Genomic DNA, 108,995 nt, shown 5'->3' with positions numbered 1-108,995 from the left:
GTTCCTGGAGACCAAGGATCATGTCTATTATTATTACTAGTACTTCTAATAATAATGATATTTGTTAAGTGCTTACTATATATCAAGCACTGTACTTAGCACTGTGGAAAATAAAATATAAACAAATTGGATATATCCCCAAGGATCTCAGAGCTGAAGTCAAAGAGAGAACAAGTATCTTATCTCTATATTTACAGATGAAGAAACTAAGGCACAGAAATGTTAAATAACTTGTCCAAGGTCACACTGCAGGTAAGTGATGGAATGGGGATTAGGATCCAGGTCTCATGAGTCTCAGATCGATGCTCTTTCCACTAGGCCATGCTATTTTATTCTCCCAAGCATTTAGTGTGTGCTCTCAGTAAAGTTAGTCCTCAGTAAATTCTACTGTTTGCTTCTGAGGCAATATAGTGGAGAAGCAGTTTGGCCAAATGGATAGACCCCAGACGTAAAAGTCAGAAGAACATGGTTCTAATCCCAGCTCCACCACTTACTGCCATGTGACCTTAGGCAAGTCACTTTCTCTGTGCCTCAGTGACCTCATCCGTAAAATGGGGGTGAAGACTGTGAGCCCCATTTGGGAATAGGACTGTGTCCAAACTGATTAGCCTGTATTTATCCCAGTGCTTAGTATAGTGCCTGGCACATAGTAAGCACTTAACAAATACCATAAAGATGTAAAGCTGGAGGCTAGGCCAGACCAGGATGGGATGGGAGGAGGGAAGTCACTACTCAGATTGGGTTGGAGGGAGCTGGGAGAAAAGATCTAAGCCTCTCCCCACCACCTCCTCCACCACAGTCTCCTCTCTCCCTGTCCAGTTCCAGTCCCCTGACCTTGTAGCCGTGGAAGGCAAGGACCACCAGAATAATGGCCAGTTGAGGGGGTTGGCAGCAGAAAGAAAAGTGAGATCCTGTAGCCTAGGAGAAGAGCACTGGACTGGTCATCAGGAGACCTGAATTCTAATCCCATCTCCACCACTTACCTGTTTGTGTGACCTTGGGCAAGTTGCTTTACTTTTCCTGGGCCTCACTTTCTTCATCTGTAAAATGGGGATTAAATGCCAATTCTCCATCTTCATTAGAGTATTAGTTTCATGTGAGTCAGGGACTGTGACTGATCAGACTGTATTGTTTCTACCCCAGTGCTTAGCACACAGTAAACACTTAAACACTATTATTATTATTACTACCCCTGGTAGGATCCAGCAGTATTATGACTGTTGAAAAAATAGACCAGGATTGCCAGGGTGGAAGAGGGGTGGAGAGGAGGGGAAGGTGGCAGGGCTGACTTGACAGTTTACCCACCTCTAGGGTGACCAGCAGAGCAACAAGAAAGTGGCCTTGTGAGGTCACTTTTGAGGTTCCTAGAGCTACAAAATTTGCTGTGCTGATGAATAATTGGCCAGAAAGAGAGAGGAGAGAAAGAGAGAGGGGGGGAAAAGAAAGGGAGAGTATGGGAAAGGAGAGGAGGAGGAGAGGTAAAGAGGAGAAACGTGGAAGAGGGAGAAGGCTGAGGTACCCTCTCTGACCACTTCCATCTGATGTCCCTGGGAGAGACAAAACCAGACCAAGGCAGTGAACCTGGGGGCCAGTGTCACTGATTCTGCTGGCCTGGCCCTGGGTAGACTGGTTAGTCATGCGATTGTATTTACTGAGCACTTACTGTATGCAGAGCACTGTACTAAGTACTTGGGAGAGTACAATGCAACAATAAACAGACAACAGACAACATTCCCTCCCAACAGCAAGCTTCTATTTTGGGCCATGGCTTCTTGGAGGCCACTGGGCTGGTTTGGGTGGCTGAGGTCACCCAGCAAGCTCTGGATCAGTAGGTCTGGAGACTGTACATCCCTGGGGCTGAGCACTCAATTTGGAGGCAGCCTCAGCCGCCCTCCCTGTCTCTTCCTTTCCCTGCACCAGGCCTTGTCCCTTTCGTCCCTCCATAAAGAGAGGAGGAAGGGAGGTGCTGGCCAACATTCCTTTCCTTCTCCTTGGCAATTTTCTTTTCTTCATGTTCCTCAGAGCATTTGTATCGCTGTCAAGTTGACGTGCAGAAGGAGGTTGTGGTTACTAGGCACTGTAGTGGGTGGTTCATCCAAATGTTTATGTAGTTGACTAATGCTATAAAAGATCTGATCAGGTCTGACTGTTGGAATAATTAACTAATGTTACCAAGCATCTCTGAAGCACTAGTTTCAAGGTATCAAAGTAACCGGATATATCTAGCCCTTTGGGGAACGTCATAGAATTGGTTGCATTTAGCAAACTAAGCCTCTTTGTTCTTGTATTTCAGGGCATCCTCTTACGCAGGTAACTTTCAGCTACGTGCATTTCTAATGAAATGACTCTCTTTCAAATGAAAGTCTTGTGGTCAGAATCCTAAACAAGATTGGCAATAGGCTGAAAAGTAACACATGTAAATTAGTCTCCTTAACAGGTCTGGCTGACTGAACATATATTTACACACACCATATACTTCATCCAGTCAGGTCTCCCAGATCCTCTCTATATCATCAGAATTAATCTCATTTCTCAGAAGAGTCATTTCTGTGTCTGAACCTCTACATCCCCTCCCAACTCACAGAATCTCTTTCTGGAATCCTGCCCGTAGTTCAAACACTTCACCAGAAGTCACACCTTTTGTGATCCAGGATCCTCTCTAAGGACATCTTTTTCTCCTCTTTCATTCCTCTATTTCCAGAAAAGTCACCATTTGTAGAATTTAGGAAGCTCCCCACACTCTGCCTTGGGGCTATCCTTCAGACTACTCTCCTATGCCTACAGCCTATGGCCTTTTTTTTTAAATCGTATTTAAGTGCTTACTATGTGTTAGGCTCTGTATTGAGCACCAGGGTAGAAACAAGCTAATCAGGTTGAACATAGTCCATGACCCACATAGGGCTCATAGTCTTAATCCCCATTTTACAGGTGAGGTAATGGAAGCACAGAGAAGTTAAGTGACTTGCCCAAGCTCACATAGGAGATAAGTGGTGGAGTGAGGATTAGAATCCAGGTCCTTTTGACTCCCAGTTCCATGCTCTCTTCACTAGGCCATGTTGCTTCCTGTTCCCACCTACAGCTTCCCATGCAGGTACTACTGTTCATATAGGCCCAACGCAGGCATTCTTCTCTGAAACCTGAGGCAGTCACACCCAGATTGCTGCTACTGGAATCTCATCTTGGGGAGACTCTTCACTCTTTATCATTTCCATGAGAAGACTCCTTCAAATGTGAACTTTTCCTTTTTGCAGCATCCTTGTGCCTCTGACTGTAATATTTTATAAACTGCCATTTTAACCATCCCCCAATTCCCCTTCCCACTCTTTCATGACCTTAGGTCCCTTTATTTCCAGTCCGGATGTTCACTCTTTCCCCTTCTCCCCAGTTTATAGATCTACCAAAACAGGTCCCCTTCCTTTCAGGTTTCCCCTTTGGCCCCAGGTCCTAATTGTTATTTTCTACTCCAGGTCCTCTTCCAAAAAAGAATCATAAAATCCTCCAGTGTTCCCCAGATATCAACTTTGAGAGCCACCATCCTATTTATTACCTGAGACCGTCTTTAGCACTCACCTGATCCTTCCCGGCCACAAGAGTTGGCAACTGTGCAGTCTGGAGTGTACTTTCTGCTTCAGAGGAAATTGTGGATGTGACAATTTCTCCAGCTCAAGCAGAGGAGCAATTGGACCCGGGGTTGGGGCCGGGAAAGCGGTTGAAGGGGTGAGTCCCAGGCCTGTGCCACAAGTTACGGAGCAAGGGGCTGGACAGGGCAGGAAGTCTAGAGTGGGGACCACTAAGATGAGTTCCCCCAACTTCCTGTCCCCCCTCCTTCATCCCCATCCTTGGCCCCTTAAAGCTATCCTTACCCCTTCATTACCAAACTTTCCAGTCAGATATCACTGATGACTTGTAAAGAATTCTCCCAAAAGATTTGAAATTGGGATCTTCTCTCTCTGGATCCCTTGATTTCATCCTGCTGGCTCTTTGACTGTTGAATTAGGACGATTCTACTATAGTCCATTAAATTCTTCACCATAAAACCTGACAAACCTCCAAGAGTCACAGTATAGCTGGGTGAGATGAGTCCAGTCCCTGCCTCGAGCCATTTTTAATAATGATAATAATAATGATGATATTATTCTTCATAATAATACTACCTCAGATTTATGGAACATGTTTATTTTCCCAAATCCCCTATTTATCAGTGATCTCATTTTTTGTCCTCAAAGGATCCCTCTGAACTAGGGAGTGACCTTCCATTATACAGATGAAGAAACTGAAACACAGAATGGTCAAGTGATTTTCCAGAGGTCATAGAGCTGGAGAGTAGCAGAACTGAAACTCAAAACAAACTCAGGCCTGCTGCCTCTTAGACCATTAGACAACACTGCCTCCCTGTAAATAAAATAAGGCCCGATGGACATCTTTTAAAGGTGACTCATACATGATTTAAACTTTTCAAAATGGAAAAGTTTCTTTCCACGGAAAACCTGAACTGACATGGAAAAGTTGCTCAATGAACCAAGCAATTGAGGACAGGATAGAATTTTTCATCAGAGTCCCTAAAACACCAGTGTACTACAGAGCACTTTTTCTGGAAAGCAGCACTGCCTAGTGGAGAGAACATAGGCCCTTGGTCCTAAATCCCACCTCTGGCACTTGTCAGCTGTGTGACCTTCGGCAAATCACTTAACTTCTCTGTGCCAACATTTTCTCATCTGTAAAATAGGGATTAAATCCTACTCTGTCTACCTAGACTGTGAGGCCCATGTGAGACAGGGATCATTTCCAAACTGAATATCTTGTATCTACCCCAGAAATATGCAGTAGATTTTTGGGAGGGTGCTTATGGAACAAAATTATCAATCAATCATTGGCATTTATTGAGCATTAATTGTGTGCTTTACAATACACTAAGCACTTGAGTTAATATAACAAAAGTAACAGACACATCTGCCCTCCAATAGAATGGGAGAGACCGGCAGATATTAATTATTTACACATAAATGCAAGCGGGAGAAAGAACAAGGAAGTAGCAATATTTTAATAGATTAAACTATTTAGACTGTGAGCACCTTGTAGGACAGGGACAGGGTCCAACCTAGTTGACTTATATATCTATCCCAGCGCTTAGAACTGCGCTTGACACATAGAAAGCGCTTAACAAATACTTTTTTAAAGAACTGAATTTTGTGTATCTGTTAAAACTAGAGCAATCTGTATATTTGTAAAAGCATAATTGCAGAGGATGTGTGTAAAATGCATAAGTACTAAGAGGGCTGTTGAAATGATGCAATTTACTAAGAGGACTGTTGAAATGATGCAACCTGGAGTGATGGGAAGTAATCAGGGAAGTCTTCCAGGAGGAGATGGGCTGTCGGGAAGATTTTGAAGATGGAGAGATCTATGGACTGGCAGATTTAAAGGGGGAAGGAGTTCCAGGCAGCAGGGCTATCATGATCCGGGGAGTGTGAAAAATTGTAAAGAGATCTGGAATATAAGATCAGAAATCTGGTGAAGAACCAGGAGGATGATAGATAATTATTGGAGGTGTCTCAGGAGTGGAGGGCTGTGGCCTGATCGACCTGGTAGGAAGATAATTCTGGAGTCAGCATGGCCTGGTCGATAGAGCATGGGCCTGGGAGTCAGAGGACCTGAGTTCTAATACCGGCTATGCCACTTGTCTGCAGTGTGATCTTGGGCAAGTCACTTCACTTCTCTGGGCCTCAATTTCCTCATATGTAAAATGGAGATTATGATTTTGAACCGTAAGTGGGATAGGGACTGCATTCTACCTGGTTCACTATCCCAGCACTTAGTACAGTGCCTTGCACTTAACAAATACCATAAAATAAGTGGAGAGAAGCGGGAGACTGGGAGACAAGATAGAGTTTGAAATAGGGTGGTGGTTCCTATGGAAAGGAAGGGACACATTTGGGAAATACTGTGGAGGAAGATCCAATAGTGTTTAGCAGTAGACAAAATTATTGTTATTATTATTATATTTACTGTGTGTCAAGCACTGGGGTATATAAAAGTCAATCAAGTTAGACACAGTCTAAGAAGTAGGGAATGGGATTTAATCCCAATTTTATAGTTGAGAAAACTGAGGCACAGAGAAGTTAAGTGAGTCGACCAAGATAACAGAGCAAGCAATTGACAGAGCCGGGATTAGAACCTAGGTCCTTTTGACTCCTAAGTCTGTGCTGTTTCTCCTAAACTTGCTGCTTCTCATGATGGTGAGACCTGAAAAACAGTGATAAAAGCAAGTAAAGGGAGTGAATTAATAACAGATTATAGCTCAATTTTAGAAATGTTAAGTTTGAGGTAGCAGCAGGATATGCATGTAGAAATGTTCTGGATGCTACAGGAAATGCAAAACTGGATTTCAGCAGAGAGGTGGGGCTAAATGAAATATATTTCGGTGTTGCCTGCCCAGAGATGGTAGCTGAAGCTATGTGATTGGATTAGTTCCCCGAGCGTGAGTGAGGAACATGAAAAGTAAGGGGTCCAGAGCAGTCTGGAGCGTTACTCATAGGAGATAGAAGTTGGAAGAAATGGTCAGAGAGGTAGGAAGGGAATGAGAAGTGGAATGACCTAGTGGAAAGAGCACAAACCTGGGAATAAGAGGACCTGGGTTCCAATTATACCTCTGCCAATTGCTTGCTGTGTGAACTGGGGCCAGCCGCTTCACTTCTCTGTGCCTCAATTACCTTATCTGTAAAATGGGCATTAAATCTTTCTCCCTTCAACACAGTTTGTGATTCCCATGCAGGACAGGCACTGTATCCAACTTGATAAACCTGATAAACTCCCCCAGTGCTTAGAACAGCACTTGATACATAGTAAAGACTTAACAGATGCCATTTAAAAAATGAGGTAAGGATTGTCCCTCTAAAACCAAAGTTAGATAACATCCCCTGGAGTAAGGAGTGGTCAAGACGTATTACTACAGAGTAGATCTCAATAGAATTAGCTATGTGACCCTGCAGATTGCAGCCCCAGTGGAGTAAAGGGGGCAAAAACCTGATTTTAGTGGATCTCAAAGGAAATTGGAGAAGAGAAAATGAGGAAAGTGGTTAGTCCATTCGAGTGTGGCCAAGAATGAGAGTTGGGCTCAGTATGGGTCATGAAGGAAATTGGAGGAGAGAAAATGAAGAAAGTGATGAGGCAGCCCATGCGAGTGTGACCAAGAATGAGAGTTGAGCTTAGTACAGTGCTCTGCACACAGTAAGCACTCAGTAAATAAAATTGACTGAGATGAGGTGATAGCTGAAAGGGCCAATGGGATCCAGAGAAGGCTTTGCTAATACTACAGGGAGACTTAAGCCTGTGGGAAGGTAGATGACATGAGAGTGGTTGAAGTAATGGAGGGGTGGAGGATGGAAGCAAGGGTTGTTATGAGGTGAATGAAGTTGGATTCTGAAGCACAGGTAGAGAGGATAAATTGGACAATGGATGGAGATCATCTCTTAATGTTGGTATTTGTTGAGCGCTTACTATGTGCAGAGCACTGTTCTAAGCACTGGGGTAAACATAGGGGAATCAGGTTGTCCCACGTGGGGCTCACAGTCTTAATCGCCATTTTACAGATGAGGGAACTGAGGCACAGAGAAGTTAAGTGACGGCGAGCTGTGACAGAAGAAGAGGAGGAGGAGATCGGAGGCAGCTGAGAAGGAAGAAGAAGAGTTAGAAGAAGAATTAGTGGGATTTGGGGAAATCAGTGGTATTTATTGAACACTTACAGTGTGCAGAACACTGTACTAAGCACTTGGGAGAGTACAGTAAGATAGATTCACAGCTAATCGTTTGTATTTAACCAACAAATTAGTTGGTGAGGTCAACAAGGATTAGAAAGGGAGGTGGTGAGAACACAGAGGGCTTTGGGAGAAAGTTAAAGGTTTGGCATCGTAGGAGTGAACTGAGGGCATGAGAGTCAATAAGGAGTGGGGGAAAATATGTGGCTGAGCAGGAGAGAACAGAGGTGTAGCAGGCAAAGGTGAACTTGAAGCAGAATTTTGGTCTGAACATGGATTTCTGCTAGCAGTGCAGCTACATAAATACAGAAGTGAAGGAAGTGGTCTAATGGGATGGGGGTTATGTCAGGCTGGAGATTAGTAGCGGGGACCATTACAGAGAGTCACAGGAGGCAGATGAGTTGAAGGTGTGAAGTTTACCATCAAGAGAGGGGTCGCCAATCGCTGTCTCCAACAGAATGATAGACTCTCTCAAGCTCCAAGCATTCACCGTTCATGCAAACCTGGAAATGATGTTACCAAATGTGAATAAGATTCACTCGTACCTTTTCCTAAACTAGTATCACCAAATTAGGGCTCAGCCGAGGAAGCGACTTCTCACTTTTCTGGTCAAATTTTGTGTCACCTTTCCACGCTGACAAGTGCTATCGAAGCAAGCGATGGTTTCAATTTTGCAAAATTTTCATTAAAAATGTAGAGGTGTTTGTTTCTTCAAACTGTTAAATATAAGGAATGTGAAAGTTTTTAAGGAGGCATGTGTATCCTGCTGATCCTATGTCCTGATTTAAGCAGGGTGACCTTTTTAAGCCTAGCAAGAGAATGGGTAGGGGTCTGATCTTAGAATGGAGAGGGAGTGTCAGCAACCCTTCTCATCCATAGTCGCAACGACGGCGGACGCCTCGCTGGTGCTGCTACGGCAGCCACTAGAGAAGACAAAAAGAAAGAGGACTTTCTGTCCTCTCTTCTGGGGACCATTACAATTGGGCCTGGGGCACCAACTGCCTCGATCACTGCTGTGGCCTGGCTTCATCTTCCGAGATCACGGCTGGGAGTTTTCGATAAACTTGGGAACCCCTCACACCTGGCTGGGTCGGAAACATCTATTCGTGGGCCGTTTGGGGCTGGGAATCTGCTGTAAGCTCGTCCTCTAGACTGTAAGTTTGTTGTGGGCAGAGAATGTGTCTGTTCGCTATATAGAACTCTCCCAAACACTTAGTACAGTGCTCTGCAGACAGTTGAGTGCTCAATAAATATGATCGAATGAGGGAATGAATGAATGGTTGCCACCCAGCCCCGGCTACTCGCCGTTGCTGTCCACCATCATTCCTCTTACGTGACAGCAGTGCTGGTGGTCAGTGGTGGCCTTGTGCTTTGACCCAGGCAGACCAGCTGGTGTGAGGTTACAGCAGTAGAAGCCTAGACCCAGCAGAACTGCTGGGAACAGCAGCTGAAGAGAAGACAGTAGGTGTCCTTCTTCTTGCCTCCATTTCTCTCGCCTCCATTTGCCTACACTCTCCTTTCTTGTCTCCATTCCTTCCCTCTGATCATCTTTTCCTTCTCTCCCTCTCACTGGTTCTTCTCCTTTTTAGGCCCATTATGTTTAAGGGGACTAGAAAGCTCATTGCCTTAATGTATACTCACTTAAGAATAGGGTTGTGGGTCATGTTCAGCCAGGCTTTGGGGGTCCCCCAAGAAGTAGCCCCCTCTAATCCACCTTCCCTTTCTGAGGGTGGGTGAACTTTGACAAGATCATGAGCAAAAACACGGGGAAATATCTTTCTCAGTTTCCCTCCTTTAGTTCTTTCCTTCCCTGAGTACCGATTGCTCATCTTGGCTGAGGACTGCATTTTGAGCCTGCAGCCAAAATTGTAAAAAGCTGCTGAAAGATCAGAGAAAATCCAGCTCTCAAATGTGCCTAAATTGCAGAACGTTGGAGTTGAGTTAGGTCTGAAAAAGTGTGGTTTCAGGAACTCTAGAGCCACTGGAAGGATTGCTAATTACCTGTCAGGTAGGTCATTGAAAAATTTTGCTGCAGAATGTTTGATTGATTGGCGTGAGGGCAGCTTCTCCTGACCTCGGCCCTAAAGATATTTTCCCTGAAGACCATTGAGGAAGGGACCACCACTGTCATGTGGAGAGGAAGAAATTGTCTGTGCCTGGAATCGTGGCATAGTTTCAGTGTCCATATGAGCTTAAGGTGAGGTGTCGGGGTGTCAGATTAGTGGCCAGTTACGGAGTATCATGGAAATTCAACTCACCCTGTCATCGTCACATTTTGTTCCTGTAGTTGGGAGTTGTGCAACTTGAGCTTTCAGAGTTGGACTGAAAGTTTTGCATGTTAGATAATCCTCCACTTCAACGTGGAGGGGGGTAACGCCTGACCCACCCTTGCAGAATATCTTCCCACACTTTATGTCCCTGAGGAAACACAAGAAAATGTGAATGATGAAAACCAAATGAAGAATTCAGCCTTAATATTATAAATAGCTCCTCAAAGAGTACTGCTCTAGCAACACTTACAATCTAACATAGAAGATAAAATAAGTAAAGATATGAACAAAATCATGATCTCCCACTTTTATCTTATGTCCCCAGGTGTCTAAATGGTACTCATAGAAGGCAGTGCTGTGTAGTGGAAAGTGCACAGGACTGGAAGTCAGGAGATCAGGGTTCTAGACCCAAGTCAACCAATGCCTGCGACCTTGAGCCAGTCACTTAACTTCTCTGTGCTTCAGTTTCCTCACGTGTAAAACAGGGATAAGATACCTGCCCTCCCTCCTTCTTCACTGATGAGCCCTGGGTGGGAGAGCTACTAGGTCTGATCTAATTATCTTGTATCTACCTCAGTGGTTGGCACAGTGCTGGACACATAATAAGCAGCATGGCGAAGTGGATAGAGCACGGGCTTGGGAGTCAGAAGGTCATGGGATCTAATCACAGCTTTGCCACTTGTCTGCTGTGTGACCTTGGGCAAGTCACTTCATTTCTCTGTGCCTCAGTTACCTCATCTGTAAAATGGGGATTGAGACTGTGAGCCCCATGTGGGACAGGGACTGTGTCTAACTTGATTTGTTTGAATCTGCGGCTGCGCTTAGTACAGTGCCTGGCACATAGTAAGTGCTTAACGAATGCCATTATTATCATTATCAATTATTACTAAAAGTATGTAATAACTATCATCATTATTACTGTTAAATGCAGGAAGTGCTCAATATAAACATGATGGTGCTGCATTCAGTACAAATGGCAGAAACATACTCTCTTAAGAGACAAAAGGAAATAAATTAAACTGTATGTATGCTGGGGGATAATTGGCGTGCTTATGAGGCCTATAGGTGGGTTATATGCATGGTTTACTGGACAGAGCACGGGTCTGGGAGTCAGAAGATTTCTAATCCGGGCTCTGCCCCTTGTCTGCTGTGTAACCTTGGGCAAGTCCCTTCACTTCTCGGCCTCAGTTACCTCATCAGTAAAATGAGGATTAAAACTGCGAGCCCCACGTGAGACAGGGACTGAGTCCAACCTGATTTGCTTGTATCCATGCCAGCGCTTAGAACAGTGCCTGGCACATAGCAAGGGCTTAACAAATACCATTATTATTGTCATTATTATTATTATTAAATAAGGGCCTTTAAGCCTACAGTCAGGAGGTTAATTGGATTGATATGCCATTTGGTGGTCTCAAGAAAATTCTGGATAAAAAAGTGAAATGAGCAGAATGACCCTAAGGGAAGATCATTTTAGAAGCCATGAAAAGAATGGATTTATTCATAATATACCAGTCATATCCACCCAATACTTCCCGTTACTTAGCATTTAGGTTTCATTTCTAGTCTCGGCACTGATTTACCTATGTCTATTTTAATTGGTCTATCCAATAACTTCACCCAAATACTACTTCATGATATTTCTTCCACCTGCTCTATTTGTAAATAATAATTGTCTCTTTGTCACCCTCTTAGACTGTAAGCTCCTGGAGGACAGTGATCTTTTTTTTTTTCTTCATCTGAATTCTCCAAAATGCTTGATGATGATGGGGAGTCCAGAGGGGATACTAAGGAGGTTGGGGTGCAGCAATTTGCTGTGGCAGGGGAATACAACAGGAAATATGATGAATCAGAATAAGCTGGAAAATAGAGTCTAACACTTACTTTTTAGCGCATGGAACAAATGTGTTTTTCACCATTTTGCAGTATCCACCTTCTTTTCCATCCTGATTCCTGGCATAGCAGTCATCATCACCTACCTCTGAGCCTGGCACCCAGGAAGGAAAGTGCAAGGAGGCAGAGAAGAAAATTATTATGAAAAGTTAATTAGCTACCTGGATTTTATTCTAGACTTCACTGCTGTGAATTCTGCTAACATAAAAGCAGAAAGATCAACATTTTTGCAGCCAGGAGTGAGGGGCGGTGAGGGAGAAATCCCCTGAAGATTTCACTGTCAGTGAGCTAAACTATTGATGAAGGATGAATGGATTGCTTTCTTCCACCCTTATCTCAAGGAGAATGGTGCCTGGTTAGGAGTGGAAGGCAAGAGTATCTCAACCCTAATATAAATATGAATGTGTCCAAGCAGGACCAAGATCATACTGTATAGCCCAGAAATACTCATTTCTGAGTTACGTCCTTGACAAACCTCACATTAAGAAAAACCCAGATAGCAGTAGAGATTCTCAAGGGCAGTGATCATGCCTACTGATTCTACTGTCATCTCCTAAGTGTACGGTACTGTGCTGTACACACAGAAGGCACTCAATAAATGCCACTTATTGATTGATGAGCCTTGACTGATGCTGAAAATGCACCCACACAAACATTCCTTCTGATGATGCCTCACGCGCTATCCAGGCAGATATGCATACTGTCAAAAGAACATTTATTTCACTCCTTAACTCATTCATTCAATCATATTTTTTGAGGGCTTACTGTGTGCAGAGCACCGTACTCAGCTTTTGGGAGAGTACAATACAACAATAAACAGTGACATTCCCTGCTCACAACGAGCTTACAGTCTAGAGTGTTCTGGCCCAAATGGGTAATGAAAACACTTGTTATAAGAGAGCTGAGTGCACCTATGTCAGCAAGGGAGAGTGGAAGCTATGCAATTTGATGTTCTTAATAATAATAATAATAATACTTGTTAAGCACTTACTATGTGCCAAACACTGGTCTAAGCAGTGGGGTAGATAAAAGTCAATCAGGACGGACACAGCCCCTGTCCCACAAGGGGCTCACATTCTTATCCCCAGATGAAGTAAATGAGGTCCAGAGAAGTTGGGTGACTTGCCCAACATCACACAGGAGACATGTGGCAAAGCTGGGGTTAGAACCCAGGTTCTTCTAACTCCCAGTCTCTTGTTCTATCCACTAAACCACACTGCTTCTTGGTATAAAATTCCAAAGGGAACCACTTTCCTAGGATTGACCCTACAAAGGGGGGACAGAATATGTTGAGCATGGAACAGGAGGAAGACTGCACAAAGATATCGACGACAGCAGCCAAGAAAGGCTCTGAATTCTGGGCAGGACTCAGTCCTCAACAGCCACCTGAGGCCCTGACGCCATTTCTCTCAAGCAGTTGGCCAAGGTGACCCACAAAAGCCCAGTTACTCCACTCATTGCCTCCCTTTTCCCCAGCCCCATGTATGAGAGAAAAAAAGACTACGGCCGGTCTCTACCTTCCCCCCAGAGTGCGGTGCATTGATCCTGCAGGGTGGGACATTCTCCCCCGAAGCAGTAGCCTTCTCCATTGTGGCACGGGGTTCCATTGGCCCGGAACTGATCCTTGGGACAGTGAGTCGAGCGGCCATCACACACCTCGGGCACATCGCACTCGTGCTTGGCAGGCCGGCACAGGGTGCCCTTCTTTTTAATCTAAGGAAGGAGAGTGAGAGCCAGAAACTCAAACAAGCATTTCTCCAACTCTGGGAGCTTGGAGAAAAGCGCTTTGATCTTCCATTTACAGGGAATTGTCCCAAGTTGGCAATAGACAAAGGTAGCCAACCATTTGTTAGCCCTCACTTGGCCACTGGATGCTACAATCCCTCACAAACCCATAGTTTGGGTGGGAATATAGGTTACCTAATCGCCACATAGCTTTCTTGAACACCTATTTCTTGAAATTCAGGTGGTTCCCAGAAAGGTCCTGAAGTTGTCCATGGAAGTAGACTTTACCTTAGAACTCTGGAGAGTGCTTTGGATCTGTTCCACCCACATGGCCTACAGATTCTCTAAGTTGAAGGTGACCCTCAAAGCAGGTTTGGGTCTCCTAGGATCACTCCAATCCATTCCTCCAAATTCCATGGGTTAGGCTAGAATCCCTGTGAGCCAACCTGGACTCGGGAGTCTCTGAAGCTCTCTGAGGTTTCAGCTGCTTTGTCTCACAGAACAGTAGACATCTGACCTGAGGACTTGGTAATTCTTGAGGAGATTCTCTTCTGATTGGATCTATCCTAGCCTGGGACCACTTTCTGTTTGGAGGATCCCTTTACAGGACAGTTCTCCACAAGGTAAAAAGACTTGAAATGAGGCAAATCTTAACTATCCAAAGCTGATCTTACCTGGCAGCGATAACAGCAGTCTCCATTGCATTTCACCCACATATTAATTCGGCAGGACTTAGCATTACAGCAAAGATCGGTGCATTCCTGGAGTAGAACACAGAACTCTGAGTCACAAAGGTCGAGGCACTCCTGGGATAGACCTCAGAATCTTTGACAAAGGAAAAATTTCATTGTTTCCATTCATCTAGGATTCCAAGTTCTGCACTTTTGGGGCTTTCAAACAGCTATTCAGTTGCTTTGCAGTGAGAGAAATGACTAGCATAGTCTTCACAGAATGAATGTTAAATAAAACCACTATTTGAAATAACATTTTTCTTCCTATCTACAGATTCCCAGATTCAATTATCTGCTGTCGTGATAGGCACAGGTAATTGAAAAGCACAGACAATCCAAAAATTTAGTTTTAAACCTAGCCCAACCCTCCCACCACTCAAATCTTTAACTGGAGCTGCAAGAAGCCTGAAGGGCTTGTGTTCTCTCTTCTTGCATTTCCCTTCCCATCCTCTGTGGAAGATAATCATCACCAGAAGTGAAGTGCTTTAAAGGCAGGGAAAGTAGAGGATGAAAATGGAAAAACTAACGAGGCCATGGTGCCACAAGCTGAATAATCAATTTTCAATATTTGAATAATCAATTTTCAATAATTGGGAGTTGGCTGTAAGTCATTTTAGTCTGGATCCTCTTCCTCCAGAGTGCTGCATTCAAGCCAGGGGAAAACATTGATGTTTGTCCATTTTCCCCTGACCTCTGTTACTGACAAGACTGGATATTTGTAATCTATAAAGGGAATCCACTGGGCAAGGCAAATGATGTCACCTCCCATCCGACTGGAAAGCAATCATCTAGTAGAAAGAGGATAGGACTGAGAGTCCTGGGTTTAATAGTATTGTCATATTTGTAAAGTGCTTACTATATGCCAGCACTGTACTAAGCGCTGAGGTGGATGCAAGCAAATCGGGTTGGAGAGAGTCCCTGTCTCACATGGGACTCACAGTCCCAATTCCCATTTTACAGAAGAGGGAACTGAGGTCCAGAAAGTCAAGTTACTTGCCCAAGTTCATACAGCAGACAAGTGACCTTCTGAATCCTGGGCCTGTGCTCTATCTCAGCTACTTGCCTGCTGTGTGACCCTGGGCAAGTCTCTTAACTTCTCTGTGTGTCAGTTTCTTCATCTGTAAAATGGCGATTCAGTACCTGTTCTCCCTCCTACTTAGACTGAGAGCCCCATGTGAAGCAGGGACCGTGTCCAACATGATTAACTTCTATCAACTCCAGAACTCAGAACAGGGTTTGACACTATAGTAAGCACTTTGCAAATACCACAATTATAATTAAGTTAGCCAGAAGCTAGTCTACACTCACCCACATCTGTATACTCAATAATGGTAATTATAATAATTCTGGTATTTGTTAAGCACTTACTGTTTGCCAGGCACTGTACTAAGTGCTGGGTGGACACAAGCAAATTGGGTTGGACACAATCCCTGTCCCAAATGGGGTTCACAGTCTCAATCCCCATTTTACAGATGATGTAACTGAGGCACAGAGATGTGAGGTGATTTGCCCAAGGTCACACAGCAGTCAAGTGACAGAGCTGGGATTAGAGCCCATAATCATCTGACTCCCAGGCCCACACTCCATCCACAAAGCCATGCTGCTTCTCCAATCAATCAGTGGTGCTTATTGGACACTTACTGTGTGCAGAGATTTGTACTAAATGCTTGGGAGAGTACAATACAGCAGAGGTGATAAACGTTCTCTGCCTACAGTGAGCATACAATCTAATGGGGGAGACAAACACTAATATAAATTCCATAAACACTACCTTGCAGCTTCCTACCTCCCCTCCCTTCTCTCTTTCCACTGCCCACCCCGCACGCTCCGTTCCTCTGCCGCCCACCTCCTCACCGTCCCTCTGTCTCGCCCATCCCGTCGACCCCTGGGCCACGTCCTCCCACGGTCCTGGAATGCCCTCCCTCCTCACCTCCGCCAAACTAATTCTCTTCCCCTCTTCAAATCCCTACTTAAAGCTCATCTCCTTCAAGAGGCCTTCCCAGACTGAGCTCCCCCCTTTACCCTCTGGTCCCTCTACCCCCCTTCACCTCTCCGTAGCTAAACCCTCTTCTCCCCCCTCTCCATCTGCTCCTCCCCCTCTCCCGTCCCATCCCCTCGGCACTGTACTCGTCCGCTCAACTGTATATATCTTCATCACCCTATTTATTTTGTTTAATGAGATGTACATCACCCTGATTCTCTTTATTTGCTATTGTTTTAATGAGATGTTCTTCCCCTTGACTCTATTTATTGCCATTGTTCTTGTCTGTCTGTCTCCCCCGATTAGACTGTAAGCCCATCAAAAGGCAGGAACTGTATCTGTTGCCGATTTGTACATTCCAAGCGCTTAGTACAGTGCTCTGCACATAGTAAGCGCTCAATAAATACTATTGAATGAATGAATGTATATATAAATTTATAGTATGGATTTGTACATTAATGCTGTGAACCGGGGGGTGGGTGAATATCAAGTCCTTAAAGGGTATAGATCTGAGTGCATAGGTGATACAGAAAGAAAAGGGAGTTGGGGAAAAGAGGGCTTAACTGGGGAAGCACATCTTTTGGAGATGTGACCTTAATAAGGCTTTGGAGATGGGGAGAATGGTGATCTGGCATATAGAGACGGGGAGGAAGCTCCAGGCCAGAGGTCAGATGTGGGAAAGGCATCAGTGGTAAGATACACAAGGTTGGGGCACAGTGAGCAAACTAGTACTAGAGGAATAAAGTGTGTGGGCTGGGCTGTAGTGGGAGATCAGTGAGGTAAGGTAGGAGAGGACGAGTTGATTGAGTGCTTTAGAACCAGTGTTAAAGAGTTTCTACTTAGTGTGGAGGTGGATGGGCAACCACTGTTAGGTTATTGAGTGGGAAGATGTGATCTGAATGGTTTTTTTTTTTAGAAAAACGATGCAAACAGCAGAGTGAAGTATGGATCGCAGTGGGGAGAGACAGGAGGCAAAGAGGTCAGTGAGGAGGCAGATGCAGTAGTCAAGAAGGGAGAGGATAAGTGCTCTAATCAGTGTGATAGCTATATGAATGGAGAGGATAGGGCATATTCAGTGTTGTGAAGTTAGAACCGACGTGATTTGGTGACCAATTGAATATGTGGGTTGAATGAGAGTGGTGAGTGTAGGATAATGCCAAGGTTGTGAAACAGGGAGTTTGGTAGTGCTGTCTAGCGTGATGGGAAAATCAGGGTGTGGTTTTGGGTGGGAAGGTGATGAGTTCTATTTTGGACACGTTTAGCTCAAGCACTTAGTACAGCCCTCATTAAATATGATTGATTGATTTATTGTCTTCCTTTTTAAATGTTTTTCACTGTAACTAGAAAGTGAATAATTTGAAGTGAGTTCTGCATATAGCTAGTCTAGCTACAAGTGAATTAATACCCCTCTGATTTAGGTGGAGTGCTGCTTGGGCAAGAAAATCTCCCATTTCAAGAGATTCTGATATCGTGAGACCCCCAAAGCACCCCGCTCATGTTTCATTTCAAGTCCCGCTCCAGTCTCCAGAGTGAGTACCTCAGGGGTTCCACAGTCACACTGTTCTCCCACTTCCAGTATGTGGTTCCCACACAGTGGTTTGGTTACAATGGTTTTGAAGAGTGGAACACTCAGGAGACAATGTGGCCTTCTCCAAAGTAGGAATTCTCGCAATTTGTCTTGGCTACATGAGCTGAAATCCTTTGGGAAGATGGGTCTGGGAAGATAAGAAATAAGAATAAGAGCAAAGGTTTGAAAGATTTTAAAAGGTTTTATAATGTGGTTCGGGTTTGGGGAGGATAATTGTGAAGCTGTAATATCAAGTCCCAAAAGCACTGTTTGGTAGAGTTTCAAAGGTTATATTTCATGCTTTGGGCTGCAGACTACAGGGTAGTGATCGGGTGTACCACCTCTATTGTATTGTACTTTCCCAAGTGCTTAGGAAAGTGTTCTGCACACAGTAGGCATAAAATAAATACCCTTGATTCATTGATTTATTTGGGGCTTCTCTCCTTCAAATTCTTCCCAACATTTGATTTCTTATTCAATTTGACAATTGAATTGTGTGGGAGCTATCAATTACAAAACACTCACTAGATTCAGCCAGTGTTCATTTACCCTGCAAATTAGTTTAGGTCCTAAAAAACCACAGCTGGCAAATGCAAATTTCACTTAGAATAGACAATACAGTTACAGCACTCATATTTGTATTTATTTGGGTTGCTGGTGACCTCTGCAGTCCACATGCAGAATCTCTGAGGTTAGCAAAGAGGCACCGTGCTTACTTAACATGGTATATTTCTGGGTGTGGGAAATGCTACTTATGCTTGAAGGATAAGATATTAAAAAGATATTTTCTCATAGATGTTCTGCTTCCAGAGGAAACATGGCATTTCCATATTACAAATATAATTATTACTTTGGTCTGTTAGTCAATAGAATTAGCATCGGCTTGCCTTACCATTGGCTTTTAAGCACTCAATCACCTTGCCCCCTCTTACGTCACCTCACTACTCTCCCACAACAACCAGACCGCACACTTCACTCCTCTAATTCTAACCTTCTCACCGTAGCTTGATCTGGTCCATGTCACTATCAACCTCTCGCCCGTGTCCTTTCTCTAGCCTGGAACACCCTCCCTCTTCATATCTGACAGACAATTATTTTCCCCTGCTTCAAAGTTTTACTGAAGGTACATCTCCTCCAAGAGACCTTCCCTGACTAAGGTCTCTTTTGCTTTTCTTCCACCCTCGCTGTGTCACCCTGACTTGCTCCCTTTATTCATCCCCCTTCCCAGCCCCACAGCACTATGTACACATTTTAAATTTTACTTATTGATATTAAGGTCTGTCTATACTGTATACTCACCTTCTATACTGTAAGCTCACTGTGGGCAGGGAATGTGCCTGTTATATTGTTATATTGTACTCTCCCAAGTGCTTAGGACAGTGCTCTGAACACAGTAAGCATTCGATAAATACAGCTAACTGACTGCTCTGTGGCCAGTCAAAAAGGAGGGCCAGGACCAGGTGGAAGAAGAGAAACTCTTCTAGAAACTGTAAGGAGTTATCACTTGCCTTCCCTCAAACCGAGCAATAGCAAGTAAAGATTCTAAATACAGTGGTCAGAAACATAAATATGTGGGTTGCCAGTGCTTAGTAAATAATTAGGTGTGGATTTTTTGAGGGAGTCGGGGAGAGAAGATGGGAAGAGGAGATGATGAACTTTGTAAGTGGCAGGGAATATAGGACTGGAGAGAAGGTGAATGGTCAGGTTAATCGTAAAACCTCTATATGTTTGGACAGGTAAAAGGAATAATCCCCAGATGAAATCAACCAATCATATTTATAGAGCACTTACTGTGTGCAGAGGCCTGTACTAAGTGTTTGGGTTAGTATATTATAACAAAGTTGGTGAAATGCTATAAAAGCATTGACCAACCATAAACCAGAGCTGAACCGAAGAGGCAACAAAGAGTCCATCACAAAGTTAAACTGGTAAGGACTTACGACAGGTGTCTGACCATCACGCAATTTCCAGTGCTGCAGTTGCAGGATTGTGGAGTATGACCCATCCCAAGGGTATGGCCTATTTCATGAACCATTATTGCAACGGTGTAAGGGCGATACTTCTTCCTGGCCTGGGACAAGAGAATGAATGGATTTTTTTTAACATGTTTCAAGTTGCATTCGCTGACTATGAAAGTTAGCAAAGAGGGGTCCTTAAAGTTCCTTGCTACACCTGCAATTATTTGTGTTTGTATCTGTAAAAGGATTTCTGCCCGGAGGTATGCAAGCCTCCTCATACAGAAGTGCTGGTGCATCTGCACCCAGCGGAGCAAAGAAAACTGAATCTGCCCTTGGGATGGGCACAAAAGACCAACGTGGAACTCCCCCTATCTGCTCACGTTCAACAAACTACTCCTTTCCCTATCTTCAAAGCCCAACTAAGACATCTCCACTAGACTGTAAACTCCTGGACAGGGATTGGGATTGTACTGTATTGTACTCACCCCGGTACTTAGTACAATGCTCTGCACTCGGAAACTGTTAAATAACTACTATTCATTGGTCGAGCCAGAAAATCTTCCCTGCCCAATTGCTCATCTCCCCATCATATTTTCCCTCTCAAATTGCACCACCCATGAACTTAGGTACTCACCCCCCTCCCCAGGCACTTACGTACATGTCCTTAAAGTTGGTGGCTTCCTCTATTGCTAATTTGGTTTTACTGTCCATCTCCCCCATTATATTGTTATCTCCTTGAGAGCAGAGATCAGGCCTCCTTACTCTGTTGTCTCTCCCCCAAGGGCTTAGTACAGTGCTCTGATGCCACTGATCAACTGCAAAAGAATTGGAATTCTAATAGAAAAATGTTGTCTGCATCTAGTCCTGTGGAAGCCAAGTTTCACGTACTGAAGGGCTGAAGACCAAAGACATATTTGGGCCAAGAACCCGACTCTCTCTCTAGACTGTAAACTTGTTGTGGGCAGGGAACTTGCCTACCGATGTTGTATTGTTCCCTCCCAAGCTCTTAGAACAGTGCTCTGTGCACAGTAAGTGCTAAATAAATACCATTGATTGATTAATTGATCGAGAGTCACAGTTGGAAAGAGTTCCTTTCATTGGAACGGTGATGAAGCGTTCCCAGAAGGGTAGGAGATAGGGGAGGAGAGGACAACAGGCATTCCTAGGGAAGATGGGGGAAGGGGTGGGGGTTTGTGTTGGTCTTGGACTGCTCCCAAATCTACAACCAGGGTCTTTACTGCTGCCACTGCCCCACAGTAAAATAATACAGAATAAAGCATAGGTGAGGCCTAGTGGATAGAGCACAGGCCTGGGAGTCCGAAGGAACTGGGTTCTAATCCTGGCTCCACCACTTGTCCGCTGTGTGACCTTGGGGAAGTCAAATGGCATAGTGGATAGATCCCGGGCTTGGGAGTCAGAAGGTCATGGGTCCTAATCCCGGTTCCACTATTTGTCTGGCGTGTGACCTTGGACAAGCCATTTCACTTCTCTAGGTCTCAGTTACTTATCTGTAAAATGGGGTTTGAGGCTGTGAGCTCCATGCAGGAAAGAGACTGTGTCCAACCCAAATTGCCTGTATCCACCCCAGAGCTAGTACTGTGCCTGGCAGATAGTATGTACTTAATAAATATCACAATTATTGTTATTACTTCATTTCTATCTCCTCTGCAAAATGGGGTTTAAGATTGTGAGCCCCATGAGGGTCAGGGATCATGTCCAACCTGATTATGTTGCATCTACCCCAGCACTTACTAAGTGCTAGGCACTGTTCTAAGTGCTTAACATATACCATTAAAAACAAGAGTTTTAGCTTGCTCCCTCTGATCTAGAGTCTAGGATAGGTTGTCTTCATTACTAAACTGGAGCAGAAGACAGCCAGGTCTGCTTGAGTTTGTCGTTATGGACTAAAAGGGTGAAAGGCCAAAAATATGATTAAAGTAGGTCCAACTTCCCTGACACCCAAAAGGCTGAGTTTTATTGGCAATGAAATTCATGGCTATAGAAATGTGCTTTTTAATACCAGACCTAGCAGAATTCTCCTTCTGCTAGCTCCATAATTGAGACAGACTGGTTTAATGGAAGGAATTTGATTCATTGCCTGGTCTGTACTGCAGTACTCTTTGTAAAAATTTGAAAAGTCACTTATTGGCCAAAATGCCTGAAATAAGTCAAGGCTTATTTTCTCTCTTTCACTGTTTCACCGATAGGGAAACAGTCACTAGCAAAATAGCAAAAGTGGAAAGAGCACAGAGCTGGGAGTCAGAAGCCCTGGGTTCTAATCCTCCCTTGGTCTCTCGCTTGCTATGTGCCCTTGGGCAATTCAGTTCTCTTTGTCTCAGTTTCCTCTTCTGTAAAATGGAGATTCATTATCTGTCCTCTCTCCTACTTAGACTGTGAGCCCCCATGTGACAGGGATTGTGTCTGACCCGATAATCTTGAATCTGCCCCAGTGCTTAGCAAATCGCTTAGCACATAGTAAGTGCTTAGTAAATACTACAGTCATTCTTAGCATTACTAGATACCAAGCAAACCTCAATGATAGCGACGGAATTCTTGTTGCACATTGAATTCATGTAGGACAGTCCCACCGTTGGATATCTGAGGCCTACTCCCCTGTTGGAAAGGGTTAAACACATTATTCACAAACTGAGTTTTTTTGGAATATTTGGTTAACATTAAACTTGCTGCCACTCTCCTACTGCAACCCAGCTCCCACACTTGGCTGCTCTAATGCTAACCTTCTCAATGTACCTTTATTTCCTCTGTCTTACCAGCAACCTCTTGCCCAGGTCCATCTCTTTTCATATCTGACAATTACTCTCCCTCACTTCAAATCCTTGTTGAAGGCACATCTCCAAGAGGCCTTCCCTGACTAAGCCCTCCTCTCCTCTGTTCCCTCACCCTTCTGCGTTACCTTGTGCCATTCTCTTTATTCATCTCCACTCTCAGCCCCACTGCACTTAGGCTCATATCTGTAATTTATTTATATTAACGTCTGCCTCACCCTCTAGATTATAAACTCACTGTGGGCAGGGAATGTGCCTGTTATATTGTACTCTCCCAAGTGCTTAGTACAGTGCACAGTAAGTGCTCAGTAAATATGATTGACTGACTGACTGCCACAAAAACCCTCCTCGCTACAACTCTTGGGTATAACAGCTTATCTTCCTTTAATTATTTTCTCTGGAAATGTTTTCTTCAGTGCCAAAGCATTTCCCTTCTTCAGGCCAGGGTTTCAGTCATGCTCTGTTTGCAAAGCTCAGCTGTAAGTTCCAAACTTCCTGAGCAAGAGCATGGAAGGAACATGACTGGACAAATATTCAAAAAACCCAAGGCAGGGAACATGTCTACCAACTCTGTTGTATTGTACTCTCTCAAATACTTAGAACAGTGCTCTCCACACAGAAAACACTCAGTAAGAATTTATTGATCTATTCTGCACTGATTCATATGTATAGGTAGGTTGACTCAGGCTTTCCCCAGATGTCCCTTTCCCTCCCTCTTGAAAATCTCATAAATAATAAAATACACTTTGGTGGTTAAACACCACTCAATCAACTCTTCCCCTCCTATCTCACCTCCCTATTCTCTTCACGCTTTGCTCCTCTACTGCCAACCTACTCTCTGTGCCCCAAACTCATATATAGCTCGTCGACATCTTACCCACATCCTCCTTCTGACCTGGAACCTCCTTACCTTTCATATCCTACAGACTACCACTCTCCCCACCTTTACAACCTTCCGAAAATCACATCTCCTCCAAGAAGTCTTCCCTAACTAAGCATTCATTTTATGGTAATAGTTAAGCACTTACTATGTGCTAGGCACTGTACTAAGCACTGGGGTAGAATCAAGCCAATCAGGTTGGACACAGTCCACATCCCTCATGAGCCTCACGGTATTAATCCCCATTTTACAGATGAGGTAACTGAGGCATAGAGAAGTTAAGTGACTTGCCCAACCACATATAGCAGACAAATTGGTGGAGCCGGGATTAGATCCCAGGTCTTTCTAACTCCTAGGCCTATGCTCCATCCACTAGTCTATGCTGCTGCACTTCCCCGGTCCATCGTCTCCTCTGTGTCACCGAGAAGCCTGGCTGTGTACCCCTTAAGCACACTGATATTCACCCAAGTCCCACAACACTTCTGTAACTATCTTTTTAGTCCATTATTTCCCCTATCTGTTATTTATTTTATTGTCTTTCTCCCCCTGTAAACTGTATGTTCCTTGTTTGCAAGAATCATGTTTATCAATTCTACTATACTGTTCTTCCTGAAGCATTGAGTACAGTACTCTGCACACAGTAAGTGCTCAATAGCACTGATTCGTTGATTGGATTCAGCAGGACAAGGGTCTCTCTGTCAGCCCTTTGACTTGTTTCTGAGAAGTATTTTGTCTTAGTCCCTTAGGCCAAACACCCCTGAGATGAGGAAGCAGCAGGACATACGTGAGTAAGTGAGCTTGATCATGGTTCTTCCTTTTCAGCAGGACGTCATACCTCCAGAATGCAAATCTAGCCAAGGTGATACTGGCATTGGGCACCACCTCTATCTTGTCGCCATCGGTCCAGATTTCAAGACCAACAAGAGACACGTAAATTTCGATGGTTTTGTAAATCTGTGGGAAGGAAAAATGGTGATCATTAAACTTTTTTAAGGAAGAGATTTTCTTTTAACACTCTTCATTTTTTATTATTATCACCATTTTTACTACCGATAATGATGATAATAATAATGATAAAAAGAAGATTTGTTAAGCACTTGCTATGTGTCAAACACTGCACTAAGTGCTGGGGTAGATACAGCATATGCAAATTAGATAGAGTCCTTTTCCTACATGGGACTCACAGTCTAAGTAGGAAGTAAGAGACATTAAATCCCCATTTTATAGATGAGGAAACTGAAGCACAGAGAAGTTAAGTGACTTGTCCAAGGTCAAACTGGAAGCAAGTGGGAGAGCCGGGATTAGAATCCAGGTCTCCTGACTCTCAAACTCATGTGGGATTGGGAATATGTCCAACCCAATTATCTAGTATCTACCCCACCACTTAGTACAGTGTCTGGCACACAGAAAATATGTAACAAATACCCTGAAAAAAAAATCTAATTCAAAATAGAATATTATCGGTATCTAATTACACTATTTTTTTATGTACAAACATAGATATGTACCTATATATGTGTATATCAATCTGTATATAGTGGGTTTTATCACATTACTATTTATTCAAGGTATATTTATCTTGTTGTGGCCAATATTTTGTTTTTAAGAACTTACGAATGCACTTTATGGGGTGTTATGCTTCGTTAAATGCTCTTTTACTTAACCCCCTATTTTTGAGCAACACCAAGGCCAAGGGAAAGTGGATATCTGAGGCCTACTTGGGATTCAGAGGAACGTGGGTTCTAATCCCAGCTCTACCACAAACCAGCTGTGTGACCTTGATCAAGTCACCTATCTTCTCTATTTCTTAATTCCCTCATCTGCAAAGTGGGGATTCGATCCTACTCCCTTCTACTCAGACTTTGAGCCTCACATGTATCTACCCCAGCACTTTGTACAGTGCTTGGCACGTAATAAACACTTAACAAAGACCACAGTGATTATCATGGAATCAATTAAGAACACTAAAAGGGGAGTCCCTGCATTTCTGTAACATCATTTGTTTGTGAAGAACTTTAAAATCTAAGCTAGAACCCTTTTCAGTTTTCATGTACGATTTGGCTAGCCTATGACAATGCAGCACAGTGCCATTCAGAGTCAATGGAAAGGCTGGTACTGAAATGGAAACTGCTATTATGTTCATCCTCTATCTCTTCAACACCTTGGCCTCTGGGAGTTTCAGTTAATCAATCAATTGTATTTATTGAGCACTTATAGTACTAAGCACTAGGGAGAATACAATATTATAGACACAATCCCTGCTCCCAGAGAGGGAGAGACAGAGATTAATATAAATAAATTACAGATATGTACATAAGTGCTGTGGGGAGGGAAGAGAGGTTTCATTTTACTCTGAGGGCCGCAGTGGGAAGCCACTGGCTGAGGTGGCCTCCTTCCTCCTGCTGAGGGGTGCAGAATAAGAGAAATAAGTATGGTATCTATTAAGCGCTTACTATGTGCCAAGCGCTGTATTAAACACTGGGGTGGATGCAAGCAAATCGGGTTGGACACAGTCTCCAACTCACATGGGGCTCACAGTCTCAATCCTCATCTTACCAATGAGGGAGCCAAGTAAACAGAAGCAGCCTTTAGAACTTGGAGAGAGTGATAGTAGTCGTCAACAAAGGCTTAGTAAGAGGCCCAAAGGCTGCCTTCTCCAAGTACTTTTTAACTTATTTTAATTCTGATTTAGGGGTTGTTGAAGTTTAACTTGCTCAATGATTGTTTGTATTGTAATCTTAGTATTCTAGGGGTCAGTGAGTTAGCAACCCCCTTGTTGAACAGGAAAGCAGTGTGGCTTAATGGATAGAACAAGAGCATGTGAGTCAGAAGGACACAGGTTAAGTTGGTATTTGTTAAGCGCTTACTATGTGCAGAGCACTGTTCTAAGCGCTGGGGTAGACACAAAGGAATCAGGTTGTCCCATGTGGGGCTCACAGTCTTAATCCTCATTTTACCAGATGAGGGAACTGAGGCACAGAGAAGTTAAGTGACTTGCCCACAGTCACACAGCTGACAAGTGGCAGAGCTGGGATTTGAACCTATGACCTCTGATCCCAAAGCCCGTTCCCTTTCCACTGAGCCACGCTGCTTCTCTCTCATCCCCACTCTGGCACTTGTCTGTTGTGTGACCTTGGGCAGGTCACTTCACTTCTCTGTGCCTCAGTTCCCTCATCTGTAAAATGGATTTAAGACAGAGAGCTCCATGTGGGACATGGACTGTATCCAACCTAATATGTATCTACCCCAGTGCTTATTACAATGCCTGGCACATAGGAAGCACTTAAATGCTATAAAAATGTCCCACAAAAGCATGCTAATTATTGACCACTGTGGTATCCACATGGTATCAGTCGTTCAATGGTATTTATTGAGTACTTTCTTACTGAAAGCAAAGGACTGTATTAAGTGCTTGGGAGAGTATATTAGAGTAAGTAGACACAGTCCCTGGCCTCAGTGGGCTTAGAATCTAGCACACACCAAAGAACCCTGGAGAGGCACAGTGCCACTATATAGCAGGGGAAGAAAGCAGATCAATTTTGAGTGTGGGAGTGAATTAAGGACAGCGTTCCAAGGGGGCAAGGCTTCCGAAAGGATAGGGTTGAGGGAAAGAGAGAGGGCCTAACACAACACATGGAGCTAGGGAGATAAACACTGACATACACACCCGAGACCATGGTGTTCGACACAGACATATGGGAACACAGAAGTGGACAAACATGCACCTTGCCAGCCTGTGAGCTCCTTGAGGACAATGATTATGTCTACTAGGTCTATTAAACAGGAAGCTTTCAATAAATACTACTGATTGATGCGGAAGGTAGATAAGCAGATGGGCACCTGAGCTTAGGAAATTTCCTCTAATGTCATCAGCTCTCAAAAATAGCAGGAGTTATTGAAGAAATGCATTCTAAAATGCACACCTTGGTATACACTGTGCACAAGCTCACCATCAACCATTGCTTCCAACATTCTCTTCTAGCCAGATGGCATTCCATTATGGGAAGAACATTCCTTAATTCCCCCACAACTCTCTCCCTAAAGCATGGAGTTTAAATTCATGTTATAGAGGAACAAACTGTTCTTGTTATTGCTTGTAGGGTGAAATGACAGTTGACAAAAAGTTTAATAGTTTATATATGATGATTTAGTTTCCTTCTGAAAGAGTGGTGTCTAGGTTGCATATTCCTTGATATCAGGTATTGTATAGCCTAACTCCATTGTACCTATCCAATCATTTTTTACTGGGCTCTGCCTACATTAGACACACAATAAATGCTATTGACCGATCGTTGCTGCCTTTTTTCCAACTCCTGTGACCCTTATATTTCATCATCTTTATCCTTTCCACCTAAGTTTTTTCTGGTTTTAGAATCCCAGAAACTTTCTTGAATTCTGCATGGAAAGCTTATTTTCATTCTAACCCGATTTTACTCAACAAATTAACCATACCATATTGATCATGTTGGCCGTTTCAAAAACTGTTCTTCTTATCTCCTCGAGGTTTCCATCATACTCCTTGAACTGAAAAATCAATCTTTTAAAGGACCATTTCAAAGACAATAATAATTAGAAAACCTAGCAGGAAAAATAATTACTGCATTTCAAAAGTATTTTATCATTTTAGAAAATAAAAATATGCAATGATATAAGATAAAAAATATTTACTCAAAACAAATGAACTTTCTGAAAAAGTTAGGGAGTTAACATTGATCAATTTTAAGTTCTTTAGAAATGGAATTTTGATTTCTAGGGTGATGAAAAGAGATTTTAGAGCACTGAATCAGGTGGAGTCTCTCACTTGGTCCCAGTGTTGAGCCTTCTGAGGCAACTTAGAAGCCAGACATTATTTTATGGTATTTGTTAAGCACTTACTAAGTGCTGGGGGAGGAACAAGCGAATCAGGTTGAACACAGTTCCTGTCCCATATGGGACTCACAGTCCTAATCCCCATTTTACAGATAAGGTAACTGAAGCACAGAGAAGTGAAGTGACTTGCCCACGGTCATACAGTGGGACAAGTGGCAGATCTAGGATTAGAACTTAGATCCCCTGACTCCCAGCCCGACAGCTATCCATTAGGCCACACCACCTGCTTCCCTTCCCTTGTTCTCCTCTGCAGGACATGTGGAACTGAGCTTCTCCCCACCTGCAGCTGAAGCCATATTCATGAGAAGCAGCGTGGCTCAGTGGAAAAACGCCGGGCTTGGTAGTCAGAGGTCATGGGTTCAAATCCCAGCTCTGCCACTTGTCAGCTGTGTGACTGTGGGCAAGTCACTTAACTTCTCTGTACCTAGTTACCTCATCTGTAAAATGGGGATAAACTGTGAGCCTCACATGGGACAACCTGATTACCCTGTATCTACCCCAGTGCTTAGAACAGTGCTCTGCACATAGTAAGCGCTTACAAATACCAACATTATTATTATCATCCCCTAGTTAGACTGTAAGCCCGTCAATGGGCAGGACTTGTCTCTATCTGTTGCCGAATTGTACATTCCAAGCGCTTAGGACAGTGCTCTGCACATGGTAAGCGCTCAATAAATACGAATGAATGAATGAATGAATGAATGAATGAATGAATGATTGGAGAGCCTGGAGAAGCAGTGTCCTGGTAGGGAAGAAGAGCCTGGAACTCCCTTCAGCCTGTCCTGGGAAAGGGAGTAGAAATTGCTGCTCCTCCCTTCTGATTACCTCCCAGCTTGGGCCCAACAATTTCCCAGTTGCAGAGGAGCTGATGCTCACTTAGGATGCTCAGGGGTACAAAGAGAATAAAGGTAGGAGAAGTGGCAGGAGACAGGGCTGGGCGACTCTAGGCTCCTCCATTAGGCTGGTAGCTCCTTGAGGGGAGGGATTATGTCTACCAACTGTATTGTACTCTCTCAGATGCTTAGTTCAGTGCTCTGCTTACAGTTACTGCTCAATTAATTCCACTGGTTGATTGCTATTGTGCAGGATTATGAATAGTAGTAGTCACCAAGTCTTAATGCCCTCGATAAACTAGAAAAACCACAAGCATCCACAATTCACAGACAGTCCCATTTGGAGGCAGAAGTACAGAGAGAATGTACTCTACTTAAGGCAAGTTTCACAACACGTGACCCAGATACCTGGATTTCTCCTTTACAGTATTTCCTCTATTACATACATTACAAACAGATCAAATTCAGAAACTTCATTAGGAAACAAAACATTCTGTCAAGATCACAGGCTATTTAGAGCACAAATGATGGCCCATATAATCCAAAATCTACACACTGTCTCCAGAGATTAATGGACTGTGCGTCTGACTGTTGAACAGTAAAGCAAGGCACTGGGGAGAATCAAACTCAAAGGTCATTTTAATTACTAGTGATTGTCATCGCATTACTGACATCACTTTACATTCTTGTCATGGTAGTTTCTAGTTTTAACAGCTCCAAACAGCACATCTTCTACCCTCCATTCAAATCTCAAATGCCCACATCTGTATAAATACTTACAAAAGCATGATCCAGGACCATAAAGAGTTCAAGGTATTTCTCCTCCTGAAGAAAGTTCTTTTGTTTCAAAAAAGATGAAAAGACAATGGTTACACACCTGTTCAATACCTGTTCTAATAATAACAAATGTGATATTTGTTAAGCGCTTACTATGTGCCAAGCAGTCTACTAAGTGCTGGAGTGGAAACAAGATAATTAGGTTCTACATGGAGATCACAGTCTAAGTTGGAGAGGGAACAGGCATTGAATCCCCATTTTGTAGATGAGGGAACTGAGGCACAGAGAAGTTAAGGGACTTGCCCAAGGTCATACAGCAGATGTCAGGGTCATGCCAGGGATGGCCACAGGTTAGCCAACTGGAGCAGTGAGTATGACCAGGCATCTGGATTGGTAAAGGGACATTTTCTAAGTTCATTGGGAGTTTTGCGTGCAGAGAAACCTGAGAGAAAAATTGAACTCACTGCTTGTCGGTTGGATAATCTCGAGGTGAAGGGATTTTCAGGCCAGTCTGAATTCTTCACTCCACAGGTGAAATTGGCAGGACCTCCTTCTAAATCACCATATCTGAAAACAGCGTGTTCTTCCTGGTCCGTAAATTTCAAGGGCTCGATTTGGTATCTTTGATTGTGATGCATGAAGAACCCCCTGGAGGAGAACAAAGTCCAGCTTCCAGAGTCACTGCCATTCATTACAGGTCTTGTTCTGACTAGTTTTATTTAAACTGGCCTGAGGCTCTAGCTGGCGCTTCCCTGGGTTGTTTGGCCATGTCCAGAGTGGGCATATAGCTATTTCATTGGCATATGGATTAGCGCTTGGATATCTCCCATATTACCTTGAAGGCAGAGTGCTTTCAATCAATCATTTGCATTTATTGAGCCCCTACTGTGTGCAGAGCACAGTACTAAGTTCTTGGGAGAGTACAGTATAACAGAGTTGGTAGGCAGGTTTCCTGATGACAGCAAATTTGCAGTCTAGATGGAGAGACAGACACTAGTACAAATAAATAAATAATGGTATGTGCATAAATGCTTTGGGGCTGAGGGAGGAGTGAACAAAGGGGGTAAATCTAATTGCGAGGGAGATGCCAGATTCCTAGACATTTTTAAATACTAATCTTTGCAAAATTATCTGTATGTTCTCAAATCTAAATGATCCCACTTATGAATGAAAATAGGCAGCATGGAAGGTCTCACCTCAAACCAGCACAGATGCTTAGACTCACAGTTGAATCCCTTTCATTTAGGATATAACCTTGGTAATAACAGTTTTCCTGTAAGGGAGAAGAAGGTCTTTATTATCCTTCCTCAGGTCTCTTTTATCCCAGGATAGAAAGCCTTGAGTCCAAGAGATTTGCACAGTACTTTCTTTCTGTAAGGGTTTTTTCAATCTTTCCAAAGTGCCTTAAAATCAGTTATCTCATTTTATCCTCATGCAGCCCTGGGAGGTAGGAAGAGTCAGGTATTATTATCCCCATTTTACAGAACAGGAAACTGAGGTCCAGAGAGTTGAGTGATTTGTCATGGCCACACAGAGGAAGGAGGCCAGGGGTGGAGCTTGCGTTTGAACCCAGATCTCTCGACTCCCAGCCCCATGATCCTTCCACTAAACCATACTGACTACTGTATTAGGTGACACCACTGTACCGGTGAACTCTGCTTTGCATTCTGCGCTCAACTGGTTCTTAGGGAAGAGCTCAGTACTTGGGTCGGTTTTTCAGAGCCCAACCAGATCCAGGCTCAACATGGTCTGTGGCTGACAGGCATCAAAAAATATGACGTCTGGCCCCGAATATTTAGGATAGTTGGCCTGCATTCAGGTCTGAGTTTTAAATCAATCAATCATTGGTATTTACTGAGTGCTTACTGTGGACAGATCACTATGCTAAGCACTTGGAAGAGTTGGCGGGTGAGCCCAGAGTTGGCAGTTAGCTTACAGTCTACAGGGATAATAATACCTTAGTTTTATTTAGTACTTTTATTGCCAATGCACCTTACATTATTGTCTCAAATTAGCCCTCACAACACACCTGCAAGGTAGGGTTGGGTGGGGTCAGGTTTTATTATCTTCATTTTATAGATGGAGAAACTGAGATGCAAGGTGGTTAAGTGACTTGCCCAAGGTCACACAGTGGACAAGTGGCAGAGCCAGAACTAGAAACTGGGTCCTCCTACTTCCAGCACTATGCTTTTACCACTATGCCACGCTGACTCCCCAGTGTTTCAGGGTTTGATAAGGGGTTCTGGGTGTGTGTATAGTCCAGCCAGGTACTGGAATAGAGCCGCAGAACAGGGCCATTGAATTATCAGCTCTGCCACACCAAGGAGCAGACATCTCCTGGGGAGGGTTGGAGAATGACACGACAGGAATTTCGGGAGTCAGTCAGGGTTGTACACAAAGAGGCCCAGCCCAAAGCTTCGGGTTGCTTGGCCCATATGGGGGTCCCATGGCAAATTACTCTAGGAAAAACACGCATTATGAAACTGCTTTTTGCCTATCAATAGTGCTACCTATTTCTAGTGTCAAGATCTTGGGCTTGGGAGTCAGAGGACCGAGGTTCTAATCCCAGTTTTGCCATTTGTCTGTTGTATGACTTTGGGAAAGTCACTTCATTTTTCTGTGCCTCAATTTCCTCATCTACGAAATGGGAATTTAATACCTGTCCTCCCTCTTCCCTAAACCGGGAGCCCCCATGTGGGAAAGGGACTGTGTCTTACCTGATTATCACATATCTACCCCAGCTCTTAGTACAGTGCTTCACATATCGTACACACTTTAATATCAAAATTACTATTATTATCATTAGGTGCCCCCAAAACACCCCATATCCCATATCTGCTATTGAAACTTTTTAATTTTTATAATTCTAATTCAAGAGCTCTATCTGCTGCTGCTACTTCCGCCATCCTTGTCACCTCCTTGGCTGGCAGTCTCCAGTTTCCAGAGATGCAAAGCTGGATCCTGACCAGAATGAGGGGTGATGGGAGAGCAGGCATCAGTGGCAGAGGAGAAGGAGGAGTCTAGGGTATAAAGTCAGAGGTTTCCCCTGTACTTCCTTCCTTCTCCTCCTCCTCTCCCCTCACCCTGATGTTGCTCTAGGTTCCCTGATGTTGTAGGCCCAGAAGAGTTGTGGTGGTGAAGTTGTAGAAAATAAAATAGTTACAAATCTACATATAGGATAGAGTGGGTGTAAGGAGTCACGGGAAACAGAGGGACATTTGTGAAGTGTTGGTCTCTGATTTGACATTGGAAAGTCCAGTTTTCAGCTAGTCTATCTCCTATGCTGAACGGACTCTCACTGGTCTGTCTTAAAACCCAGTATTTTTAAATGCCTAGTATGCGTCCATCTTGGTACTATCAGTGAGTTCCATGGCACGGAAGTAGCTCCCTGGTTCACAAGGCTCTGGAAGGAGAACTCAAAGGCCCTGGAGTATAAAGCAGGAACAGGATCCCCTCAGAGAAAGACTAGGCTGAGCTGGACTCAGATGGACTTCACGCCATGGTTCATGTGACACTGGTGCATTACACTAGGTGCCCAACATAATATACCTGATGTCATGGATCCGTTTGTCTGGTATTTAAAAAAGCGGCCAATGGCTACCCTATGTATGGAGAGGTGAGTTTGGGATATGGGAAGACATCTGTGGAGCCCCAGGTTAGAGGGAAGGGGAAAAGCTGGAGCTGTGTGCCTGGGGAGGGGGCAAACCTAGTTTTACATAGCTCAATAGGTAAGACATCATGTTCCAAGAGCAATAAAATTCTCTCCTCTGATGGGTAGTGGGGTCTGCCTCAATTCAGATTTTTTCTCATGACTTTCCTCTGCCCTTGTCTGGTATTGTTACCTTGCTCTAAACCAAGGGCTGGAGGCATGATCAGTCAATCAGTCAATCATATTTATTAAGCACTTACTGTGTGCAGAGTACTGTACTAAGCACTTGGGAAAGTACATTTTAACAGATCTGGAAGACAAATTCTCTGCTCGATTCTGGGCTGTCTGTGAAACAGTGGCATGTATGCTGAATTTATAGTTAGACCATTAGGCTGTAACCTCCTTGAGAGCGGGGATCATGTCTCCAAACTATTTTACTCTCCCAGGTGCTTAGTGCAGAGCTCTGCACAAAGAACGTGTTGAAAAAATATAATTGATGGATTGACTGATTGATTAGAATAGATGACAGTCTTGACTAAATGACTTATGGGAACAGGCATCTAAAAATCTTAAAATGCTTAAGGAGGTTTGAATGTGGAGGGGTAATCCAAGGAAATAGAGGGGTATCACACTCTTCTAAAGTGATGGGATCTCAACAGACTACTCTGTTTTATTGTACTCTCCCAAGCATTTAGTGTGGTGCTCTGCACACAGTTAGTGCTCAATAAATACGGTCGATTGATTGCCTGATAGATGACTTCTCCCAGGAAGTCCAGGAGTACAAGAAGTGTTGTCCAGGGATCTAAATAGATGTATCACTGTGTTTTTGTGGGCGTTGTGTGAAAGCATACAAGGAATTCTCAGTGTGAAACTCACACCCTGTATTTACAATCTCTCCATTGACAGAGTTAACTTTGAACCGAAAGACAACTCTATTATTACTGAGGATTATTTTCTCTTTATCTGTTCTCCCTTCTATTTTAGTCTGTGAGCCTCAAAAAGCAGGACAAGGACTATGTCCAACCTAATTGACTGTATTTATCCCACCACTTAGAGCAGTATTTGACACAGATCAAGGGCTTAACAAATCCTATTGTGAAAAAAATCAGCTAAGCAAGCCTGCTCACTGTCTATACCTGTGGGAGAGTTTAACTGTTAATGTGTCTGAATGGTGGGTACATGGAGGCATGTCTGGTTTGGGCATGTATTTGTGCATTTTCCCTAGAACTTAAAAGCCAGTTCTGGTTTTCAGGCCCTGGGAGGCTGAACAATGGGAAACTACACCCTACCGTGACCTGATGGCTAGTGGTAACCTCCTCTCCCCTGGCGGAGTAATGCGTCTCTGTGTAGTCTGGGGACAGGAGACCCCTGGAAGAATGACAGTGGGAAGGTTATTAATAATAATAATGATGACAATCATAATAGCAATAATGATTTTAGTATTTGATAAGCACTTATTATGTGATAGGCACTATACTAAGCAATAGGGTGGATACTAGCAAATCGGGTTGGTCGCAGTCCCAGCCCCACACTGGGCTCAGTGTCTTAATCCCCATTTGGTAACTGAGGCACAGAGAAGTGACGTGACTTGCCCAAGAGCACACAGCAGACAAGTGGTGGAGCCGGTATTAGAACCCAGGTCATTCTGAAGCCCAGACCTGTGCTCTATCCAGTAGGCCATGCTGCTTCTCATGGTTACTCAATCAACCACTCAGTCAGTGGCATTTATTGAGAGCTTACTATCAATCAATCAGTGGTATTTATTGAGTGCTTACTGTGTGCAGTGCATGACATTGTACTAAGCACTTGGAAGAGTAGCAGCGTGGCTCAGTGGAAAGAGCACGGGCTTTGGAGTCAGAGGTCATGGGTTCAAATCCCTGCTCTGCCACTTGTCAGCTGTGTGACTGTGGGCAAGTCACTTAACTTCTCTGTGCCTCAGTTCCTTCATCTGTAAAATGGGGATTAAAACTGTGAGCCCCACGTGGGACAACCTGATCACCCTGTATCTCCCCCAGCGCTTAGAACAGTGCTCTGCACATAGTAAGCACTTAACAAATACCAATATTATTATTATTATTATTATTAAGAGTATACTATAGCAGAATATATGTTCCCTTCCCATCACATGCTTAGAGTCAAGAGGGGGAGACAGACATTAATATAAAATATGACATATAATTTAAACATACATTCATAAGAGCTGCCGGGGAAGGGTGGGGCAAATATCAAATGTTCAAAGGTCACAGATCCAAGTGCATAGATGACATAGAAGGGAGAACAACAGGAGAAAAGAGGGTTTAATCATGCTGATTACTCAGCTGAAGTCCAAATCTATCCTGCCTGTGGGAACAAGGATTTCAAAAAAGACTAGCATGAGTTAAACAGTCCTTAGACTTAGTCCTTAAAGTCCTCTAAACTAGCTCATTGTGGCCAGGGACTATGTCTACCAATTCTGTTATATTTTACTCTCCCAAGCACTTTAGTACAGTGCTCTGCACAGTAAGCACTCAGTAAATATGACTGATTGATTGATTAAACAGTTGAGTGGCCTCGTATATTTTTTGCTGGCATAAGTGCCTGACTTCTTGACTTCCAGCTCTCCCCGCTCCATTCCAACCTTTTCCCTGCTGCCCAGATCATTTTTCTTAAAAAGAGTGCTCTGTGCATATACGCTCCACTACTCTAAAACCTCCAATGGTTGCCCACCCATTTCTGCATCAAAAAGAAACTCCATACCTTAAGGGTTAAGACATTCAGTAAGCATTCCCCCCACATCTATATTCACCGCTCTCCCTCTGCAACTCAGCCTTCACGCTTTCCTCTTCTAACACACTGTGAAGCCGCATGATCTAGTGGAAAGACCTAGGGCCTGGGAATTAGAGGTTCTGGGTTCTCATCCCGTCTCTGCCACTTTACTGCTATTTGACCTTGGCCAAATCGCTTAACTTTTCTGTGCCTCAGTTCCCTCATCTGTAAAAAGGGGATTAAATTCCTTACCCTCCAATTTAGACTGTTAGCTCCATGTGGGACAGGGCCTGTGTCCAACCTGATTTCCTTGAATCTAACCCAACAGTTAGAACAGTGCTTAATACATAGTAAGCATTCGAGAAATACTAAAATTAACACCAACTGACTCACGGTACCTTGATCTCATCTCTCTTGCCATCGATCCCTTGCTCACACCTTCACTCCTACTTGGGACTCCCTCAGTTACTGAGTGCTTACTGTATGCAGAGCACTGTACATGGGAGAGTAAAATAATATAACAGGTGGTAGACATGTTCTCTGTCCACAATGAGTTTACAATCTAGAGGGGGAGAAAGAAATTAATATAAATAAGTAAATTATGGGTATGTACGCAAGTGCGGTGGGCCTGAGAGAGGGGTGAATAAAGGCTGAAAATCCATGTGCTAGGGCAGTGCAGAAGGGAGTGGGAGAAGAGGAAATGAAAGCCCTTCTAAAATCATATCTGCTTCAGGAAGCCTTCCCTGAATAATCTTTAACCTCCCCACCCTATTCTCCCCCACCCCATTTCACAGAATGAGCAATTTTGTTACTCACCGCACCAGGTCCCTCACAGCACTTCTGTATATGTCCTTATACTCTGGTGCCACATGTAATTTATTTTAATGTTTGTCTCCCTTTCTAGATTATAAACTCCTTCAGGGCATGGATCGTATCTGCCAAATCTATTGTATTTTCCCAAGCCCTTGGTACAATTCTCAGCAAACGGTAAGCACTCGATAAATACCAGTGATTGAACTGCTGATAACCCTGCCATATAAATCTAACAGGGCTATGATTTTAAGTAGGTTAGAGGTTCTTAATATCAGACTGTATATACCAGTTTTATATATAAATGTAACATCATTATAAGCCCATTTCAGATATATAATATGTACCTCACAACTAATAAGTCCATTTATAGCACTGTTTCCTAGTGGATAGAGCACAGGCCTGGGAGTCAGAAGAACCAGAGATCTAATCCTAACTCTGCCTCGTGTCTGCTGTGTGACCTTGGGTAAATCACTTTAATTCTCTGTTATATGGGGATTAAAACTGTGAGCTCAGTGTGGCCCAGGGACTGTGTCCAACCCAATTACCTAGTATCTTCCCCAGTGCTTAATACAGTGCCTGTCACATAATAAGCGCATAACAGATACCACAGTTATAATTATGATTATTATATTTTGCTCTGTTCCATCTCAAATTAAGCCTGGCTCCGGCAACCGCGCAAATGGTTTTTTACAAGGTCACTGTCCACAATGATAAGGTTGAAAAACTTGCCTCGTTTTTTGTAGGTGAAATATCACTTCATCTCCTTTTATTGCAATTTGATACTGGACCACTTGTTGATACTTTTCCTGAAAACATTGATAAACAGCAATAAATGACAAGAAAAGTACTCAGGCACTTCTCCCAGTCACGCTATGATATTTTAAAATATTTCCTCATCTGTTGAGACCAAAGGAATCACAGAAATGATGCCCTTTTGTCAGATGTGCATAATATCACCACTAAAGGTGAAGCCTCGAAGTCAGGAGACCCAGGTTCTAATTCTGACTCCTCCACTTGGCTGCTGTGTGACTTTGAGCAAGTCACTTAACTTCTCTGTGCCTCAGTTTCTTCATCTATAAAATGAGGATATTTTCTCTCCTTCTTAGACTGTGAAGCCCATGTGGGGTTCAATCGAATTATCTTGTACTTTGCCCAGTGCTTAGCACACAGTAAGTGCTTAATAAATTTCATCAACTACTACAGTGGAAAATGAGAAGATAGGAAATCCAAGGAAGAGAGCATCAGGATGAAAAGTAGTTTATATTTGGGAAAGACCCCAAATTTATAAATGATCATAAACACCTTAAAAAACAGATAATCCCATCCACCCAATTGTTTTATCCTATTTTTTATTCCTGATCATTTTCAATAGCTATAATGGGTGGCATGTAGTTGGAGCAGAATTAAAAAACTGCAAAACATATTTGATTGATTTGATTTATATGACAATTTTTTTTAGATATTTGATGAGAAAGGATGAAACATTCTTAAAAATGGATAATCCCATCCACCCAATTGTTTTATCCAATTTTTTATTCCTGATCATTTTCAATAGCTATGATGGGTGGCATTTAGTTGGAGCAGAATTAAAAAAGTGCAAAACATATTTGATTGATTTGATTTACATGACAATTTTTTAAAAATATTTGATGAGAAAAGATGAAACATTTTATGTTCTGCTCTTTAATGTAAGCTTTCTTGTCTTTATCAATTCTGCACCCTCTGTAGAAATGATGGGTGAATTGAAACCTGAATTCATGATGGAGGTGATAGAACAAGATGGTCATTTGCCTTGATGCCAATATCAACCTGGGGAAGCAGCATGGACTACTGGATAGAGAGCAGGCCAGGGAGTCAGAAGGACCTAGGTTCTAATCCTGGCATTGCCACTTTTCTGCTGTAAGACCTTGGGCAATCACTTCACTTTTTTGTGCCTCAGTTACTTCATCTGTAAAATAATAATAATGTTGGTATTTGTTAAGCGCTTACTATGTGCCGAGCACTGTTCTAAGCGCTGGGGTAGCCACAGGGGAATCAGGTTGTCCCACGTGGGGCTCACAGTCTTAATCCCCATTTTACAGATGAGGGAACTGAGGCACCGAGAAGTTAAGTGACTTGCCCAAAGTCACACAGCTGACAAGTGGCCGAGCCGGGATTCGAACCCATGACCTCTGACTCCAAAGCCCGTGCTCTTTCTACTGAGCCACACTGTAAAATGCGGATTAAGACTGTGAGCCCCATGTGGGACAGGGACTATGTGCAAATTGATTACTTTGCATCTACCCTGGCCCTTAGAACAGTGCCTAGTACTGGTTTTAACAAACACCATTAAAAGAAGAAAAAAACCCTATCAGCCCAGAGCCCAAAATAGTCACTCAAATTAAACCCCACTTAGTATATTTTGTAATTCCTTGTTGTTCCCTCCTCTCCCACCTCCAATCCCTAAATCCTATTAATACTTCAAACCCAGTACCTGTTTGCCAGGAAAATGGCTTTTCTTTGCAGTCCTTGTGTGAGCCAAGGGAAAATTTTGAGGAAAAACCACTTCATAATCTATTTTCTCAGGTATTTCCTTTAATGGCCGTGCTAGGGGGGAAAAAGGAAGAACTGCATCCAGAGAATTTTAGGATAACCTGAATGTTAATATGAATTTTAATATTCATTCATTCAATAGTATTTATTGAGCGCTTACTATGCGCAGAGCACTGTACCAAGTGCTTGGAAAGTACAATTCGGCAACAGAGACAATCCCTGCCCAGTGATGGGCTCATAGTCTAAACGGTGTAAATATCGATTAGACTGTAAGTCCGTCATTGGGCAGGGATTGTCTCTATCTGTTGCTGAATTGTATATTCCAAGCACTTAGTACAGTGCTCTGCACATAGTAAGAGCTCAATAAATACTATTGAATGAATGAATGAATGTCCATCCAATTCCACCTGCTTAAGAGTACTCCATCTACACTACATCTGCAAGGCTTTGAAAAAAAAGACTCTAACATGTTGTTAAAAATGGTGCTCTGACTTCAGTAGAATCACTTGCTGGGGGTACTATAAGCTTTGTGTATCTTCATGCAGCATAAATGCAATCTGTTTCCAAATTGTACAATCCGAGCGCTTGGAACAGTGCTCTGCACATAGTAAGCGCTCAATAAATACTATTGAATGAATGAAGAGATGATCAGGCAGAGATATACCTATAGAGAACGAAACAGGGACACTACCCTCATGCCAACTGGGGCTCTGAAATTCATTCATTCATTCAGTCATATTTATTGAGTGCTTACTATGTGCAGAGCACTATACTATGCACTTGGAAGAGTGCAATATAATAATAAACAAGCACATCTGTAAGAGGGATGCCCAGTAGCCTGGGTTGCCTCTGTCCCCCTACCAAATGTTGCCAAAAACAAGTCTTGTGTCCACACTGAGAAAACTTAGAAGTTTGCAGCACACAAGGGAAGCAGCGTGGTCTGTGGGAAGCAGCATGGCCTGGTGGATAGAGCATGGGCCTGGGAGTCAGAAGGACCTGGGTTCTAATCTGGACTCTGCCACTTGTCTGCTCTGTAACCTTGACCGAGCCACTTCTCTGGGCCTCAGTTAGCTCATCTGTAAAATGGGGATTAACACTGTGAGCCCTATGTGAGACAGGGACTGTGTCCAACCTGATTACTTTGTATCTACCCCAGTGCTGAGAACAGTGCTTGACACATAGTAAGCACTTAATAATAATAATAATGTTGGTATTTGTTAAGCGCTTACTATGTGCAGAGCACTGTTCTAAGCGCTGGGGGAGATGTGGGTAATCAGGTGTCCCACGTGAAGCTCACAGTCTTAATCCCCATTTTACAGATGAGCTAACTGAGGCACAGAGAAGTGAAGTGACTTGTCCACAGTCACACAGCTGACAAGTGGCAGAGCCGGGATTCAAACCCATGACCTCTGACTCCCAAGCCCGGGCTCTATCCACTGAGCCACGCTGCTTCTCTAACAAATACTATCATTATTATTACTGTTATTATTGACACACACTGCTCCGACAGACTCCTCCCTCCAGGTATTGTTTGATGAATTTATTTCTGTGTTGACTCTTGGATTATTGGATTTATGATTACTTGTGTTATATTCTTATTGTTCTATGAGTTTTTTCTGCAGTTTCTGGAGTGAGACCCTTTTGTGGATCAGGGACTCGGTGGTCATTGATTTACTTGCATTTACCCTAGTGCCAAGTTAAATTCTTTGCCCATTTTCAGGTTTTAGTAAACGTTTTTGTAATAATAATCATAATAATGAAAGTTGGAAGAGGAAGAAACTTAAAACTGAATCAGAATAAATTGAAACTGCTGAGTGCCTTTGAAGAGCTAATCAACCAAGTAATCGATATATGTTATTTACTTTTAAAATAGTATTTAACTGCTTACTATGTGCCAGGCATTGAACCAAATGTTGGGGCAGATACAAATTAATCAGGTTGGACACTGTCCAAAGATCATAGTATGGAGAATCAGGAGAGTTGGTCTCTAGACAGTGGCTGTGTGACTTTGGTCAAGAGATTTGTTTCTCAGGGACTCCGTTTCCTTATCTGTAAAATGGACCTAATTAATCACTCACATTTTGGGGGAACTTACTGTGTTCAGATCACTCTACTAAGTACTTGGGGAACTACAATGTAGCAATATAACAGACAGAGAGAGCAACAATCATTCAGTAGCATTTATTGTGTGTCTACTGTGGGCAGCGTACCATACAAAATGACTGGGAGAGTACAATGGAGTTAGAATACACAATGCCTTCTCTCAAGGGATATGCAACTTAGATACAATTATTTCAGAGGGAAACTAAATCAATCTATATAAATTATTAAACATTTTGTCTCCTATCATTTTTCCCTACAAGGACTCTCAAAAACAGTTAATTCCTCTATATCATGAAATTTAACTCCACGCTTTGGGTAGAATGCTGCTGTGGAATTAAGGAATGTCCTTTCCATAATGGAATGCCATCTGGATAGAACAGAATGTTGAAAGTAATGGTTGGTGGTGAGCTTGTGCACAGTGTAAACCAAGGTGTGCATTTTAGAATGTGGTTCTCCAATAACTCCCGCTGTTTTTGAGAGCTGATGGCAGCTCAGATGCATACCTGCATATTTACCTTCAACATCAATTAATAGTATGTATTGAGTGCTTACTGTGAAATAGACCTAGTAAGCATGATCGCTTTTCTCGAGGAGCATACAGTCTGGTGTTTGTCCACTTCTGTATTCCCATATGTGTATCTGTTTCTACCACCATGGTCTCGTGTGTATGTTAGTGTTTATCGTCATAGCTCCATGTGGGTGTGTTTGAATCTCACTCTTTCCCTCAGCCCATCCCCATTCCTCTGGAAGACTTTCCCCCTGGGAACTATGTAAGCTTGTTGTACATAGGGAACATAATAATAATAATAATGTTGGTATTTGTTAAGCGCTTACTATGTGCCGAGCACTGTTCTAAGTGCTGGGGTAGACACAGGGGAATCAGGTTATCCCACGTGGGGCTCACAGTCTTAATCCCCATTTTACAGATGAGGGAACTGAGGCACCGAGAAGTTAAGTAACTTGCCCACAGTCACACAGCCAACAAGTGGCAGAGCCGGGATTCGAACCCATGAACTCTGACTCTGAAGCCCGTGCTCTTTCCACTGAGCCACACTGCTTCTCTTTATCATTTTATTATACTCTCCCAAGTGCTTAGTACAGTGCTCTGAGCACAGCAAGCACTCAAGAAATATGATTGAACGAATCAGTGAATATTCCCTGCACTAGAGGGGGAGTCAGGCATTGATATGAATAAATAAATTACATATAGGTATTTAAGTGAGGTAATATCACCTGAATCTATGTATTGGGGTTTTTCATTCATTCAGTCATATTCACTGAGCTCTTTACTGTGTGCAGAGCACTGTACTAAATGCTTGGGAGAGTACAATATTGGCTTTTCTGAAGCCAAAAACCATTCTGGAAAACAGAAAGTTCTGTGTAAATTCAAGGTATTGTTATTATTATTATTCCCAAGCTGAGTACAGCCTCAGCCTTGCTAGCGTAAGGGTTCAGTCGTGAGACACTGTAGATTATAAGCTCGTTAGGGGAAAGAAATGTGTCTTTTTATTGTTGCATTGTACTCTCCCAAGTGCTTAAGTGCAGTGCAGCACAGGGTTAGCATCAGTAAATTCGACTGAATGAACGAATGAATGAATGAGAATTGCTTGGAGTGGCAACAGAGCAGCTTTGCTAAAAAGTCTTGAATCACATAACCAAAATTTCATTGTGATATTAGTAGCCATGTCAATTAGGGGCCATTGGAGACTTTACATGAGCCTTGTGTTTCAGGGATAATCCCTGTCTTGGTCTCTTCAGGCTCCTTAGAACTGTTCTCAGGTCTAGGAAACTGCTCAGAGTTGTTGGTCTCTTACAACTTGGGGTGTTATTAGTCCTCTTTCATTCCAGGATCCCCTTCCATTTGGCTCCAGCATTGCCCTGGTGACTCCCTTCAACAGAATTTAGGTTTAAGGGGGATTAAATAGGAAACTCTCTCCTATAAATTGATGCCTTATTGCGGTAGGAGAGTTTGTTTACACGGATAAAGCTTAGATCTATCCCCTAAAGGACTACCCATAATGGAGAGGTCTAAGCCAAAGCGCCAGACAAAGTCACTTCAGCTGTGCTGGGCAGAAGCAGCATGGGAAAGAGTCAAAGGCAAGTCATCAAAACATTGGTCAAAGACAACAGCAGAGACTCAGGTTTTTAGTCCATGGAAGAAGGCAATGCTAAGCCACTTCCATATCTTTACCAAGAAAACTCCGCAGATACACACTGCAGAATGACCTTATCACAGAAGATGGGATGTTCTGAAGAAGGTGTGTCTGTGGAGTCGCTATGGGTCGGAATGACTCGATGGCATTTGAAGAAGAAAACAGGAGACTAGTATGCCAAAGCACAAGAATTAATTTTCAAATACCGGCATTAGAGTATCATCACCCTAGAGTTAATGGGGAGGAAAAAACATCTTGTACTACCCCAGCACTTAGCATATAGTGAGGGCCTAATGCAACGATGACACCACCGATGATGAGGATGATGATAAGCACTTTCAACTGATGGATTCAGAAAACCATAATAGCATTTATTTTGACTGTTCTCCTCTCTCCTATCCATCAATACCCAGCTTGAATCCTACCTATGCCAGGCAGGCTGGGGAGATAAGACTTCATTTTAGTTCCCGGGAAAAAATAGGGGCCAAAGGAACAGCGGGCAGATTCATTATACTGAAGCTTGAAGAGTAGGTGGAAAAGGAGTTTCGGGTGAAGGATGAAACAGGGGTGGGTAGCATAGCTTGTTGTTACAGTCCAGGGGCCCAGGAATTGCTCCGGGGTGAGTTGGCATGCAGCTAAAGGTTGAGGTAATGTCCTGCTAGGCTGAGCAGGGCAATCCAAGCCTACAGAGAATTGAAGCGCTGGCACATATGATCCAGAATCAAGCAAGACAGCCCACCTTCTGCCATTTCGCTTTCAGGAATGTGATCTCCTCAGTGGAGCAATACTAGGGCTTACTTTTCCTTCTGTCGTCCAGTTCCTCCCTGGCATCCTCGACTGGAGATCAGGTAACCTCCGTCACTCCCCGACCCAATCTGACTTTAAAGTTATTCCTATTTCCTGAATCCACCCCCGCTTCCCTCTGATTCACCTACTTCATCCTCTACCATCTGGCACTGCATTTTGAAATATTTTGTAAGCTTGTATCACTGTGGTGGCTGTGGAAAGCCTTAGATCATGAGCCCCATGTGGGTCAGGGACTGTGTCTGGCCTGATTGTTTTGTATCTACCCTAGTGCTTAATACAGTTCTTGGCACATATTAAGCACCTAACTAATACTATTATTATTATCATTATTAATATTAATCTTTCCTGGTTGTTGGCCCCAAGACCACTCCAGCCAAAGAGATGAGGCAAGACAGAGCAGATTGGCAGGGTCCCCAAAATCCCCTTCCAGACCTCATCCCCACCCTACTGGTCGTGTCTTTGACTACGGTGGTCCTGGGGGGATGTATGTGGGGAGGGGCCAACCCTGGCCCAGTCTCTGTAGCTATGGTGGTCCTGGGGGCTGTAAGCGTGGAGGAGCTAGCCAAGGCCACCACTGCAAAACAAGTTAAAAAAGTGCAAAATGCGGCACCAGGCCAAACAGTAGGAAGGGGAAGAAATGCAGAGATGGGAAGATAGATTAAGGAATGCGGGGATATGGGACAATAATTGTAAAAGTGACAGAAGGATTGGGAAGAACCAGGGATACTTGATCACCAGGTAGAGAACCAGGGATGGGGACAATGTGATTTTTATGCTCCAGTCAAACTAAAGGCTAGCTGTACTATCATGGAACTGTTCCCTTCACCCTCATGGCTAAGGCAGGGTTGAGGTGTTTAGTCTGGAGGTGAAAAGAAAATTTCAGCTAAAGGTTACATTGTTCAGATTCTCCACCAAGGGAAGTTGGCACTGTAGGGACAAACTATTACCCTTCCCTGGAGCTTTGAAGTTTGAAGTTATTAGCACAGTGAAGTGTTGAAACCATTATAGAGAAACACAGAAGGCTGCAAACTTCCCTTCTGGGACCACAGTTGTAGATCAGGGAAAGCTACACGGAACTAGGATGAATACAAGACCCTTCCCTTTTCTCCATGACAATCAAAAGAGGAAGTCATAGTGGAGAAGCAAATAATCTCAATTGTACAATCTCCACTGCCAGAATGTGACCCTATGATAAAAAACAATTAAAAAGGAAAATTGAGTCAGGAGGCAGAGATATGTGGCCAGATTGTAAACTCCTTGTAGCCAGGGATTGTTTCTTCCAGTTCTGTTGTACTCTACCAAGCTCTGCGCACAGTAAGCAGTCAAAATATACCATTGATTGACTGACTGATATAAGGTTGTGAAAAGATGATTTAAAAGATTGGTCTGTTATAAGGATTGCTTTGTTTTTCTTAAAATAATAGCTCCTCCAAATGGTCTTCCCCAACTAAGACTTCATTTCTCCTACTCTTTCTCCCTTCTATGTCACCCTTGCACTGAATTTGTACCCTTTATTCATCCCACCTTCAGCCCCACAGCACTTATGCACAGATCCATAATTTATTTTAATGTCTGTCTCCCCCTCTAGACTGTAAACTATTAACTCTAATCTCCTAAGCACTTAGTACAGTACTCTGCACAGAGTAAATAATAAATACAGTTGATTGATTGACTGATTCTGTGACACTAGCAACTCCAGCTAAGTTTTAATTAATTCATCTCAGAAGAAATTAGGGAGATAGCTATGTGGCAAATTATATTTTTCTGAAGCTTAAACTTCAATGTAAAGCTAAAGATTTTCAAAAACCTAAAAGCTTAGATTTTAGAGGGAGATGCAAAGAGTTATGCAAGGTTCCGAATAGCACGTCTTTTCACCCTTTTAGATTTCCGGCAGAGTCAAAGCAATCAAATAGCCAGCTTTTCCTGAATGCAAGATTCATTTCCCATTCAAAGTCTTAATTGTTAATTAATTGTTAATTCCTAATTATCAAGTGATTATCAAAAGGGGCCATCTAAGACAAAACTATCTGGTTTCACTTCATTGACATTATTATAAAACAAATAGTAAGATATCCGTTTAGAAACTGCCTTTTGAATGCAACATGATACCTATACTTTCTGTTGAAAACATAACATCTGATTAGTTCAGGTGATATTTTACTTTGAATTCCTCATCTGATGCTAACTTTCTATCAAATATTTTAAATTCAACAGGGTAACAACAATTTGAAAGTTTCTTCACACCAGTAAGATCACTGAAGGCACCTGGAATTATTAGTCTCTGAAAAACCTACTATCAATCTCATTGGTAACTTTCAAATCACTATTTAAAACATTTATAGGGGGGAAAAAAGCATTCCTTTAGCCATTATTTAGTAGCATTCCAGGTTACCTTCAATCCAGGCTAGCATCAGCACGGTAGAAAGGAGAAGTTCCTGGAGCATGTTGGAGAAACCCTGCTGAAGTGACAGTCCTGAACTTTAAGAAATCTCTGGTGCTCTTGTCTGCCCAGACCTGTGCCTAGGGTTTCCTTAGCCGGTGGCGGGATTGGATTTCTTAACCCTTCACTGTTCCCTCCACCTCTAATTTTATCACTTCCTTTGACATTTCATGTAAGCTGATGGCCAATCCTTTCACCCTTTTGACTGCATTACTTCCACAGTCTGCCCTCTCTTCCATCGTGACATGGATAGAATAGTTCAGGAGTTTGATTGGTCAATCAGGAAATGTGGCTATTGTTTATGGTTGTATTGTACTCTCCCAAGTGCTTAGTACAGTGCTGTGCACCCAGTAAGCACTTAATAAATATGACTGAATAAATGAATATTTATTGAGCACTTACTGGGTGCAGAGCACTGTTCTAAGTGTTTGGGAGAGTTCAATATAACAAAGTTGGAAGAATGTTCCCTGCCCACAACGAGCTCATAGTCGAGAGGGGGAGTTTGATCATCATCCTCAGAAGGTCATCTTTCCTATCAGTGAAGCACATTTCTCCTGGGCTAGCACTGCATACTAGTGGCTTTTAAATGATAATAATAATGATGATGACATTTGTTAAGCACTTACTATGTGCAAAGCACAGTTCTAAGTGCTGGAGGCAGGGGGATACAAGGTGATCAGGTTGTCCCACGTGGGGCTCACAGTCTTAATTCCCATTTTCCAGATAAGGTAACTGAGGCACAGAGAAGTTAAGTGACTTGCCCACAGTCACACAGCTGACAAGTGGTGGAGCCAGGATTAGAACCCATGACCTCTGACTCTCAAGCCCGGGCTCTTTCCGCTGAGCCGCGCTGCTACTCTGCCTTGTACACTGGTTTAGGGAATTTATTTTTGATATATTTTTCAATGAATATAAAACAACTGCAGCTCTTTTGTAGCTAGTTTAGTTTGCCATGTTCATAATTCTTAAGTCTCAAGTGTTGTGATAATTACCTTTTGTTTCTCTCTAGCAATTAGGTCAGAATAGCACAAAATACTGTAAACTCAGCTCTAGACTGTAAACTCATTTTAGGTGGGGAAGGTGTCTGCTAATTCTGTTATGTTGTACTCTCCCAAGAGTTTAGTATAGTGCTCAGCACATAGCAAGTGCTCAATAAATACTACTAATTGATATATCTAATTAACTCAACACCATTCTTTTGGTGTAGAAGAAGGGAGGGAAGCAGCGTAGCTTAGTGGAAAGAGCACAGCCATGGGAGTCAGAGGACCTGGGTTTTAACCCTGGCTCTGCCACTTGCATGCTGCTGTATTACCTTGGGCAAGACAATTCCCTTCTCTGTGCCTCAGTTCCCTCATCTGTAAAATGGGATCCGATACATGTTCCCCCTTCTAAATAGACTGTGAGCCCCATGTGGGACCTGATGATCGTGTATGTACCCTAGCACTTAGTACAGTGCTTGGCACAAAGTAAGTCCTTGACAAACACCACTATTACTGTTGCATTTATCTTCATGTTGTAGACAGTGAAATGGAGATTCTTTGGAGGGAAAGTTACTTGCCCAAGTGTTGCCCATGGGTAGACTAGAAGTTGGTAGTGGAACTGGAATCAAAATCCACTTGCACTGAAATATTGGTAAGGACAGGATATTATATTGCTGTCTATCTTTGAAGATGACCCTACTGAAGATAACATCTGTCCGTGAGTGTTGCTGAAAAGACCTATAGGTAACTGATACTTCTTTCCACCCTGTTTGCACTGTAAGGCTGCTGTAATGGGTTTGTACCACACAAGACCTGTCTGTTCTTCAGCCTGCTATTTGGTATTCCACTCCCGATCTTCACACAACATCCTCAACACTGAAATATTCTTTCATTGTTTTTCCATTCTCGGAATCATACCAACCATTTGTTCAGGTGATGGAAAAAGTTTCCAGCCTGAGGTTTCAATTGTTCAGCATCATCAATAGTATTTATTGAGTGTTTACTATATACAGAACTAAGCTCTTGGGAAAGTACAATACAACAGAGGTACCCAAGTTTGTGGATTACTTACTGCATAAGGTGCATGTTATTCGGATTAATAAGAACTGCAAATCATTCGAAGTTTGTCTATTTCATCATGATCTATTTATGGAAAGAACACTATGTAACACTTGGCTCCTACATTTAAAATTAATGTTCCTTCTGCCACTTCATTCTCAATGTTTACAACAAAGGTGAAGAAAAGGACAGAAAAGGACCTCCCGATTTAGCCCTTTCCAATGAAGACAAGGTTAGGATGACATTGAAAGCTGTCAGACACAAATTCTCTCACTGACGGTGTGACTTTTTGCAAGTCTCCCTGGGCTTCCTGGGCCCATTTTGTTAAATCAGGACAATACTTATTATCCTTTTTCAATAAAAAGCCCCCAAAATTCTCAATTAGAGACCAATGCTTGTCTGTTTAGAACCTCATTCAGCTTTTAATCTGCACATTGTTCCATTCATGTAATTTGGATTTTGAATAGCAGTCTTGGTTACCCTTGGTTTTGTATTAAGCTGATGCAAAATTGGAGTAAACCATGGAGTTTATGGATTTGAAATTTTGCTTTTTGTACTCAGAAATTTTGCACTCCGAGTCTCTGACTTGCATTTGTGTCTTTTTCCATGCTTTATAGTCCCCATAAACCGTACACCTCTTCTGGAGCAGGAAACATATTTTATTGTGCCTTTGTGACTCTCACAGGACCTAGTGAAATGGACTGTAGTCAGTCACAACTTGATAAAGATGCTTGAATCCATAGGCTATGAAGAGATTTGTAGAGATTAGAGAATCAGCATGACCTAATGGATAGAGCACGGGCATGGGAGTCAGAGGACATGGATCCTAATCCCAGCTCCACTACTTATCTGCTGTGTGACTTCAGTTAAGTCACTTGACTTTTCAGGGACTCAATTATCTCATCTTTAAAATAGAGATTGAAACATGGACTATGTCCAACCCAATTATCTTTTATTTACTGTAGCACTTAGAACAGTGCCTGGCACATAGTAAGCACTTAACAAATACCATAATTATTGTTAATTATTATTATACAAGAAGGGAGAAATTAAGAGCCATTAAATACAGAACACACCTCACTTTAAGGCTGATTCTTTAATATGCCTGTTTCTATAAATGGACATGACCAATGAAAGGAAAATGCACTTCCCAACAGATGTGATCCTACAATCCACAGTAATTAAGATGTTTCCTTAATTTCAAAATTGATTTATGTAACAAGAAAAAACTAACTCATTATTCCATGAGGTCAATTCCACTGATATATATAGTTGGTTCACAGTTCAGAAAATCTTCAGCAGGGTAATAGCTCCTTCTGTCCATTTGCTACCTGTTTTTATGTAGGCTTTCTACTGCATTCAGTGGATTTTTCTTGCTGAAAACAAATATTCCTATATCCTTAAAAAATGTCATTGATTAAAATACTTAAACAGTTCATGTGTAATTTCTAATAAAAGAAATGTGTGGCTGAAACAGAGGTTAACTGTGGGGAAAAAACCCATCAGTTTCAAGCATGCTTATCACTGATAAATGGACCAATGAGAGAAGGATATGAGTGTGTGTGTTTATATACACACCCATCTGGATAACAGTCTAAAAACGCTTGTGCAAAGAATGCTTAAAGTATATGGAATCAAATTAGAAAGCACTTAGTGAAGGCTTATTTTGTGTAAAATCTGAGCAAAAATTGAATTTTCCTGTAAAAAATGATCTCCATAAACCACACGTCTCTGTAAATACATGTTCTGGGTCTCAAAGGAATGTGTCTACAAAAGCATTATGAAATAATATCAATTGCTGCAGTTGTGTATGTCTGGGTTTGAGTTAAATAAGATAGTCATTGATCCTATTTCCATAATAAACTTCAGATTGAAGTGTCAATCTTTAATTATGATCTTGTGGAGTGTTTGATGAAAACTAATGAAAATTCAATTTTGCTCTTTTTTTCCCTGGTGGGTCAAATGAGGGACTTAAAGTTCCCGAAAGTTTATCATTGAGGAATGTATAATTATGAATGTGTATAGGTGTTTCTATAGTCATTGGCTTCATTCTTACAGGCATTAGTGGCAGAACTGAGAAATCTATACTATGATTTTTAAAGGATGTGGTTCTCTTGAGACTGACTTAAAGAGTGAGTGAAAACTACTACAAATGCAATAAAACACAGTGACGGAAAAAGAAATGAAGCTCTTCTTAGGTCCAAAACTTTTGATTCTTATCCCAACTCTGGTTACTTGATGCTTGTTTTAATTCCTAAACAGAAATAAAATGAATGAAATAAGCCATCGTGATGATTGCTGTAACAACAAGAGATATTTCTGGAACCTGAGTGATTGAGCATCAGGTTGTTTTCAAGAGCGCCGGTGTGTAATCAGAAGTATGAGACACACAACGGCTGAGGTTGAAACAACCACTCTTGGGTTGTTTCACCCAGATATATAACAATCTTTGCCACAGAACTAGAAGGAATCTTGTTCTATAATTCTCCTTTGTCAGTCAATCATATTTATTGAGTGCTTACTGTGTGCAGAGCACTGTACTAAGCACTTGGGAGAGTACAATGTAACAATATAACAGACACATTCCCTGCCCACAACGAGCTTACATTTTACAATAAGCTTACAAGTTTACGAACTTACAGTGCCTTTGAAGTTAATCATGTTTATTGTAGTCCTAGGATCATATCATTTTCTTAAATTATTCTTAGTTACAATCAAGTTCTAAAATTGAATTAAATCTGAGTCTTTTTGCTTATCACTATTTCAGTTTCAGTGAACCATCCTTGCTGCTGCCAAAATCCCTGCCCCCCATAACAGTGGAATGAGTAACCATCAGCTATACAACTGTTCCTCAGAGCAATTCTGAATCTGTATCCTCTTCACCAATGTTGGTTTTTGACCCAGAAGGGTTTCACAGTCAGGGATGTCAAGGAACAAAGGATTTAAATCTATGTAACAGTTGCCTTCAGGTTTACTTGAAAATTAATAACAGAAGCAGTTGGCCAAAAATGAGGCCTCTCCAACATTTGAGCAAATTCTGTAGCCAACTCTCCAGTTTGGTTTAAGACAACTCTTTATTAGATGTAGCTGTACCCTTCAATGAAGTTATGAGAACTGTCTGCAAACCTGCCCTCTATCTCCACAGAGAACACACGGTGAAACATGTTCGGCCACCTAACTCCTGCCCCTTGAAATTAGGGGAAGTCTATCATGAAATGAGGACAAACTTACTCCTTCCTTTTCACCTGAGAAAATACTACTAACAAGTTCCTGGAATCAATCAATGTCATTTATTGAGTGCTCACAGTGTGCAGAGCACTATACTGAGCACTATAAAAGGGAAGCAGTGTGTGGCTTAGTAGCAAGGAGCATGGGGCTGGAAGTCAGAGAAACTGGTTTATAATCCCTGCTCTGAGACTTGCCTGCTGTGTGACCTCGAGCAAGTCACCTAACTTCTCTAGACCTCCGCATCCTCAACTGTAAAATGGGGATTCAATGTGTGTTCTCCATCTTATTTAGACTGTGAGCCCCATGTGCGACAGGGACTGTGTTTGATCTGATTTGATTTTATATACCCTAGTGCTTTAAACAGTGCTTGACTTATACTAACCACATAACAAATACTATTAAAAAATAAATAAATAATAGAATTGGTAGATATAATCCCTGTCAGCAAGGAGCTTATAGAAGAAAAGATTATCCTTTTCCATTTTCTCCCTTTGACCCAAGAGAAGCTCAGTATTATTATTAAGAAGGAAACATTCTTTGGTCCCTGATAAAATCGCAGCAGATACAGGATATGGTCTCTGACTCTGTATTATACATATCAGTGCTGTAAACCAGTAGCACTTCAACTCTTCTTTTCAGGCTAAAGATTTTAATGACCTGCACTGAGAAGCAGGGTGTGCTAGTGGATAGAGCATAGGCTTTGGAGTCAGAAAGACCTGGGTTCCAATTCCGGCTCTGCCAGTTCTCTGCTGTGTGACCTTGGGAAATCGCTTCTCTGTGCCTCAGTTACCTCCTCTGTAAAATGGGGATTAATACTGTGTGCCCCATGTGGTACATGGGCTGTGTCTACCTGATTAGTTTGTATCTACCCCAGCACTTAATAAGTGCCTATGACATAGTCAGCACTTAAGAAATACCTTTAAAAAATTGTTTGGATCCTCTTTGCTTTATCCACTAGAAACAGTTAAAATAGGGAAAGATTTAAAAACAAAATAGAAGTCTTACTTGGCACGAATCCTATTATGCCTTACATGAAGCCTGAGATTTCAGTTTGCACGTCTTCGCCTCACAGCAAGGGTTAGAACATCCCTTAAGAAAACACACACAATCAGAAGATGTCCACTGGAAATAGATTGTTTTTCTCACAGCAGCAGAATGCGCTTTGAGAACTCCTTAGTCCAGGCCTGGCAAGGTCAACTCAGAAGGTCTGGGACACACCATCCACCCACTCAATAGAGGCTCCATACTCTGAAGCCAGGGCTGACCCACAGCTTCAGGCTGCAGCAGGAAGCTAGTGTCCTTTCCAAGAAGGGACGGTGGAGGAGATCCCCCAACCCCCCGATCCGTTCCCTGCTTCCAGGGCAGCTGGACAATTCACTCACCCTGCCTAGTCCTGCTAGAGATAATTTTCTTTGGAATTTGAAATTGCTTCCTTCATTGGAAAATGAATGTGTGTAGTTCTAATTTTCAAAGCAAAGTAAGGACCAAAGAGGTCGCTTAAGATGTATCTGTGATCCATTCATAATCCTTTCTCTTTTGTAGGGTTTTTTAAAATTTCTCTCTTCCCTGCTGTTCATGCTAGTCACTAAATACATATGTAGTCCCCACCGGATGTTCAGTACAGGATTGAATACTCTGTGTTCTCCTGACTAAAATTATGGGAAAAGTAAGTAAGCATCCACAGAGACTTTCAGATCTCTGTCACCTGTTCCATCTTGTTTTTGTTTAAAGATTTGAAACCTCTGCAGGCCTGGAGAAACTCACTGTAAAATTTCTTTCAGGCCAATGCATTGGATACCCAGCAGTGGATGCTGGGAAATGGGCAATCCCTTCTTCTTCGGCTTCCAGCCAGATTTATTAGTTAAGACTTTTTCTATCTAGACATCGCTGGTAGGAGACTCACAGTGAGGGTAACCTTGCCAGACTCTCATTCTCTGGGCTCAGTTCACTGAATCACTCTCTTATTCACAGCCGACTTGTTCTATTCACAGCCGGGACTTGTCACTGATCTCATCAGTGGACTTAAATATGAGGTTTCTAGTGTAATCTTACTTGAAGGAATAGCTGGACAGAATCAAATTACAAAACCAGAAGGTTGTTCTTTATCAATAGGAAATTCTCCTCTAGCCTTGTGGTTCAGTAAATAAACTGTCCTTGTGTGTTCACCTCTGCATGAGAACTGAACTTATAAAACCAAATACAAATGAGTAGGAATTACCTCAGGGGCTCCACAATCACAGTCTTCTCCCCTCTCCAAAATGCCATTCCCACAGATTGGGTTTGTAACTATACTTTCAGGTGCCGGAACATTGAGGAGGCATCTCGGTTTTTTGCTCAAAAGGAATTTCTCAAAATGGCTGCGGCAGGATGGGCTGAAATCCTTGGGAAACTTGGAGCTGTGAAGAGACAGAATTAAGGGAAGTAGAACATTAATGTTCATCTCATAGAGTTCCTGGGAAAAATATGTGATCCATTTCTAAGAACCTTTCAGAAAGCCCCATCTAGGCTGTAAGTTCATTGTAGGCAAGGAATGTGTCCACCAACTCTGTTGCATTCTCCCAAGCGCTTTGTTCAGTGTTCTGCAAACACCAAGTGCTTAATAAATATGAATGATTGATTGGTTGAAAGTCAGAGCTTTGTATTGCCTTTGGAGTCTGCTTGAGAGCACAAGTCCTTGAGCATGCAGAGAAGAAATAAGCAGGGCACCACACAAGCAGAGATGAAAGTGATTTAATCCAATAAGGTTTAAAAGAGAATTGGAATCTATCCTACATGAATATGTGGAGGAGCTCTATGTCATATTGACTCACCATCTCTTGTTCTACTATTCATTTCCTTCTCTTTAGATATCAACTTGGCATTGTGGTCATTTATTTCTAAATACTTTATGAGATGCAGTGACAATAAGTCTGTTAAAGCTTCCCTGTGCTCTTGGGCCCTGTCACCAAATGCCCCCGTTCACGGTTAGCACCTTTTTCCCTGTTCACTGCTGGCCCCCTCTCAAGGCATTTGCTCCTTCAGTGCACTTAAGGAGGCCACGTGAGCCAGGTTCCAGTATAATTCTCTCTCCCGCTCCTAAAAAGTGGTCCAGGAGGATTTTTGTATAGCTGAAAAGGTTCCAGATCCAAATTTAAAATGATGAATAACTTTAAAACTGCTTCACCCACCTTTTTCCATACCACTTAGTCTTCTGAGTGTCCCACACCAATAGTAGTGTGTCCTTCAAATGCAAAGGACCATTATGTATATGTTTTTACGTGTATATATAGGGACTACTATATTGTGTATTTACATATACATATAGTTGTGATGGCAGCATGCCTTGCAGATCTACCCTCAGCAACTGATTCCAAATTTTCAGCCCATATGCTCTTTCCCAACCATTCACTCTTCAATGCAAGCATACGCCTACACCTTCCTCAAACCCTACACAGCCAGCAGTTAGCACATAGACCTTACACTCACCCTTCACACCGCCAGCGTATATATTCCATATAGCCAGCACTTGGATCCCCCCAGCAAGGAAGCCCAGGTCTAATAAGGATCAGGTCAAGGGGATGCAGTCTGGAGGCTGGAGTCCAGGATTGCGTCAGGTCTGTCCCCTGGACACTATTTCAATCCTGGAGAATTACACTGGGGACCCAGTGACATTTGAAAACTCCCAACCCTTTATCGTGCCTCTATCAGATGTGTGCTTCCTGGAACAGGTACGTCTGTGGCTATTTCTGTGTCCTGTGTGCGTGGGTGAATGTGCGCATGCGTGCATGCACTCCTAATGCATGGATGACTTAGTCTTCTGCCCAAATCTCTGCCCAAAGTCTCTTCCCACATGCGCAGGGCTCATTTGACTATGCCCACCTCACACTTGTGCCAAACCTGTTTGGCTTCAGCCTCAAAAGGTCTCACTCACACTCCCCTCTCCTGCTTGAATCAGCAGCTCCGGCTTTGGCCCACTAAATCCTAAACCAGCCCTGCCAACCCCATTTGAGTGACACCTTTTGTCTCTCTCCTCTGACTTTAGTACTCCCTCTCTATCTGCTGCCAATTTCCCTGCATGGGCATCAGGTAACTTTTTTTATGGATGGGCAACATTTTCATACCAACTTTGGATGTGACTCTAAACCCCATGATTCCCAGGTGAATTTAAAGCTGCCACCAGAGGGGCATCTAAGACCCACATTTCTCTGACTACAAACTCTTTTTGGCACTGGCAGCTTCAGATGCCAAGCAACTGGACATGCCAACGGGGGTGATTTGAGAGTGCCATTTAAGCATTTTAAAGTCCTTGTCTATCTAAAATGGCACAGGGACCTGGGAGGGGAACACCATGGCTCTGGAGCAAGAAGGTCAGGGGTTCCTCATTGAGAAATTCTCTAGATTGGGGGATTCAAGTGAATACAGCATAACATAAAGGATGTCATGCAGAATGCCACATGTGCATTCAGCGGAATGAAATAACATACAGCACACTGCATAGACACACAACATGACAATTTTATACAAATCACTGGATACACAGCAACCTAACTTTATGACATTTTGTCACCTTGTCTGCACAGCCAACATAACATAATGTTATGGGGCAGAACAGAAGGGGCAGAAAAAAATTTCCTGCCTCAAATCTGCCAAACACCTGAAACCAGTTCTACTTGTTTGGTTTCAAAACCTGAAACATTCTGACCTTCTAAGACATTCAAGTGTGATTTGGGGGATAATACATAAAATCTATTTTACTATATAGAGGTGGAGCTGAGTTACCCACTAAAGTTAATATTCCCCAAATGTCAAAGAGTTCTGAAATTCACTGAAAGAAAGTGGGGAAAATGCCAGGAGACTGGTCAGGACACTTCTCCTTTAAAAAATCAAAATGGCAGTCACCTGCTGCAAGGCATATTTAGGGAAATGGAGGGCACAGTACAGCAACTTTGTGAAGAGTTCTCTCAAGTCTATCTTCTGCCCTTCAGGAAACAATGAGTTTGAATCAAGTGTTCAACCTGACAAAACTTGTATCTACCCTAACGCTTAGTACAGTGTCTGGCACATTGTAAGCAATCAACAAATAACATAAAAAAGAAAACTGAAACCTCTGACCATAGAATTTAGCTGAATAAAAGAAATGTTCACCATATGATATATGCAACAAATCCAATCCTCTCATTCTGTGGTCACTTTCCTTGTAAAATGACAGGGCCTCACCTCAGGTATTGGTTCATCACGCAGCTCCCAGAGGGACACTTGGTGGTATGTGGTTGGTCAGGCATTCCAAGGACATGTCCCAACTCATGTGACATTACTCCCACCAGTGAAAATTTACCTTTCCTAAAAGCCTAAGCAAAAAAAAAAAAAGGATAGAACTGTTAGGTCTCGTGATGAGGAGCAGTGTGCCCCATTGGAAAGAGCACAGGTCTAGGAGTCAGAGGGCCTGGTTTCCAGTTCTAATTCTGTTTCTTTCACATGCTTACTGTGTGACCTTGGGCAAGTCGCTTAACTTCTGTGTGCTTTGTTTCCCTCATCTGTAAAATGAGCATTCAAAACCTGTTCTCCCTCCTACTTGAAATTGTGACAAGGACTGTGTCTGAGCTGATTATCTTGCATCTTCCCCAGAGCTTAGAACAGTATATGATACATAGTAAGCACTTAAAAATATTATTATTATTATTTTACACGCAGTTATGACAAAAGATCTGGTCTCCAGGGTTGGGGGCAGGTTGTCCTGAATTCTTCTCCTGTCTCTGCTAAGACTATGTCCCTTTTACAGCTCACTTTCCCAGAAATTCAGGGTGGAGAACTAAGCTTAGCCTTCCCCATCTACTCTGGGATCAAGTTGTAGGCAGATAGAATGACATCTGAACATTATTATGCTTAAGGAGATAGACCCCAAGTGGAGGAAATGCTTTGTGACTGTTTTTACTGATACTTTTCTCAAAGGTACTGTTTTATAAGAACTAGGACCATGAATATAACCAATATAACCTTGATTTATAAAGAAAAAAAATCTAAAAAAATCCTAGCAATTCCTTTAGGTATTATGATTTCCAAAAGCCTCATCGAATGATGGCAGCAGCAGGTGTGGGTATTGGGAGGCTATGGCGGATGTATCAGGAGCTGTGGTTCATTAAGTATCAGAAGCTGTACTTTATTAATAATAATAATAATAATTGTGGTGTTTGTTAAGTGTTTACTATATATCAAGCAAGGTTCTAAGCGCTGGGGTAGATATAAAGTAATCTGGGTGGATGGTGCAGTCCCTGTCCCCCATGGGGTTCACTGTCTTAATCTCCATTTTACAGAAGAGATAACAGAGGGACAGAGAAGAAGACTTGCCCAAGGTCACACCGCAGAGCCAGATTAGAACCCATGTCCTCTCACTCCTAGGCCCATGCTCTTTCCACTAGACCAACTTGGGGGGCAGGACGATCAGCAGAAAAAATGACCAGAAAGAGTCAGTCCAGGGTAGCTGAGGGGAGGAGAGGAGAGAAACCCAAATATCTCTCCAGCTCTTCTACCACTCCAGTGAGAAAACACATGTTGACTAGCCAGAAACTCCTTCGAGTGCAGCCAGCATCCTGGTTGGGTTAACAGAGTTGACCATTTAGTTCAAGATACAAGTGCCAGAAGGAATCTTCCTTTGAAATTGTAGAACCAGGTAAGATAAGCAAAACTATCCCTTGGGTTGATCATATCATCCTGTTCAAAACCTGTGCTAAATTGCACATGGTTAAGAATACTTCAACATATTTAAGTATTAATCAAATTCATTTATGCAGAACTCTTTGTGAATTAAATATTACAAGGTCTCCCAAAAGGGTAGGATGTGCTTTTAGCATAATTAAAAAAGAAGTATTTGCACAAAAACACTGGTAGCAAAAATAATAGTAACTTTCAATGCAGTGCTTGGCACACACTAAGTGCTCAATAAATATGATTGAATGAATGAATTACAGCAGGTACATTAAAATTTGCCCCAGATCTCAAAATAAAGGACACTATCTTCTCTTAATGCATCATTCTTAGGTGTTTATATATTGATGAATAACTTAAGCATTCACCAGAATCATTTTTCCTTCTAGTTTTCTAGCACTTAGCTGGGAAGTATTTATCTTCATATGTTTAGAGACGGCAGAGTTATCTACCCCCTCATTAATTATTATTAAGATAAACAAGGAGACATACCACAGAGAGTTTGCAACGAATGAACAATGTCCAGACTTTGGGCTTCTTCTGGCCTGGGATCATGTCTGTCAATTGTATTGTATTGTACCCTCTCCCAAATGCATAGTATAGCTTAATACATTAATTGGTCCATAAATACCATTGAATGATTTATTCAATGATTTTGGACAATGGCCTCACAGGAGCAGGACTCCTGCTGGCCACAGAGGTCCAGAGATAGAAAACAAGGTGTGTGAAGAGTGTCCACACTATGCCTTGCTCTTGCTCTTCCTGCTTCCTTTCCCCACCTCAGTCTTTAATTTTGGAACACCCTACCTCTGGGATAACAGGCTGAGCACAGTGAGAGGGACAATGGTGGAACTTCAGGTTGGAAATATATGAAATACATATATATACATATACATATAGGTTACCTCTATGTTTTTAGTTATTAACCCTAACCCTTTAGCAGCAACCCAACACTTGGATAAAAGTGGCAAATTAAAGAACCACTGTGATTCAAAGCTCTACAAACCTCAATGATGGAGACAGAAGTTGGTAAGCATATTGAATTTGATGCCGCTGATCCCGTTAGCTGATGGTTGAAGGAGAGTCCGCTGAATAAAAGCACATATATTCATTTAACTATCTGGGATTCTCGGATTATTTGCTTTAAACCAAGAGATTATCCTAAATGTAACCTGCTGGCATTATTTTTATTGCCAGGGACTTGGGCAAAGGAGGTCTCTTTATTTTGGGATGGCATAAGCCCTGCCTGAAGGTAAGAGAATGGGTTAAATGATCTCTTTGAGTCCCTTCTAGAACCCTAATTCTGTAACTTTTTCCCTCCTTACCACAGTAACCCAGCATTCCCTACCATCCAACCTCTGAAAAGTGTCACTGTGGTCATCTGGAGAGACCTCATGGTAGACCTGGTATGGAAGACATCTGAATGACTTATCTAGTGAGAGAAGACCTCAGAGAATCACCACTATCCCCTCACTGGCCAGACTTTGGAGCACAGAAATATAAGCCAAGTGGATACCAAGAAAGAAATCTTCAACGTGGCCATCCTCTGTAGCAGGTAAGTCCTTTGTGTGGAGCAAGCTGCTGCTCTAAAGAAAACCTCACTACTAGTACTTTTCTGGAAAAGGTACATCACTTTATACTTTCCCCCAACATCTTAGGTTATCTCATCTGGGCAAGGAACATGCCTGCAAATTCTGTTGTATTGTACTTTCCTAAGCACTTAGTACAGTGCTCTGCACATAGTAAGGGCTCAATAAATACCATTGATTGATAGATTTATCTACTCTGACTAATTCTGAGGAACTTCTCTGCCCCATTGTTATGCCCTAGGAGTTTCACCACAGAGGGACTAGCACTTACGTCAGAAACTGAGCATGGTCATGTGTTTTTCTTTTCAACAGGTCTCTGCGACGCCAATTCAGAAAGTTTGTGAAAAGTGCACCTGAATTTTGGACCACTTTGATTTTATCTGCATCATTCCAGATTTCAAAACCTGTCAAGGCTACATGAACTTTGATGGTGTTATAAATCTGTAAAAAAAAATGGTTTTCGTGATGAAAAAATTGCAGGTGTATTTCTCTTCAGCATTTCCACGGTCACGGTAAGTGATGCCAAGGCTGACGTGTTTCAAAGTTAAGTCAATTCCCACTAAACCAAGGTCTTTAATTCACAAGTAGAGAACCTCTGTATCCCCACAGACATGATTACAACCCCACTGAAGAATGGGTCGTTACAATATGTAGCTCATTTATTAAACGGATATCCTGCTCCAGATATCCTTTAGGAAGAGCAGGTGGAATTTGCATAGTTAGACCTGAGGGTGGAATCAGGCTTTCTGAATTCTGCTCATCCCTAATGCCTTGGGGAATTCACTGAATTTTCTTATACCTCAGTTTCCCCAGATGCCCTGTTTGTAATTTGCCTCAATGAATTTGGAAAGCTTGTGTGTTACTATGCTGAACTCAAAATTAAGTAAATTTTCTGGGAACATTGTAAATTTCGTCCGTCAAAAATATTCACTTGCTCAAAGGCAGGATGCTGAATAGAAAGTCACATTTTAAAGACTGAATTTTTGAAAGAAAAAAGTTGGCTATGTTTGTTTTAACATTATATTACTGTGCTTTAGGGGCTATCCCGGCACAAGAAAATAAACTCTCATGGGGATGGAAATTATTATTTGAAGGTGCCTTTAGTGAAGGGAGGAATAAGGACACTGAGTAATTCAACATAGACAATTTGCCTCTGATAAGTGTTCATTCTTTTTCCTCAAGAATTTTTCTTTCAGCCATTTGAAGACCCTTCCTCCCTCCTATATCTGTAAACTTAGAAAATTCCCAGGGTGCTGTGTGGAAGACATTTACTCAGGTAATGCTTATCTTACCACATTGAGTAGGTTCGTCACATCAAAAATCAAGGTTCTTATCACGGTCTGATTCTCCTTGTGATGTTTATACTGAAAATAGAAAATGTAAAACAGAATTAAAGTGACACTCAAACTGTAAATGGTAGTGAGAGAAAGACATCACCCATTCCAAAACACATCTAGGTTGGGGAAAGGTGGCATTTATCGCAGAGAAAAAACACACACTGAAAAGTGAGAGAACTTAAATCTTAACTCCATAAATTCTAAAGATAGTCAAATACAATAATCATTTTCTAAAGAGCCTTATTATGAGACCTGATTTCACAGCTTTCTGGAGAGGGCCAGGCAATGAAATATTTTCCAGCATTTACTGGCTAAAAGTAGAGAAAGCAATTCTGAGTAGGAGTTCTTGACACCTGAAGAAATCATTCAGAATTTATGGCATGATTTTCTTTCTGATGACATTTCAAAATGACATGTTATTTGTTCTCTAACAGAGAATGACAGATTTCCTTGTCTCTACCTAGGCAAGAGGAAATGCATCTGCATTCATACTTACCAAGGCATTATCCAAGACCAAGTACAATTCAATGAATTTCTCGGATTGAAGAAAGTCTTGTTCCTTTACAAAAGGTGAAAAGAATCAGTTAATATTTAAGACTTCCTCCACTGTGCAGATTAGGAAAAAAACATTCCTCATAAGGGTCAGAGAGCAAGGGAGTTTGAGGCCTGGGAACAGGAAGCAATACTATGCTACTCAGCAGCAAAATCTGATAGGAATCTGATGGTCTATCTGCCTGCTATAAATCACTTCACAGAGTGCCGATCCGCTCCCTCAGACACATGAAATTCGTGCTTCGATTCCGCCAGCTTTCAACTCTTGGTTGATGAAGTTTTTGATCAGATTGGGAACGCTAAACTGCTTCTCATTTGATTCTTCCTGAAAATGGCATCTCAAACTAGAGGCAGCATTTGGTCTTTATAAAATATGAGGACAACTATCAGGGTCAAACCATTATTTTTAGTGTTAATGTCTCAAGGAGTTAAGGGGAAAAAAAAATCAAGTTTAGAAAGCTTCGCTCACCTCTCGACTCTTCACCGCCCTGGGGGTTCGGATGAGGTCATTTTTGCTGTCTGAATACTTCATCCCACAGCTCCTCTTAGCTCTGTTAGGCTCCTTGCGTTCATATTTGTAGACAGCGTGTTCCCCTTGATCTGTTAGCTTCAGGGGCTCAATAAGGTAGCTCTGATCACGATGCTTAAAGTATCCCCTGCAAAATATGATGTAAGCTGTCCTCCAAAAACTCCTTTTTAATCTTCATTTGAAACAGCACCTATTTCTCCAGAGTTCTTTCACACTGGTTTGACCCTCACAATAGCCATGTGAGGTAAAGGCACATTTTGTTATCTCCATTTTAAAGATGAGGAAACTGAGGCCTTGAAGGGGTAATCTGTCTTGCCACAGCTAGATTAAGAGCTAGGTTCAAACTTCCAATTCCATGTTTTTCCCACTAGGCTGTGCTGCTTTTTACTCTGATCTCATGGTCATAATGACATTTATGGCATTCATTGTGGCATTCACTTTCAACATAATGTAGTGCTGAGGTAGATTGGTCACAGTCTCTGTCCCACATGGAGTTCACAATTTATCTTATCCCCATTTTTAGATGAGAAAACTGAAAGCCTGTGAGGAAAGTGATTTACCCAAGGTCACCACACAGCAGTTCTATGACAGAGCTAGTACTAGAGCTCAGGTCTCCGAATTCCCAATCTGTACTTTTTCCAAGCTGCCTTCTAAGCTTATTTTAGGTGGGTTTGTCTCCACCAACAACAGAGGACAGAGGAATGTAGAGATTAGCTAAATCCCAAATATGTATCTACCTCAGTGATGGCCCAAGCAAGGGCAAAGGAAAGGTTTGCCCTCAGGGAATGTGTCTGTTACATTGTTGTGATGTAATCTACCAAGCGCTTTGCGAATGGTAAGCATTCAATAAATATGATTGATTAATTTCTCTGATTTACTAAACCCTGGAGATAGTGATCAATCAATCGTTGGCATTTATAGAGTGCTTATTGTGTACAGAGCCCTGTCCCAAGATTTTAATAGAGGACATGTTTCCTGTCCTCAGGTCCTAGGGTGGAAAAGAGATAGTAAAATACATTAAATATAGGAGGAAGTAATACATGTATAAAATATGTACTTAGGTGGCACCGGAAGGGCTGAAATGGCAGTGAGGGAGGATAAAGTGGAGAGATTGGAAATGAATCAGGAAGGCCTTCTGGAGATGAAATTTCCAAAGGGCTTTGAAGATTGAAAGAGCTGTGGTCTGTCAGATATTAAGGTGGAGGGAGTTCAAGACATGGAGAAGTGTGTGAACTAGAGATCAACTACAAGAGAGAAGAGAATGAGGCATGATGAGGTTAGTTTAAAAACAGCGGACAAGTCGGGTTGCAATAGAAGAAGGGAGAGTTTAAGCAGGAGGGAAAGAGTTGATTAATTGATTTGAAATCCATAGTCAGGTGTTTCTGCTTGATGGGGAGAGGAATGGACAACTACTAGAGGTTTTTGAGGATTGGAGAGGCAGGCCAAGAACAATCTAGAAAATTAATCCAGGCAGCAGAGTGAAATATGAACAAAGACTCTCATTTAATAGGGCACATCTTAAATAGCCACAATATATGACCATGACCTGATAAATCATTCTAACCAAAGGCAGTTGGAATGAGAAGACTCAATTAAAAATTGGTTTTTGAGTCATCTGATTTCTTTTCATGGAATCCTCTCACAATCTAGAGTTGGTAGTAGTGCTAGTCACTCTTACTAAACATCAGCCTCCCTAATAAAATGGAAGGCTTCCTAGGACTCACCTCAAACCACCACATGTACTGATGCTGGCAGTAGAATCTTTTTCATTTACGATATGCCCTTGGTAATAACAGTGCTCCTGGAAAAGAGGAAAATAATGGTTTACTTTTCTAGGTTTTTCAGGTTGTTAGCTTTTCATTGAGGAACTCTGATCTGGGCAGGAAAAGTCACCATACATGGTCAGGATGTTACTTCAGCCTGTGAACCCCATCTTGCTACACACCTAAGGGGAAACGTGTATCTAGAAGGTGTCTGAAATTTACTAAAAATGGAAGAGGGAGAGGGGCCTCCAAGAGGAGGTCCATAAGTCAGGTCATGGACCTTTCCAAGAGCAACCAGCAGAAGGCAGGTGTGGCAGAGTAAGGGGAGGGCAGTAGGCATTGCTGGCTTCTCATCCACTGACCTTCGCTGCCGCCCTATCCCCACCCACTGCCCTGGATGAAAACAAGACTTCAAAACGTCTTTCTGCTGACTTTTCAGGTGGTGAGGTGAGACCTCAAAATCAGGTCAGACCTAAAAATCAGGGAAGATAGACATCTTATTGGAGTCTGTACCAGAGATCCATAAGTACGATCCTATCTTATGTACAGTAATTACTCCCTAGTAAGTTCACTTGTCCCTGAGAATTCTCTGGTGACGCATTGTGGCCTAAGTAACTCACAGCAGTGGGGCTCTAGGAGGGATCCAGTGGGACCTTTCATATTCTACCTTGTGCTGAGGTCTTGTGGTGATCCTCTCTCCAGTAGGCGAGTAAAGTGTTTCGGTGTAGTCTGGGGATAAGAGATTCCTAGAAGAAATACCAAGAAGAGGTTGCTCGTTATCAAAGATGAAGGCTTTACATAATGTACGTAATGTTGGGTCTGAGTATGAAGGGTAATATTAACTATAATAACCATGAGAATGGATGTTCAAGACAGTACCCTCAAGCATCGTGATGCCGTTGTGGGAGTCAGAATCCTGGGATGAATGGAGCCCTGAGCTGACACCAAATTATACTTATGCTTGTAACAAGAATATTTTGAATGTGCCTGCCTTTTTTTTTTTCCTAAATGCTTTCACAAATTTTTTAATGGTATTTGCTAAGCATTTACTACATACCAGGCACTGCTCTAAGCGCTGGGGTAGATACAAAGCAAGCCGGTAGGACACAGTTCATGTCCCACATGGGGCTCATAGTCTTAATCCCCATTTTAAAGATGAGGGAACTGAGGCTCAGAGAAGTGAAATGACTTGGCCAAAGTCACACAAGCAGACACGAGGCAGAAGCAGGATTAGAACCCAAATCCTTCTGACTTCCAGGCCCACGCTCTATCGACTAGGTCAAGCTGCTTCTCGGTTCCATTTGCCCTTGACAACTTGGACACTTGATTTAAAGCATCTTCCTAACCCTCAGTCTATTTTGCTATATTTTGTAATGAGGATACACTAAACAATAGAACTTACTTGTTTTTTTGTAGGTGAAGTACTATATCTTCTCCTTGCACCTTCATATGATACTGTACTTCAGACTCGTATATTTCCTGCAAATTTTCAATCACATTATAGATTAAGGCTATACAATGTCTCTCTCTAGCACATTTAGTTACTCAAAAACTCACTAGCCATTCTAAAACTAAATGACAAGAGAAAAATCAGTGAAGAGAAAGGCTAGATGAGGTCTTATGTTCTGGAAGCAAGTCTGATTTGTATGTGTCAATTTATCTTAAAGAATGTTTTCAGCTAATCTCCCCCAGAAAAATTGTGTGTGGTGAGACTTAACTCAGTAGGCCCTAACACTGAGATTTAGGAAATAGAGACGGGAAAATCTTTAAGCACTTCAAGTGCTAGTAGACCTAGAGTTCTGACTGACCAACAAACCAGTTACAGTGGAAGCTGAATACAATGGCAGCACCATGTGCAGAAAGGTAAACAATCAATAGTATCTAATGAGTGCTTACTGTGTGCAGAGCACTGTACTAAAAACTTGGGAGAGTAAAATATAACAAAGTTGGTAATGAGTCTAGAGGAAAGGCAAAGGAGAAGGTTGGTGAGTTAATGTTGGTATTTGTTAAGCGCTCACTATGTGCACTGTTCTAAGCACTGGGGTAGATACAGAGTAATCAGGTTGTCCCACGTGAGGCTCACAGTTAATCCCCATTTTACAGATGAGGGAACTGAGGCACAGAGAGTTTGATGTATAGGCCAATAATTATGCAATCTCTTCCCTCTTGTAAGTTTTTTATAGCCCTGTAGAATGAATATATAATACAACAATAATATGTATATACATATATATATAATTTCACTGAGGGCAGGGAATCTGTGTAATGCTTCCACTGCACTCTTCCAATCACTCAGTGGTATTTATTGAGTGCTTCCTGTGTGCAGAGCACTGTATTTAGCACTTGGAAGAGTCCAACTTGATAGTGTTGGTAGACACAATTCCTGTCTAGAAGGAGATCACAGACACAGTAAAAGGCATTAAAATATGTTACAAATAGGGGAAATGGCAGAATATAAAGATATGTAAATAAGTTCTATAGAGCTGGGGTGAGAATCAAAGTGTTAAAGGGGTACAAATCCAAGGGTTTAGCATGAACTTCACACTCAGTAGACAATCAATGCCATGAATGCGATGTGTTGGTTCAATTTACTCATTTTTCCAGCGTAGATTGAAGAGTTTGAGAAAGCAATAAAATGCAGTTTGGCCAGGACAGATTCAGGTAAATGATCAATCAAACCAGGTGAAAGTTCAATGGGAGTTAAATATAGTGTTTGGGTTAAGGGAAAAAAAAGCTACACATTCAATATGTGAAGAGCCTCGCTCGAATAGTTCAACAGAAAATGACCTGGGAGCATTGTGATGGATCACAGGGAGGACTACAAGCTAAATAAGAGTGAACACAAAATTACTATGTAAAGAATCAATCCATTATCAGGGTCAATAACAAAAATACGACGTCAGAGCCGATAAACCACTGTGCTCAGAATTTATCAAGATAAAGTTTTGCATTCAACAATTTACACTTTGAAATAAATTCTAAATGAAGGAAACAAAGGGTGAAAATTGTGTTAAAAAGCAGGACCTCCGAAAGGAACTTGGGCTACAGAATTCCAAGAAAGACTGAGAAGGCTGAGAAGTTTCTGATTGTCTCTGTCTCCACTGAAGACAGAAAGTCTGATCGGACAGCCTTTATGAGAGGGTAGGTAATAATGATGATGGTGATAATAATAATGATAACAACAACAATAATAATAATGGTATTTATTAAGTGCTTATGACAAGCACTGTACTAAGTCCTGGGGTAGATACAAGTTGATCAGGTCCCACATAGGAACTAAGACTTAGCCTCAGAGTCTAAGTAGGAAGGAGAACAGATATTGAATCCCCATTTCACAGATGAGGGAACTGAGGCACAGAGAAGTGAAATGATTTGCCCAAGGTCACATGGCAGGTCAATGGCAAGGTCAAGATTAGAACCCATATCCTCTGACTCCCAAGCCTGTACCCTTTCCACTAGGTCAAAAATGAGAATTGCGTAGAAGGAAAAATGTCCTCACAGCAATAATTGTTTAATTCAACAGGTTAACAAGGAAGAGAGTGGATGTTTCAACAGGAGGAGCTGTGTGCCTAGTCAAAAAGACAGAGAAGTTTGAATCAGAGGACCTGGGATCTAATCCTAGCTCTGCCTCATACGAGCTGTGTGACGTTGGGCAAGTCACTTAACTTTTCTGTGCCTCAGCTTCCTCATCTATAAAATGGGGATTCATTACCTGTTAGATTGTTAGATCCTACTTAGATCGTGAGCCCCATATGAGACCTGATTATCTCATTTCTACTCCAGTGCTCAGTACAGTCCTTGGCACATAGTAAGCGCTTAAAAAAATCACAGTTATTATAAATCTCAATTGTTATGAGTTTCTAAGATTGCTTTTGGGGATGGTGCTGATGACACTTGGACATCTCCTTCAACAAATGATATTTCTTATGGGAAATAAGCATCACAGAAAACCTCTGTTAATAGAGAGCCTATTTTTCTTTCACATTTCTTGTGGTCAAATCTTCTGATTCATTCACAAAACCTTATGATGACATCAAACAATCTTTACTGAGCATCACAAACTTTACCTCTTTGTTGTTAGCTTCTTCCTCTGCCTCTTTTACATCTCTTTTGTGCAAGGTATGAAGTTTTTGAGGAAAAACAACTTCATACTGCTTTGCCCCTGGAAGTTCGCTGATAGCACTGACTAGGAAAAAAAAAAGGAGAGGAAAGAGTTGTTGGGACAGAGACTTTGTAGGATTGAGTTGAATTTATCTCAGGGCTTCGCATAGTATTTGGCACAAAGGAAGCACTTATAAAAACATAATTATTGTCACAATTATTAGATATTTTGAGATATGATTTGCATTATTTCCAATGAAGGCTGGGATGACTTCGGGAAAATCATTGTAAGGTCTATGATCACCTGAAGCACACTCTTGTTTTGGACACCAAGTAAAATGAATGAGCATACTAGGACTGTGCAGGGGGACATAAAGGGGTGAAATATTCCTTGACCATTCTGTTGCTCACAATTAAACCAGAGGGGAGAATGGTTCAAGACCCAGTAATTCATTTGGAAACTCACCTCAAGCCGACAATCCGAGAACAGAAGAAATCACAAAGCATTTTTCAAGACCATGTCAGAATGAAAATTACTCCAGGAAAATGATTTCTAATGCCTCAAGAGTGTAAAACTACACAGCCCTTGATTTCCAATCTGTGAAATTATTAACCTGCTTATATTGGCATTAGCACTTACTAAATCAACTAGTTTCATTTAGCACTTACTAAAAGAGCTAGTGAAGCTCTTAGCAAAATGATGATTAAGGCATTTGTTAGACACTTTCTATGTGTCAAGCAATGGTCTACCAACTACGGTAGATGCGAGTTATGCATGAACTGTTCCAGCCAAGGAAGCCCTGGTGGTCTGAAAGATGCTTTAAAGGAAGTCTTGAACACAAAAAAAGAAAGAGACCAAAAGTTTATAAAACACCGAACAACACGTTGCATATTAGATTGGTCCAGTTTATAATACTAGGATAAGAGCCAAGAGATGGCTATTAGACTTGATTCTTCCCATATCTCCCCAGTCCTGAAAATCTTCCAGGAGTTGCCCATCCTTCTCTGCATCAAGCAAAAACTCCTCACCATTGTCTTTAAAACACTCAATCAGCTCTCTTCCTCTTACCTATCCTCACTCATCTCCCACTACAACCCAGCCTACACACTTTGTTCCTCTAACACAAATCTACATACTGTGCTTCGATCTTGTCTCTCTAGCCACTGACCCAATGTTCCCACCTCCCCTCCTGCCTGGAACTCCCTATTCTTTCATATGTGGCAGACTGTTACTCTTTCCATCTTCAAAGTCCTACTAAATTTACACTTCCTCCAGGAAGGCTTCCCTAACTAACCTCTCAATTCCCCATCCTATTTCCCTTCTACCCCGCCTATGTACTTGTGTTCATACTCCTTAAGTACTTTGATATTCACCCCATCTCAACCGCACAGCACTTATGTGCATAGTCTTTTACTCTATTGCTTCCAGTACCTGTAATTTATTTTTATGTCTATCTCCCCCACTAGATAATAAACTCCTTGTGGACAGGATCCAGACTACCAACCCATGCAGAAGCTCTCAATAAATACCACTGATTGATTGTAGAGTTTGTCCTAAAATTGACATTACAAAATAACACTATCAGTCACATTTATGAAGCTCTTATTCTGTGCAGAGCACCATACTACACACTTGAGAGAGTTCAATAAAACAAAGTTGATAGACACATTCCCTGCCCACAAGGAATTTATAATCTACTGCTACTAACTGAGGGATTGGTTAAGCATTACAGAATTTCAAATTTCCCAATTCACTTGTGATTTTAAAATATTATCCCCCGCTACAGCCAAAGCCAAGCTACCAGTGCTAACCCCATCATTGGCAATGGATTTCTGATGATTACCTGAAGCAAAAACAACTGATGTTCAGTTAAATGCCCAATGTAAGAAGAAATGCAAAATTCAAGAAAAACAAGGACAGCTGTCCAATATTCCATTTAGTAGCTTTGGGTACTTACTTTGAGTATGAGAAATGAGTGAAACAGCAGCAAAAAGTAATATAGGAAGCATGTTGGATAGGAGAGAAGCTTCAGGTCCTTCCAAAAGTGCTCCCTCTGCTTTTGTGTCTGCTTTCACTTCTCAACTGAACTGAAAGGACAAATTCTGTATCTTTATTGCTCTCCAAACGTAATGAGATATTTCTTAATCTTATTGAGCAACTTCCAAGAAACAATGGAGAACTGCTTTGAGAGTCTTCCCTGGTCCTTGAGAGGTACTTGAGATACGAAGCTCTAGCTACAAACCTTTTGATCCCCCACTGATATCCTGAAACTTTCTGCAGGATGTTATTGCTGAGGTTTATTTTGTTAAATAATAGCAAATACAGAGTGAATCTAGGTTAATTTTCAAATCGCCTCTAGACATTAAGCTTTTGTAGGGAGGGAATGTGTGTGTTATATTCTGGTTAGTACTCTCCCAAATGCTTAGTACAGTGCCTTGCACAGACTAAGCCCTCAATTAATACAACTGATGGATTGATGACCGATGACCTATTGTTTCTATTGATGGATTTAATTCTCTAGAAATCTTAATGTGGAGAATAATTTTTAGTCCTTGAAGTCTTTCTTGGCCAATCCCCTCTTACTGTTAAAGCTTTTTTTTTAAGAGAATATATTGACAGAGTGTATTTAATTGAAAGTGTGATAACCAGAAAAAGGTTAGAAGTGAAAATTAAAGTCGCTGCCTTCCATTAACTTACAATCCTATGGGGGAGAGAATGGACATAAATGATCAAATGTATAGTAGGCATAAGACTAGTAGCCTAATGGAAAGAGCACAGATCTTGGAGTCAGAGGATCTGGGTTTTTTAATCTTGGCTTAGATTGCCTGCTGTGTGACACTGAGCTAGTCAATTAACTTCTCTGTGCCTCAGTTTCCTCATCTGTAAAATGGGGATTAAATACATCTTCTCCCTCCTACTTACACTGTGAGCCCCAAATGAGACAAGGACTGCATCCAACTTGATTCAAATGGACCTACCCCAGCCCTTAGAACAGTGTCTGACACATGGTAAGTGTTTTTACAAAAATGTAGTAATAAGAGATACAAAGGGTACAGCACAAATATAAGTGAGTAATTAAATAACAAATAAATATATTTACACTTTAGAGCTAATGTAGTTGATGAGGTAATATGGCCAGGAAGACGGGCATTTAGTCACAGGAATTTCTAGAGGGTTTGAAAGTGAGAAAGGGTGTGGCTTACAGATTTGACAGGTGAGTGATTTCCATGAAGGGGGAAATTACTTTATAGTAAATAGGAACACAGATTTAAATGGTTCAGAAAAATAAAAACCTACTTGAAATGTCAATTTATCATGGTCTATGCCAGACTAGATCATAAACTAAAATATCTGTTAAAAGCTTTTTTGTGCTGATTCTTGCTAATTTGTATTCTGTATTTTTGCATGTGGTATCTCAATTTGAAATATGGGACTTCTAGAAAAAAATAGTTTTCAAGATACATCTGGAGGGGATTAGAATTAGCATGTTCAGAAAGCTCTATGTATAGAACTAAGGTAGGGTGTACTTATGACCATACTTGTAATAACACTGAATTTGAAAATTTTTCCTAAAAAAAATCTGACCGCAATTCCTTCTCCCCTAAATACAACCACGGACATTAGCTTCCTTGTCAGAGTACATTAAGAGAGAAGATCTGAATAATGTCAAGTTAAACAACATAGCCTAATGGAAAAAGCACAGGCCTGGGAATTGGAAGACTGAGTTCTACACTTGCCTCTGCTCTTTGTCTGCTGTGTGACCTTGGACAAGTCACTTAACACCTCTGTGCCTCCCTTATCTTATCTATAAAATGAGGATTCAATACCTATTCTCCCTCCCACTTGAACTGTGAGTCCCATGTAGGACAGGGACTTTGTCCAATCTGATTATCTTGTATCTCTCCCAGTGCTTAGTACACTGCCTGACACAGAGTAAGTGCTTAACAAGTACCATTAAAAAAGAAAACTTAATTGACTCCAATTTTGTGCAGTAAGACTTTTCACCTCTAAAGTGCTCTCTATCCTAGAAATACTGAAATCTACCCACCTCCACCCCATTTCCCCTGGGCTTCTCTGTAAATTCTTTATAATATTTCTTCTTCTCAACATCTGAAAAGATGAGAAAGTTCAGGACCAAAACCACAGTGAATCCAAAAACTAAATGGTGCAGAAGTCATTGAAATCCCAGAGTCATAGATCTGGAAGGGATTGTTAGAAGTCTTCTAGAGTGTCTACAGTCAAGGAGATGGTTCACTCAACCAGGCAGATTCTGAGTGAATCTATTCCGTAAGGACATTATCAAAGAACAAAGTAAGGGACAAAACTTTCAACCTCACTTGGCATTTACTGAGCCTCTCAGGAGCATAATTACCACAGAGAGGCCTAGTCTACAGTAAAGCAGAAGGATTCTGTAGAGAGTGTGGAATAGAAGCAGCATGGCCTAGTGGCAAGAGCACAGGCTTGGGAGTCAGAGGTCGTGGGTTCCAATCCCGGCTCCGCCACCTGTCTGCTGTGTGGCCTTCAGCAAGTCACTTAATTTATCTGTGCCTTGGTTGCCTCATCTGTAAAATGGGGATTAAGACTGGGAGCCCCATATGGGGTAGGGACTGTGTCCCACCTGATTACACTGAATCTACCCCAGTGCTTAGAACTGTGCTTGGCACATAGTAAGTGCTTAACAAATGCCATAATCATTATTATTAATACCCCCACCACAAGCATACATGTGCGTGCCTGCACAAATGTGCACACACACATACACACACACATACAGAGGCAGGCACGTACAATCACACCTCTAAGTGAAAGCGCAGCCTGAATGACATAGGATTATTTAGGGTCATGGGCAGGAGCAGAGCTGGTAACCACATACACCTCACATTTTTCAAGTTGTGCTCTCCTGCCTCCCTGCCCTCTTCTCAATGACTTCTCCTCCTTAAAGATTCATGAATGCAGGAGGTGGGGATGTTAGTCACAACCTGGACCAGGCAGTGTAGAACACAGCTTGCTTTAGCGGCCTAGCAATTATCTGGTTACTGTTGAAGAATCTGGGAGGAGAGAGGGGGATACTTGTCATACCCCACGGCTCCCTCCAGTTATCGCCCCATCTCCCTCCTGCCATTTCTCTCTGAACTCCTTGATTGAGTTGTCTACAACTGCTCTCTCAAGTTCCTCTCCTCCAATTCTTTCCTTGACCCACTCTAGTCAGGTTTCCTTCCTCTTTGTTCCACAGAAAGTGCCCTCTCAAAGATTGCAAGTGATCACCTTCTTGCCAAATCCAATACCCTCTACTCCATCCTAAACCTCCTCGACCTCACAGCTGCCTTCAACACTGTTGAATACCCCCTTCTCCCGGAAACATCATCCAACCTCAGCTTCACTGTTGCTGTCCTCTCCTGGTTCCCCTCCTATCTTTCTGGAAACTCACTCGCAATCTCTTTTGTGGGCTCCTCCTCTGCCTCTCACCCCTTAACCGTGGCTGTAGTTCTCCATCTACACGCACTCCCCTGGAGAACTCATTCACTCAAAAGAACTTCAACTATCGCCTCTATGTACTGTGTGCAGAGCACTGTACTAAGCCCCTGAAAGAGTACAATACAACAACGAACAGATATATTCCCTGCCCACAACAAGCTTACAATCTTGGGGGTGAGAAGACAGACATCAATACAGATAAGTAAATTACAGATATGTACATAAGTGCTGTGAGGCTGGGAGGGGGGAAGAACAAAGGGAGCAAGTCAGGGAGACGCAAAAGGAGTGGAAGAAGAAAGGAGAGTCTTAACCTGGGAATGCCTCTTGGAGGAGATGCACCCCAATAAGACTTTGAAGGGAGATAGAGTAACTGTCTGTCTGATTTGAGGAGGGAGGGCATTCCAGGCCAGAGGCAGCATGTGAGTTAGTGGTCAGCGGCAAGATAGGTGAGATGGAAAGACAGTGAGAAGGTTGGCATTAGAGGAGAGAAGTGTGCTGGCTAGGTTGTAGAAGCCAGGTGAAGTAAGAGGGGGCAAGGTACAAGAGTGCTTTAAAGCCATGGTGAGGCTTTTTGTATGATACTGAGGTGGATGGGCAACCGCTGGAGTTTTTTTGAGGAACGGGGTGATATGTCCTGAACGTTTCTGTAGAAAAATGATCCGGGCAGCAGAGTGAAATATGAACTGGAGCGGGGAGAGACAAGAGGCTGGGAGTTAAGCAAGGAGGCTGATGCAGCAATCCAGGTAGGATAGAATGAGTGATTTTATTAATGTGATAGCAGTTTGGATGGAGAGGAAAGGGCCGATTTTAGCGATGTGGAGGTGGGACTGATGGGATTTAATGATGGATTGAATAAGTGCGTTGAATGAGAGAGAGGACTCAAGGATAATTCTCAACTCCCATTCTCCCTCCCATTCTCTCCTAGACCCCCTCCAATCTGGCTTCCGTCCCCTCCACTCTACCGAGACGGCTCTCTCTAAGGTCACCCGTGACCTCCTTCTTGCCAAATCCAATGGCTCCTACTCCATTCTGATCCTCCTTGACCTCTCTGCTGCCTTTGACACTGTCGACCATCCCCTCCTCCTCCATACCTTATTTCACCTTGGCTTCACGGACTCCGTCCTCTACTCATTCTCCTCTTACCTCTCTGGCCGGTCATTCTCGGTCTCCTTCGCTGGCGCCTCCTCCCCCTCCCATCCTTTAACTGTTGGAGTTCCTCAAGGGTCAGTTCTCGGCCCTCTTCTGTTCTCCATTTACACTCACTCCCTCGGTGAACTCATTCGCTCTCACGGCTTTGACTACCATCTCTATGCAGATGACACGCAGATCTACATCTCCGCCCCTGTCCTCTCCCCCTCCCTTCAGGCTCGCATCTCCTCCTGCCTCCGGGACGTCTCCACCTGGATGTCGGCCTGCCACCTAAAACTCAACATGAGCAAGACTGAGCTCCTCATCTTCCCTCCCAAACCCGGTCCTCTCCCAGACTTCTCTATCACCGTGGATGGCATGACCATCCCTCCCGTCTCTCAGGCCCTCGATCTCGGTGTCATCCTTGACTCGTCTCTCTCATTCACCCCACACATCCTATCCATTACCAAGACCTGCCAGTTTCACCTTTACAGTATCGCCAAGATCCGCCCTTTCCTCTCCACCCAATCGGCTACCTTACTGCTATAGGCTCTCGTTATATCCCGACTAGACTACTGTGTCAGCCTTCTCTCTGACCTCCCTTCCTCCCCTCTTGCCCCGCTCCAGTCTATTCTTCACTCCGCTGCCCGGCTCATCTTCCTGCAGAAACGATCTGGACATGTCACTCCCCTTCTTAAACAACTCGAGTGGTTGCCTATCAACCTCCGCTCCAAACAAAAACTCCTCACTCTAGGCTTCGAGGCTCTACATCACCTTGCCCCTTCCTACCTCTCCTCCCTTCTCTCTTTCTACCGCCCACCCCGCACGCTCCGCTCCTCTGCCGCCCACCTCCTCACCGTCCCTCTATCTCACCTATCCCGCCATCGACCCCTGGGCCACGTCCTCCCACGGTCCCGGAACGCCCTCCCTCCTCACCTCCGCTAAACTGATTCTCTTCCCCTCTTCAAAACCCTACTTAAAACTCACCTCCTCCAAGAGGCCTTCCCAGACTGAGCTCCTCTTAATAATAATGTTGGTATTTGTTAAGCGCTTACTATGTGCCGAGCACTGTTCTAAGCTCTGGGGTAGACACAGGGCAATCAGGTTGTCCCACGTGGGGCTCACAGTCTTAATCCCCATTTTACAGATGAGGGAACTGAGGCACCGAGAAGTGAAGTGACTTGCCCAAAGTCACACAGCTGACAAGTGGCCGAGCTGGGATTCGAACCCATGACCTCTGACTCCAAAGCCCGTGCTCTTTCCACTGAGCCACGCTGTTGTCTTCTCCCTCTACTCCCTCTCCGCAGCTAAACCCTCTTTTCCCCCTTTCCCTCTGCTCCTCCACCTCTCCCTTCCCATCCCCACAGCACTGTACTCGTCCGCTCAACTGTATATATTTTCATTACCCTATTTATTTTGTTAATGAATTGTACATCGCCTTGATTCTATTTAGTTGCCATTGTTTTTACGAGATGTTCTTCCCCTTGACTCTATTTATTGCCATTGTTCTTGTCTGTCCGTCTCCCCCGGTTTGACTGTAAGCCCATCAAACGGCAGGGACTGTCTCTATCTGTTGTCGACTTGTTCATTCCAAGCGCTTAGTACAGTGCTCTGCACATAGTAAGCGCTCAATAAATACTATTGAATTGAATGAAAGGATAATGCCAAGGTTATGGGCTTGTGAGACAGGAAGGATGGTGGTGCCGTCTAGAGTGATGGGAAAGTCATGGGGACGACAGGGTTTTGGGTGGAAAGATAAGCAGTTCTGTTTTGCACATGTTAAACATGAGGATATGGGAGGACATCCAAGTAGAGATGTCTTGAAGGCAAGAGGAAATGTGAGTGCAGAGAGGGAGAGAGATCAGAGCTGGAGAGCCTCTCTTTCATTCAAGTCACATAATCAGTCTATCGCTAAATCCTGTCATTTCGACCTTCGCAACATCACTAAAATTCATCCTTTCTTCTCCATCCAAAATGCTACCATGTTAATCTAAGCACTTATTCTATTCCACTTAGATTACTGTATCAGCTGGCTTCCTGTCTGTCCCCATTCTAAGGCCATACCTCACTCTGCTGCCTGGATCATTTTTCTACATTAAGCATTCAGTCCATGTTTCCTTACTCCTGAAGAACCTCCAGCGGTTGCCCACTCACCTGTTCATCCAAGACGAAGTCCTTACCGTTGACTTTAAAGCATTCAATCTCCTACCTCCTCCAACCTCACCTCACTACTCTCCTACTAAAACCCAACCCACAAGCTTCTGTCCTCTAATGCCAGTCTACTTACTGTATCTGCATCTCATCTATCTCACTGCTGACCTCTTGCCCATCTCCTGCCTCCTGCCTGAAATGTCCACTCTATTTATATGACAACTACTCTCCCCATCTTCAAAGTCTTACTGGAAGCACATCTCCACCAGGGGGCTTTCATTTCTATGCCCTCATTTCCTTTTTTCCTATTCCCTCAGTATAGCCCAGCCCCACAGCTCTTAGACACATTACCATAATTGATTATTTTATATTACTGTCGGTCTCCCCCTCTCGACTGTAAGCTTGTTTTGTCAGGGAATGTGCTCTGTTTTATTGTCGTGTTGCACTCTCCCAAGCGCTTAGTATAGAGCCCCACACAGAGTAAACTCTCAATAAATGTGATTCATTGATCCTACAACTGCTGCATCAGCCTCCTCGCAGGCTTCTCTGTCTCCAGCCTCTTCACCCCCCGCCCCCCATGCATATTTCACATTTTTCTAAAAAAAGTCATTCTGTGTATGGTGCCCCACTCCTCAAAGACATCCAATGTTGCCCATTCACTTCCACATTAAAAAGAAATGCCTCACGGATGGTTTGAAAGCACTCAGTCAGCTCTCCCTCCTACCTAACCTCACTCCTCTCTCACTACAACCCTCCCACACACTTTATACCTCCTCCAACATTATAGCTCGATCTCGCCCCTCTGAAGGGCGCACCTGGAGAGTTTCCAGTATTCCAACAGCCTTGACTAAGGGAAGGAGAGTCAAACAGAGGCATATCCATTCCATTCCTAGCCTGGACAGTGCCTAGCGAGTGGAAGGCAATCTGTTACAAGTCAAAATTCACCTGTGCTGGACAGCAGTGGCATGGGAAAGAGTCGAATTTACTGTGCAGAAAGAGGCGATGATAAACCATTTCCATATTTTTACCAAGAAAACTCTATGGATACACTACCAGAATGAGTGCAGATGGAGGTGAGGCGTTCTGTGAGAGATGTGTCAATTACATTGCTTTGGATCAGAGATGACAACAGCAAAAGACAAAACCTCAATATCATCCCTCTTGCTATCAACCACTTGTTCGCATCCTTCTGGTTGAACTCCCTCTTCCTTCATATTCGACAGTTCAACCCCCTTCTTATCTACAAAACCATACGAAAATCATTCTCCTCCAAGAAGACTTCTCTGAATACCCTCATTTCTAAACCCAATTCTCTCTTCCTTCTATATCACCTATGCACTTGGTTCTGTATCCTTTAAATGATACTTTCCCCTCTATAGACTCTACCGCTACCCCTATCTGTAATTTATTTCTATGTCTGTCTACTCCACTAGATCATAAACTCCTTGAGGGCAAAGACTTTGACTACCAACTCTGTTGTATTGTATTCACTCTCCCAAGTGCTTAGTACAGTTCGCTGCACAGAATAAGCACTCAGTAAATACCACTGATTGATGAATCGGTTGATTAATAGGGAAGAAATTCTTTGCAAACCAAGAAACTGTACTGCTTTGACCACAAGGGAAAATTGAGCTCTCTGAGTAGTACCAGAGAAGCAGAGAAGTATCTGAGAAGCAGCGTGGCATAGAGAAGCAGCGTGGCGCAGTGGAAAGAGCACGGGCTTTGGAGTCAGGGCTCATGAGTTCGAATCCCAGCTCTGCCACTTGTCAGCTGTGTGACTGTGGGCAAGTCACTTAACTTCTCTGTGCCTCAGTTCCCTCATCTGTAAAATGGGGAATAAGACTGTGAGCCCCACGTGGGACAGACAACCTGATTCCTCTGTGTTTACCCCAGCGCTTAGAACAGTGCTCTGCACATAGTAAGCGCTTAACAAATACCACCATTATTATTATTATTATTACCACGATCAAAAGCAAGACGGCTTCCCTTGCTTAACAGTGAACAGGCACTCAAGTGAAGAACGTTTCTTAAGATCGGGAAACTATGGTACTTTTTTTATTATGGTAATTTTTAAGTTGTTACTATGTGCTAAGTGCTGAGGTCACTACAAATTTATAGATCAGACACGGTCCCTGACTTTCATGGGGCTCACAATCTATTTTATGACTATTTCATAAATGAAGAAACTGGGGCCTATAAAGATGGTTACAGAGCAGACTGGCAGAGGAGCTGGAGCTTGAACCCAGATCCCAAGATTCCCAGTCCTGAGACTTTCCCTCAAACCAGTGATGGTCTAAAGCCATACTGAAAATCAGAAGTGGGATTGGGATTAGGGCTCACGCATCTCAAGTGCTTTACCGCACTTTGCCGCAGTAACACGAATAGCTACATCATGGGCGATATTTCAGTAAAATAGGGGAGATGTGTGTTCGAATCATTCAAGTTGATGGGATCACCAAGGGAAGATACTTCGCATACAGACCTCCACATTACATCACACAGCATTTTGTTTATTTTATTTGATTGATTCTTCCTTAATTTCAAAGGCATTTGAGTTTGTTTTTAAAGCAATCATGTTGTCCTTCCTTATGTTACTGCTTTCTACTGCAATCCAGCCCGCACACTGAGTAATGCCAACGTACTCAGTGTACCTTGATCTCACCGTCAATCTCTCACTCCCATCCTGCCCGTGGCCTGGAACACCCTCACTCTTCATATGTGACAGTAGAACACTCCCCCACCTTCAAAGCCTAATTGAAGGTACATATCCAAGAAGCCATCTCCCGTTAGGCCCTCATTTCTTCTTCTCCCATTCCCCTCTGCATCACTCTCACACTTGGATTTGCACCTTTTTACTCACCTCTCCCTCAGGCCCACAGTGCCTAATTACATATCCATAATTTATTTATTATTATTACAATGGTATTTGTTAACCTCTTACTAGGTGCCAGGCACTGTAGTAAGTGCTGGAGTGGTTAAAAGAAAATAGGGTTGGACACAGTCCCTGTCCCATGTGGGGCTCACAGTCTTAATATCTGTATCTCCTACTACTACTAATAACAATTATGACATTTGTTAAGTGCTTACTATATGCCAGACACTGTATTAAGCACTGGGATAGATACAGGCAAACCAGGTTGGACACATTCCCTGTCACTCGTGGGACTCACAGTCTCAATCCTCATTTTACAGATGAGGGAACTGAGGCCCAGAGAAGTACAGCGACTTGCCCAAGATCCCACAGCAGACAAGTGGTAGAGCCGGGCTTAGAACCCATGGCCTTCTGACTCCCAGGCCCATGCTCTATCCACTAAACCATGCTGCTTCTCTAGACTAAAAGCTTGTTGTGGGCTGGAAACTATTATATTGCATTATCCCAAGTGCTTTGTACAGCGCTCTGCACACAGTAAGTGCTCAATAAATAATATTAATTGATTGATCTGAGTGGGATTGCTTGGGGAACTTCGTGTTGGGAGCATACTCAAATCACACCACTACTTTGGGGGTTATGGTGCCTTTCCCCTCTTATGACTTTGTGTAGCTAAGATTATTGGGAGCTGCTTGAGCCGAAGGTAAGATAGGGCTGTAGTGGGTGTTTGGGATACGAAGGTGATGGGGATGGCCTAGCAGGAGGGGAGTTCATGAGCTGCTTTATGATTTGCCCAACCTGGATAAACAAGGTCCAGTGAAGCTAGTAGGAGGATCATGGGCCTAGGAGTCAGAGGACCTTAATTATAATACCAGCTCTGCCACTTGTCTGCTGTGTGACTTTGGGCAAGTCATTTAACTTCTCTGTGCCTCAGTTTTCTCATCTGCAAAATGAAGATTCAATACCTGTTCTCCCTCCCCTTTAGACTGTGAGTTCTATGCAAGACAGAAACTGTGACCAACCTGTTTATCTTGTATCTACCCAGCACTTAGTACTACAGTTAATATAATTATTATTATTAATGAAGTGATGCTGTATTAGCTATACTATATATATGCTATACCACATTCCCTCAGTTCTGTCATAACTCATGCCTTCGCCCTGTATTTGTCTAGAATGTTGTTGGCAGTCAATCAATTGTTTGTATTGAGCACTTACTGTGTGCAGAGCACTGTACTAAGTGCTTGGGAGAGTCCAGTACAACAGAGTTGGCAGACATATTCCCTTATTTATATTAATGTCTGCCTCCCTCTAGACTGTAAGCTCATTGTGAGCGGGGAATGTGTCTCTTTATTACTGTACTGTGCTCTCCCCAGTACTTATTACAGTACTCTGCATACAGTAAGCACTCAATAAATATGATTGACTGACTGACTGCCCACGAATTTGCAGTCAAGAGGGGGAGACAGATATTAATATAAGTAATGGGAGTAACAACTCAAGACAGCACTGTGGTGAGTGCCATTAGGTGAATTTGCTTTAAGGAGGATTTTGCTCAGGAGGAGAAGTGGCTGCTTAGTATTTACTCTGCGAGCCCCTTCTAAGACTGTAAGCTCTATGTAGCACTCACTGTGTCCAACCTGGGTATCTTGTACTGACCTAAAGCACTTAGTACAGTGCTTGGCACATAGTAAGCACTTAACAATACTAGAGTTATCATTATTATTATTGTTATTAACAACATATTGCCACCCGATCCACTTTTTAGTAGCACAGGATATGTTGAGGGGATTTTTAATTTTTTTCTTTTTATAGTATTTATTGAGTGTTTACTATGTGCCAATCACAGTACTAAGTGCTGGGGTAGATATAAAATATTCATATTAGATTCGGTCCCTGTCCCACACAGGGCTCACGGTCTTAATCCTCATTTTACAAATGAGATAACTGAAGCACAGAGAAGTAGTGGATTAAATACGAGAGACTCAGACTGGGCCCCGTTTTGACTAATCCCCATTTTGCAAATGAAGAAACTGCCACTTAACTTCTCTGTGTCTCAGAGACAGGACTAGAACCAAGGTCCTTTGACTTTCAGACCAATACTCTTTCCACTAGGCAACACTGCAACCCTACTAGCTGAAAATTTCAAACGCATGGATCTACTGAAAATGAGACAGTCTAAAAAAATTTGTTTGCAAGTAGGCAGCCTGGAACACTAGCCTCTCTAGGCTGAAGAATCAGATTAGCATTTGTCAGCATCTGAGTGTCCGCTCAGCTGAGTTTACACACGCGAATGGGGCAGGAGGCTAGAAAAATTGTTCCTAAAAACTGTTTACCTCATCCCAATAAGCTTTACCAGATGACCAAGATTGGTGGGACTTAACTTTGGAGTGTATAGACCATAGCATAAAGAAATATGCTAAACAAGGAGAAAATAACAATTGTATCATGAAACATCACATCAGGATGCCTTGGATTAACAGTTGTTTAATGAGAAGTGCATAATGGAAATAACAGTTGCTTAATAAGGAGAATTATGTGATCGAAAGAGTAGTTTTTTAACAAGGAAGCGGTTTGGCCTAGTAGATAGAGCACGGGCTTACGGTCTAATTCCGGCTCCGCCACTTTTCTGCTGCGTGATCTTGAGTAAATCAATTAACTTCTCTATTCTTCAGTTACCTCATCTTTAAAATGGGGGTGATTAAGACCATGAGCCCCATGTAGGACATGGACTATATCCAACCTGATTAGCTGGTATATAACCCAACGGTTAGTACAGTGCCTGGCACATAATTAGCATTTAACAGATGACATAAAAAAATAAGAACTGCATTCATTGCATATAAGCTAATCAGATAATTAGTTGACACAGTAACACTAAAATTTCTCGATGAAAGTCATATTATGGAAATATGTACTGCATATACGTTCTCCTGGAGAGTTTTGCTATTAGAACCCTCTAGGGTAAGGCTTATAGCAGAAATACGGTTTGTGGTATGACAACAGGAATAAAAGAACTGCAGGGATTCAATAGATTCTTAAAGCAAACACCCACAAGAGTTCCTCCCCAGCTCCGTGACCCCCCAAAAAGGGTGTCAGCAGAAAATAATAAAATAAGGAAGTTAAGATGTTTACATTCTGTGTGATCATAGAGAAGTTATCTGGAAAAAATCAGATTAAGGGGAACTGCCTGAGAGGGGTGATGATAGAAGGTAAAAAAAAAAAGTTGATGAAAGGGAAGAGGCAGGGGTTGATGGGAGTAGGGTAAAAAGATGAGGGAGGAGGCCACTTTGGCCTACGTGGGCTGTGGTTAATGAGGAATTTTAGGGAATGATCAGCAATAGCAGATATGGAGATTCATCATGAGGCAAACGAATCTGCCTACGCATGCTTGTGGGTCAGTGAGAAGGTCAGCAGTTCACCAGATGAAGTAATGGGCCAGTCAGCTCGGGGTGGAGGGTCATCTGGGGGAAGAAGCAACAGTGAGATGAAAGAGTGACAGCCAATTTGTTGTTGCAGTTGTCTGAAATAATACGCTTTTCTACTTTTAGACTGGTATTAAATTGTGTTATTTTGGGCAAATTCTGCATCAAGCAAAAACTCCTTACAGGGATGTTTTCCAGCTTCTCGCCATCTCTCGGATCTGTTCTTTTCATTACATCCCAGGGTCACATTTGTTGTTCTCCCTGAACTCACCTTCTTGCTCTGCCTCACTCTTTACTGTCTCAGCCCCGATTCCTCACTCTCTTCCCCTGGCCTAGAACTCTCTCCCCACAAAATCTGCCAGAAAAATATGATCTTTAAAGCCCTCCCCCAAGAAGCCCTCTCCCTCTAGGCAATATGTTTGCTGTGGGTAGGCAATGTGTTTACCAACTCTGTTTTGTTGTATGCCCTCAAGCACTTAGTACAGCACTCTGCACACTGTAAGTGCCCAATAAATACCATTGATTGGTTGAATTCATTTCCAACCTGTCAAGCCTTTTCAATCCACCCTTATTTCAGTCATTCAACTGAATTTATTGAGCACTTACTGTGTGCAGAGCACTGTACTAAGCACTTGGAAAGTACAATTCAGCAACAGAGATAATCCCTACCCAACAAGGGGCTCACAATCTGAAAGGGGAATAATAATGATGGTATTTGTTAAATGCTTACTATGTGCCAAGCTACCATTCTAAGCGCTGTGGTAGATACAAGGTAATCAGTTTGTTCCACTTGGGGCTCACAGTCAATCCCCATTTTACAGATGAGGTAACTGAGGCACAGAGAAGTGAAGTGGCTTGCCTAAGGTCAAACAGCAGGCAAGTGGCAGACTCAGGATTAGAACTCACATCCTCTGACTCCCAAGCCCATGCTCTTTCAACTAAGCCACACAGTGCTTATCTATATATGCCAATCCTCAACACTTCTTTTGTGTGTTCTATTGCATATTAGAAGCAGAGTTGCCTAATGGAAAAAGCATGGGCCTGGGAGTCAGAGAACCTAGGTTCTAATTCTGGCTCCACTCTTGCCTTCTGTGTGACCTTGGGCAAGTCCCAACTTCATGGTGTCTCGGTTTCTTCATCTGCAAAATGGGAATTTAATACTTATTCTCCCTCTTGCCTAGATGTGAGTCCCAAGTGAAGAGAGACTGTGTCAGATCTAATTGTACTATATCTAGCCCAGGACAGTGGTTGGCACATAGTAAGTGATTAACAAATTTCATTATTACTATTACATTTGATTATTGTATTTCATTCTGATATATTCATACTCTACTGATTTCACACATGCTCTCCCTCCTGTTCCCACTATATGAAAATATTGTTCATTTGGGAACTCTTTGATTAGATTGTAAACTCCTTGATCAATTAATCAGTGGTATTTACCGAGTGCTTACTGTGTGGCGAGCTTTGGAGAGTACTGTATAATAGTATAATATAGTATAATATAGTATAATATACAGAATGTTCCCTGCCCACGAGGAGCTTATAGTCTAGAGGGGAAAACAGACAATGAAATGCATTCCGGATATATAAATAAGTGCTGTGGGGTTTCGGGTTGGAAGAATATCAAGTGTTTAAAAGTTACAGAGCTACGTGCAAGGAGCAGGGAGTATGTTAAATAAGGGCTTAATCAGGAGAGTCCTCTTGGACAAGAGCAGAGAATGTGTGTTTTGCTTCTTTTGTTCTCTCCCAAGTGTTTAGTACAGCGTTTTGCACTCTGTAGGCACTCAATAAATATTGATTGAATGATTGACATAGTCTTGGTCATAGGCCAATACTGGGGCTCCCTTCTGGTGAGAAGACAGCAAATATAGGCTCAGTCAATAACAGGCACACAATTAATCCAGAAGACCAGTCTTGTTTCTTTTTGACCTTAATGAAACCTATTTGGGAACACGAACCTATACTTAACCGTGTATTTTTAAGCATTTAGTATGTGCTAAGCACTGTTGGGGTAGATACAGTATTTGTAGATTTGACATAGTCCCTTCCCCACACAGGGTTCATAGTCTACATAGGAGGTAAAACAGATGAAGAAATTGAGAAACCAAGAAGTTGGGACTTGCCCAAGGTCACACAGCAGTCAAGTGTGGAGCCAGGATTAGAACCCCAGTCCTCTGACTCCTAGGCCTATGCTCTTTCCACTAGACGATGCTGCTCCTCAGAAGGAGTTCCTGTCCAATATTTGTAAAGGAGCTAGTTCTAGCCCAATACAAAGGTTGATAAACTGATCAAGATTCTAACATTACTCCTTGACATAGCTGGCTGAATCAGAATTGAAAAGGGGTCTTGACTTCCAATTCTGATTCAGCCAGCTATATCAACGAGATAAAAGAGAACTGGTTACGTGGTCTGAACCCATCTAACTTATTTTACTAAGATGCATTGAGGATACAACAAGGAAGTTTGAAGCTTATATCAGAGTGAAAATCCAATCCTCCAAGGAACTCTCCCAGTGCAATAGACTTAGAGGATCATCAAACGTCCTTTAATTATGCATGATAGAAATTTGTATTCACTGACTACTATACACACCTTTGAAGACATAACAGGATAATTACAAACCATTTTTAGATTCAGCAACTTCTTTGAATTGGCCACTAGTCAGAAGAATAAAGAGGCTTCTTATTTTAATAGTATATGTTAAGCATAGAGTGCTGTACAAGTGCTGGGATAGATACAAGGTAATCAGGTTGGACACAATCCATGTTCCATATGGGGCTCACAGTCTTAATCCCCATTTTATAGATGTAGTAACTGAGGCACAGAGAAGCTAATTGATTTGCCCAAGTTCACATAACATCATCCTCAATGGTATTTATTGAGCAGTTACTGTATCGAGCACTGTGCTAAACACTTAAGCAGACAAGCAAACCAATGGCAGAGCCAAGATTAGAACCCAGGTCCCCTGACTCCTAAGTCTGTGCTCTTTCCACTAGGCCATGCTGCTTTGGTACTTGCCAGCCTGTCCCTAGCAAATCCCATCAACACCCCAAGAATTTCCCTCAAGGAAAGAGTTGAAAGCTATCACTGAATTCTGACACTTACATTTCCAAATATGGGAGATTCTGATCTGAAAAGCAGTGTGACCTAGTGGATAGAGCATGAACCTGGGAGTCAGAAGGATGTGAGTTCTAATCACTTGTCTGCTATGTGACCTTGGGCAAGTCACTTCACTTCTCTATGCCTCAGTTATCTCATCTGTATAATGGGGATTAAGACTGTGAGCCCCATGTAGGGACAGGGACCGTGTACAACTTGATTACTTTGTATCTACCCCAGTGTTTAGAACACTGTCTGGCACGTCTTAAGTATTTAACAAATACCTTGAAAAAATGATTAAATTATATAATTCATCCCTTGTTCCTTTTTCAAAGGTCAAACAAAACATTTCAAGAACAGCTGAAAAGACTAAGTATTTAAAATGTTGACTGTTGGTGGTTGATGCTATGAGATTGGACCAAAACCAAAATAGTTTTATGGCTTGATTAAAGGGCTGTAAATCCTTTTACATGTGCATACTTTAATCAAGATTTCTTTCTGAAAGGTACATCATGAAACACACATTTGTCTAAAGTCATATCATTAGTGGACAAATGATGGTGTTTTTCCCCCAAGGAAAATTAAAGTTATATTTGCTGTGGTCAACAGTTCCCTTAAATAGTAAGTTCCTCCTGCTTGTTCCCAGAGTTCAAAATCAAACAGTATGAGATGAAGTATTTTCCATTAATATTCCCTCCCTCCCAAATTATCTGATTTTACAGCCCGTAAAGAGCCCCTTCCCATTTTGGTTAATTCATTCCCTTGGTAGTACTTATCGTAACCACTATTGTATTTCCATCCAGTCATTTCTGCTAAAACATGTGCTTTCATTGCATAATTTGAATATGTCACATTGGAAGAAGACAGGAAAATGGGTGTGAATTGGTGTAAAGAGATGCAGTTCTGCCCGGAATGCTGCTTTGAGCAGTGACAGCATCTGTAGCAACCCTATAATCAGAACGAATCACAGCTTTTGAAAATTAGAAAGTGCAAATTGGTTCCTGTGAAGTGTTCATGCTAATGAGTGTAGGAAAAATGTCAGAGAAACAAATGAAGTACAATAGTTCACTTCAAGTTTTAGCCTTATAGAACTTAATTTTATATCTAAGGTAAAACTTTAGGTTTGCCCCTTCAACCTTCAATTTTGTCAGGTGTGATGGAAGGTGTTTTAATTTTTTTGGAAACATCTTCCATTCTGGTCAATTAAATCCCATTGAAACAGTTGTTAATAACATGATTTAAGGATAATATGGAGTTGGCAGAAGCCAAATTATTGTGTTGAAGGAAGAATGTCTCTATCCAAACAGGTAGGCTCTAAGTTTCTTCTGAGATATTGCAAGAGGGTTTAATTTGGAACTTATTTTACAGTGTTGCTTGTGCTTCTATTTTTAAAAATTAAGTTAGTGTCTCCTGGAACTAAAAAAAAATCTAATGTTCTGCTGATGAAAATTGCATCTTCACCTGAATGGGCAAGGAGATGAGGTCAACTGACCCCCTGCCCACATTCTCCCCTTAGCCTAAAACTGCTCCCCTTTAATATCTGAGAGACCACCATTCTCCCAACCTTCAAAGGCCTCCTAAAATCACATATCCTCCAAGAGGTCTTCCCTGACTAAACTCTCACTTCACTCTCTGAGCTCTCTTCTGAATCACCCATGAACTTGGCTTTGTACCCCTTGAGCATTTTGGTACTTATCCCAGCCTTACAGAACTTAATGTCCATACCCGTATACTCCTCTATTTTCCCTTTCTGAATTTATTTTAATGTCTGCCTCTCCCTGTAGACTTTCTAACTCTATTGAATTGAACCTTCCCAAGTGCTTAGTACAGTGTTCTGTACAGAGCAAGCACCCAATAAATACCATTGATTGATTGAGAGTGGATGGCTTACTGATAATCAAGCCTAGTTTTTGATGAGTGCAACGTTGAAATAAGCAAAATTGTCAACAGATTCGTTGTAAAAAGGAATATTCTATTAGATTCTACGGTTTTATCCTAAGTCTCCAAATCCACATCTCCCAAATTTATACCATTAACACATAAGTCATCAACCATCTCTGCTCTTTTCATCACTCAATAGTTGCCCTGACTGTCCAAGGCTTTTTCTCTTGCTTTTTCAATAGCATTTGTTAAGTGCTTATTATGTGCCAAGTACCGTACTAAGTACTGGGTTAGATACAACCTAATCAGGTTTGTCACAGTCCATATCCCACATGAGGCTCACAGGCCTCATGAGATAACTGAGGCACAATTAAGTGAAGTGACTTGCTCAAGGTCACACAGCAGACAAGTGGAGGATTCCGGATTAGGACCCATGTCCTTCTGACTCTCAGGTCTGTGCTCTATCCACCAGGCAATGCTACTTTCCCCAAAACTCTCAAGTGTTCAGCCACCTCAAGACTATCAGCTGATTGCCTCCTATCTAGGGAATTTCCTGCTTTCTTCTCTTCCTACATTCTAATTCATCAGCTTTGAACCTCCCAAGCAAACCTTTTAACTGACCTTCGCTCTCAATTCTCCCTCATTGGGTCCATTGCTCTCACCTTTCCTCTGATATTGATTATCATCCCTCATTAAAAGTTTTTCATTATTATTATGGTATTTGTTAAACACTTACTAAGTGACAAGTACAGTTCTAAGCAATGGGGTGGATACAAATTAATCAGACTGGACACAGTCTCTGTCCAACATGGTGCGCTCAGTCTTATTAGGATGGAAAACAGACTTTGAATCCCCGTTTTACAGATGAGGCAACTGAGGCCCAGAGACGTAACATGACTCACCCATGGTCCCAGAGCAGGAAGCTGTAGAGCTGGGATTAGGATCCAAGTCCTCTGACTCCCTGGCCCCAAATTAGTTCCACTAAGGCCATGTTACCTTGCCAAACCACATCCCTCCCTTCACAGTTCTCCAATGTCACATTTCCAATCATTAAATCAATTGTATTTGAGAGTTTATTGTGTCCAGAGCACTATAATAAATGCTTGGGAGAATACAATATAGCAACAAGCTTACAGTCTAGAGGGGAGGACAGACATTAATATGAAAAAAAACTATGGATATGTACACAAGTGTTATGGAGCAGAGGGAAGGGTGAATAATTGTTGCCTATCTAAGTGCGAGGGTGATACAGGAGGGATTTGGAGAAGAGGAAATGAAGAGTTAGGAAAGCCCTCTTTTAGAAGGTATGCTTTTAATAAGACTTTGAAGGTGGGGAGAGTCTTTGTCAGATATGGAGAAGGAAGGCATCCTAGGCCAGAGGCAGAATGTGGGCGAGAGTTCAGCATCGAGATAGAAGAGATTGAGGTACAGTGAGTAAGTTAACCTTACAGTAGTGAAGCATGCAGGCTGGGTTAGAGTAGGAAATCAGGGAGGCAGGGTGGGAGGGGGCAAGGGGATTGAGTGTTTTAAAACTGATGGTAAGACGTTATGTGAAGGTAGAGGGGCAACCTTTGGAGGTTCTTGAGGAGTGGAGAAATTTGGACTAAACAATTTTGTAGAAAAATGATCCAGGCAGCAGCATGATCTAATGGATAGACCATGGGCCTGGGAGTCAGAAGTATCTGGTTTCTAATTCAGGCTCCACCACTCATCTGCTGGGTGATCACTTAACTTCTCTGTGCCTCAGTTACCTCTTTTGTTAAATGGGGATTAAAATTGTGAAGTCCATGAACTGCACCGAACCTGATCATCTTGTATCATAGTACATGGTAAGATGGTAGGCAGTAAGTACTTAATAAAAACCATAAAAAAGTACGGACTGGAGTGGGGAGAGATGAGACAGGGAGGTCAGGAAGGAGACTGATGCAGTAATCAAGGTCGAACAGGGATAAATGCCTGGATTAACATAGTAGCAGTTTGAATGGAGAGGAAAGGGTGGGTTTTAGCGATGCCGTGAAGGTTGAAGTGGTAGGATTTGGTGACAGATTGAATAAGTGGGTTAAATGAGAGAGATGAGTCAAAGATTATGCCACAGTTATGTACTTGTGAGACAGGAAGGGTGGAGGTGCTTCAGTGACAAAATATTGAGGGGGAGAACAAGGTTTAGGTAGGAAGACAAGGTGTACAGTTTCAAGCATATTAAGCTTTAGGTGTTAGGACTTCCAAGTAGAGATGTCCTGAAGGCAGGAAGAAATATATAAGACGGCAGAGAAGGAGAGAAATTGGGTCTGGAGATGTAGATTTGGGAATCATCAGCAAAGAGGTGGTAGTTGAAGCCATGGGAGCGAATGAATTTTCCAAAGGAGTGTGTGTAGATGGAAAATAGAGGGGACCCAGAACTGAGCCCTGATGGACTCTCACAGGAGGTGGGAGGCAGAGGAGAAGCCCATGAAAAAGACTGAGAATGAATGGCCAGAGAAATAGAAGGAGAACCAGGAGAAGACAGTGTCAGTGATGCCAAGGTCAGATAATGTTTCCAGGAGAAAGGGGTGGTTGACAGTGTCGAAAGCAGCTGTGAGGTTGAGGAGGATTAGGATGAAGTAGAGGCCCTTGGATTTGGCAAGAAGGAGATCATTGGTAACCTACGAGGGGACTATTTCCGGGGAGTGAAAGGCACAGGAGCCAGATTGGTGTCTTCCATTTCCTGTTCAGTTCCCACCATCTTAATCGGCCCCCTCAACACTCTTTTATTTGATTCATGTCTTCACTTTATCTTATTTTCTTACTCCTAACTACAGACTCATTTTTCAACCTCCCTGGGGGTGGGACTTCTACTATTTGGTGTTTTTATATTTCTGCTGGTTCCAATGGCCCAATTGCTGCTGAGCCCTCTCTCTACCTACATAGCCCATGCAGGCTACTTACCTAGGGAAACAGTCTATTGTCTTAGAAGCTCAATTCACAGTGAGAGGATCGAGACTAATGTTGAAGTGGAAAATTATGACTTTTAACTTAAAAAAAATAATAATTGTGGTATTTGTTAAGCACTTACTATGTGACAGGCAATGTATTAAACACAGGAGTAGATACAAGTTCATCAGGTTGGACATACTTCCTGTCACTCATTCATTCAGTCGGATTTATTAAGCCCTTACTGTGCGCAGAACACTGCACTAACCACTTGGGAAAGTACAATACAATAATAAACAGTGACATTCCCTGCCCACAACGAGCTCACAGTCTAGAGGTGGGGAGACATACATAAATACAGATAGATTAAATTATAGATATATACACAAATGCTTTATGGGGCTCACAGTCTCAATCCCCATTTTACAGATGAGATAACTGAAGCACAGACAAGTGAAGTGACATACCCAGAGTCACATAGCAGACAAGTGGCAGAGTCAGAATTGGAATCCGTGACCTTCTGACTTCCAGGCTCGTGCTCTATCCACTTTGTCATGCTGCTTCTCTTGATGTTGCTTTCTGATTCACTGTCTATTTTAAGAGCACTGAAGAGATCACTAGGTGATCCTACACCATCCCCACATCTCCTTGGGCTCAAATTTGACCCCTTTTCTTATGGTGACTCCAGGAGTAATGGGTTGTTTGGAGGGGGGTGGTCACACTAGGCATTCCTGGGAAATAACTGCAAATAGACTCCACCTTTTGCACCTACCTTAGAGCTGTTCATTCATTCATTCAATCATATTTATTGAGTGCTGACTGTGTGCAACGCACTGTACTAACAGCTTGGTGCCCAAGTGCAAAGTGGGGCTTGGATTAAGCTCCTAAGGCTTATTCAATTTATATGGACACATGGCTCTGTACTAGGAACTCTGACTGGAAGCGGAGCTCAGCTGCCTGAGAAATGTCTGCACCAAAGCTCCACTGGAAAGACTTGGTATTCCTCTCGTAAACCAAGAGCAAAATCGAAATTGATGACTCAGTGACACTTGCAGAAACCAATTCTTAAAGATTCCAGAATATAAACTTCCTGTTAAGAGGAGTGATTAAGGGTTTAGCAGGGAAGTTGATTGTTACATTTTGGTATAGAAACCGCTGAGTACAGTCCTGTGGTAATATATTTGGGAACTCATTAGAGGGTCATGCTTTGTCAAAACTTAGGGAAAAGGAAATCAAACCCTTCTTCAACATCCCATTCCATCTCCCTAAATTGTCCCTGCACTTGTGAGTGATCTGATTTTATAATTATTGTCCTATGAAAACCTTGACTTCCTCTTTAATCTTTAGTTGACCTTTCTGGAACTTTAGGGAGATATTCAACCCACAGCAACAAAACCACTTGCCACCCTTAATATCTCTGTGGAGAATCAGGTAGATTGCCAGTTATAGAACTGGAATTGGACCTAGGAGCAGGGTTAAAAATCATTTCCCAAATCCTATTTACCATTTTTGTGCTTAATTAGAAGGAATTTGAGATAAAGTGGTATTAGACCTAAGAGCAGCCCACAAAGGCACTGTCTGAGATCCATAAAGATTTCTAAATAAAATCTGATCTTTTCAGAAGTTCATTTCATCTTTAGTATTGATACACTGGGATAAGGTAGCATGGATTCAAATGTTAATGGACTGCCCTGCTCCTTCATTCTCATTAAATTCACCTTTTGGGCATGGCCTAGGGGAAGTAAACCATTTAATTAGTAAACAGTCTAGCTTATTTGCAATAGTATTCTCAAAGCAGCTCTGAGTTTCTCTCTTCCCACTTACGTAGCCAGTTTCTTACCCATTCCCCCTCCTCGCCACCTCTACTTCTTCACCATCTCACAACATACCCACCCACACAAACACCCCTTTTTGCAACCACTTCTGCTTCTGAGAGGAAAATAATTTCATTTCTTCTCATGGGAAAAAATTTTTCACAGAAGCAGAAGTGGTCACAGGGAGGTGGGGAAGTGAGGAGGAGTATTCTTTAAAAAGAGAAGGGAAGAATGAGTGGAGTGTTAGTTCTTTGAAGGGTGATCTTAACTTTTCAACTATTGTCAGCCTCCCAGTGAAGACAGAGTTAATACCAGGACCTTCTAGCCCCATTTTTCACCTGCCCCTATGTCCCATCATCTCAGAGCAATTTTGCTTCTTCCCGGTCACCTTGAATAGGCTACGTATACCTATCTCTACATCCTCCCTATAACTCTCGTCACTCTACTGAGACTAAAATCACCCAAGGCCTCCAGATAAATCTCCTTACTGGCTCTAATCCTAGTCCTCTTCCACATCGCAGTTGCCTTTCATACTGTAGACCAACAACTCTTCCTAAAAACGATCTGGGCATGTCACTCCCCTTCTTAAACAACTCCAGTGGTTGCCTATCAACCTCCGCTCCAAACAAAAACTCCTCACCCTAGGCTTCAAGGCTCTACATCACCTTGCCCCTTCCTACCTCTCCTCCCTTCTCTCTTTCTACCGCCCACCCGCACGCTCCGCTCCTCTGCCGCCCACCTCCTCACCGTCCCTCGGTCTCGCCTATCCCGCCATCGACCCCTGGGCCACGTCCTCCTGCAGTCCTGGAATGCCCTCCCTCTCACCTCCGCCAAACTGATTCTCTTCCCCTCTTCAAAACCCTACTTAAAACTCACCTCCTCCAAGAGGCCTTCCCAGACTGAGCTCCTCCTCTCCCTCTACTCCCTCTACCACCCCCCCTTCACCTCTCCGCAGCTTAACCCTCTTTCCCCCCATTTCCCTCTGCTCCTACCCCTCTCCCTTCCCATCCCCTCGGCACTGTACTCATCCGCTCAACTGTATATATTTTCATTACCCTATTTATTTTGTTAATGAAATGTACATCGCCTTGATTCTATTTAGTTGCCATTGTTTTTACGAGATGTTCTTCCCCTTGACTCTATTTATTGCCATTGTTCTTGTCTGTCCGTCTCCCCCGATTAGACTGTAAGCCCGTCAAACGGCAGGGACTGTCTCTATCTGTTGCCGACTTGTTCATTCCAAGCGCTTAGTACAGTGCTCTGCACATAGTAAGCGCTCAATAAATACTATTGAATGAATGAAAACGCTTTCCAGCTTGGTTTTACTGATTCAGGACATGCCTGATTCTCTTCTTTGCTCTCTGACTGAAACATCTCAGTTTTCTTTTTAAAGAGCACCAGTCCAGGAGTCGGTAGACCTGGGTCTTGATCCTGGATCTGCCATTTGTCTGCTGTGTAGCCTTGGGCAAGTCAGTTGTTTTATCTGTGCTTCAGCTTCCTCATTTGTGAAATAGAAGATAATATACCTGGCCTTCGTCTCTCTTAGACTGTGAGCCCTGGGTGGGCCAGGGACTGTTTTAATTTAATTACCCTGTGTCTAACCCAGGGCTTAGTAGAGTGCTTGACACAAGTACTTAACAAATATCACTATTCTTCTTATTATTATTATTCTTATTCTCTGTTGAATCTGCAACCTCTCCTAACCCTTTCGAAGCTGGTGACCCTCAAGGCTTAATTATGAATTTTCTATGTGCTTCACTCTCCCACTTGAGCTTATCTGTTCCCGTGATTTACTTAGACTGTGAGCCCCAAGTAATACGGGAACTGTGTCCAACCTAATCAACTTGTATCTCCTTCAACACTTAGAACAGTGTTTGACACATAATAGGCCCTTCAAAAATATCACTAAAAATGGTTTCAGCTACCACCTCTGAGTAGATGGCTCCCAAAATAACCTCTGTCAGAGTCAGTGCACTGAATCACCCTTTTCTTTATGTCCCTTTTCCACTTTTCTATCCCTCTCTACACATGCCTCCTCCACCCCCTTCCTTCCTGGCAGCAACAGCTATAGGTATGAAGCAGTCACAGAGCACAATGATGTCATAACATAATGGCAGCACATCTCATGTGGAAGGCTCATAAAACTGAGTAACCCTGGGTCTCTAGAAGTAGGGGAAGTAAACTCATTTGACCTAACCATTACCATGAGGGGATGGAATGGGAAGGAGGCATTATAAACAGCCACCACCACCCAGGGCCAGGCCCAAAGCACCAAAGAGTGAGCCAAGTTAATGTGTGTTTAAATTGTATGATTGGCTCCCTTGCACACCAACTGCTCAAAGGTTTCTCTTTGGCTCTCTCACAGAAAGATTCTCTACCGCTGTGCTAGAGTATTTCACAGAATTGCCAATGTTAACACCGCCCTGGTTCAAACTTCCATCATCTCATGAGAGTATTAATGAAGGAGATTGGCCTCCCTCTCTTTCACAGCACTTATGTACTTATGTACTTATGTGCTCAGTTGCTCCCCCACCTATAATGTATTTGAATGTCCATCTCCATTGCTAGATTATAAATTCCTTGAGAAGGGGGACTGTGTCCACTAACTCTGTTGTGCTCTCCCAAGGATTTGGTACATTGTATGCACAGAGTAAATGCTCAGATACTACTGGTGGGTTAAATACCAATGACTGGCTGATTCCACGCCTCATCTTTTTTGGGTTTGGCTTCCTTGATCTTTGAAACCCTACTTCTGCCCACCCTGTTGCACATAGTAAACCCTCAATAGATATGATTGAATGCATTCCCTCTTTTCAGCTCACCAGTACAGCAGCTATTTTAGTTTCTTGTCACCATCCATCCTCCTTGCATGTTGCTCCTAATGCAGGTGTGATTTTTTTTTCTTTTTATATGGTGTTTGTTAAGTTAAGCATTGGAGTAGATATAAATTAATCAGGTCTGACAGAGTCCCTGTCCCACATGGCGCTCACGTGGTATTATTATTATGATAGCTGTTTGGTGCTTTCTATATATCAAACACTCTTCTAAGCACTGGGATAGATACAAGTTAATCGGGTGGGATGCAGTCCTTCCTCACATAGAGGGTTCACCATCTATATAGGAAGGAGAACAGGTACTGGATTTCCATTTTACAGTGTACTGATTGGTCTAGTTGATATACAGCACTTTGCTCTATGTGAGAAGTAATTCATCACTGTCTGCATGACTCCTTGTGCATGTGATTCAGAGCACAGTTATGACTCCTTGTGCATGTGTTTCAGAGCACAGCTAGTATGACTCTTTGTGCATGTGATCCTGAACACAGTCAGCAGAGTAAAGGAGCTCCTGTATGGGTGATGTGAGTGATTCTAGGGCTGTTAATGATGCTATTCATCTGTTGGAACTGATGGTGTCAACTGTGGTGAATGTGTTGGTGGTCTAAAGCGTGGAGACATTCCAATTTTGGCTTTACTGACACTGTCCCCTCTTAGTTCTCCTCTCTGGACACTTCTTCTCAGTCTGTCTTGCAGACTCCTCCTCTGCTTCTCACACTTTAACTATAGGAGTGCCTCGAAGCTCAGTTCTGGATCCCTTTCTATTCTCCATCTACACCCCTTCCCTTGGACAACTCTTTTCACACCCATGTCTTCAACTACCACCTCTATGCGGATGACTCCCAAATCTACTTCTCCAACCCTGATCTCTCTCCTTCTCCCCAGTCCCATATTTCGATTTGGAAACTCAAACTAAATATATCCAAAACAGAACTCCTTATATTCCTGCACAAACCCTGTCCTCCCCATCACTTTCCTATCACTATAGACATCACCACCATCCTCCCTGTCTCACAAGCCTATAACCTTAGCCTATCCTCAATTCGTCTCTCTCATTCAACCCACATATTCTGTCACCAAATCCTGTTGGTTCAACCTTCACAACATCACTTAAATCCACCCTTTCCTCTCCATCTGATCTGCTACCAGGTTAATCCAACCACGTACCCTCTCTCACCTTGATTACTGTATCAGCCTTCCTTTTGACCTCCCTGCCTCCTGCCTCGCCCCACTCCAGTCCAAACTTCACTCTGCTGCCCAGGTCATTTTTCTATAGAAGCTTTCAGTCCATGTTTCCCCACTCCTCAAGAAGCTCCAGTGGTTGCCCATCCACCTCCTTGTCAAACAGAAAGTCCTTACCATCAGCTTTAAAACACTCAATCCCCTTGTCCACTTCTATCTTACCTCCCTGATTTCCTACTCGAACCCAACCCTCACATTTTGCTCATCTAATTCTAGCCTATTAACTGTACCTCAATCTCATTTGTCTCACCACCAATCCCTCACCCACATCCTGCCTCTGGACTGGAACTCCCTCCCTTTTCATCACTGATTGTCATTCACTCTCCCCACCTTCAAAGCCTTATTAAAAGCACATCTCCTCCAAGAGTCTTTCCTGACTAAGCCCCTCATTTTCTCTTCTCCCATTCCCTTCTGGGTCACCCTTGCACTAGGATTTATACCCTTTATTCACCCTCCCTCAGTCCCATAGCACTTGGTACATATCCGTAATTTCATCTATTCATATTGTCTGTCTCCTGATAGAGAGTGCATTCTCAGCTCACTGTGGGCAAGGAACATCGTGGCTCAGTGGAAAGAGCCCGGGCTTGGGAGTAAGAGGTCATGGGTTCTAATCCCAGCTCCACCGCTTGTCAGCTGTGTGACTTTGGGCAAGTTACTTCACTTCTCTGTGCCTCAGTTTCCTCATAAGTAAAATGGGGATTAAAACTGTGAGCCCCACGTGGGACAACCTGATGACCTTGTATCCCCCCAGCGCTTACAACAGTTTACAGCACCTAGTAAGCACATAACAAATGCCATTATTATTATTATTATCATTATCATTACCATCTCTGTTATATTGTACTTTCCCAACCACTTAGTACAGTGCACACAGTAAGCATTCAATAATTATGATAGATTGATTGGAAGAGCTTTGCTGAGGATTGGAATTACAGTGTGAAACCAGCTTCCCAGTGCCTTTTGTGTGGATCAGCAATTCTGTAAGAAAAATTGATCATAGCAGAACTGAGTATAGTCCTACTTTACTTCATGGTGGATGGAGATTGGGTTGAAGTAAAGTGAGAAGGTTGGCATTAGAGGAACGAAATGTGTGGGCTGGGTTATAGTAGGAGAGTAGAGAGGTGAGATAGGAGAATGTGATTAAGTGCTTTAAAGCCAGTGGTGAGGAGTTTTTGTTTGATGTGAAGGTGGATGGGCAACCACTTGAGGAGTTTCTGGAGGAGTGGGGAAACATGGTCTGAACATCTTAGAATCTGAGTCATTTTAGGATCTATCAATCAATCAGTGGTATTAATTGAACACCTACTGTGTGCCGAACACTGGACCAAGTGCTTTAGAGAAGATATGATCTCTGTCTTCAAGGAGCAGGGAGCCTAGGTTCTAGCCCTTTATCAGAGTCTCTCTATAAAGTTCTTGGAGCAACCAAACTGTTTCAGGGGTTGCCAAAGCCCAGGACTACTTAGGTTGAAAAGTTATACCATGAATTTATTTAGAGTTTTTATTTCCCATCAGTGATCTGATTGAAATCTCAGGTATAATAATACCCACTTTACAGATGAGGAACTAAGACACAGAAACAAACACCAGCATGGCCTAGTGGAAAGAACACAGGCCTGGGAGTCAGAAGGATTTCGGTTCTAATGCCAGCTCTGCCACTTGTCTGCTGTGTAACCCTGGGCAAGTCACTTCACTTCTTTGCGCCTCAGTTACATCATCTATAAAATGGGGATTGAGTCTGTGAACCTCATGAGGGACATGGGCTGTGTCCAACCTGATTAGGTTGTATCTACCCCAGCACTTAATGAAGTACCCGGCACTTAATAAGTGCTTAACAAATACCATAAAAAAACACACATACCCCAAAAACGGTTAAGCAACTAGCCCAAAGATCTACTGCTAGTCAGGGCAGAGGTAGGTGCCTAGAACTCCCTCCCCCTTCATATCCAAGAAGCAGCAGGGGCTAGTGGAAAAAAACACAGGCTTGGGACTCAGATATTTTGGATTCTCATCCAGCCTCTGCCAAGTACCTGCTGTGTGACCTTGAGTAAGTCATTTAACTGTTCTGTGCCTCGTTTCCTCATCTGTAAAATGGGGATTAAATACCTGTCTTCCCTCCTACTTAGACTGTGAGCCACATGTGGGACAGAAACTGTGTCTGATCTGATTGAATTATATCTCCCCCAGTGCCCAGCGCCTAACACATGGGAAGTGCTCAACAAATGAGGAGCAGCATGGTGTAGTGGATAGACCACGGGCCTGGGAGTCAGAAGGTCATGCGATCTAATTCCTGCTCTGTCACTTGTCTGCTGCGTGACCTTGGGCAAGTCACTTCACCTCTCTTTACCTCAGTTACCTCATCTGTAAAATACGGATTGAGACTGTGAGCCCCACGTGGGACAGGGACTGTGTCCAACCCAATTTGCTTGAATCCACCCCAGTGCCTGGAACATAGTAAGAACCTAACAATACCATAATAATAATTACTATTGTTTATTAGATGCATTAATAATAATGGTCATCTGACAAACCACCACTCTCCCCATGTTCAGAATCCACTAAATTTACTAAGACTTCATCTCCTCTCTAACTAATTCCTCATATCCTCACTTTATTTTCCCATATCACCTGTGCACTTAGTTTTATCCCCTAAGCACTTAGGTTCTCACCCCACATCCACCCAGTCAATCCTGCTTACTGTGTACAGAGCACTGTACTAAGCACTTGGGAGTTGGTAGGCACATTCCAGCCCAGAACAAGCTTGCACTCTAGAGTGGGAGACAGACATAAATATAAATGAATTACGGATATGTATGTAAGTGCTGTGGGGCTTGGGATGGGGTTGGGGGGCAGGGAGTTTGAATAAAGGTAGCAAATCAGGGAGATGCAGAAGGGAGTGAGAGATGAGGAAATGAAGGCTTTATCAGGGAAGGCCCCTTGGAGAAAAAGTGCCTTCAATAAAGCTTTGAAGGTAAGGAGAGTAATTGTCTTTTGGATATGAAGAGGGAGGGCATTCCAGGCCAGGGGCAAGACGTGGATGAGAGGTTGGCAACGAGATAGATGAGATCAAGGTACAATGAGTAGGTTGGCATTAGAGGAATGAAGTGTCAGGGTAGGGTTGTAATAGGAAAACAGAGAGGTGTATTGTGCTCTCCCAAGTGCTTAGTACAGTGGTTTGCACATAGTAAGCACTCACTAAATATGAATGGTTGATTGAGGGGGCAAGGTGACTGAGAGCTTTAAAGCCACAGTACTTAGACACTGTTGCTTCCTCTACCCTTACTTTATTATTTTGTCATCTCCCCAGCTAGCTTCCTGAGGGTAGGGATCATTTCTACTATATTGTTTGCTCTCAACTGATGAGCACAGTGTTCTGCACACTGTGAGAAGTCAATTAATACCTCTGAATGATCAACCCACATATCCTGGCTCCTGGGCTCTCTCAACAAGATCATGCAGTATTATAAGCTCTACAAACACTGGTTACTGAACTTGATTTTGCTACTTGCTTTTGTTTTGTATCTGACATTCAGTTAAAAAAAAATCATGTCTTTAATCCTCTCCTTTCCTAGTCAGTCCAGGTAGATTCTGACTGAGTTTCAAAAATTAGTCTTCTTCTTCTGGGGCATTCTGAAATCTTGATGCATTTCCACAGTGTCACATAAGTTGAGAAAGAGGCTGTGAAGATGATGTAATTTTTTATCTTTTCCTGCTAGGAGATCTCGCCTGAAACACCACAGGCCGGGTTATCTCTGTCATTCTTCCTGGTTCTGACCACAGTGGTGACTTGCTTAACAAGGGCTGTGGGTGATATAGTGTTGTCTCCTGTAAGATCCGTGACCCAACATTGAGATTTGTAGACGATCAGTCATTCCAAGGTATTTATTGCACTCTTACTATGTGCAGAGCACTCAACTAAACACTTGGGAGGATACAGTAGAGTAAATTGATGCAATCCCTAACTTTAAGGAGTTTATAATCTAGCAGGGGATATAAGCATTAAAATAAATTACAGTTTCAGAAAGCAACTGAAAAGAAGGATGTGTACATAAGTGTTATGGGGAGAGTACTTAAGTGCTTAGTGGTTATTTGGGTATTATTATTATTATCATCATCATTATGATTATTATATTATATTAAGTGCTTACAATGCATCAAAGAGTGTTCTAAATTAGAAGTTAATCAGGTTGGACACAGTTTCTGCCTCATTTGGGGCTCACAGTCTAATTAGGAGGAAGTAGAATTTAATCCCCGTTTTACAGTTGTGGAAATTGAGGCACTGAGGAATTAAATGACTTTCTCAAGGTCACACAGCAAGCAATTAGCAGAGCTGGGATCAGAATTCAGGTCCTCTGACACCCAGGTTTTTGCTCTATCCACTAGGCCATGCTTCTTTTCAAGTGGGTCTGCGCTCAAGCGTATGGGTGATGTTAGGGAAAATGGGGTCAGGGGGATGAGATGTTAGTCACGGAAGGCTTCCCAGAGGAGGTGTGGTTATAGCAGGGCTTTGATTCCCAGTTCTATCTTAACTATATCAGCAAAGATGGCCTCTTCCTCTCCATCCAAACTTCTAGCATACTGGTCCAAGTACTTCTTAGAACCCATCTCAACTACAGCTTCTGCACAGACTTTCCTGTCGCCAGCATTTCCCCTCTCCAGTATAAATTTCCCTCTGCTTCCCGGATTATTTTTCTAAAAAATCATTCCACGCACATCTCCCCACTCCTCAAAAGTTTCCAATGACTGCCCATCCATCTCCACATTAAGCAGAATTTCTGGATCATTAGCTTTAAAGGCACTCAGTTAACTCTCTCTCCCCTCTACCTATTCTCACTTCACCCCCACTACAACTCAGCCTGCACACTTTGCTCCTCTAATACCAACCTATTCACCGTGCCTCAGTAGGGTTTTGATTCTCAGCTTTGTCTTGCTACGAGACCACTAACGCTATCGTCCTGAAGAAAGTTGCACGTGTCTGCAAAAAGGACTTGTGTTCACCAACTATTAATTTCTAGCTTGCAACCACAGCTACATTTATAGAATGGATTTAATTAGTGGCCTTTTAGAAGACACTAATTCATTTGATCAAGTCCCTCAAGTCCAATTCCGTGGATAAATTGTTAATAACACGGCACACAAGGGAGAATCATTGGAGAGACACCCGAGAGTCTCAGCCAGTTTGATTTGACCTTCAGATTTCATGAGTCAAACCAGTTCCCAGCTACACTTTGCACAACCATTTCACACACTTCCTCTAGTGTGAGACAGAGCCAGGGAGTGAATTTCAAAGAAAGTGTCAAAGCTCTGAGTACAGCCCTTTTGGGGGTTGGGGGAGGACCAAGTTTCCTGTCTCACAAGCCCCTAACCTTGGCACTGTCCTTGACTCCTCTCTCTCATTCAACCCATATATTCAATCTATCATGAAATCCTACCAGTTCCACCTTCACATCACTAAAATCTGCACTTTCCTCTCCATTCAAACTGCTACCATGTTAATCCAGTCACTTACCCTATCCTGCCTTCTATTACTCTATCAGCCTCCTTGCTTACTTCCCTACCACCTGTCTCTCCACCCCAGTCTTTACTTCACTCTGCTGCCCGGGTCATTTTTCTACAAAAACACTCAGGACATGTTTCCCCATGCCTCAAGAAACTCCAGTGGCTGCCCATCCACTTCCACATCAAACAAATACTCCCCCTCCTACCTCACCTCTGTACCCAGTCCGCACACTTCACTAACCTAATGCTAACCTTCTCACTGTGCCTGGATCTCATCTATCTCGCTTCCGACCCCTCGCCCACTTCCTGACACAATGTCCTCCCTCCTCAAATCTGACAATCACTCTTTCCCCGCCTTCAAAACTTTATCAAGGGCACATCTCCAAGAGGCCTTCCCTAAATCCTGCTTTTCTCTTCTCCCACTCCCTCTGTGTCACCCTGACTTGCTTCCCTTGCTCATCTCCCCTCCCAGCTCCACAGCACTTATGTACATATAAGTAATTTTATTTATTTATATTAATGTCTGACTTCCTCCCCCAAACTGAAAGCTCATTGTGGGCAGGGAACATCTCTGTTTATTGTTGTTTTATACTCTCCCAAGCACTTAATAACAGTGCTTTGCACACAGTAAGCTATTAATAAGTATGGTGGAATGAATGAGAGAAGAACTAAAATGTGCCTTAATACACTTAAATGTGAGATAATTGCTTGTATTTGAGAAGCTGCATGGCCTAGTGAAAAGAGCATGAGCTTGGGAGTCAGATGACCTGACTTTTAATTGTGGTTCCACCATGTCAGCTGTGTCACCTTGGGCAACTCACTTAACTACTCTATGCCACAATTATCACATTTATAAAATGGGGATTAAGACTGTGAGTACCTCATGGGAAATAGTCTGGGTCCAACCTGATTAGCTTGTATCTTCCCTAGCACTTAATACAATGTGACACTTAGTACAACGTACTTAGTAGAGTGTAATGTAGCACATTTTAAGCACTTAACAAATACCATTAAAAATGTCATAATTCTTAACTGAGAGGTCGATCAATGGTACTTATTGAATGCTTAATATGTGCAGAGCAGTGTACTAAGTACTTGAGAGCATACAATACAAAAGAGTTGGTAGACACATTCCCTGCCCTCAAGGAGATCACAGGGGAAACAGACATTAAAATAAATTACAAATATGTACATAAATGCTATAGGACTGATGGCCTTGGAGCAGATGTGATTTTAATAGGACTTTGAAAGTGGAGAGAGTAATGATCTGCCCTGTATGACAGGGAAGGAAGTTCCAGGCCAAAAGGAGGGCATGGGCAAGGGGTCAGCAGTGAGATACATGAGATCAAGGGGTTGGCGTTAGAGGAACTCTCTACTTGGATGTCCTCCCGTCACCTCAAACGTAATATGTCTAAAATAGAACTTATCTTCCCGCCCAAACCCTGTCCTCCCCATGACTTTCCCATCACTCTAGATGGCCCTCCACCCTTCCTGTCTCACAAGCTCATAATCTTGGCTTATTCCTTGAGTCCTTGCTCTCATTTTAACCCACATATTCATTCCATAATAAAATCCTGTCTGTTCCACCTTCACAACATCGCTAAATCCTCCCTTTATCTCTCCATCCAAATTACTACCATTTTAATAATAATATCAATAATGGTGGTATTTGTTAAGCACTATGTGCCAGGCACTGTATTAGGTGCTGGGGTGAATACAAGCAAATTGGGTTGGACACAGTCCCTGTTCCACATGGGGCTCACAGTATCAATCCCCATTTTACAGATGAGGTAAACTGAGGCACAGAGAAGTGAAGTGACTTGCCCAACATCACACAGCATACAAGTGGTGGAGCCAGAATTAGAACCCATGACCTTCTAACTTCTAGGACATGCTCTATTCACTATACCATGCTGCTTATCAATTATTTTTCACATTCTGCCTTGATTACTGTTATTAGTCTCCTTGCTGACCTCCCTACCTCCTGTCTCTCCCCACTCCAGTCCATACTTCACTCTGCTGCCCAGATCATTTTTCTACAAAAACTTTCAAACCATCTTTCCCCACTCCTCAAGAAACTCCAGTGATTGTCCATCCACCGCCGCATCAAACAAAAACTCTTCACCATTGGCTTTAAAACACTCAATCGCCTTGCTACCTCACCTCGGTACTCTCCTTCTACAAGCCAGGCCACACACTTCACTCTTCTAATGTTAACCTTTTCAGGGTACCTCGATCTCATTTATCTTGGCGTCGACCTCTTGTCCACATCCTTCCTCAGGCCTGGAACACCCTCCCTCCTCATACTCTCCCCCACTTCAAAGCCTTCAAAGCCACATCTCTTCCAAGAGACCTCCCCTAAGCCCTCCTTAACTTCTTTCACTCCCTTCTGCATCTCCCTGACTTGCTCCCTTTATTCATAGCCCCCTTTCCCAGCCCCACAGCACTTATGTACATGTCTATAATGTATTTACTAATGTCTGTCTCCCCTCTAGACTGTAAGTTCATTGTGGGCAGGGAATATGAATGTTTATTGTTGTATTGCACTCTTCCAAGTGCTTAGTACAATGTTCTGCATATGGTAAGTGCTCAATAAATATGATTGAATGAATGAATAAGAAACAAAGTTCCTTTGGTACTATGGCATATTGTACTCAGTCAATCAGTCATATTAATTGAGTGCTTACTGGGTGCAGGGCACTGTACTAAGTCCTTGGCAGAGTACAATAAAACAATATAACAGAGTTGGTAGACATGTTCCTTGAATCAAGAAAAGAGCATTTAGTACAGTGCTCTTAAAAAGCACTGTAAGCGCTCAGGAAATACCATTGATTGATTGATTCTCCTTATGAATCAATTTATTGAATGCTTACTATATAAGCTCGTTGTGGGTAGGGAATGTGTCCATTCGTTATTATACTGTACTCTCTCAAGTGCTTAATACAGTGCTTAGTACACAGTAAGCACTCAATAAATGATTGAATGAATGAATGCAGAGCACTGTTCTAAGGGCTTAGCACTGTACTAGCAGAAACTTCGAGAGAGTTGGGAAATGGAGAAATAAATCTGAAAAGTCATTACAAAGACCAAAGTCACCCAAACAGGGATAGTCTTTGGGTGTGCACGGTGGGTGTGGTTGGTTTTGTCAGACACAACCACACCCACCTCCAAACTCCAACTTTCGCAGCATCTTCAAATTTAAAAGATAACTGATAAAAAGATATCTTATACTTACGTTGTTAATTTCCATTTTATATTAAGTGAATTTAGTTATGTTCTCTGTTAACCAATGATCTGCCTAAGCATTTTCTGTAACTGAAACTGTGGGAAGCTCTGATTTAGGGCCATATTTGTTGGAGAATGTATCACATCTAATTCATAATTAGCTTTTTTTGAGGACTTACTAAGAGCACAGCAAGATACTAAATGCTGGGGGGAAAAGCAGTAATGAAATAATCATAAAGCAATGTGGTCTAGTGGACAGAGCATGGGGCTGGAAGTCAGAAGAACCTGAGTTCTAATCCCAGCTCCTCCATTTGTCTGCTGGGTAACCCTGGGCAAGTCACTCAGCTTCTCTGTGCTTCAGTTAACTTTTCTGTAAAATGGGGATTGAGCCTGTGAGCTCCATGTGGAGGAGGGACTGTGTCCAACCTGATTAGACTGTAAGCTCATTGTGGGAAGGGGATGTGTCTGTTTATTTTTATATTGTACTCTCCCAAGCGTCTAGTACAGTGCTCTGCACACAGTAAACTCTCAATAAATATGATTGAATGCATGAAGAAGGTTCTATCTCAGTGTTTACTAATAATAATTATGGTATTTGTTAAACACTTACTATGTTCTAGGAACTGTACTAAGCGTTGGGGTGCATACTAGCAAATCAGGTTGGACACAGTTCCTATCCCACGTGGGGCTCACAGTCTCAAATCCCCATTTTACAGTTGAGGTAACTGAGGCACAGAGAAGTGAAATTACTTGCCCAAGGTCACACAGCAGACAAGTGGTAAAGCTGGGATTAGAACCCATGATGTTCTGACTCCCAGCTCCTTGCTCTCTTCACTAGGCCTGCTGCTTCTAGTACAGAGTCTGGCATATAATGAGTACTTAACAAATGTCATTTTTTGAAAAAAATGGAGACAGACACAAAATATTTTGCACATAGGGGACAAAAGAGAGATACCAATTCTAAGAAAGGATTGCCAAGGTGCCAAGATTGCTGATTCTAAGAAAGGATTGCTCACACTAGGACTAGATTAGGATTAGGTTGTCCATCCACTTCTGCGTCACCGAAACTCCTTACCATCGGCTATAAAACACTCAATCACCTTGTCCCCTCCTATCTTACCTCATTGGTTTCTTACTACAACTCAGCATACTCATTTCACTCTAATGCTAATCTACTCCCTGTACCTTGATCTCATCTATCTCACCACCGACTCCTTGCCCACATCCTGCCTCTGGCCTGGAACTCTCTCCCCCTTTTTATCTGACAGATCACCACTCTCCCCACGTTCAGAGTTTTATCGAAATCACATCTCCTCCAAGAAGCCTGCCCTGATTGAACCCTCATTTCTCCTACTCCCTCTCCCTTCTGCATTGCCCTTGCACCTATATTCACCCCAACTGCAGCCCCACAGCCTTTAAATATGTTTCCTTAATTTATATTAATGCCTGTCTCCCTCTCTAGACTGTAAGCTCCTTGTGGGCGGGGACCACGTCTACTAACTCTGTTATATTTGAACTGCATAGTAAGCATACGATAAATTTGATTGATTGACTGATTGATTGATCCTCAATGCCAGCTTTTTTTGCTAGTGCAGATCATCATGTTGGGAGAAAATCAGCATACAAACTGAAACTTTTAGTTCCTCCTGTCCTGCTATAATTCCACCCTCTCTTCTGACCAGTGAGACTACATTCCCTTTTCCTGGTCTATTCCAAACCCATAGGCCCTACCAACTTTAACATAATAACAATAATAATTATGGTATTAGTTAAGCGCTTACTATGTACCAATCACTGTTCTAAGCACTGGGGTAGATACAAGGTAATCAGGTTTCCCACGTGGGGCTCACAGTCTTAATCTCCATTTTACAGATGAGGTAACTGAGGCACAGAGAAGTTAAGTGGCTTGCCCAAGGTCACAAAGCAGACAAGTGGTGGAGCCGGGGTTAGGACCTTAGAACCCACATCCTCTGCCTCCCAAGCCCATGCTCTTTCCACTAAGCCACGCAGTTCCTCATGCTCCTAACAACTTCCTTTGCTTACTCCTAATGAACTCTACAGGTATTTTATTGATAAAATAGACACTGTCATGCAGAATTATCCCCAATGCCCATAACCTCTCTTCCTCCCTCATCCACTTACCAGTATATCTTCCATATGCCCTCTTCATATCCCCTCCACCCTGGACTCCAGCCCCTCTGAACTTTAAAAATCTCTGTTGAACCCTTACTCCTTTCTTATCTCATTTTCCAATTATTCCTTCCCCATGAGTCCTCTCTCCAGGTGGTGTCAACCCACAACCATCCTTGGCCCTCATAAATATTTCCCTTAAGAGAATCTGCATTTTTTATTGTACTTTT

General features: G+C 42.5%; 1 protein-coding gene across 1 annotated transcript; it reads right to left on the bottom strand.

Moving 5' to 3' along the window:
* Positions 1-8,154: 8,154 nt before the first annotated feature.
* Positions 8,155-71,166, bottom strand: LOC107547679 (disintegrin and metalloproteinase domain-containing protein 28-like). Its single transcript, XM_039912204.1, has 27 exons — positions 71,041-71,166; positions 69,049-69,167; positions 66,384-66,460; positions 65,649-65,727; positions 64,943-65,019; positions 63,159-63,345; positions 62,634-62,696; positions 62,093-62,164; positions 61,072-61,241; positions 60,218-60,299; positions 57,727-57,857; positions 54,749-54,926; positions 53,553-53,619; positions 39,702-39,814; positions 37,958-38,034; positions 30,486-30,669; positions 30,025-30,081; positions 27,995-28,066; positions 24,327-24,496; positions 22,408-22,489; positions 19,859-19,989; positions 17,889-18,066; positions 14,314-14,400; positions 13,432-13,627; positions 11,906-12,008; positions 10,013-10,172; positions 8,155-8,257 (listed from the first exon to the last, which is right to left on the bottom strand). Exons 1-27 carry the CDS (start codon positions 71,090-71,092, stop codon positions 8,177-8,179), a joined length of 3,045 nt encoding a protein of 1,014 aa, XP_039768138.1. The 5' UTR covers positions 71,093-71,166; the 3' UTR covers positions 8,155-8,176.
* Between the last annotated feature and the right edge of the window lie 37,829 nt (positions 71,167-108,995).

The sequence above is a fragment of the Ornithorhynchus anatinus genome, chromosome 5, assembly GCF_004115215.2.
Source record: "Ornithorhynchus anatinus isolate Pmale09 chromosome 5, mOrnAna1.pri.v4, whole genome shotgun sequence".
Lineage (NCBI taxonomy): Eukaryota > Metazoa > Chordata > Mammalia > Monotremata > Ornithorhynchidae > Ornithorhynchus > Ornithorhynchus anatinus.
The sequence above is the reverse complement of the archived record's forward strand: the minus strand, read 5'-3'. Positions and strand labels throughout refer to the sequence as shown.

Coding starts and splice junctions, on each gene's coding strand:
- LOC107547679 (XM_039912204.1), bottom strand. CDS start 71,092: ATGCTTCCTATATTACTTTTTGCTGCTGTTTCACTCATTTCTCATACT. Junction 65,728..66,383: donor CTTCACCTACAAAAAAACAA/GTAAGTTCTATT, acceptor TATTTCTTCTAG/GAATCTCTTATCCCCAGACT. Junction 10,173..11,905: donor TTTGTTCCATGCGCTAAAAA/GTAAGTGTTAGA, acceptor GTGTTTCCTCAG/GGACATAAAGTGTGGGAAGA.